Below are 144,179 nucleotides of genomic sequence, written 5' to 3' on the forward strand. Positions count from 1 at the left end.
GTTACTGATCTGGGGGTCCTAATAAGTCAGGATTTAAAGTTTAGCCAACAGTGCAGCATTGCTAGCAACAAAGCCAATAAGATGCTTGGGTTTATCAATAGATCTATTTCAAATAAATCTAAAGAAGTTCTTCTGCCCTTATATAGAAGTTTGGTAAGACCCCATTTGGAATATGCTGTTCAGTTTTGGTCTCCTTATCTTAAGAAAGACATTAATGTATTGGAAAGGGTTCAAAGGCGGGCTACAAGGCTAATAAGTGGACTTTCCCACTTAGATTATGATTCCAGGCTTAGAAGACTAAAAATGTACAGTCTTGAGCAAAGAAGAGACCGAGGGGACATGATTCAGCTGTTTAAATTTATTAAAACGAAAGATGTTACGGGGCTAAAGTTTAGCACTGAAAACAGGACAAGGGGTCATTGTTTTAAGCTATTTAAATCTCAGGCAACCATGGATATTAGGAAAAATTATTATTTTAGCAGGGTAGTGGAACCTTGGAACAGCTTACTGGAAGAGGTGGTAATGAGCAAAGGAGTAGACAGTTTTAAGAGGGCCATTGATCTTCACTGGGGATTGTAAATTGACTAGGACCAGTCTAACTGGGCCCAGAGCCTGTTGCTGGTCGTCACTTTTGTATTTGTATTTGTATAAGTAAGCTATCAAATCTGAAGAATCGAGGAAAGTACGTGCAAGTTCTGATGCTTTCAGAAACAAAAATATGGAAGAAATTACTTTAGCAGATTTTGCAACAGAACACACTGCTGTAATTTCTGAACAATTAGAAATTAATCAATCTTTTCTCAATTTACCACCCGAAGAATGGGATGAAAATGAAGAGTATGTCAAAGGAAAAAAGCTTATAGGTGAGATTAATGCTGTGAGTGATACTGCCGAAAGAGGTGTCAAACTTTTCAAAGATTATAATAAATTCCTTCCTACAGATGAGGAAGAAAAGCAGTTTCTTTTCAAAGTAATAGAGAGAAATAGAAGACATGTTTCATCAACTTCCACCAAAAAGGAACTTTTGAACTCAATTTTGAAATAATTCAAATCATTATATAATAAAAATATATTTTCAAGTGTGCATGTGCCAGATTGTAAATTAATTTTTACTGTTTAATTGATCTAGTGATTAAAAAGTAATAGTAAGAAGAATTTTTTTTTTAATATTGCACTGTCTTGTGAAGCCACAAATTTTGTAGGTTTTTATTTATTAAGCTCCTTTGGGCACCACCTTCTACTTTAAGTACAGTAACAAAACTTCACAGAAAAAGTCTATTGTATAAGTCTAACAAAATTAGGGGGTGCCCCAGTATTTTTATGGCACTTCAATTTTCACCATAGTAACATGGGCCACCCTAGGGGAAGTGGAGGGGGGTAAATTGACTCCCTTCAAGTCACAGGCCTGCATCTAAATCAGCGGTTCCAAACCCATGGGCCGTGCCCCACAAGTGGGCCCCAAACAGCGTTACTGGGCCATGGACACTGGTCGAGAATCTGAACCAAGATAAATCTTGGGGTATAATTACCGTTTTTGCGAAAATTTACTTGTTAGATACACCGTCACAGCTCTCCCTGGCTCATTGCCAATAAGGAACTTTAGGATTAAGATTTTTCATATTTCTTAAGAACTTTAGCTTATAATTGAAAATGAAATCTATTGAATCAGAAACTTCTTTAATGAAAATTCCCACAAACTGCAGGTTAAAAGTGCTTCTCCTTCACTGAACTGGCATGACTAACTATACCAGGGTCGGATTTGGAAGTATGGAGGCCCCGGGGCAACAAAGGAGTGGAGGCCCCTAATCAGGGTCCGAAAGATCATCATATTTTCGAAAATATCCGATATTTTGATATATATCCGAATATTTTTATATATATATGTATATATCCGATATTTTTGACCTGTAAAAGTTAGGATATTTTGTAAAAATTTTAGAGTTGGAGCCACTTTGTTGTGGAGGCCCTGGGTCAGCAGCCACACCTGCCCTCCCCTAAATCTGGACCTGAACTATACTAGTGAATTGAGGCAGTTGAGGGGCTTTTCGGCCTATCTATTTGAATGAGACTTTTCATTGCAGTTTAAAAAAAAAAATATTGAAATGCGTTGAATGTTGCAAATCATTTGAGACTAAAACTATCCAGTTTCAGTTTAGATATCAACTCCCTTGGAGAGGAAAAACAACACCAAAAATCCCATGGAGCTTTAACTTTGATAATTTGTTCTTGAGTTTCCTTACAGCTATGACAGCTAAGTGAATGCAATAAAATTAGTTTCTTCCTTAAAAATTATTTTGAAAATTGTTCTTGTACAGTATATTAAACATCTGTGGTGAAACATAAGGGGAGAAAGAGATTAACATCACCAGAACTCTTGTTTTTAACGCACTTTCAGTCCTAATATGGTACTATTTACACTTAAGACCAGTTACAAACAGGACCCCCCCCCAGTAAATAAATTTTGGCTGTAAAAGTAATGGATTGGTTTTTGCAATCATGTTTTCAACATAACTGGTGGGCCGCACAATCAAAAAGGTTGGTAACTGCTGCTCTAAATGTTTTCTAAACTCACTTTAAGTATATCACACACAATCCAAATATTGCCATATTTTTCTTTATTTTCACAGGGTATTGCGTAAAATATTGGCGGAATTATTTTTGCTGTTTTTATTTTTTACCTTGATGTGATATCTAAAATCCTGTCACAGCAATAGAAAATCACCAATAAAAGGCATGACTAATGTGACCAGACGTTCCGCTTTTTGTCTTACTGTCCCGCTACGGGAATGTCCCGCCAAAGTGTCCTGCTTTGTCAAAAAAGTCCCGCTTTTTTTGTTTAAATTCCGTTACACAAGAAATATAACATACAATCTAGATTTTTAAACGCTTTTTCGATTTTTTGCTGTCAGTAAACTTCAGAACACCATGTAAAATGATATTCTTTAATGTTTAATATGCTGAACTACCTCCACCATGATTTGGATTGAAGAGGAGGAGCTGTTCTTCATTGGTACATTTGAGTTATTTCTTGGCATTTTTTTGTTACGTAAAATATTGAGCCTATAGGAAAAAAACTATTCTAACCCCCCCCCTCCCCCCCGTCATGTGTCCTGACTTTTAGTTTGAAAAATCTGGTCACATTAGGCATGACTTTCCAAGTAACTCAAGATCCCAAGATGGGGGTAGTAAAGTAATGTTTTAAATATTAATAGCAAACACATTGGAAAGAAGAGAAAAATAAATGCAGAAGGTATATTACGGTGGTAAATTCAACGGTAGAAAATTATTTTTTTGTCATCTCAAAAATGACTGAACATAAAAATTAAACATGCAGACTTCTGACAGCATGTTTCATTTTCTTTACACAAATATACATAAAAACAGGAATGGAAAGCTTACCGCCAACAGACTGGATAGTTAAACCTTTGAACAGCAAGTCTTCCACATGGAAACCAAATTCTAAGAATGATTTATGCATCTGAAAAAATTATTTTTATTAGCAAAAACCTACAATTCATTATTAAGACTGGAAAAAATTAGTAAAAAGATTGATTTAAAAAGAAATCAAAGCGTACCGTGTGGAATGAAGTGAAATTTGGGTTGCAGTAAAAGTTTTAAAAAGGACGATGATTCATAGGTTGAAAAGAGCCGCAATTGCAAATTCTTGGTTTTAACTTTAGCCCTACTGAAAGTTCAACATGATTTGGAAAATGTTCAGTTCAGCAGGAGTTTTTTTCATGCTGTTTTCCGATGTGTCCGATCACAATGAAGTACAAAGTGCGTGTGTCACGCTCTGATTCTTAGTCGTGAAGAAACAGATTGTCGATAACTGGTACAACGAACACAGCTGGTCAACCATAAGTGGTTGTTGTCAAACGAATGGCAAAAACAAAACAGAAACTTTATACAGTCACAGTTTGTTTTGGTTTCTAACCTAGTAAAAAAAAACAAAATCATTTCATTTTTTTATTTATCATTTCTCCTTTCTTTTTAAGCACTTGATTGATTCAACTCATTAAAATATTTTGTTTAAATAATTTTTCAAGTGAATATAAACACTGTTATAAAACTCTATAGCACTGAATGCTAGAATAAAGTTTATATCGAATGTTTACTTTTTTTTTACATCAAAGAAAGCTTGAAATTATTGAACATGCGAGATTCATAATGTAAGGAATGCGCTTTAGTTTTGAAAATATTTTATCGTCGTCCTTTTCAAAGGCATTTAATACATGTATTAAATAAACTAAATGTATTTTATGGCAACACTTTCTTAAATACCGGTGTTGATTTCGTTTCTTCGTGCGGGAGTGTTTTGGTGAGAGATTTAAAATTTTTATTATTTTCATTGTATCATTTAATGCAGAAATGATAGTTATATATAGACTCATGCTGATGAAATATTTACGACCTGCTAAATTGATTGTCATGTCATTTACTGAGATCCATGCAAGTGAAACGCAAATGTATGGTGATATTCGAAGTGTGGTTGCTCACTTACCAGTAAATTGTTTTGTGTTAATGATTCAAGAACCTAAAAGGGGCTCCTTTCTTCATACGAATTGTATTTTTTGCTGTGAACTTTAGAAAATCCTTCCTCCAGGTTCAGAATCCGTGGCCTACAGAATAAACAGATTTTTCTTTTGGCAAGATGTAAACTAATATGAAATCTCGTCATGTTAAATGAGCCGGATTGCTTACTATCCGATGTCTCTTCCTCATCAAAAGAGTTTTTCATAATGTTCAGATTAATTGCAGCCCATTTTAAAGAAAACTAAAAAAAAAAAAAAAAAATTACTGGTTCCCCCTTCACATAGACCTGTGTCTGTTCTTACACTTATCAGTTGTTGCATTGGAGTCTGAACTTTATATGCATTGTTTTTCTCTTGACATTTATTCTTTTATTTTTTCATTGCAAACAGCATGCATTTTATTTTTACTTGGTTAGTCCATGAATTTTACATTCGGTCTCCAGCTCAGTTATTCACTATCCCATACTGATGAATCCATAACAAGGACAAAGCTGCAGTCTCTGGATATGATAACCAGGTTGTCGATATCTGACATAGATTCTAGTGTTTTATCAGCATGAGATCAGTAGTTTAATTTCATATGTAGTCACTTTTCCTTCATTTGGTTTCTGACTTTTTGTTTTTTTTTCACCTGCTAGCATTGCTCAGATCATCTAAGATATCCTGTCATGCCTATCTGTAGTTCCAACTATGAATGCAAAGCCCAAATTCTAACAGATGGAGGTGCCAAGTTGTCAAAATATGTATCGAAGAACAGTGGAATGTCCATTTGCATCGCTGAAGCAAACGGACCTCTCGTTGGCGGTTATTTATGCTTCGGTAGTACATTAATGTTTTTTGACTTTTCTTCAGAGAGTTTTTTTATTTCTTTTTTATATTTAGTCAAATGTTCTTTTTACAATTTGAAAAAATGCAGCCGAAACTGAAAAATAAATATTTTGATAATGTATCTTTGTGGTATAAATTACAATTTTCCAATGGTTAATTAAAGGAAAAAGCATGAATGTATGAAAATAACAGGAAACTCCTGATTCTGTGTTCGCCAATTTCTTATTTTCAAAACTCTCTGATTTTATGTATTCTGTTGGACCAGTAATCAAAAAGGTACCAAGCAAGAAAACAAAAAAAATGGAGGCAGGGTTAAAAATCTAAGCATATTGCTTAAGAATCAACACTTATTGAAAGAACTAGTGAAAAAAATAATGTAATCTTTACTTATTTTTTGTTTTTAACAATTGCATTTATAGAACATTCTCTGCACCAATAAATTTTTACAAATGTGCTTCTTAGGTTGTAGATTTGTTTCATCTTGGTTGGCATTTGCGAGTAAAAATTTTTAGCGGTTTTATGCTTTAAATCTCTTGATTAGCTGAATCATTATTTCATTTTTGTCTTTATAATTGACAACAAAAGTGGGTGTTAAATCTGATATTGAAGGAATTCATGTTGCGATAAGACAATAGATGCATCATCGACTGATCGAGATTTTCAAGAAGGGTGTCTGCAGCTTTGGTCCTTAATTTTCATGAAGGAAGATTGAGCAATCAGAAGAAACTACTTTCACAGAGGAGGGACAATAAAACCAGGGCTGCAGAGTCAGAAGAAAAAAATGTCCAACTCTGACTCCAGGATTTTGAAACTTCCGACTCCGGCTTTTTAGTTTTTTTATTAATTGTTTCAGATTACCCTCCCCCTCATGGAAAGGGGGGGGGGATCAACCCCTAAACAGAGATTGAAATATTAATCCCTTTGTATGAAACTGTCGCGTTGTATTTTATTGTAAACTTAAGATGCATACACATTAGAAATTCAATTTGAAAATCAATTTATCCCATAGTTGTGATTTCTAAAAGATCCCATTTAAAAAAAAAAAATGCAAATGATTAATTTGCTCCCTTTTAATGTTTAACAAATAGATGTTGATCAAATCCTGTGATTTCAATTTTTAAAAGAACAGAGAAGAGTGAGAGAAAGAGTTTCAAGAGAAAAAAAACTTTTTTTGCTAAGTCAAAAAACTTTTCTTAAGAACCCCCCCCCCCTGCCCCGGTTACACCCATTTGGTGGGTGACACCTTAACTTAGTTTCAGTGTTTATAAAAATTGGAATACTCAGGGGTCTGGCTAGAGCAAATTTGGGTCCGTTAACGGACCCTTCACAAAAATCTGATCAACCAAAACGGACCTTTCACAAAAATCCGATCAACCAAAACGGACCCTTCACAAAATTCGGGTAAACAAAAACGGATCTTTCACAAATTGTTTATTGAAAGAGCAAATCTCAAATTAAAACAATACAGCATATTTAAAATTAAATTAGAGGAATCGACTTATACGAAATCAGCTAATTTTGCAAAAGAAAAAAAAAATCGGCACTCTTGTGATGCTCCTGCAAGCCATAAATAATTACTACCGCCAAATAAATATAATGCCTGTTGTTGGTTTCTTTGAAAGAAATTAACAGCTGAAAGTCAGTTTGGGTAATAATTCTGCTTGTTTGTTTTATGCAGCGGTGTTGTTGTAAACTTCTTTGGAAAAGCGTCAACATTCTCTGAATAGGCGTAGTGCGCACTTTTCTCCCCACTCATGATTTAATCATCAATAATATACAGCGAAATGAATTTCTAACTGCAAAGGATAGTATGGGTGGGGCGGATGTGATCGCTTCAGATAGGGTTACAAAATTCAAACTTATCGCCACTTAATGTCTGGTGGTGCAATGTTAAACTGTTATTTTGGGAGAAAGTCATATGGGTTTGGTTTTTCAATACTAAAAAGGATAATTAACTTTAAATAAACTTTTATTTACCGTTATTTTTTTCTATAGATGCCTACATTTTGAAAAACGCAATCTTTTTACATCCGATATGAGAATCATATTTTATTCTTTTTTTCAAGCTAACTTCACTTTATTAGGATGCAAATAAATGAAAAGTCTCTTTATTTTTGTAACAAAGGGGGATTCCATTTTCTTTTATGAGTCAATAATTAAAATGCTGAATCGATGGTTTATTTTTTATTCTATTTATTTATTTATTTTTGCTTCAACTGTGTCCAGATATTAATGATATGTTTATCATAGGACTCTAAAATGCAATTCAAAAGTAATTTTATCAAAAATATTTATTTTACAAGCCGTTTTTATACTTTTGATTCCTTCACTTTGAGGATTGCAATCTCTTTGCATCCGCTGTGGAAATCTGATTTTTCGAATTTTCGATGTTTAGTACGCTTAGTTAAGAGGTAAAAAAATAAAATATTTTTTTATCTTTGTGAAAATCACGGAGTTTATAAGGTTTGAACGAAACTCTGTGCTCTTAAACTGTGTCTTGAAAAGTTAAATGCTGAACCCCTGCTTAATTTTTTTTCTTACAGTTATTTTAAATACTATACAAAACACATTTCTAGTATAATTTAACATGATGTAGAATGGTAGATAAATATTGATACTTGAGGTGTGCCCATCTCCCAGTGAGCGATGCCTCCCCCCTCTCCCCAAATACTAGAAAAACACTCAAGAATGATATTCTCAATAGAAAAGAGAGAAAACACTCAACTTTAAGTGTTAATGATGCAGTTTCCACCATCTCAAGAGTCAAAACTTTCGTTTTTACAAGAAAAAAAAATTTTTTAATTTTATTTTTCACAAAAATAATTGATTTTTCACAAAATTATTTTATTTTTCACAAAAAACGGACCCTGTGAAAAATTCTGGACAGACCCCTGATACTTAAATTCTGAAAAATTTCCCCTATAATAAATCTTGAACTTCATTTTTAAAATTTCAACAAAAATACTGCACTATATTGCGGAGAAAGGTAGGGTACATGTACGTCTGGAGCAAATTTTACACAAAATGCAGCGTATACAGTTTTGTACGAATAGCTTTTACTGTACCTGCATTTCTTGACTCAATTTTTAATTTTAATTTTATTGGCAGCTTCAGAATTAACCTTAATATGAAGATTTTAGAATTAACTACAATTATTGAGTGTTGTAACCAAGCAATCATGTACTAATTTCATTTTATACTTTTCAGTGATAAGCAAGCTCTCCTAGATAAAGTCTTTAGATTTAAAAAAAAAACATTTATATTTTATTGGATGTTTTGGATTTGCGCTAGTGGTGCAACATCGATGGCAAAACATCGATGTTGGAAATTAAAACATCGATGGTATTGATACATCGACCAAAAAACATCGATGTTTTAAAACATCGATCTTTTTGTCAATATTTAACATACATTTTTTAATACACTACACTACAAACTTACATAGATGATAATCTCTAACAAATGTTTCTTAATGGATCAGGGGATTCGTTTGGCATTGCGTCTAATTTAAGCAATACAAAAGATTACGAACCCCACGTATATATTGAAACTACTGAACTGCAAATCATGAATACATTTTAATAGGAATAATTTCGCAACATCTTGGTACTATAATAAGACAAAAAATGATAAAAAGACATGCAACAATTAATACAAACTAGTTAAATCTGCGAAAAAATATATCATAGCACTTACAGTCAGTTGTATGATGAGAAAGAGTTGTGCAAATTATATTAAAAGTACAAAATTAGTTCTGACAATTATTATTAAGAGCAAGGAATGTTTTGTACTGTTAGTGCTATGTAATTAAACACAAATTGTGAGTAATTCAGGGATGGCTTGTTGGGGGTAGACGCAGAGGAGGATTCAAGTGAGGGGGTCATAACACCACCCCCCAAACCCGCAACAGTATTTGAATGTTTGCTCAAAAGAATAAAAAACTTGATCAAAACCGTAAGAAGTGTATACAAGGAGGAGGGGGGATCATGGGGGTCATGAACCCCTCCTTCCATCAAAATCTGCGACAATACTTTGTCATCGGTTTCAAGGTTCATTGCATTTGAGTAGTGAAAATGACTGTTTGAAAAGAAAAAAAAAGCCGGACCGATACCATAATAAGAAACAGTAAATAGTTCTCGATTTTTTTGGGGGGAGGGGGATTAACTATCACTTTTCTATTTATAGCATATGTATTTAAAATATGTAGACAGTAAAAATAGCTTTTCTTGAGACAGTTAGACTGCGGCGCTGGGTTCAGGAGCCAGTATAATGAAAAGTAACCAAGAAGTGTCTGATGCCCGTTTGCTTTTTATAAGCAACAAATTTAATCAATGATAGTTTTTGTAAAACTATATCCAAAGCTTCAGGCATCGCTTCAATCGATAAAACATTAGAGTTCGTAAATGTTTTTTTTTTTAAATGTAAAGTCTCTATTAGAATTTCTTTCTGTTGTAAGTTTTAGATAGTTCAGTTTTTAGTCGTGCTGAGTTTATTTTTAAATGTGCTGTAAATAGTTTATTAATTTAAATCGGTGTTTAGGATTGATTATCGTGCAGGAAATGTAAAATTTGTGTACCGTGTTATCGCAAAACCTCAATATACATAGGTTCTCGCAGGGGTGCCCACCTAATCAGTGGCGGATACAAAGGAAGGGCCATACGGGTCATGACGCCCCCTAAAACGTCGAAATTTTTTTCCGTTCGCATTGTATTCAAACACTTTATGGATAAAATGTAAATGATTTCAATTTTTACTTTCTTCTATATCTAATATATAGAAGAAAGTATTGGATTCGTGCAAATTTTCGAATTTCGAATTTTGACGGATTCGAACGTTTTGAGGTGTGCTGAGTTCATTTCGACTATTTTTGGAAAATGTCTGTCTGTCTGTGTGTGTGTATGTATGTATGTGTGTGTGTGTGTGTGTGTGTGTGTATGTATGTGTGTCACGTCTGTGTGTGACCAGTTTTTTGTGGCCGCTCTACAGCAAAAACTACCGCATGAAATCGAACGAAATATGGTACACATATGTGCCCGTATGTGAACTTGTGCCCATTAGTTTTTGGCGCGAATTCCTCCAAGGGGGGTGGAGCAATGGGACGTTTTTTGAGTTACGCGTGCTTGCTATTCCTCAGGAAGTAACTGGCGGAATCAAACAAAATTTGGTCCATATGTTACCATTAACAGGAACAGGTGCTGATTCAATTTTGGTGTCAATAACTCAAACGGGGGTTGAGCTATAGAACGTTTTTTTGTCGTCAATTGTGACTGCTGTATCTCAAGAAATAATGAACGGAATGAAAGAAAAATTTATCGGCAAGTAGCCCTTAGTGGGTATAAGAGCTGATTTTATTTTGGTGTCAACAGCTAAAAAGGGGGTAGCGCAATCGCCCGTTCTTTTTTTCCATCGTGAGTGCCCTATCTCAAGAAGTAATGCTACGTTCTGGTTGAAATTTGGAATATATGTGAATCCATACGTAAACAGGTTTTGGTTCAATTTTGACGCCAATCGCTCCAAGAGGTGTTGATTTTTTTTTTTTTTTTTTTTGCGAATAAAAATAGCTTTATTATTGCAACAATAAGAAAGATAAATCGTAATAGATTGTCGTCTGCGTATTTCTCGTGATTTTAATTGTATGGAAATGATCGGAAATATTATCTCAATGATTTAAAATTTTTAACTGTTGCCATCTTACGTTTGTTAACAAATAAAATATTTGTAATTAATTCAAGCAAGGCTTTTAAAATAACTTTCAATTTTCGCTCTTTGCTTTGCTTTTGCAATAATTCAGACATTGGGATGGTCGTCAAGTTTTTGCATGTGTAATTTTGTTTTTGTTGGGAATATTGCTTCCTCGTCAAGCATGGGGAGGGATCAGAAAAAAAAAAAGAAAAATATAGAAGAAAGTTTCGTGATGGCCACAACATACTAGTTGTTTCAGTTTTGGAATTATTTTTTAAAGTAAATATTTGAAATACTACTGCTTTTAATTGTTTATAAAATGTATTCGTGAGGTTTTTGTCCTATTAGGTGCCATATTTCTGACAGATGTGGTATTTTTTAAACACCTAAGCAGTTTCAGAAATTTTTCATACTAAAAACCATAAGTTTATTCATGGAGGAGGGGGAGGGGCTAACAATTTAGGGGGTTCACTCTTTAGCATGAACCCCCTAAATTGTTAGTCTGTATCCGCCCCTGGGTAGACGGTAAGTAACCCCCAATATTTGGTGATTAAGCGCATTTCTCTTTTCTCTGACCATTCCACCAGGCAGAGAAAAAACTTTTTCCAATGAAACAAAAGTCGCCATCTCTATCAAATACTTCGACACAACTTTTAACAGTTCTGAATTTTTTCAGTTATAATATTCACCGCAGTAATATATAGGATTCTCCTTAAGTTTAAGAATTGGAGCCTTAGAATCGACTGTAGGTTCTGGCAACAGACTACCAGTGTCGAGTTCTTCCAATAGCTTTGACCTCTTCCTCACCCTCCAGTTATCTTTTACCATCTTGTAGTGATATCCTTTCAAAAATCATCCTTTACACAGAAAAATCAATCTTTTTAAATGTGCGCAAATAAATGAAATTTTTGGAGCAATTCCATAAGTAAACTTAATTACCTCGCGAGAAAATTGGAGCAAATTTTACTATAATTTTCAATTATAACACAAAAACATCGAAACCAAAACATCGATATTCCGAAAACATTGAAAGTAAAACATCGATGTTAAAAACATCGATGTTCTAACAAAAACATCGATGTTTCCAAAACATCGACATCGATGTTGCACCCCTAATTTGCGCTTTCGTACCAACACTTATTTGAATTTACCAAGCACCCTCAGAAGTTTCCCAACTTGCTCTAGCGATACATACATTCCTTTCACTATTTCACTATTTGAAAGTGATTAATTAGATAATGTTAGACAACAAAACTGTTTGCCGGTAGTTGCTATCAGTTAAATAAAGTTAGAAAATAAGCAAACTACGAGATGATGTAGGTAACTGTTACATAAAGTTCCATAAACGATCAAGCCAGCTGGTAGCCACAATGACAAGCATTTTCTTAATAGTAGGCCTTTATGCATATAATCAAATTAATTGGTAGTCAATTTTAAAAAAATGCAGGGAGAGTCTGAAAATTAAGGGAAAAAAGAAACTCGGGGTCGGCATATTTTCAAAGACTACGACTCCTTTACCCCAAAATCAGTCCGACTCTGACTCCACAGCCCTGATTAAAACAGAACTGAAAGAATGCCGGAGCATTTTCAAACAGCTAATAAAAGAAATTTATATTGGGGAAGGGAAAAAAAAGACAAATAAATAAAGAAAAAAACTAAATTTATTAGTCCTGTAGATGAAACATCTTGTTTTTTTTACAAAGAAATGCATTAAGCGGAATGTGTGGAAAAGGATAATGTAAAATCTGATATTTTACCATTGATTATCAGTATAGCCATTTAAGAAGCCAGCAGAAAAGAACCTCAGAAGCGGGATATTGTATGAAACAATGTAAAATCAGGGCTCTACTGTAGTTTAATGCTTGGAAATTATAGCTTGTTTAATAAATTGAATGTTAAAAGACTGCAAGAACATGAACTTTTTCTTCATATTGCTTATGCAAATGTTATGTGATGCAGAAGCAAGGTGGAGGAAAAGTTCATTGTGCTCTAACTATGACAAACTGAAGGGGAAATGGTGGAGAGTGGGGAAGTTATTTGGGCTTGACACAAAGATTCTAAATAAGTAGGTTGTAATGGGATATGCATTTTAGTTTTTTTTTTTTTTTTTTTTTTTGCATTGAACTAAACAGTCACCCATAAATGCAATCCATAATTGATTCAATTTGTAAAATTTTAACATCACTGTTTTTCTAATACATCCATTTAATATTACTGCACATGTTAAGATAAAAGGCTTTATCAACATGGTGTAATTAAAACCTTTTATTTTCCTTTGAATAATAGGTTTTAATTATACACACTTATTACTTCATCATTCTTATTCTGCAGACAGTCTTACTTTTTTGACTTTCACTGTTGTTCTCTTTTATTATATCATATCTTGTAGCTTTTATTTTGTTGACCGACACTAATGCCGTAATTCTTGTTTAGGAACTGAAGCCCATGACGATGATGGACTTCCTCATACTCTTGAGCATCTGGTGTTCATGGGGAGTGAGAAATACCCTTACAAGGTGAGCTTTTTGGTTTACTTTGTAGTGTATATAATTACTGGGGTGCATTGAAGACAGCGCTGTTTTCTTGATCCAGACAAGAAGCCAAGCAAGCCCTGGTTCAGCACCCCAGAGGTATTGATTTACTTGGAGGACTTTCTGATCCTGATATTTTTAACTTGCCTCTGTCACCATTAGCAAACACAGAGGATCTTTGATTGGCTGGCATGGAACCAAAACCTCCTTATGAGACAGATGCCTTACCAATCAGGTCACTGCAACCCTTTACAGAGGTGCCAAAAATGTTTCCCAAACATATTATTTTGAACCAAAATTCACACCTAACAATATTTATAGTCTAATAAGATGAGGCCTGATCATCTAGGAATTAACTTCTTCTATAGGAGAATTAAGCTATAAAAGGAAAGATTGTTATACTTTTTCAGAATTGAGTAGTCATCAAATATGCTGTTTACAAGGAAATATTGCATTGCGCATTAATTCTAATTTGAATCTTGTATCTACTTAGAATATTTTGCAAATAATGTACTTGATTCCAAGATGGGTAACCCCAAACTGTAGCTAAAAGATAAGTCACAAAAATAGCAATTCCTCTTTTCATGCATTCTTGGCTATGCATTAACATCAGCCCTAGATAACTGTGGTACATAATTATTTGAACCTTTGGTCATCACTGTTCCAAGATCTAACTATTGCTCGATTTAATTGAATTTTTGTGCTGATAAAAGATTATTAGAAAAAATCAGTGCTTGGAACAGTAAATTATTTCAATAACATGTGGTGATGTGTTTGATATGAAGACCACTTGGATTAAACCCTATTATAGCTCTGGTTGTGCACATTATGTATAAATATATAAAGTTTACTTTTGTGATTAACATATTGTCGCCTCAGAGCCACAGTAAGACATTGAAACCCAGGAATAACGGTATGATATCCTACTGTTGAACTGGGGCAATGATATATCTATATAAATAATACAAAGAATATGTATGTATGTATGTTCCTTATACAAATACACAGTTTGCTTCAGATGCGCACCCGAGAAGGAACGTTGAACCAGAAAATGGCATTAAATGACTTTCTGCCCGAAATAATTATCCGATCAGTTCGATTTTAACGTCATTCGAGATTCCGCAAAAAATATCCATCGAGTTCATTCACTTCCTTCGAATTTCAAATAAAAAAGGCTGTAAAATCACCAGGAAAAAATTAAAAGCATTTTAAAGCCTAATGGAACTCTATTTTCATATCGGAAAACTATGGTTTGCACGATCTCATTTAAAATTAGTATCTCATTTAAAATTAGCGTTCAGAAGGTTGCCCCCTTTTTTTTTATTGGCTGTGTTTAAATTTGGTTTTTGTTTTTTGAGGTAAAAATTTCCCTTTTTGATTATTATTTGTGGATTTATCCTCTTTCTTTTTTTTTTTTTTTTTTTTTTTTTTTTTTTTTTTTTTTTTTTTTTTTTTTGTACTGCCAGCAGGAGAAAATCAAGGAATTTAGTTGTATTTATAGAGGGTTGCGTTTAATTTATTCAGGAAATTTTAATTTGCAGTTTTCTTTCTTTTAGAATGATTATTTTGATGGGAATTTTTTTTCCCTAGTTGAAGCCAGATTGTTGAACATGCGTCACTTGACATAACTTTTACTTTCGAGGTAGACCATGCAAAGCCGGGCAACGAAGCTAGTAAGTTTATAAAAATAGTGTTGCGTAGAGAGAGATTATTAAAAAATTCATTAAAAATAAGTTACCCATGCTATTTTTTTTCTTTTGTATTGAAAATCTGATCTGAAACCTAGACCTGAAGACATTAAACATTGCATACAAACTGAAAGATGATGACGCTAACCAGGAACCCATGCAATGCTGCTGTGGGTTGGTAAAGGGCAGTAACTGCAAATTTTTAATTTTTTAGCATTTTTGTCATCTCTTGTAGATTAACTTTGTTGTACCAACTTTCTTATTTAGTTTCTGCTGAAAAGAATCGTTAAAAAAACGTCTAATTCCAACATTTCCCTATTGTCAGTATTGAATCCAACTCGCATTTCTTCAAATATCTCGAAAAAGGTTTACCTGCCCACAGCAGAATACTTTAATGTAAAAATCAAAATAAGTAGCTGTCAGAAAAGCATATTAAAACATGTTTTTGACACACAAAAAAAATTATTTGTTCTCATCTCCCCAACATCAAAAATATGAGATCTTAAATTTTACTGACATTTTAAGAAAAGTCTCTAAATTTAGCGAGTTTCAATGAGAATTGGAAGATATGTTAGCTGATGGATGTCCAGTTACAGGCAAATGTTAAAGTTGTATGTTACCTTCATCTTTTTGTCAAGTCTTTAAATTTGGCCACTTTTCTTAAAATTTCGGCAGACTTGAGACCTTATATCATCTTTAATATAACATTGTAATTTATTAATGTATAAAAAAAGATGTTTCGCTATGGTCTTTTGAGTATTACCTATTGAATTTTTTCATTATTACATAATTTATGAGATTCTCTGATCAGAGTTAGCTCATGAGAAAAAATTAGTAATGTAATGAATTGTAGTGGTGGTGGATGCAAAAACCTTATTCGAGATTAGTTCTGATTTGACATTTCTTTCAGGGTGTCCTCGATTTGGTTGCCAATCGCTGTCTTGCTCAAGGCACTAATGCATGGACCGACACAGACCACACGTGTTACACAATGTCTACTGCAGGCGACGAAGGATTCTTGAAACTCCTTCCGATCTATTTGGATCACTTGCTGTATCCCACTCTTACGGTAAGTTTTATTTTTATGTTTGGCTGATATTGCCAAACAATATTTCTCTGGTTAAAACATTGTTTTGCCTCAACGAAAGAATAAACAGCTTTTTTGGAATACCTGATTTCAATTTAAAAAGTAAGTGCAAAACTTGACACTGTACAAAGTGTATGTGCGAAATTTTATCCTTAACTTTTTGTGTTATGTGAGATACATGCATACACTCCACACATAGACACAAATCTTCAAAACTTATTCGAGGACTATCAAAAGAGTTTTTGGTTGCCTGCAAGTTTACATACAAGTACATGCAGACATCAAGAAAAAAACTAATCAAAACTCGTTTAAGGCTAGTTAAAACATAAATTTATGTTAATATTTAAGTGATAAATTTTTCAAGGAGACAGTATTTTATTTTCAGAGTGTAAGGAAGTAAACATCGCATGTCCTTATGTAGTCCAAAGAATTTTTCGGATAATCCGAGTTTTCAGTAATTCGAGGTGGCGCGAGCTATTCGGATTTTCAAGACTCTGCTATCGTTGTTTCAAAAGGGGGGGGGGGTGTAGAAAAAAGGAATGTTCCTAATTATGGTGTCTAAGGTGCATGGATCTCCAGTACCGAGTGTTAAAGCGGCCCCAGCTGTAGACTAGCACAGGAAATTCTGAGATTTAAGATTTTCAGACTTTCAAATTTCCAATCATTAGGAACCGGAACTCCAGGGTATTATTGTTACAGAGGGGTTTTACATTTCATCGCTCTTTTTGCCACACAGTTCTCTGCTCAATCTAAATTATATTTTATTCTCAGGACTCGGCATTTGTGACAGAAGTGCACCACATCAATGGCGAGGGCGAAGATGCCGGTGTTGTATACTGTGAGATGCAGGCGAGAGAGAATTCAGGAGAGAGCCGCTGCCACTTGGCTATGCTGCGTTCAATGTATCCAGGAAAATGCGGCTACAAGTCGGAAACTGGGGGACTCATGAAAAACCTACGAGAAAGTACGACCAATGAAAAGGTATTCCCTTGGTTTGTTATACTAACAAGATTTTTTTTTGTTAGTATAACAATTGGTAAATGATCAATGAACATTGACACAGTTGACAAATGTTTAAGGCAGTTGAGAAAAATAAGTGCATAAAATATTGCTGCAATTGATGATTGGAACAAATAATTTGTAGCACAAATGTATTTGCAATTACACTTGAAATTAGATTTTACCTAAAGGCAAATGAATGATCAAAAAAGAGCAATCAATATAAACATGGTGCTCATAAATGCAAGAATGTGCACACACCATCAATTTATTCAAATATCGTTTGGTATTTTTCCACTCTTTTTATTTATTACTTATTTTTTCCTTAGTAGATTGATTTTAGTAATGTCTCAACGAAAATGGAATGCACATTTAAAGTAGTAGTAGATGTCTAATAAGTAAAATTAAAAACTCCTTAATTTAAAACTTTTTACTATTTTCAGCTAACGCCAAAAATTCCAATATTTCATCTCAGGAAATACAGTATTACGAAATGACAAATACGCTCTAAATACCAGCATTTGGTGTACTGGTATTGCAATTACTACTCATATATATACAGTCGACTCCCGCTACAACGCAATTCAACTTACGCAAAATGGCTCTAACACGATTTTTCCCCCAGTAAAGAATTTTTGACCGAACGCGAATTAATCGCCAGCAACACGAAAAATTTGAGAATGGAATCGTGGTGCGTAAGTATCAACTTTGTTATTGGTTAATAAAAATATTTTTTTCGCAAATGAACCTTCATTCCATTAGCATCGCTGACAGCTGAAGTTCCCACAGCGTACTAGTCTGAACATCGTTTGTTAGTGCATACAAATAACTACTCCTCATTTTACATTTATTATTTTCATTCTAAATGCGAAAGTTCTGAAATGTAATGACACCTATAAGATCGCTGGTTTACCTAAAGTAAGGTAACATGACAATTGGGTAGGAGTGACTTTTTCATACGCACAATTAAAAGTCAAGAAAAAGAAATCTGTAAAAGTTCGCCGAGTAGTCAGTAGTGTCTACGCAAAATGCAAAAATGATGAAAATAGAAACTACTCTTGTATTGTGAATTAAAGAAACCTGTGAGAGGGGTGTTGCCATTGATAGAAACGTTATAAAAGAATTAGCAATGCAACTATATTTAAAATATATATTCGAAAAACGGTTTGATCACGCAGCATAAATCATCATCGTCTTCATTTTTTAAGGTACGAATATCATTACTGGATCTACTCTACAGTACAATATAGTGCATTATTTTATTAGTATACTGTACATGCCGTACTAGTTTATTTTATGTCCCTCTTTCCCATTGATCATTGATTTTGCATCGTAACAATATTTTATGTCGAATAAAAGAGCTTTTTCAAAGAAATACAAATAAAAATTCCTTTCTTGATGTAATAAATTCTAATGTATAGTTAAGGGATGGTTTAAAACAGTTTGAGGTGGTGTTGAAAAGTGTGTTAAATAATTGGGTATGTTTGTAAACACATACCTTTTTCCACAACGCAAAATTTTGACTTACGCGAGGGGTCTTGGAACGCATCCCTCGCGTAAGTCAGGACTCGACTGTATTTGTTTTATAATCTATCGTTTTTCATTTTGACACCTTTATCCACTCCATTGTGGCCTTAGATTCAATTCTTATTTTGTAATAGTTTATCCAATGCTCTTGTTCTTTCATCCATAAGCTTGGTTTTGTTTTGCTTGGGAAAAGCTTCCCTGTATTCTCAAATCACAAGCCTTCAAACTTTAGCAATTTTTTGAGCTTTTAATGTTATTTTTATCATTTTTGTACGCTTCCGATATTCTGATTTTCCATTTTGTATTTTTAGTATTTTGTGAACGATTAAGAGGCATATGTTTTAAAAAAGCTTTAGTACATTTTTGACCAGTATTTAAATCTATTTTTAAATGTTCTGCTCAATCCTGATTGTTTGTACGGTTGGAAGGACAGGTTCATTTAACAGCACAGTTGCTTTTATGTTAAGAGAAAATTAAAATTTTTGTGTGCTTGCAAGAAGTACTGAAGTTTTTCATACATATACACATGCTCACATATTTATATACAATCCATCCTTTCAAATCTGTTATTTTCCAAATTATTCATACAAGATTTGAGATGTAATCAATAAGATTTATATTTAAATAATAAGTAGGAATTTAGGATAGAAATAACATTATGATTTATATATTTATTCTCAATTTGGTTTTTATTATAAGATCTAACTTTTGTGCATATAATTTGAATTAAAAGTTCAACATAATTATTTTCATGCTCTGATATGATTTACTATAGCCTAAGACATGTTTTACTACTCTTTTATGTTATTTTTTAGTAAACCTTTCATAAAACTTATATTGTAAGGAGCTGTTGCACTATCTGCACTTTGTGTACAAATACAAAAATGCAGCTAGCAACTGACTCTGCAGTGCATCTATCCCCAATGAAGATCAAGACCCATCTTAAAACTATTCACTCCATTGCAAAAGTAACAATTGCTTCTGGCAAACTGTTCCAAGTACCTACAACCCTGTTGAAGTAGTCATTTTTCCTGATTTCAAGATTAGCTTGGGATTTGACAATGACTCCTGGTTTTGTTGCAAAAATTCGGCCCGTAAATGTCCTCCATTTTAATAAACTTAAATAACAGATATTGAACTAAACTGAATACCTTCATCACATCTCTGTAACTATACAGTTTTATAATGGCTCTAAAAAATTAAAACTTGAGTCATTTAGCAGAAACTTGAAGCAAACAATGAAACAGTTGTGTCATTTGTAAAAAGATTTGAGGATATTTTAGATTTTTTTTTCTTCCCACTATTTGTTAATTTAACAAAAAAGTACTGACTGTTTTGTCTGCTATTATTAACATTGTCGACTACACTATAGCTAAACAAAAATACATTTCTGAGGCTATTTTATTTGTTGAAAAATTATTTTAATTTTCTTTTTCTGCATATAAAATGTGCAATATTTTTGCATCTGTGTTTAGATTAAGCTTTTTTCTCTTTAGATTTAGATTTCAATTATTATTAAGTTTTGTTAAAAGGCTAGTGAATAAAATTTGTTATTTTTTACTAAAACATTAATTTGGAAATGTTCAAGCAAAATTTTGCAATATGTGAAGTGAAATGAAATGCTAACCAAATAAAATTAAATATAAAAAATCACAATTATCTCACAATATTTTCAATGAAAAATCTTATTGTTTTCTTCTCCTGTTTTTTAAAGTAAAATCAACCTTTTATCTTTCAAAAGCAGCAATTTTACAATGTGATACCCTTGACATAAATTTATCAATGCCAGTGTACTGTAATATAGCTTACAAACTTGCAAATTCAGTCACTGCTTCTTATTAATATTGATCACCGCCAAAGGCCACACTTGTAGACACTAATAAGATTTTTTCATCGTTCTATGACTATCTTTTTCTACAAATCTATTACACTCATACGCGCTTAATCTCTTTATAAGGCAGAAGTTTATATCTGATGCAGCTTTTAAATATGCAGCGTTTTCCCCCCTGAAAGGTACTTTTGAAAAAAAAAAAAAAATGTATGGTAAAATCAGTTAAAATTTCTTAGTTTTATATGAATGTTTTTAATGTTTAAACTTGGCTCTGTTTTTGCATGCTGTGAGAAGTTGAATGTTTTTAACTTAGGCACATACATCATCTTTTTAGGTTCATGCTTATCACAAAGAGTTTTATAGACCAGAGAATTTATCTGTCATAATTGTTGGTCATATAGAAGCCGATAAAGTGTTTGAAGCATTGAAACCCGTTGAAGATAGAATTATGCAAGAGGTCTGATCTTTTTCCTTAAAATTATTTTTGTTTAAAATAATTGTTTTCTAAGAATTTTAGAGATCACTATGTTTATAAAAAGGCAAAATTAAGCATGTGCACGAGAGTAAAAATTCCGTAAGAAATTATAATTAGTACAAAAAAAAAAATGATATTTGAATACCAGATATTATGAAATCTTAATTGATACATGAAATTAAAGAATTTATTTTGCTAATGCTTGAAATGCAACTATAAATGAATGCATCCTTTTGACAATCTGCCATTCATTAAAAAAAAGGGGGGGGGGGTGATTTAAAGGTAGTTTTTTTTTTAATTTATTCACAGTCACTTCAGCTAGACAAACATTTAAAAAAAAATGGCAATAATAATTTTAGAGCTTTGGTCTTGAATTTGTTTCATTACCAATTCGTAAGTCTTGTTTGTTATCCTGAAAATTTATAAATTAGTGTTTTCATGTTTTGTAAAGTTTCAAGGACTGAAAAAAGAATCAATTTTGTAATCTAAATAAATAAACTTTCGCATCTGTTTTCAATTTCATGTAGAATTCAAAATCATTTTCAAGATTCTTGACTTTAATTTCCAAAAATATTTGATGCTAAACCCCATGTTTCTGCATCCCTTTAAACCATTTAAAACTTTTCTTTGTTTCTCTTTTACTTATTTATTTGTAGATTGATAGGCCACCATTTGAGCGACCTTGGCAATCTCCTGTTCCTGAATTACCCGAGTCTGTTATTTTGAATATTGATTACCCTTGTGATGATGATGAGTATGGTTTGGTGTTAGCAGGTTGGCGTGGACCAACAGCAAATGTGAGTGTTTTTTGATGTTTAATCAGGACTTTTCGATTTTAACCGGTCCAAAATAGGCCGGCCGACTTTCTTTAGTTTAAACTGTTTAAAAAAAGCAGTCTTTTATTAGGAAAAAAACAACTTTTTTTAAGACAAATAATTTTTTTGGTTATTTTCATTGTAATTTAATCAAAATGAAAATTATCCTTGGTTCCCTAATGCAATTCCTAGTGTGTTAAATCGAATTCCATAAAACAAGAATAAAAATTTGGTAGTTGTTAAATAGTGTTGTTCAATACAAAAAAAAAAAAAAAAAACCTTGCTCTATAAAAAAGAAATTAGTCTACTTCAATAGCATTTAAATGATTATAAATAAATTTTAGTTAAGTTCAAAAGATCACATGACAATGCTGCTGTCATACCAGTCATTTGGTTCAGACTTTAAATAACAATGCACTTATACCTTTTCTTTTAACCACCAAAACTGTTTCTTATTTTCTGAAGAAAAGTGAAAAACATTTTTGGAAAAAATATAGTTTTCTATATAAGAATATATATATATAAAAAAAACCCAACAAGACCATATTGGTGAATGAATGTTGAACGAATTTAAATTCTGCCTGAATGATATAGATCTACAATTGTTAATAGGTATATACCTAGCATAAATAGTTGTCTCTGTGCTAAAAACTGAGCCTACTGATCACTGCAATAAGTCTTTAAAAAAAAAAAAAAAATTACTACGGGCAGTATAGTAGTAGGAGCTGGTAGTTTAATATTTTCTGGGTTTTGGAAGTATTTGTTTATGGAAAGAAGAAAGTACTTGAAAAATGTCTATCTGATTTTAACATGAAGAAAAAAATACTGATTTGTATGGTTTGAACCACTTATTACATTCAGTTTTTGTTTTCACATTAAGATGCTATAAATGCAGAATTTAGTTCTGTTTTACAAATACACATCAAGATTGTTATAAAAGGATAATTAATAAGGCATGAAAAAGGGCAAATTACTGCATACAAATGTTTTAACGTTACAAGTATGCTATTTTCAGTGAGTTATCAGTTTAGATAGAGGATCATCTTACATAAGTGTCAGGGTTTTGTCAGAAATGATTTGCAGTTTTTGGGTATATTTTCCTTTTATCATTTTACTTTCAGCAAATGTATTCTCTTATTACTTAAATTGACATTTATTTAAAATTAGTGGTATCCGCACGGCTTTGCCCGTAATAGAAAAATTAAAACTTCTTTTGGTTTACCTGTATATTTACAAATAATGTATGCTGAATTTTCTCGCCAATTGACTTGTGCCCATGTTACGGTTCCACGTTATGATAATTTCGCAATTTACTCGTCCATCTTACATTTTTGTTCTTAAAATTGGAATAGAAAAAGAACCACTTCGAATTTTTGAAAAATCGTTTCGAGGTGCACACCCCCATGCTACAAACTAACTTTGTGCCAAATTTCATGAAAATCGGCCGAACGGTCTAGGCGCTTTGCGCGTCTTCGGGATCCGGACAGAGAGAGATCCCGACAGAGAGACTTTCTGCTTTATTATTAATTAAGATGTATAGATATCATTATTATGAAGAATATAGTACATGATTAATAAAAGCCAAAAAAAGCCGACTTTTTTCAAAAAAAAAGGCCAAAAATGACCGGCTTTTAAAATGTGCATCTTAGGGATCCGGACAGAGAGAGATCCCGACAGAGAGACTTTCTGCTTTATTATTAATTAAGATGTATAGAGTTCATTATTATGAAGAATATAGTACATGATTAATAAAAGCCAAAAAAGCCGACTTTTTTTCAAAAAAAGGCCAAAAATAACCGGCTTGGAGTTTTTTTTTTTTAGAAAAGGCCGGCTTTTTTTGCAGCCCTGCGTTTAATGGTCGGGTCAAGACTATGGCTATAATATGGCCAAATTTCATTTTTCCTTTTTGCCCCATAATTTTGTTAAAGGTTTTTTTGTGCATAAAAAAATAACTTTCCTGGAAATTATGTGAGCAATTTTTCTATAAAATTTAACATAGTGAAACTGGCAAATGTTTAGTTAAACTTTGGATTTCATTATTAAGCTAATACGATAACACTGGAATTTCTGATAACTTACTTTGGCTTTATTTGGTCAATTTATTTGGAAAAAAAATGTATTTATGTCTCTTAAGAAAATCCTGTTTTGTTTTTTCAATATTTATTTATTTTTTCTTTTTTTTTTTTTTGTTACATTAAAAATCATTTAATCAATAGAAACATTGTTTACATGCAATTCGGAATAATTGTCATATTTTTTCTCCGGTTTAGATGATTTTGTTAAATATAATTTAATTATAAGTTACAATGTTTTCAACAAAAATATAGGATACAATTAATGTACCATCAGCCCTGTTATGACCTTCAGAGACATCTTAATTATGTACTCCTCAGTTTGGAATAAATTAACTCAGCTTTTGAATTCATTTTTCGAGTTGAACCTCACCGTTGTTTTTGGATGCTCGCTAGTTTGAAAAAGTTTATCAATCTGTTTGAAGGTAATCTCATCTTCAATGAGAGGATATCTGCCTCTAGCTTAATTATTGATTATTCCAGATTGAGGAGACTAACAACAAAACTGTAGATTACCAGGTCAACTAATGTCATTACCAGGGTGTTAGTATATTGCTTGTAGTTATGCCTTTGCCCTGGCTTATAGGCGGTTATGCACTTTAAAAAATATACGCTGTCAAAATAAATCCCCCCCCCCTCCCTGCTTCAACTCTTTATGCAGCCATTCTGTTTCAGTCATGAAGCATTAAACATTTTTTAGACTAGGAATGATTTAAGAACATAATTTCATTTCGGCCATTAACTTAAGTTGTTTAATTTTAACCCTTACCTTCCTTTGGGGTTAGAGAAAATCATACATCTAACATATAAAAACATGTAGGATGGTACATGTTTTTACATGTTTACCTTGATATACTTTTCATACACTAATATGCTTTAGATTTGTACTATATTGTATTTGAATTATATGTATTCAAAATGAATTCCCTCAGACTATTTCTAACACAAGGATAGGTCCGGGGGGGGGGGGGGGGAGTTAGAAGGAATTAACAAATAATTATATAACAAAATAAAAATAAGATTAACAAAAAAATTTATGCAACAGTAATACTGCTGTGAAAGTGCAAAAGTCAGATCTGCAGCCAAGTTCAAAATTAGCTGTTGCTTTTTAAAGTTTTAGGCATCCATAATCCACATACTTATTCATATGCCACTTAAAAAAAAATTTAAAAATATATTTCATGTACAAAGGACCATATAACATTGTATGTTGTGAATTATGTTACAAGAAACCACCTCCATATCATAACTCGATATTGATAGCTTTTGTGCTTAGCATGGCAGAATAGACGAAATACAAAAGGGAACAAAGAGTCATGCTTGCCATGTGCTTTGCCACATAAACAGCAAATTCCTTTCTGCAATTTATCTGAACACAGGACGAACTTGTTTGACTTGATGTGCCAAAACCTCACTCTATCAATTGATCCAATCCTCAGCAGCTGCTTTCAAATGACAGTATAACTTCAATTTAACGATACCCGATTTAACAATTTCTGAAATTTAATGATACATTTCTCTGGTTCGAATTTAACTGCATTAAATGTCTATGCTCCTCAATTTAACGATATTCTTGATTAAACGATAACTTTTTCTAGTCCCTTGACAATCGTTAAATCAGGGTTATACTGTACTGTAATGTACTGTTCCATATAAGTGTCTTTCAGTTTCTAAAGCAATAGTTCGGGGGGGGGGCAAATCTGGCCTCTTTTTAGGGTAGCTCCAGACTTCCTACTTTTGTAGCAACTTCACAATGTTATGAGCTGCATGTAACACAACATGACCATATAGAAGGGTGACATCGTCACAGAGCAGATTTGAGGGAACTGATATTTTTTCTTAAAGGTTTTGTATTTATTAATCAGCATGCTCATAAAATATCCTAATTGAATTTTGTCTGATTGTACTGATTTATAAATTATATATTTTCAGGACTATTCTCAATTAATATCAATTCAAGTTTTAATGGATTATTTCACGGACACTTCTGTATCTCCTCTCAATCGAGAGTTTGTGGAAATTGAAGACCATTTATGCAATCAAGTAATGAAGAATTATCAAAATTGTTTCTTTTTTCTGTAAAATACATTTTACTATGCTTTGATGTGAGATTTTGTGAGTGATTTATGTGTTTTGACGTGTTTGCAATCGGTTTCTTATTTGTGCCTTTTTTTCATTGTTACTACTATTATGTTCTAAAAATGGTTTAGTTTTCTTCTTTTTTTTTGGTGCGTGTGTATTTTAAAATTTTCCATTTTTGAAGTACTGCTTATTACTTAAAGTAATGCTGTTATTATTAATTTATAGCGAACTTAATGAGATATTTATTAAATACCTTTTTAAGTGCCTATAAAATTTGAATTTCAAAATATTTCTTTTATCCCGCACAAAACTCTTTATTTTCAGGTAGATTACACAGTAATCGAAAATCAAGTGTCTTGCATTTATCTTCATTTTTCTAATGTTCCTGTGAAAAAACTTCCAGAAGTAAAAGAAAAGTAAATTTCATTATGAAATATTTTCATGTAATAATCTAACTTTTCATTACTAAGCATGAGAGCAAACCAACATTGCGATGCATATATTCACTACAGTTGAGGCAAACCAGCCTGGCAGCATTGTAAAGGCTGTCACCTTCACTGCCACTACACACCACCTTTGCCATGACTACACAGATCTAATCAAAGCATTATGATGCTGCCAGGTTTGGTTTGCCCCAACTATAGTTATTTATCAAAAATTGTTCCCTTTGCGTGATTATTATTCAGAGGAATTACGACATCTGTATTCAGGCCCATAATTTCAAATTTTTTCAGGGAGAGAGGAGCAAAGAGCACATAATCAAGGTAAATTATGTCAAAAAAATAAATAAATGAATAAGTCAAAAAAGATAAAAAAACAAAACAAAAACCATGTCCACTTACATTTTGAAACCTTGGGTGGGGGGGGGGGGCTGTCTGTATCCATTTTTTCATAAAATTATTGAATTACTTACTCACAAATTTAATTATATATTTTTTAATTAAAAAGTGATGGAACACAAGAAATAAAAATAGAGTACTACAAAATAAAGAAAAAAAAAGGGGGGGGGGGAGGGATTCTTATATGTAGAAAATTTGCCATTATAAAAGAGTGTAAGATGGTTGGCAGAAAGAGTTGAAAAGGATTTCCAATAAATACGGGCAGAAATGTCCGATTGCAGCCAAAGCAAAGTTTGAAGGAAATTTGAAGTGTTCTCTAAATTTACTTTCACTTCGCAAATTATGGAATATATGTTTTAGAGCTTCAACCAGGTGTATGATATAAGTAAATAAAAAGTCAGCCAATTCTCATAGCATAGCCAAAGCATAGTTATATCTATTCTATGAAATCATATTTTAATTTTATTTATATCTAACTTATTTATAAATCAATGTTTTTGCTGTGTTCTTATTGTAAGACATAATGTTTACTATTTTAACTGTTATACTATGTAAAAAATCATCCTTGGATGCAGTTGTCTCTCACCACTTTGCGATTTGACTTTTGAGATTTCACTCTATCTCGTTTTTTTCCCCTAAATTGGTTCATGAATCTTTTATAATGGGCTCGACTAAGTCTTTTCTTCAAAAAAGTAACAAAGTGTTGGTTTTAAAGACAGCAATTTGTCCTTAGTAGTTATAGTGGAATCAGTTGTTACAGAAAGGAGGGGGAAAATGCTGAAGAAAGCGTCAAGAACTGCTTTCTGCTTTCAACCATTAAACACTTACCAGAGTGTGTATATCACTATTATTAAAAGAGGATATTTGGATAATTCAAGTGTAATAGTGTCTAAATAATGTCATTTCATGCCTAATTGGTTCTAATTAATTTAAAAAATGAGTTTTAATGATTCTAAGTAATTTTTCAAAACTACAAATAGGAAAACATATACTTTAAATAAGGAAAGTTACTTTGTAAAAACTCTCATATCGCGATATAGTAGCATTAACCACAATAAAAAAGGGTTGACTACTTCTACTGTTGTCCTATTCTTGTATCAAAAAGCTCAGTTTAATAGGTTGACACCATTAAGTTTTGTTCTTGCTGTTCTAATAAATAATTAATAAAAATATGAAATTTAAGTGTTTTTTTTATACAAAATTAATTGACAAAATGTAATTTTATTTTTTGATATTGCTTGATACAGAAAATGACTTTTTATAGCCAACTTGCAGTCTTTCTGAATTTAAATTTATTTATAAACATCCAAATGAGTGCCAACAGGTTCTTTGTTAAACAGCAACTTTTGCTGTTTTCCTACTCCTGTCTAACTTTACTAATAATAAAGCTGAAAGTCTCTCTGTCTGGATGTCTGTGACGCTCATAGCGCCTAAACTGTTCAGCCGATTTTCACGAAATTTGGAACAGAATTAGTTTGTAGCATGGGGGTGTGCACCTCGAAGCGATTTTTCGAAAATTCGTTTTTGTTCTTTTTCTATTCCAGTTTTAAGAACATTTTACCGTGCAAATTATCACAACATGGAAGAGTAAATTACGAAATTATCTCAATGTGAAACCGTAACATTGGCGAGTAAATGAACATAGCAAATTGGCAAGAAATTCATCATCTATTATTTGTAAATATACAGGTGAACCAAATGACTTTTAATTTTCAACCACGGGCAAAGCCATGCGGGTACCACTAGTGGCACCATAGAATGCAGACCAATTCATCTTCATGATTTTGATGCAAGAAAACACAAATGGACATACTGGCAGTTATCAAGTTATTTTTTTTTCCTTAAAGCCACTCCTAAGCTTAGTGCAAATACTGGAAAAATAATAAAAATAAACTGAATTTACAAAGATCCTGAATCTAGCCTGTCTTTTTGTCAATTATTTTAAGTAGCATTGAAATTAAAATGAAACTTCAGTAACTCAACACTCGGACAACTCGACTATCCTTGTAACTCGACATTTATTTTTCTTTTGGTTGGCCCAAAGCTAATTTCAATGGGCAAATTCCTCTTTAACTCAACACACATTTGCAGGAACCCCTATAAAGAGACATCCAAATGCTGTTATAATCCAATTTTTTCTACCAACATTCTTTCATATTAACTTCTTCTGGGAATTTTATGCTGTGGTTTCTTGGTCAGTGAATCCTTTTCTGGAAAGCTCTTTCAGAGAATCCCATCCTTTATCTAGGGAAGTTGGCCACCACGGTATACGCCCAAAATGTCGCGGCCAAAATGTCGCGGGCAAAAATGTCGCGGCCAAAATGTCGCCGTCCCAAAATGTCGGCGGTCCAAAATGTCGCCGTCCCAAAATGTCGCCGGCCCAAAATGTCGCCGACCCAAAATGTCGCCAGTCCAAAATGTCGCCAGTCCAAAATGTCGCCGGTCCAAAATGTCGCCGGCCCAAAATTCGCTAGTTCAATTGGTACGAAAAATTTAAATGTACGTCGATGCTTTTCAGCATAAAAGTTGCGAAAGAATATTAGTTGCCTTTCAAAGTAAGTTCCTTCAAAAATTCCAAAAGTTTTCTCCTGTCTTAATTCGTAAGCATCAGATTAATTCCAAAAAATTAATAGTTTTCAGAAAAACATACGTTTTTCTGTATACTATTAAGAACGTAAACATGCGAAAGGCTGCTGCAACGGATTTCTCTTTCTCGTTTAATCTGATTAATAATAATACTCAAGATGTAAAGCAAAGGATCAAGATGTAACGCAAGGATTCAGACAAAAAATTGGTATGGAAGTAAAACTAAACTGTTCTAAAGGCGAATGAAAGAATAGTGAGGCGCTATGTGAATATGGCAAGAGAATAGTCGGTTTGTATTTTTTGGCGTAATGAAGTAAAAACAAATAACTCCTTCACTCTAGCATATTATTACCTTAGCGACAAGTCAGTAATTTAGGGGATCAGGCGGAATGGCCCCCGACTTTGAATTTTTTTTTATATATACAAGTGGAAGTGCTTTTTATAGCAATCCTATGAAATTTGCATTGGTTATATGCCCGTTATCCTCCCTCTCCCCTTTCACTAGAAAAATTCGAAATCACGGGCCAGGGTGGAAATCAAGTAGAAAGGTATCTTAATGAAATTTAATTTTCTCATAGATTTTTTAACATCACCCTAAGAACTGTAAAAAAAAAAAAAACTGTACGTTTTCAGTGAGATATACGTTGGTTAAAGTAAGATCAAAACTGTTCTGAGACTTTTTCTGGAAATGAAACTGAAGAAGTTTAACAAGACTGCTCGAGACCTTCCTCTGAGAGGACATTTGTATGTCCTTTGCGACCGGGATTTTGGGACAGCAAAACAAATGTTTAACAGAGATGACAGATTATTGCCGTGGAAACTCTGTCTTATGAGTAGAATTCTGAAATTACGTCGAAATCTTCACCGTCAAATCTTTTGAAATCAATGAAACCCGTAATTGCTAAAACAGGTGTCTTTCACTCAGATTTTTGAAAAACGACTCTACGCGATGACAAATATTTTCAATTCTCAACATTAATGAAATTTATATATTCGATAGAACATCAAGGGGGACAATTTCAGAACAGCTATTTTATTAGAGGTTTTCAAGAGGATACTTTCATGCTTGCGAAGTAGCGCTTGTCAGCTGAATCACATTTTCCAATTTTAAATAGAAAAGAAAAAATTTCACAATGTAGGGTGAAATAACTGATATCAATGAGATTATTCAGATCAATTTTGACCTAGACTTATTTTTAAAATGAGTTTCAAAAAGTAATAGTTCTAGCTCAATATAGCTTGGTAATTCAGAAAGAAAAGAATACTGATAATAATAATAATAAACAAATAAGTTTTTCCCTCTCAGAAAAAAAATGCTGTTTTAATTATTGAATTTTTACTACGCAAATTGTATAAGAATGCAAACTCAGTTTTTATTTAACACCCACGCTAGTTAAAGTGCTACAAAAATGAGAGGAATACACGGCTAATTTAGATTTTATTGATATCTTGCTCAACCTCTCATATTTAAATTCATTATATTTTTCATTGTTTATTTAATTACACTGACTCTGTTGGATATAATTTGAGGTTTATGGCCTACAGCTAAGCTGAAAATTAGGCAACTCATTTCCAACTAAAAAATTTGAGGTAGTGGTCTGCCCGGAGAAAATAAAACATGAATCATTCTTTACACTGAAAAACATTTATTTGACACATATTAAAATTGGTTACAACACAATGATTTGTTCCCCGGGAAAAATTAGAAAAAAGGGCTTACAATAGGTCCATGCATGGTTTAAAAGTCCTGTTGGTGTTCCAAGGTGACGTCTCACCGGTCGTTGGACAGCATGGCAATTTCCACGAATTGCAGGCAGGTCGATTCACACCGCGTGAGCCACAGTTCACCACATCAAGGATAGGTATACCAGGGATGGACGCGATCTTCTTCCGCAGAAGAACAAAAGACCCACATCAGGGAGACTTAGAACTCTTTGCTTTTGTAGACATCATCACAATACACGGGTTCCAGACTCAAAACATCACTAGTGCTTTTCCAGGAAAAACCAGACCTCACCAAGAGGCCAATAACAAAATTTTAGGAGGACATCAGACGAACACGTTCACAATACACAACACAAGACGAGGAGACAAGTAAAAAACGAAGCGAAGCCCAAGGTGATCGAGCTCCTGCCGGTCTGCGTATTTATAGCCAGATTCGGCCTTTCCAGAAACAATGTGACGTTACCTAATTTGCATATTGCCAAAACAACACAACCCGAAGAAAACACAGCTTGCAGGTTGCACAATCATTATTTAATTTGGCATTCAGCACTTAACACCTCAACATGATTTCATCACGTCATTGACACGTGCTCTTTCGGAAGTTTACCGACATCTGCCGAATGACAACAACCAATCATAGCATGCCGCATGTTTTCCGAACACTTCCGATTCAAACTCGGACATTTGAGTGTTGGCGGCAGGTGGATGGGATTCTTCGCGCAAAGTTTTCTCTCGGAATGGCAAAAGGTAAGTCACAAAATGATTTTTCTTTTAAACAATATTGGTGAAATCCTTCAAGAACCAAAAATAAAGGCATTTAGCCCAACAGACTCACGTAAACGATTACGAAACTCAACTTAGAACGAAAATAAGGCTTGTTTTCGTTTATTTTCACTTGCATACTACATTTTTGTATGAATCCTCGCATTACTTCTTGAGATATAGCAGTCACATAAAACGATTAAAAATATTCGGTGATCCATCCTTTTGGGATGACTGGAGCCAAAAATAAATGAGCAACTCGCCCTTTAAGATATACCTGTAGACCAAATTTTGTCTTAACCCTTGTACAGTAGACCCTCGTTTTACGCGGGTGTTATGTTCCATGGAAATGCTGCGTAAATCGAAACCGCGTAAATTGAGACCTAATATCAAAAATAGGGAATGGGTTCAAAATAGGGATTAGGTTCCGTAGATAAAAAAATACTTCATTCTAGTGATGACTAATTGTATGAAAAGTTTAATGTGTACTTATATCGATTTTTATGCATAATATGCATAAAGAAAACAAACTAATTTCGTGTTCTGTTTATGAAGAAGAGCTGGCTATGATAGTCTTTTGGTAGTCATTAAGAATTTTTCCTCTAATTCTTTGCTGAGCATTAATGCATCCATGACCACTTGCGTCATTTCCTTGATAAAATCTTCCTTTACTAACAAATCAGAAAAAAGATTATTTCTATTGTCTACGAATGGTTCAAAAATGTGAGCGTCTTTGGTTGTGTGTCACCGGAGTCGGTATCCTCGTTGTTTTTGACCTCATTTGTCACTCCTAAAAGTTCTTCTTCCAGTGAGTTCTGAACTGTGTGAGTTTAATCACTTTACTTCTATAATGGAAAAAGCTCTGGAACCAATCGCATAAAATGTCTCCAAGGACCCAAGTTCGATTATTAGCATGCCAAAATGCAGTTAGTTACGAGTAATCTGCAATCTATAGGAGCTTGGGTTTTGAAAGAGAGGAAAATGTTACCTGTTTGCATTGCCGCATCAGCGTAAAACCGAAACTCATCTGCGTAAATAAAATAAAGGTGTCAGATCTTCAACCGCGTATAATCGAAACCGCGTAAAATAAACCTGCTGAAAACGAGGGTCTACTGTATTACTTTTTGAGATATATCAGTCACAGATAAAAAAAAAGAAAGGAAAAAAAACATTCGATTGCTCCACCCTTTGGTGTTATTGGCCCTAAAATCTGTCCCCCTGCTGCTTCCTAACATTTTATTTGATTCCGTTCATCATTTTTTGAGCAATGACAGTCACGCATATCGATGAAAACGTTCAGTTACTCCACTATCTTGAACGAATTGACGCAAAAAAAAACCACGCAGCCCTAAATCATATATGGGTACTTGCGGGTATCGTTCGAATTCTTACCACAGGTTTTGACGTGGAATGGCCCCAAAAAATCGGTCACATACAAACGCACACTCTTCTTGAAGAAAAGTTTAAAAAAATTTATCGAACGTCAGAACTGAACGCCGTCAGAACGTTTTACAGTTGGTAGATAGTGGGTCACAAGAAATAAGATAACGTAACGCTTGTATTCTATTTGTTTGCTGAAAAACAGCCGAGAGTTGCGAATCAAAACGGAATAATCTTTTTAGAATTCATCAAGAAACTCAGTTAGTTCAATCCCATTTTTAACGAAGACATTCATTAAAGGCAGTAATCATTTATTCTGCAAATTTGGTGTTAAACAGCATTTTTCTACATTTGCATTTTTCTTACCAACTGAATGAGCGAATTTTGGTTCTACGACATTTTGGACAGGCGACATTTTGGCCCGGCGACATTTTGGACAGGCGACATTTTGGCCCGGCGACATTTTGGCCCGGCGACATTTCGGCCCGGCGACATTTTGGATCGGCGACATTTTGGCCCGGCGACATTTTGGCCCGGCGACATTTCGGCCCGCCGACATTTCGGCCCGGCGACATTTCTTCCCGGCGACATTTTGGCCTGGCGACATTTTGGACAAGCGACATTTTGGACCGGCGACATTTTGACCGCGACATTTCGGTGGCGACATTTTGACCCCAAACCGCCACCACACTATGTGCTGTTAATATAATTCTAAAGGGTAGGATAAATGTACACATGAAAGTCCTCCAGAGAAAGAAGGTATAATAACATATTTTGCACATACCTGACTGACAGAAAGCTGTTCCACCTCTTTTCAAAAATTATAAATTTATTCCTCACAAGGTGTTAAATAATATTAGTGATTTTATTATGTACTTTTCAAAAAAAGAAAATTTATTTCCTGTAATTAATTTTCATAATGTTAACATTAGCAAGTAGATGTTACAGAAACTCATTAAGAATTAAAACAATGGAACCTCAGTAAATTGACAACTGCATAAGTCGACATGTTTTCATGTTCCCTTGGGGTGTCGAGTTATCAAGGTTTCACTGTATTTGACATTGAAGTCAAAAATCTATTGTGAAAAAACTTATTTTCAGAATTGGATTAACAATTTATGTTCTTACTTGCTGTATCCTTGTATGTAATTCACAGGTTATTCTCTGTATTTGAAAATGTGGCCAATGGAACAGAAGCATTGGACATGGAGCGTATGAGGACTGTCATTAAGAAGAAGAAATTGTACATACTCAGTCATGTTAGTGTTCTTTTTTAGTTTAATAGGTCTATAAAGTACATTTCAATCTCAATTGACTTTGCAAAATGCTTCTAAGGCTTCTTGGAAGTTTCTTGGGCTTCCATTTCATGTGTGTGTTGTTAGGGGGGGGGGGGGGGGACATTTTTGAACCTTTTTTTGTAATAAAAAATGTTTTAAAATGTTTCGCTCTCTCTCTCTCTCTCTTTTTTTTTTTTTTTTTTTTGAGGGAAAAAAAATTGTGGCTTAGGACATTTATTGATGGAAAAGGGATTGAAAAAGTTGAATGTGTTCTTCACTGATAAAACTTGGTTATATCATTTTGTAGGCAGTGTTAGTAGTTAGAATACAAGAATTTGTTCCGCTAAAAATCCATGCATTAATCACTAAAAATTTTGCATTCAACAGAAATATCAAATGCTCAAAAAAATCCATCGAGTATTGCTAGATAAGGTGGATTAGTACCACCACCAAAAAACGCAAGTGCATGGGTATAGTTATGAAGAAATAGTTTTCCATGTGACTGCATTTTGAACAATAATCACTTAATAAAATGGAAAATCAATGAAATCAATTGCATTGCTTATTCCAACTTTTTACATCTTTTTTAAAAAAAAAAAGCTCAGTTTTTTCTTTACTTTTTTTTTTTTTTGATAACAAGCTAACTTTGCTTTTCTCTGTTGAAATAATTGACATATGTTAATTACATGCTTTAGTTTAAGTAAGAGCTCATTTTTAGCACTTAATGCTTAGTTGTAAAGTAAATGGTATAATGTCAGCTGTTTGTAATGTGCTTCTATAATTCTAAGCAACAAGAAAACTGTTGATGGAAATTCATTGCAGATCAAATGCAATCATTTAGTTTTTGCTATGTAATTTTCCATAACCTTCAGTTCCTGTAAATATATTTCACTTTTTTTAATTTAAACAATTTAAAATTGTTATTTTAATTTTAAACTTGTGTTTAGAGTTGAGCTAAGTCACTTAAAAATATTTCTATTTAATGTTTAATAACGCTTTTTACAGATGGAGAATAATCCTCACGATCAATTGGCTAGCTGTTTGATAGGAGACTTCCTTTATGGTTCAACCTTAGAAGACGTGAGTGTTGTTTTGTTCTCTGCAAAACATAAATTCATAAATAAAATAGTAATAAATAAATATAGAAAGAAAACGTAAATAACTAATCTTTTTACAATAGGCTGTGGGGGAAGCCATCCATATTTTTTGGCTTCAAAAATTGGTTTTTCTTATTCACTTTGATTAATTTTTAAGTACTGTGCTATTTTCTTTCAAATTAAAATGTATCTCATACATTATTAAACTGTTCCAATTTCTTAAAAAATCCTCATGTATTTGGGAATCTAACTCAGTGTGCCAAATATTGCCAAACGAGGAATTTGTTATAAGTTGCCTTTTGTGATTGGGGGGGGGGGGGATGGAACTAAATGAAAAAGAAATCTGGTTTGAGGCTAAATCAAACATTTCACTGACCACTAATTGAACATCGATAATGCTTGCACCATAATCATCAAGCATTTTTTATTTGGTCAATTTTTTAGAATGCTAGTTATTGGGACTAATTATGCTTTCTTTGAACTAATATGGCTGTCCAATGGCTTTGCACTTAAAGACAGGAAGAAGGGAATTGTTAGTGAACAGTAGTGTCATGTAAGGGCAAATTTAAATTACATAAGTCGGTGGTGACCAACCTTTTTTTACCTGAGGGCTGCACCTTATAGTTAGATGAATCACTCGGGCCTGAAAAAATTAAATATATTTATATTTTTCCTGGATAACATAAAAAAAGAATGACAATTACAAACTAAACATAGTTCTAATTACTACTTGGATTCTTACTTTCTTAATGTAAAGTTTGAATTTCTTTTTTCATAATTTCTAAATATTTTGCACCAAATTTGTAACATTGTTACTATTTGCCTGAACCTAAGAAATGAAAACAGATGAAAAAGTAACCGTGGAACAGAAGGTTCTAGAATTCAATTTTCAATTTGTAGCATCCAATGACTAGCCATGCAGGTCAGCTTGGGCTGGAGGGGGGGGGGGCGGCACATTTTGCTCATTAACCGTTGGTTGGGCACCTCTGATCTAAGCCACTTGCTGTCCCTTGTGAATAGAAAGTCATATTTTTCTTTTTAAAATGTATTGCTCATTAGATTTTGTTTTGCCTATTTTAGCTTAAGCATAGGGTTCAAGAAATTCCCACCATTGAAAATTTGTTGAAAGAAGATGCTCAGTTTTGGCTTGACTTACTGCAAAAGTATCTCATCGAAGGGAAACATGTGATAGTAAGTATGGACATTTTTTGTGACAAAATGTTGTAGTGTTTTGAAATTGTACTGTTGAAGTAGCTGGTAACATTTAATGTTGAGTGACAATTTTTGATGATGAACTTATAAATTTTCAGTATATTTATACAACGTTGATATTCATTGTTTAGTGAATTCTTTTATCTTTATGTTAAAGATGATATGCTAAAGGTTTAGATCTACGGTTCTGTTAGACATGTTTGGTACATTAGTTTTAAGGTTTAGCTGCCAAGGCACTCTTATCATTTGAATAAAATATTAGAGTAGCAAGAAAACTGAATCTCTTGACAGCTATGTAAAACATTTGAAAATATGTACTTTTCTTCTATCTTAAAGTTCTGATTATTTACAAGTTTCAAAATATGATTTTTGTTTTCTTTGTTTTCAAACTGTCTCTGCTATGAACCTTTTTACTCCGTCTATAATAGCATTGCCATATGAAGAGACTTCCTAAAATACTTTGCCAAATTTCAGGTTTTAGGGAGCCCTAGTCCAACACTCTCAGATTCCATGGCCAAAACCGAAAAACTAAGAATAGAGGAGCAACAAAAGAAGTTGGGCCCTGCTGGTTTGAAAGAGAAAGCTAAAATACTGAAAAAAGCTATGGAAACTAATGAGGTTAGTTACTTTCAGCAATTTTTATTACAAAAAAAAATTGATTGCTGTGTAATAACAAGCAGTACTCATATGTCCTTAATTGTGGATCTGAATCAAAGACCTTACATTGTTACCATGCTAGTGTTCTTACTGCACACCTAGAATCTGCTTGTAAATGTCATTTTCCCCCTCAGTATTTTTGACCCTTTGTCGTAAACTCATACTTCACAATAACTGTTTACCTCTGTTACATGTCATGCTATATTACATGAACATATTGCCGAACAGTCAATAATCAGTTGCTCAGTCGGCTGCACGGGGGACTTCAAGCACGTAGGAGCCAGGATCTGGTCCTGGCTGTGCCAATCTTGAGTTTGGACTTTTAAACTGATTTTATTTACACTGTGATCAAAATATTCTAGAAGTTTCTTTAACTTTCTAACGAGATGCTCTATGTTCATATAAAAGCGTGAACCTCACAAATTGCTGGCGGTTCTCCAGTTCTACCATGCTGCGAGTTGCGGCGAGCTAATAAAGCATCTAGCTCAGTTAAATGTATTCTGTAATTATTTGATTCATCATGGCAATATATTTGCACTTCAATGCTTTTTGTTAATGATCATATTTCAAACTTTATGTGTTTTGATAACATTTGGGAGTGTAACAATAATTACTGCCTTTTTAACTTCTGCGCATCCTACCTACCGTGTCAACTCTATTAAAATAGAGGTGAAAGAAATAAGGGATGAGTTGGTGTTTAATTTTGGTTGAGAAGTGTTATTTTTTATTTTAATTTTAATTTTTTTTATTCTCTTACAAATTTTGTCAAGCTTCTCATAGTTTCCAAAAACTTTACACTGTCTTCAAGAAATTTTACTTGAGTCCACTATTACCCCTGATTACTGTACATTGCCACACTGTAATACTTTTTAATTAATTATTTTTCAGGAACTAATGAATCTTTTATAGTTACCCTGTTTATGATTGAACAAAAATATTTTTTTTTTAAATTGCTTGAACTTTCACCAGTGTTCTATGTTAAAAATCACTTTTTTTGTTTGTTTAAATAATAGTATTACAGTCAAAACTCTTTAACTGAAACACACTTAAAACAAATTACTGCTAAAACTAACTACTTTTACAACCCCCTTCCTGATGTACGTACACATAATGCTATATATTGTTTTTTTGGATAAAACAATCTATGGTTAAGATAAACTAATAATTTTAAATGACCCTTTGAGATTGTTGTAATGAGGTTAGACTGCATATTATTTTTTATTTATGCAAATAATATCAAGATTTTATATTTTACTGTTGTTCCATGAAATAGAACCAATATACTTTTTTGATTCTTTCTTTATGCTTAGCTGGTTATCAACTCATAATCTGAATAATCTAAAATTACAGGTTTCTCCTCCTAAAGCAGTCATTCAATCTGTTTCTGTGCCATCTGTAAAGTCGATTAAGTTTCATCCCATTAAAAGGTGCTGTAATGTATCAGACAACGAAAGTACTGATGTGGATTTCAAAATCAAGAGTATGCCGTGCAGATTCCAATTAGATGTTATCAACACCAATTTCGTGCGAGTATGTATGCTTATTACAGGGTAGCGACAGATCAGGGAAAAGTCAGGGAACTTTATTAATCAGGGAAAAATCAGGGAAATATCAAGGAATTTTGGAAAAATAACAAAAAATCAGGGAAAATTGATTTTATGGAGAAATTTTTTTTTTTTTACTTTACGAAATTAAGTACTCTAATTCCCTACACATTTTCTGCCAATTATCTGTTCTAAAAAAAAAGTAAAATTAATGAGGTGTGATTTTACACTGCCACATATTTGTGCATCTTTCGCTGTTTATTTTACCTAGCTTGAAATTTCCATTTACGCTTTCAATGCTACGTAAAATAAGCAACCATGCAGGCAAAGAGGAAGCCTTCATTAATGCCTTAGCTCCTTTGCCTTTATTCCATTGTTTCGAAGTAATTAAGTACTGTAATCCCAATTTCAAGAAGAAATCTTTGGTTTTTGAATTAATACTATAAAAGCTTAAAAGTTATTACTTCTTCACGTTTTTAATTTAATTGCTAAAATTGAACTTTCAATAAAAAAACTTTGTTTTTTGCCGTTATACTATTTGTTGTCACCGCAGATTATAAAGGCTTTCCTTTCTTCAGACTTAAGTAATTCTTTAATTTTATAACCAAGTTGTGTTCTTCTTTTATATATTTTGAAATTAACTAATTGCTTTTTTTTTTCTTTTTTTTCCTTGCATTTCAAAGTTTGTTACAAAGGCAATCTAAGTTTTTTTCGTTACATACTGAAATCATTTGAAATAGAGTTAACTTGTGTACTTAAGTAAATATCTTTACTTTTTTATTGTTAAAATGCTGTATTCATTCATTAAAACCTATGTTCCTGATTAGAGAAAAGCTCCCTATGAATGCATGTCAAATGGTTTAATCTGTTTTGCATAAATATGTCAATTAGTTATATAAGAATAACTACATTACTTCTATTCTTTCACTATTACTTGTTATTCTTGCAACAATTATTATACTGTTTGAAAATTTAGTTCATAATAATTTCAATTACTTTTTAATTCTATCATAAATACACGTATGTTTTTAAGAGTAATTTTAATAGTTTCTTAAAATTCTTATGCTAAGTGGTTTCTGGAAGTAAAGTATTTTTTTTTTTTTAAATTTTCTATAATCTGTCCATGTATAAAAATTTAATATACTATTTTGTAGATCCCCCTCCCCACCCCCCCCCCCAAAAAAATTGTCTTGGCTTTTTTTTAAAACCATTTTATTAAAAAAGTAGCATCTTTTTAAAATATACCTTTAGTTCATCAACTTTACACAACTCAAAATGTTTAAAATACTGCATTTTATACAAACATACAATGGATTTCAAGTGGAGCAAAAAAAAAAAAAAAACATTATCATTGGTAACGTAAATCAGGGAAATTTGGTGAACTTAATCAGGGAAAAGTCAGGGAACTTTTTTTCACAGTTCCTGTCGCCACCCTGTATTGACTTATAAAACCTCTTTATTCTTCACATGCTTAATACATTTTTTTAATGTCCTTACTTTTAGCATTGTTTGCTTTACTCTTTATAATGCATTTTATAAAAATGCCATTTTTTAAAATGATTTTTTTTAAATTTTAATGTCAATCAGTTACATGTACTGTGTACTCTTACAACTTAATACTATTCATTATTGTCTCCTAAAAATCAAATTTGAATCCAGAATATATAAGGGGTAAATATTTACATGTCAAGCTGACTATTGACAGGAGTAAAAGACAGGCGGAGAACTGCCTTACTTTCTCTGGAAGCTCTTTTTCCTGTTTTAACATTTCTGAACTTACTTAGTTTATTTTAAAGTATGTTATGATGTTTCAGTGTTATAAAGATACCCCTTTTGAATATGAAAAAGTAGTAGCTTCAGGGGTGCAAGTAACAACTGCAGTGAAGTCACTCTCAGTATCCAATGCTTGCACGCTAAAGTGCATACCATATTACTCCACATTAGTTGGCATGCCGGACAAAAGCAAGGTTGACCAGCATGCCGGAAAATTTGAACTTTTGGGCATGCCGGATAATTTGAGGTTTATTTCGCAACAATGCAAAAGTAAAATTTCCTCATTCAGTTCCAATCAGCGAGCAAAACGCTGCAAGGAAGAAAAAAAACCCCCGAAAGTAACCTTCTTTCAAAAAAAAAAAAAAAAATTGTATTGCATATAATATGTGCCAGTTTATTTATGGTAGGTCATTATTAATATATTTAACTATATGTCAATAAAGTAATCAATTCAGAAGCAATCAATGTTACTGCGATTTGTTCCTAATTTCTTTGAATAAATTCTTTTATTCCTTTTAGAGAGGTAACTTTAATTTTTATTTATTGAATAGCTATGGTAAATTCTTTAGCCTGGTTTAGGGGTGGCAACTTACTGATTTAATGTTTGCTTAATTTCAATTTAATTTTTATAAAATTATTCGTTATTAAACAAAATTTTTCTTGTTAAAATAGCGAATGACATTGTTAATGAACATTTTTACAAAATTTAACTGTTTATTAATACTTATATATATACTGAACTTATTTTCATTTTTAAGCTGAACATATATTTTTTATAGTATTGATTTTTTCCTGACCTCGATTTTTCCGGCATGCCAGAAAGAACCAGACAAGTGTTATTGAAAATCTGGTGAACCCCCAATTTTACAGCATGCTGGTTAATGCGAGGTAGTACAGTAACCTTTTTATGGAGTTTCTCATAACCTCCGAACACATGTATGTTATTTTTCAATTTTGTGCTTTAAGTTGTTCATTTGTCTTCTGTTTCTGCACAATGCTGAACTATTGTTCTGAAAACATGTGTATTATTCTCATTTTTGTTTCTGCATCTGTTATCTCCTTTATGCAAGCTTCCCAACTGTTCAGTGTTAAAAGAACAGCTGACTGTAAGCAGTGACTGCTTATTCTGCTCTCTATTTTAAAAATTCTCTTAGGACCTCAACTGCAGATTTTAATGGGTCTTCAAATGGATATTTGATCAACATTGGCCCTTTGTTGGCACCATTTGGTTAGTTTGTTGAATATAATAAAATATTTTTTTCACTTATGGTAAAAATAGAGATAGTTGAACTAAGCCCTTTTAATTTTCTTCTTATGAGCACAACCACTGATGAACACATATACCTTAAATTTCTAAAGTCAACAAATTCTTGTCTTATTATTCATTCTCTTCATAAGGAAAGGTGACCTAACGAGTAAAAGTCAACCTAAAAAGAAAGTTGCAGTTTTATGGCAAATTGTGAGCAGCAAATACTAAGTATGGATTGTGCTGAAATATTCTGAATGTTAGTCATTTTTTTAAAAGGATCAATACTTTCTATATAATGTTAATGTTTCATCTTGGGTTCTTTTTTGCACTTGATAATCAAGAAATCATTTTTCCATAGTTTTATGTACTGCTTGATACCAGCCAGCTCGCATCAGATTTGCGGATGTATTTACCCCTTTTTGTTGATCTACTTGATGAGTGTGCCATCAAAAGAAATGGAGGTAAAATTTCTTTTAATTTAACAAGGGAAAAAATGTCATAATAGATAAAGGAATTGAGGTACATAGATACTTTATGACTTCTTACTTTCTCCTTGCCTTTAGGAAAGCAGTAAAATATTATTCATGTTTTCCACGATTTTTTCTTGCCATGCTTTAAAATGTTATTTTAATGGAAATTTTAATGTTGAATTGCCTGATATATTCACTTGGCGAATTATTTTATATTTTAATTGGGTAATGTAGTGTTTAAATTAATTGCTTGTTCAATTTAGTTGTCAGACTATTTCACATTGTGATGGAACTTTTGATGTTGTTTAATGACATTTTTTTTATTTATTAGGCTGATTATTTTACATCTTAAACTTTTCCATGTTTATTTTTTAAAAATCAAAATAGATTCAAAAATTGCCTATTTTTTTAATTACATATTTCAAATCTATGGATATTTTAAAGTTAAAAAAATATACAAAAAATTTTTATCCAGATATCTTTGAGCTTTTTTAAGTGCGCGCAAAATACTACAAAAAAACCTTGAATAGTTCACCAAAATTTGAACATTTAATGCCATCTGTTAGCTTTTTCAGACTTAAGTTTGTATTACATGGTGCAATTCCAGTTACTTCTGCAAGGAGAAGTTGCCTTCTGGTTGATGATATTTTCTAGTCAGCAAAAAAAAAAAAAAAAACTGCTTCTCCCAACCTTCTTCCTAACGTTATCCAATGGAAGTTTTCAAGGGCATAGATGTCAGTTATATCATGCTCTTTCCCTCTGCCCTACTTTTTAGCAGTTTTACTAAATAGGCACCCCTATTTTGAGAAATATTGGCAGTCCTAGAATGGTAGATTTTTTTCATGTAAGTACTGTTATGACTAGAGCCAAGTACAGAAAGTTGTTGGGGGGGGGGGGGCACCGGCGGTTAAAAAGGGGAATTTTCTCAAGTTCTCGTGAGGTTGTTTTAAGATTATTTTTGGGATCCCGAAAATTAATCTGCCAATTAATTTACTTAAATGTGCAGAAATATTATGTCTAATATATTTTTAAAGTGAATATTTTTTTTTGTCAAAACCAATTAAATACTAAATGCTATACATAATTTCATATATCTCCCTCTCACCCCCCACTTGTACAAGGTGTTGGATGATTTATACTGTAAAATATTGCATAGCTGTATATACTGTGCACTTTAATATAAATCTACTAACACGAAATTCTTTTAACATGGATTTTTTTTTCGGTCCCTTCAGTTTTGTGTAAAAACATTTTCCATGTACAAGCCACTAATATGTGATTATACACAAATAAATTGAAAAATCATTAAAAAAGGGAGGGGGTAAGTTGGTGGGAGTAATAGCAATTCATAAATTGAATTCTAAGGTGTCGGACATCATTTTTACTGATTTCAAAAGCATAACCCCATTACTCTTTTTCTTTCCTGCAGTAGTCAATGGTGTTATAGTGCTAGAAGTGATTGCATAATCCTTACTAATATTATAAATGAGAAAGTGACTTTGTTACCTTTTCGCACCTTAACTACTCACGATCATCATGAAATTTTGTATTCAAGCTATCACGAGTGCAGGGATGAACATAGGGTGCCTTTTGTTTAGAATAAAAGCATTCTATGATTTTTATTCCAATTTTGAAGGAAACATAAATTTGTGATTATCTCATTGAAAAAATGTCCTTTTTGTTCGGTTTTTGCAGCATGTTAAAACCCTTAAATAGTTGCACAATGTGAACTTAACTGAAAGTTCAAGGGTTATTTAGAACACCCCCAATTTCTTCATTTTAAGATACTTCCATGGTCTAAAACGAGGTATTTTGAAATATCGTCTGTGGTTTTTGGTCACAGAATTGAAATTAAATAAAGTTGAATTTCAGATTCTTAGCAGACTAATTTTCGTGAAGAGAACTAATAAGTTTTGTTTTCATTTTTTTAAAAAATATGTCTTCTGCACTTTCTGCCAGTTTTAATAGCTTTTGTAGAACATAGTAGATAGGCTAGATTATGATAAATTGATGTACATTAGTTTTAGAATTACTTTTAGTCTAAGTTTTGGAATATTTTTAGAATTACTTTTAGTCTAAGTTTTGGAAGATTTTAATAAAACTTTCAGACTTTCTTTCATCAAGTCTTTAATAATGCTACTGGCAACGTGAAAGATTGCCCCTAATGCTGATTGATATGTAAAGATGACTGCAGTTTTGGGATTTTAAAGAAATCCAAAGAGTTCTAAATTTAAATTTTAAGTCATAACATTGTTCTTTTCTAAAAAAAATTCTAAAAAGAATTTTTAGAAAAGCCTGATTGCCTAACATGCGGTACTTGACACCATTTATTTTTGAGGTAGACTGTGCAACTCCGGGCAATGCAGCTAGCGTTTATCTAAATCACTTAAACGTGTTGACAAGACTCTTTTTTAACGAGCAGTTCTTATGTTTCAGAGGTTATTCCTTATCAGGAAGTTGTCAAGCAGTTGGCCGAAGACACAATCTCCATATCAGCTGCTTTAGGTTTGAATTACAATAGGTTCTTTTGTTCAAAGTATGCTCAGTTGGTCATCTTAGAGTTAATGGTAAGAAATGTTCAAACTTTGAATTATGTGCAATTGCTCTCTGGTTTTGGAATCATTCAAATGTAACCTATTTCAATTAAGCTGAAGTAATTCAAAACATTTTATTTCACATTAATAAATTTAGATTATTAATTAAGTTTAGATTTTGTGGAATCACTTTTCAAGTCATCCTCGACAGCAGGGGAGTAGTTTTCATCAATATTGCCAAACTTATGTAATGAGTTTCTAAACACCCACTGTTATGTTGAGAAACTGAGTTTAGCGTTTAAAAAAAAATAAGATGGTTAAAAAAAACTGAAAATGTGAAATATAAATGTACACAGTACACAAAGACAGCAATATGTTAAGTAAAATGAATAAAAGAATCAAACAAACATAATTAAAAAACCAAAATAAAATAAAATGAAAATAAAAAAAGAACCAGTCTTATTAGCATTTGTGTTCTCAAAGAAAAATGAAGGCTGCAATAATACTAATTCCAAAACAACAGGAAACTTTAGAACTGTGCTTTATGGCTGCATCATTAGTAAATGCACCATAGATGACACAAGCAAAGTATGTTTTAATTATTCACAAATAATAAATCAATAAAATAATGGAGTTTTGTCCTTGCCCCTTGTACTAGACAAAACTTCGGCAAACCAAGACCCCTTAAAAGGAGTCTTGGTTTGCCGTCTGTTGGTAAGAGTAAAGTATATATTACAACACTTGCCTTTATGGCAAAAAAATTGTTTTTTTTCTTTGTTTGGCATTTGTTTTTTGAACTCTTTTCTTTTCTCTTTGAAATTACAAAATGTGATAAGTTCAGTCAGTACAAATGTTAAGTGAACCTCTGCCTTGGGGCAAAAGATAGTATGAGAATGTGGTAACTTTATTTTTGAATTCTGGAGTATCTCTTCAGAAATGTCGCCTTCAAAGCAAATAATGGCACCATCCTCTTCTGACAAATAGATTTCAAATAAAATTACTCGTAGCAACAGCTGAAACATTGGCATTTTTCTTGTGAGTAAAAATGCTTTTCAACAACACCAGACCAAAACTAGATACAATTTTTAATGTAAATTCTTGTTCTTCAGGATCAGTTGAAGTACATTCTATTCCACTACAGGCTAAAACAGTTAACACTTTCATGAGAATTTATTCATTTCTCACAATGTTCTGTCTTTTTGAATTTTTTCTTTTTGCGCAAGTTCTGTTTCCTTTTTGATTAGAGATTTATTACTTTCCAATTTTGCCTCATCATCCTGGTTTTCATTTAGTCAGAAATAATTTGTCGTCTGAATTTGAGCTCTTGCCTCAAATATCAGGTTTCATTGATTTTCTTTATGAATTATTAGAATGGAAGCATTTTCTTATCTTTTTCTTTCTCTCTGAGTAATTAATGAGCAACTAAAACAGCATCTATTCTTATGACTCCATTCATGTCATTTGTATAAAAGAAAAATAATAGAAATATTGATATTTGAGTTGTTAACAGGTTGGGAGTTGACTGTAGCTACAAATAATTTACCTAATTTTATAAAATGTAAAATAAATGCAAATTCAATAGAAAACTAAAATTTCACTAATTAAAATAATGACAAAAATGTCATATAAATAAATGTAATAAAAATCGATGCAAAAAAAGTGAGATTTGACAAGTTTAGCATCAATGGTAGCAACCTCTAAACATTATTCAATTTTATTTTTGTTATGTGTGATTTTTTTCCCCATCCAAATAAACAAAATGAGAGGGTGCCTCATGAAAAAATAACACCTTTAAAAATAAGACACCCTAACATACATGTATATAAAAAAAAATTTCCTACAATGATTTGTATGCTTAGTAACAGTGTCAATTTTTTGGTTACAGGTTGAAGAAGAAAAGTATCAGAAATCAATCCAGTGGGTGCGGGAGATATTGTACCAAATTATTTTTGAACCTGCCAGAATCAAGTCCTCTATCAACAAAATGATCTCGGATGTTGCAGGCATAAAACGAAATGGCAGTTGTTTGGTGAAAATCATGATGAAAAATTTGTGCTACTGCTCAGAAAGTAACCATTGGGTTGCCAGTGCTTTGCGACAATGCGCTTTCCTCACTTCTCTGTTGGAGAAATTCGAGTCTGATTCTGACGTGGTATGTATATGTGTATATATATATATATATATATATATATATATATATATGTTATTGTCTGTTTTTACAATTGTTCCCATTTTTTTATGTACTTCTAATATAAATAAATGTTTACTGTAGTTGAGACAAATCTAACCTGACAGCATAGTATTGCTATGATTAGGATCTGCTTAGCCTTCACAAAACTGCCAGGTTAGATTTTCCCCAGCTATCGGGGTGTTTGTGATCCGAAATTTCCAAAAATTTTGGGCTGACAACACATTTTAAAACTAAAAGATTTTTTTTTTCTTTCTTTTTTTCTTTTTTTTAAAGAAAAAACTTTTTAAATGTTTTTCCCCCCAATGATTTGAATCATTTTTGTACTCATATTTGAAGAGTATTTAGGGGGGGGGGGGCAAACTTCCTCATAATTTCTGAAAATTTCACACAGTCTTCAGAAAAGTTTACTTGAGTCCACTTGCACTCCTGAGCAAGATAAAACTCCTTAAATTTAAAACTCATCAAGTTTTAAAATCCATGTAGGTTTTCAGAATAATATTTATTTTATAACTGTAAAACCTTTAAATTTTTCTCTGAACCTCCTTAATTTTTAACAGCTGCAAAGAACCTTTGTAGTGACTTAGAGAGAAAATAAACTTATATCTATTTTGAAACATATATTTTCAGAAGTATGATCTCAATTTCTAAATTTCTTGTCCTTTCTATGCAGACTCAATTTTGTAAAATCCTACATTGTATTTTAAAACTGCTTTTTACACTCAAATTTTTTTGTATTTAAGTTTATTCCTGCAAGTCTCTCCTGAATTTTACTTAAAAGTCTCCCTAATTTTCAGCTTTCAATGGTGGCAGCTTTGGTACATGAACATCATTGTAACATAGAGGGTTGTGCTAGTATTGAAAAGGTATTTTTTTCCCACTGGGGCTGTGTAAGAAGGCATTTCCCGAGTAGCATCAACTCATCGGCCGATGATCGGCCGTTCATCGAAATCCGATCAAACTTTGATCGGTCGATGATCGGCCGATGATCGGATTCCGATGAGTTTTCATCGGAAATTGCTCCAATATGTCTCATCGGCAATAGTAGAATCCGATCATCGGATTCCGATGAATTTTGCTCCCTATACCGATGAGATTTGGAGCAATATACGAGCAGTGCTGTTCCGAGGCGATGAATTTTGGATAAAAATACGATGAGATTTGGAGCAATATACGAGCAGTGCTGTTCCGAGGCGATGAATTTAGGATGAAAATACGATGAGAAGTAGTAACAACTACGATATAGGGACAAGCAAGGAGGGAAAAAAAATAACAGTGTGAAGAGAACTTGCAGGAGGGGTATTTTCGGATGACGTCATTTGGGAATTACGTATTATATATTATTTTTTTAATAACTTGTTTAATTAATTTCTAATTTAACAACTTTTGATGAGCGTGATTCATGAGTTCAATTTTAATCGCTCTAGCCGGGAATCGAACCCTAGTCCTCTGGAATACGAGATTCATACGCTAACCACTAGACAAGTTATGCTCGCTCCATGGCGGAAAATAATGTATTAAATGGAAAATCATTTGTGGCGCCATCTATCGGGTGGTAAGGCCATGACAGATTTCTGAACGGAAAGTGAGAATTTTATTCAGTGAATATACTTATGGCGCCAGTTAGTGAAGAGTCGGAGTCGGTAATTTTGGGAGTCAGGAGTGGAATTGTTTTGGAGATAGAGAGAAATCATTCAAGAGTCGGAGTCTCATTTTGTTCGCAATTCCAGTGAGGTAATCGGCGTTTGAATCGTGGAGTTAAAGTTGAATTGATTTTGCAGCAAACTGAAGTAAACCCTTCCAAAATCCAGGAGTCGGATTCGGAGTCAAAGTCTCAGTCATTTTTAATCCGATTCTCAAACTTGAATGTTGATCCGTATAGCCTTACGTTTGATCAATAGTCGGATATTCAAATAATAAATTTTATCCTATTTTAACAGTTGGGAGATTTCCAAAAAATTTAGATTGGGAAAATTTTTATCGGAAAATTTAAACGACCTACTTTTTTTAAGATGAAATGTAACTCGGCAAATTTTCATCTGAAAATTTGATCGTTACGATCTCTTTTTCCGATGAAATGTAGCTCGGCAAATTTTCATCGGAAAATTTGATCATTAAGATCTCTTTTTCCGATGAAATGTAGCTTAGCAAATTTTCATCGGAAAACTTGATCGTTACGATTTCGTTTTTCGATGAAATTTCGCTCGGAAAATTTTCATCGGAAAATTTGATCGTTACGATCTCTTTTTCCGATGAAATGCAGCTCGGCAAATTTTCATCGGAAAATTTGATCGTTACGATCTCTTTTTCCGATGAAATGCAGCTCGACAAATTTTCATCGGAAAATTTGATCGTTACGATCTCTTTTTCCGATGAAATGTAGCTCGGCAAATTTTCATCGGAAAATTTGATCGTTACGATCTCTTTTTCCGATGAAATGTAGCTCGGCAAATTTTCATCGGAAAATTTGATCGTAACGATATAGTTTTCCGATAAAAAACAGCTCATCGAAAACCGTTCTCGGATTCTGATCGCAACGATATCAGCGTGCATTACGCGATGAGTTTAGGAGGAGTCGATGATCGGCCGAGCAAAATCCGATGAGTTAATGCTACCTGGGTTGACCTTTACCAGACCTAGTGCGCTCCCTGACAAGGCATCAGTCTTTCATGTGACACCATCAAAGTGCTGGTGCAAAACACAAGTAGTTTTTGATGCCCAGTTTCCTCCAGATGGAGGCACCTGAGCTGTCGTGGATGCGAAACTGCACTAGGAATTTAATATTGTAGAGGGAATTCCAAGCCCAACGAATACTCAAGGATTCTTTTACATACCACATAATCATACACAATGGACACTGATTATTTTCTGCACTTGGAAAATCCACCGACTGGCCACCTCAGGCCAGAAAGTATTGCAAAGCTGAGGAAATGAAAACATTGAAGATGTAAGAGAAACATTAAAATTTTCCTAAACTCATTTCTTACTTAGCTTCAATGCATTAAACTTTCTAATAGTGATTTCTTTGTTTTTCTGTGGGAAAAGCAGATTTGAGGCAGTGGGATGTAAGTGCCAAAATTAAAAAAATTTTCAAGATAACCAGTACAAATGGTTGGAGTTCCTCTCCTCTGCACTGGTGCAAAAGATAATACTAGTAGCCCTGGTAGGTTCTGCTGTACATCATGATTGGCCTGATTGGTAGGGCATCTGACTCATAGCAGAGTTCAATGCTAGGGGGTGGATGATCTTCTGTGTTCATTAAAGGTGACTAGGAGGCATTTAATATTGTTTTCAAAGTCCTCCAAGCAAATCAATACTCTGGTGATGCTGAACCAGGGATTTCTCAACCTCTTTTGGATAAAAAAAAAAAAAAAAAAAAGCTGTCTTCAGTGTCCCCATCCACCTTGTCAAACTACAAATAGTGGTTGGTTCAGGGGAACCATGAATGTGACATGATTTAGAAACAGATTCAGTACAAGCCTACCTAGTATCTGAACTTCAAATGCATTTTTCTTGAAGCTTAAAACTCTATTTGCATCCCTTTGTTTTTCCCTGTCACATTTACCATTCATTATTTCTTTTTTCTAATTCATTTCATTATTTCTAATTTTGATGCACATTTTTATAAATTTCAGTGTCATTACCTTTTATTTAAAAAAAAAAAAAAAAAGATTGCTAAACTAGTTCATTCACAACTTTGATTAAAATTAATAAATAATACTTCAATTACAGATTGAATTTTGTTTTTTTAGAGGAATTAGGTAGCTAGATAGAAAGCTAATTTTGAATCACATTTTCAGATTGTATCCAAACTAAATGAGATTCGTGACAAAATTGCCAAGCCGGATAACATGGTAATCCATCTGGCAGCTAATATTGACAACTTGAGGCTAAAGGCAAACCCTGAGGCACCATGGATAGAAGATTTATTTCCTTCTTCACTTACACCTGAAATAATGAAGTAAGTTTACTGCTTGACATTCAGTATTCATTTAGGGATGTATTTTTGTGATGTAATGTAGGTTTATTTTCAGTCACAAATCAATATTTTTATAAAGGTCAATTCAGACACATAGTGGATTGTGTACTCCCTAAAAGTTACTATTTATTAAGTTTTTTATTTGTGTTGTTTTATTGCAGCTATTTTTAATTATTTATTTTGAAGTGAATTTTCGATCCTAGAAAAATCCTCAATACAGTATAACCTCGATTTAAGGATTGTTAAGGGACTGGGAAAAATTATCGTTAATTCAAAGATATTGTTAAATCAAGGAGCACAGACACTTAATACAGTCCAATCAGGACCAGTGAACTGTATTCATAAAATTGAGGAAATTGTTAAATCAAAGTTATACGAATAAATTCATTTAAAACCAGTCATCTCTATCAAAAATAATTTTACAACTAAATTATTCATCTGACATATAGGGCTTTTTTCGCATTTGTATCATAAGATTTCATCACTTGTAAGGGATTATAACACTTCTCGTTTCATGAAAAAAGAAGTAATTACAATTTGGAAATGGCTTGTTTTCGAACAAAAACATTAGAGAAAACTTTTCATTACTTTAACAAGAGAAAACATTGATAATTCTTCATTGAAAACTGGAATTGAAATTTATTATACATGTTTCAAATTAAAACGGATATCAATGTTTCTGCCACTGTGATAGTTTTAACAGTTAATGGGTCTAAGGACCTTTAACCCCTTCAAAATTTACGACTTTCTGGAAAAATATATGTTATGCATAATTTACGTCTGAACAATTTGATACTTTATTTATTACCATATGCAAAAAAACTTTTCAAGTCATCATAAAAATACATAAACTCTCCCCATAGAGATTTGTTAACAGTAGCTGTTTAAGCCTCTTTTTCAAAGGTGCCAGTTTTGCCAGTTTCTCATCTTGCATGCGTGATATCTCAGAAAGTTTCTGATATATTTCCGTAAAACTTTTAATGCATGTTTTTCTGGTTTATTTTTATGATCTGAACCTAAATTTATTTATTTTTTAAAATTATTTATTCATTTTTGAAAATTTTTATAAGTTTATATCCAGTTTTTCCAAAATTTGGGGGCAAAAATATTTTTTATTTTTATTATTTAACTTTCATTTTTAGTTAAAATTTAGGTTCAGATCATAAAAATAAATCAGACAAATATGCATACAGGAATATATAAGAAATTTTCTGAGGTATCATGCACGCAAAGCAAGAAACTTGCACCTGAGAAAAAGAAGCTTAAACAATTGCTGTGAACATAACTCTCTATGCAGAAAGTTTATGCATTTTTACGATAACTTGGAAAGGTTTTTCGCTTATGAAATAAATAAGGTATCAAATTGTTCAGAATCATATTTTTTTCCACCAAGTCGAAAATTTTGAAGGCTAGGTCCTTAGATTACAATTTGTGTGGAGCCACATACAAACTTCTTTTTATAATTCCACCTCAAATCGCCTAAATTAAAAAGTCGGCCTTGCCGTCATGTCTTCGATTTTCTCCATTATTTTTTTATCTATAAGATAAGCTCAAATTATTTTTTTTTTAGATTTTTTGAATAAAAATTACGCTTTTTTTATAGAATTTTTTCAAAAATTCGATTTTTGATAATTTTTCTGAGTCGCCTTTTTGGCATGAATTTAGAAAATCTCTCTAATTTCTTTACTTTTCAAGCAATTAAGCTGAATTTGTTATCAATTTCAAGCAAATACTTTTCTCTTTCAGTGTGAACGGCAAAAAGTATTCTGTGAATAGATAGAGTGGCAAAACCCAACTAAAGTCAGTTTTTATGCTTTTTCAATTGGGAGATTAAATAAGTCATATCTTTGGAGTACCTACTATGATCTGCATCAATTTTTTTTTTTTTTTTGTAGCATATTTAAATCATTTTCTTGCTATGTAGAAAAAAGTAGAAGGGTATTTCTTGCATGAGTATTTTAATTAAGTGGATGATCATTGTCATGTGTTATGTAATACAATCAAGTTTATGCTATGAAAACTTTTCAATAGTAATTATTATTATTGTTATTTTTTTTTCATCTTTTAATGTCAAAAAAAAGTGCAAAATAATGACATTAGAAATATTTTTTACACTATTCTTCAAATTAGTATTCTTAATATTTAGTACCCTTTCAATCAAAAGTGTTATTTATTTATTTATTTTTAATTCTGAAACGGAGGTTTTTGCACAATTCTTTTCCAGAGTGAACAACTTTTTAGCGATTAACTATTGATACAAATCAATTTTAATTCTTTGACAGTCCAGTATTAATTATTCTAAAAAGTTTTATGGCTTTTTTAAGCTTGAAAGGGATTTAAAGCAATAGAAAACTTGTATTTTCTGCAAAATATACTTTATTTTTTTATTTCAAAACAACAAAAAACACCCTTCTCCCTTTTTAGCCTACTTTCCCAGTAAAAGTCAGAAAAAGAAGAAAAAAGCATGAAAGAAGGCTTAATGCATCTTAAAAATATCGTGAAAAACAAAAAAAAGTCAAAAATAAATAAAATAATTAAATAAATATTGAAAAATTAAAAATTGGAAAGTAGGGTATTGAGATGGGGAAAAATGTCTGTCGGTCTGTCTGTCGGTCTGTCCCCCCCTAATAACTTTTGAATGAATAGTCCGATTCGAACAAACTTTTTTTTGTTCGAAAGATCTCGGCGAGGACACCTCATTCCCATATTTCACTTTTTGATTTGAACTATTTTTTGTTCAATTTTGAACAGTTCAAAAAAACTTAACATTAGCGCCTACGGGGAAATTCAAAGCAATTCCGAACTGTGAGGCGAATTTGCTTCAAACAAACTTTGTAGGAAAAAGCTTTTGATAAAAAAACTTGTATATAAGATATCTTTTTGATTTGAACAATTTTCCGTTCAATTTTGAACAGTTCAAATCCCTTAACATTAGCGCCTACGGGGAAACTGAAAGTCAATGTAGATTCCGTACTTGAAAGCGGATTTACTTCAAACAAACTTTGTTGGAAATAGCTCTTGACGACCTACTCCCGACTCCGACTCCGAGAATTTAGGGGGACCTACACTGACTCAGACTCCTGTTCCCGACAATTAATCGGACTCCGACTCCCCGACTTTGACTCTGACTTCGTAGCTTTGGCAAACATTTATACACGGAGGACAAATGACTGACTCCGATTCTTGGATATTCGACTCCGACTCTTTTATCCCAAAATGAGATTGACTCCGACTCCGACTCCGCTGCTGTGGTTTTAACTGTGAAATAATTATTGTTGATATGATTTGTTTTTATTTTCACACTAAAGTTTTAATTTAGGTATTTAGTTTTCGGTGAATAAACTCGAAAAATATGCGCAGACGATTTTTTTTTTTTTTTTTTTGACAATGAAAATTATTTCTTTAAGTTGACATTTTATTGTTTTTTTTTTTATTTTGGTAAGTGCATTAATTCGTTTAAAAAATTATTTTCGGCAACAGGGGAAAAAGAAACGATTTTTTTTTATATGATGTATTTATTTTAATGAACTTATTATTATTTTTTCGTTTTGAAAGCTGTTAAAAAATTTTTTTAATGGAAAGAAGTGTATTAGCTGCTTTGTTTAAAAGGTGCTGCTATTTTATTTGTTCGTTTTTTTGAAGAAAAGTAAGGAATATTTTATTCCTAGAAATCAGCTTAAAATATTAAAAAAAATATGTTTGAAAAAATTTGCGATTTTAGCTATTTTTGAGAATATTGATCAGGTACTAGAAAGTAGTATGGGTATACGGGAAAGTAGGCTCGTCTAGTTCTAGACGGAACTTCTTGTTTCTACATAGCAAGAGAATGAGTTTAATATGCTACAAAAAAAAAAAAAAAAAAATGATGAAGATTATAGTAGTGGGTACTCCGGAGATATGAATTATTTAATTTAACAATTGAAGAGCATAAAAACTGACTTTAGATAGAGTGGCAACACCCAACTATTCACAGAATACTTTCTGTTGTTTACACTGAAAGAGAAAAGTATTTGCTTGAAATTTATACCAAATTCAGCTTAATTGGTTGAAAAATAAAGAAATTAGAGAGATTTTCTAAATTCATGCCAAAATGGCGACTCCAAAAAATGATCAAAAATCAGATTAAAAAAAAAAAATTCCGTGTAATTTTCAATAAAAAAATATTTAAAAAATAACTTGAGCTCATCTCATAAATATCTATTTGTAAAAAAATAATGGGCAAAATGGGAGATATTACGGCACGGCATTAAGCAATTTGACGTGAAATGACCCCTTTGTAGAAAGCCAAAAAAAAAAAAATGATTTATTTTAGCATTTTCTTAATTTCCATAACTTTCTTGTGGTTTATGGTAATTTTTCCAGAATATGCTTTCTTCCCTGGTCATGAATAATTTTTAAATGTTTTTTGCCAATGGAAACATTAATTGGTTTAAACTACCAATGAATTAAAAACCTTCAGCTTCACCAATTTTCAAATATTTATACACTCCAGCCATCAGTTTTGTAACCAGGAATCATATTTGTTGTTACCCCTTTTACAGTGAATCTCTGTGATGTATTTGACGATTCTATCAATGTGGTATTTTGTTGAGGAGTTTGTGTGGCATGGGGTCCATGTTTAGTTAGAAAGCAAGTCATTTCCAGGGATATGGCATATTTTCAAACTAAATAGAGGGTTCAATGTTTAATATTTTGCATAATTAGTTGGAAGAGATGTCTTATTTTCAGGTTTAAAGGTGTGTCCTCATCAGTTGAACTAGTAAAGGAAAATAATCTTAATTTGGTAAAAAAAAAGAAAAGAAAAATGGAAATGACTGTGATGTTTTTTTATTTAATTTATTTGGAAACTTATTTTAGGTTCTTACAACAAGTGTATATTTTTTAAAATGTTTTGTTTCTTGAATCACACTTAATCATTGGCATTTTTTTTTTTTTGGAAAACGGTTTTTGATCTTTTCAAGGTTTTTTTTTTTTTAAATTTTTAACTGAAAAGTTTTTATATCCTTAAAATCACCGGACCTCCGACCTGGAAATATAAAAAAAAGAAAAAAATTTGTCTTATGTCCTTACAAATATCCCCATATGCATAATATGCCTGCGGCCCAGTCCACACACAATGATATCCACACTGCAGTTTTGTCCTTGTCATGGACACATCAGTCGGGCACAGTCCGTAACCAAGTTGGAGGCAGATGTTCCCTTATTGAAGCTGTGATACCCAGTAAACTGGTAGACTCCATTCCTTAAAATTTTGTTTCTGCCCGTCTTTAAAACACTTGAATTTTTTGAAGAAAATTTCAAATTCTTAAACATTTTAGTAAAAATCCTGTTAAAATTTATGTGAGAAAGGTTTCAATCGCCTGACTTGCTCTGTTTCTTTTGCTCAGATCCCAAATGAAGAAATGTTGTGAACTCATACGTTCGGACAGTGGAGATGATCAAAAAGGAGTGATCTGTTCTGTTGGGTCAGTGGAATCCTGCTACCTCATGCAGACTGCTCCCTGTGTCCGGTCATACAAAGATCCTGATTATGCTCCTTTGTTGGTGCTTACACAGTACCTGAATCAGTTGGAAGTAGGTGTTGAGTGGTTACTCTTTAGTTTTACCAACGTCTCCTTGGTATTAAATGCTTATTGCATTCGTGTCAAAAAGTGAACTGCCTATATTTGGTAATAATACATAAAACAGAGCCATTCATCGATGGTGTTGTTATGGCGATCGACCCAAGCAATTAAATTTAAATTGTTAATTGGTTAATTTCTAAATTTAAATTTAGAAATTAACCAATTGTTAATATTCTGCTGTTAATTTTTAGAAACTTCGATTAGTGGAAGTAGATATGCAAAATTTTGAAGCGGTGTTGAAAACAAGCATTTTACACTAGTAAAAAAAATAGAACAAGAAAAAATATTTCTCTTGTACAACATATTACTAAAAAAATTTTGAAGGGAAAATTGATAAATTAAAAGAGGGGAGGGGGTTGAAATGAGGGGGGTACCGTATGACGTAGAACTTAATTGCAAAGATTGCAAAATTTTTACTTGTCATTAATAACAGTTAAGAATATTCATCTCTAAAATCTATTTTCCTTATTTTTAAGATCTCCATATCAATTTGTGAAATTTCCATAGCCCCCCCCCCCCCCCATGAATTAACTTCCTGGCTATGCCACTGATTGGACTCCTCCGAAATGAAGTCCTGGCTACGCCACTGATAGTACACTATAACACTATGATATGTAGTTACATTTTTGAACAAAATTTAACTCTCTTTGTTTACTGAACAGAGAGGAAAAATGGAAAATATTTATAGTACTCCATGTACTCTGTGAAGAACTATTAAAAAGTAGTTTAATAAAAAATTGAATGAACTTCTGGAGCATACAGTGATTTCACCCAAAGAAACTTGAATTAATTTCTGCCAGGTAAAACTGACTCAGTTAAAAAAAATCACTTATTTTTTACTGATAGAGCTTTAAAATGTGTTTTTGGATTTTTGACATTCTACTGTATACATAAGTGTCTTATTTACATGTACCACCTGTATCAGTCTTTATGCTTGCATGTGATAACCATTTTTCACTCACTTCCAGCATTAAAATATGCTTTGAATTTTTTGTTGAAAAGTACATTTCTTATTTCTAGGGCCCTATGTGGAGACAAATTCGAGGCCTTGGACTGGCTTACACTTATAATTTGTTCACTGATCCCGATTCCGGATTGATATATTTTGTCTTGTTCAAGTCAACTCATTTATTGAAAGCATACAAGGAGTCAATAAACATTATTGTAAGTTTGCATTTCAGAGCAGAAATGTTATTTTCTCCCATGTAATTAAGGAGGGCTCTTCGTCCTACTCTCTTTTTTGCACTTTTCAATGTGCTGTCCCTGCTCCTTAAAAGTTGAAATAAGTTGCCACCAAAAGAAAATCTGTTTTCCCAAAAAGTAAAAATTCATGTAAGTCTGGCATTGAAATATTACTTCCTTATTTTACTCATGTTAACTAGAATGACATGGGGGTAAGAATATTAATTAATAAATAAATATATAAATAGAATAAAATTGAATTGAAAAAACTGAATTCAAGATTCGAAAATTTGTATTTGCTCTATATCCCTCATGAAAAATTAAAATTTTGTTGTTGCAAATTATTTGTTTTTCCAATTGATGAATTTGATTTGAATAAAATAAATAATAATAAATTAATAAAAGCATCTTTTTTATTACAAAACTCTTTATCCTTTTATCAAGAAGTATTATGCCCCAGTTTTGATCAACTAGCATTGGCAAAAAATAAATAAATAAATAAATAAAAGATTGTTGAATTATTTTAATCTTTTAAACTCAGGCTAGAACAAGATTTGTTCAAGAAACAATTTGTCCTAAAAATTCTTTTCAACTTCTCTACTCCTGCTAATTGTTAGCCTACAGAACTATCTAGTTCTGTGAATTTTTACCTTAAATATTCTAAAACGTTCTATATATTGCTCAATTCATTTGCCTAGATGTGACATTTTTGCATATATATTTGTATCTTATTTTCAGAACTTTAAATTTTGGTTTTTAAGTTTGATATATTTAGCTGGGGTAAGGAACCATTATGGTATTATAATAAAAGTTATCAGCTTTCTAAAAAAATGTTTTGTTCTAAATAAATAACTACTTGTACCTGTTGGTGACTGTGCAGTCATACCTGCAAAATGTGCAAGTCATTGTTTATTAAATACAAAGACAAAATGTGTCTTTATTCTTAGGATAAATGTGTCTGTTACAAATGCAGACACCACAGACACAATATTTTGGTTTAGTTTAAGCTTTTTCCAGGGTTCTTACGGGTCATGGAAATCCTGGAAAGTCATGGAAAAAAAATAAGCAAATTTCAGACCTGGAAAAGTCATGGAAAATTGAATTTTTCATTCAAAGTCATGGAGATTTATTTCAAGTCATGGAAAAATGTCCTGGACAAAGAGAAAGTAACAGTAACTAAAAGACCGTTAGAAATCTTAAGTGATTTAATAGTATAGCACATAAAAGTTATTAAAAGTCGAAAATTGAACGATCCAAAAATCAAATCTGAATTTTGAAATCTCATTGCATCCACTTCTATCGCAACCACTCGCCGTTTTTAGTGATGTGATTTTACTGCTTGTGCATCACTATCTTTGAATTAACTATTATTTTCAACACTTCTTATGTTTTATATTCTGTAGTAGCAAACTTGCAAGTTCTTGGTTTGGCCACGCCCACTTTAAAAACGCTATTCAATTGCATCCGAGTTGGTTTCCATCACTCGTAATAACTTTATTATAAAATTTATCAGAGTTTATCATAATTTGTTGAAAGTTTTAGAAAATAAAGATTTTTAGTCAGGTGATAAAATACAGAAAAAGGGGAATTCTAAAACTCTAAAGCAGTAGTGCCCAACATACGGCATGCAAAACTAATCCATGCAGCCTACTGCTACGTTCAATGTCGGGAATCACACATTACATGTTGAAATTTCTGATCTTGTTAATTTATATGTACTTGAAAATGTGCAAATAAACAAAACAAGTACTTCTGAATCAGAAGATTTATTCACTACTGAATGGTTTTTTTATATAATTACCTGGATTAGAAACATAAAAAAATAAACTATGTGGCTTTACTTTAAAGAACTAAAATACTGTCAAGTTATGTCTATGATTAAATGCATTGTTGACACTAAAAAGCAACTTTTGAAGCAAATTTATTGAAACTAAGTGATGACTCATTTACCTTTTTCCCATTGGTTATCATTCTGCTTGTTTATAAAAAAAAGTATTCGACATTTAAGCATCATTATATTCCATTTACTGTGATTTTACTTTACTTGACTTTTATGATAAAGATAAAAAAGAATAGTTTAGTTTTTTAAGTGTACACTGCTATTTTTTCCCATTATGAGTAAGCGCTTCAATGAAGTAGTGGCATTCATGTAGAAGTTTTTGCTTATACCCATTTCTAAAGAATGGCGAGTTAGATACTAAATAGTGCTATTCCTGTTAGATATTAAATAATGCTGTAACAAGGTCATGAAAATTTTTATTGAAGTCATGAAAAAGTCTTGGAAAAGTCATGGAATTTTTTCATCCAAATAGAGTATGAACCCTGTTTTTCAAATGTAATAATTGAAAAGTGTCCATAAAATGGGCCCATCATATTTCTGTTTTTCTTATAGGAATCCCACCTGGATGGTTCATGCAAGTGGGAAACTGAGCTCTTAGAATCTGGAACCAGCAGTTTGATTTTTGAAGTCATTGAGAAAATCAAGACAGTAGCTGATGTTGCCGAAGAATCGCTGAAAGCGTATTATTGTGATATAGATATGAATTATACTCAAGAACTGTTAGAAAAGATATCCCAAGTGACTACATCCGACATGGAGCGAGTGGGGAGTAAATATTTGAAACCACTCTTTGATCCGAAAGTCTCTAGGTGTGCGGTGTGCTGCCATCCTAACAAACAAAATGAAATAGTGGAAGGTTTTCAAAAGTGAGTATGATTTTCCAAACTTTAGTTTCATGGATAACTTTTCAATTTTTTGGGAAGTTAGCCTTCAAGTGAGTAAAATAATGAGAGAAATATTAGTTTCAGTTTTTGCAGTTATCTCTACCACTTAAATTTTCGAAGTTAGGTCATCCCTTTAAAAAGATTTAAGCAATTAAAAAAATTCAACACAATGCATTTAGGCTGGTGAAAGAAAAAGGAAAGTAATTTTTAAAATCTTTAAAAAAAAAAAAAAATAAATAAAAAAAAACATGATTATTGTGTGTGTGCATATAATCTCCTGTAGTTGCAATGGATGAACTTTTGTGTTCTGTTTGCTAAAAAGGTATTTTTGCAGTTGTGTCTGAAAAGAAGTTCCCACACCTTCTTATTCCAAGTTTAGTGTACTAAATTTATAGTACTATATCCTGTAGCTACTAAGAAGTAGAATTTGAAAAATAATAGTGTTTGTCATTATAAAATGGATAATAAAATAAAATGTACTAGTTTTAGAAAAACATTATTTAAAATTATATGTGAATTAGCAAAAAGAAAAAGGAAAGTAATTTTTAAAATCTTTAAAAAAAATAAATTCTGCAGTTTCTGGACTGCACTGCAGATAAAAGAAGACCAGTTAGAGATGCAAAAAACCCAAATTTTGAGCAATAGAAAAAATACTGGAACTTTGAGGATGATTGGGAATTTTGAGATTCTGCAAACTAGCTCTTTATACATTTTGATATTGTTCCTACAAGATGATTATTTAAAGTTTTATGTCATTTCGAAAATCTCTTGTATACTCTTAGTAAAAATCTGTTGCTTTGGTAAAATAGAACAAAAGCTAAATAAAAACTTTTTTTTGGCTTTTGAGGCTTTTTTTTTTTTTTTGGCATTAAAACATAATTAGAGTTTGCTGTTTTATGAGCAAAAAAAAGTACTTAGACAATGCGATTGTTCATGTATTGTTATGAATGTTAAGAGAAATATTGGTGACAGGATTTTGTATTTCTGTCCCAGTTATGTTCAACATTCTATTTCCTTTAAAAAATTGATGCGGAATAATTTATTTTTTCATTCACAAAGGATAGAAAATATGTTTAGAACTAACACTTGCGAAAAGAGTTCTTGCAGATTAAGGGACGTGCTGTGCATGCTAATGTTTATAAGTTTCTTAGCAATTGTTGTTTTAGGACTTGTTCGCCACAAAGTTCAAGTATTTTTGACATCATTCCCTTATTTTGCTCCTCGAATATCTGGTGTATCAAATTTTATTTTACAGGATAAAGTTATGGGAAAGCTGATTTTTTTAAACTTAGTCATTGTCATTGATTTACTACTGTTTGCTAACTCATTCATGTCTGTGCACTATATCTCTATCATTGCTGTCACTGCTACTGTGCTGTGGGGCATTAGTTACTTTTACTTGCAGTGATTGATTTTATTAATACAGTTTAATTTAGGCTCTTGAATTGACTGATTTTTTTTCCATTTCAGGCTAAACAGAGAGCTGACTGTGGTGCCTTCTTTGGATGACAGCTTTATGTCTAAATATTAAATTGTATTTTGTCACATTTTATAATTTTGTTAATAAAATATTATTTTAAGCTTGCTTGGATAATATTAAATTACTAAACAAAAATATACTAGATACAGACCCACCAATCCTTCTGCATTTTGCAGAAGCTTTCTGCATTTTAACCCAATTTTCTGCCGTTCTGCAAAGAAATTCCAAAGTATTATGCATACAACAATGAGGATTATGTGAAAAAATCAGCTTCATCAAGGTTTGAAATTATGTTACCCAGGTCAGGGTTGTTACCAGACATTTTTATTCAGGGAATGTTATACCAAACGCATTCCTTGTGAAATCTACATGATTAATAAAATTTGATTTCATTGGTATATTCTATTGATTTTTGTTACAATTAGTTTATTTAAATGAGGGGATGCTGTTTTAGAGGTATTAGCATAAGCAAATGTAAAAGATGGCGCAACTATTAAATGAAAAAAAAAAAAATCTGATGGTGCATTATCCTTGTTAAATATTCCAAATGCCTTTTTAATAACTCAAAAGATGTGTGTGCTCTTGTATGCTCTTTCTAATATTGTTTTTAGCACTTTCAAATTCAAATAACTAGTATGTTTTTGTTAACTTCTGATATTCAAAATCTGAAGGAAAACGCTGTATTGTTGTGTGAGAAATGATGTTTTGCAACAACTACAATAAAAATAAATGCTGCAAATTGTTTATTTCTTCCATAATACTCTTTCAAAATGAAATTGAGTAAAAAGAATCGTGAAAAATAATATAATAATAAAGTAATTAATTTTTTCTCCCAAAAAGTACAATAAAAAGCATTTTTTGGAACACTATTGAAAAATTTTGGAGGGTATTTGAAACCTAAAAATTCGCCTATTAAATATGGCCGTGAACCAGTTAATAATACAAGATGAGTATTTTTTAAATGGCGACAAAACACGAGGAAAGTTTTTTTTCTTTGTGGGTGTGTATGATACATCCTGAGGGGTAGCATCGTCCTGGTCTGTAATCAATGCTTCTAGTAGTGAGGGTATATAAAGAAGTTCATTATTGTGCTCCCAAAATCCCAAACAGTGAATATCATGCATATTATTGTTGACTAATTCCCCCTGTCTAGCCATAGGCTAGACCAGGTCCAAGAACCCTCGAGAAAGCATACCAGGAGAGGACTAGAATAGATGTCCTCTCTATCAAGTCCTGAACAGTATAAAAGATGATCGGGAATCGCCTGCATTAGTTTTCATTTTGTACAAGTCTCAAATTTTCATGCATATTGTATACATACAAAAAACTGCTTTTCTTGTTATGTCACCATTTTAAAAATACTTAACTCGTATAACCACCTGGTTAACACAATTGAAAAACCTTGTATTTTGAGTTTGTGGTTACTGTCGACCCTGCCTGATGAAATGTCGTCGATTCTAAGAAATATTATTCGATTTAGCGGGGTATTTCTTGATTAAGCAGGGAAATTGTATTTACCTTTTTAAATTGACAGCATTTGTCTTAAAACGTAATATTAATAAAGCAATCCCTATATAAATTAAATAATTAATGTTATTGCGAAAAAGTTTTTGAAGCTAAATAAACAACAAAATAGTTCAATAATTAGTATATACTATATTAAGTACGTATGAAAATTATAAAAAGTAACTTACAACTTGATATTAAATCTTTGTTTTGGTACCTTTTTTCAGTACAAATTTTTTTTAAAATATTCTACTATAGAGAATTGTTTGCTGAAGTTCTTTTGGGAACACTTTTCTGACGCCCTTTTCCCCCCTTGCTATTGTATCATACATTTAATATTTTTCAATTTAACATCGTCTAAAATGTTTGTATTCAATTGAGTTATTTTATGTAATTATGGACTGTAGTATTTTTTTTAATGACTAACACAAAAGAAATTCAATAGAATAGAGGAAACGTTTTGATGAACATAAATGTTGTTTTTCTCATAGGTCATCGGCTATAAATATTACTTTTAGGGATTGCAATACCGGACCAAAAATTCAATAGTACCAGTATTCGGTATTTTTAAAACGTAATACCGGAATGCCAGTATTTGAAAATTCTCAAAAATTGCTTGAAAATTTATTGCTTCTTTGCCACATTTCATAATTTCGTACAAACATTTTATTATTATGAAAACGTATTGTGAACAAATATAAAATGAAGGAGCAAATGTCATAATAGGAAATCAATACAGTGAAACCTGTGTAAGTTGACCACTTGCGGTGCACTACTTTAGTGGTCAACTTAAACAGGTGGATACAGAGGTTGATATATACGATAAAGGCTTAATTCCGTGCCTAAAAAAAGCGATCAACTTACAAGGGTGGTCAACTTCACAGGTTTTACTGTACTAGTAAAAAACATAATGCATCTATTAAATTATCTCTAAGCCTGGAACTCATTTTAGTGCTCAACTTTCCTCCAGTTGAAACTACTCTTTCTGAATTCAAGCAGATCGGTGGTACTGTTAATGAAACATGATACGCCTCCTCTAATTCAATTGCATAAAAGTATTTTATCTTCAAAAAAATTCGGTCTGTTGCATGTTATTTTTGGATAAACCCTTTTGTGTGTGTGTGTGTGTGTGTGTGTTTCTTTTGTATTGTGTGTATTTCTATTATTTTTTAAATTTAAAGCGAGTTGAAATTTCTTTCCTGAGAGACGATACTTTTCCAATATGAACATCATTTTCTCTTGAACAGGAGGGGTTTGTGTTTACTTTTTATTAGCCCTTTGGTTTAAAATTTACGATAAACTTGACTAAATTTGATCTTCTTAGTTTCTCTTATTAGTTTTCTGTTCAAAATTCTTTGCAATTATAATTATGTAAATATCTGAAAATATCTTTGAATTCATGGAACATAGTTATGCTTTTACTCTATGCAAATTTTCAAGGCAATATGTAATCTAAAAATAGCGAAACGACACAACAAAAAAATACTGGTGCCGACAAATTGCCATTTGTAATGCTAACAGAAACAGTTTTTGTCAAAATTTTGCAATTAATTGTTTGAATAAATTGTTCATTGGACAAGGGGGAGGGGGGCATTCAAAATTACACTCGAAATTAACTTTTCCAAAAGGAAAAATGAGCGATCAGAGAAATGGAAAAAATAAATATATGGTGCACAAAATTCTTTTGTTTAATGATATTCTATTAGTTCATGCTTTTGAAGCTAAATTTTTACATCAATAGATAGATTTCGGTTCTGTGTATCATGGGGAAAAAATTACATTCAAAATATAAGTAGATAGTTAATAAGTTAAATTGAAAACTCTTGAATGAAAACTATTTATTATTTTCAGCTAATTACGAAATTGCAAAATTGTTCGAAATACCGGTATTTGGTATACCGGTATTGCAATCCCTATAACTTATCATTAAAGTAATATTAGCTTTGCTGTCACAGTGGAGTTCTAACATTAATCTCTCTTAATTCAAGTACGGAGTCATTTCTAGTTATTCTTTTAGTTCAAACGTGTGTTAAAAATAGTATATACTATTTTTTGGAAACATATTAATATTGAAAATTTTCTGGTGGATGGCTTCGGAATCTATCTCGACTTAAAATCACCAAAGATCTTCTTAAACGGCGTTTTCAGAGCTAATTTATTTTTTTTTTTTAATTTCAGAGGAGAGCCCCCGGAACCGCTCTTCATACCATATATACTCAAAGATAAGTTAAAATTCTGTTTTTGGATTTCCACTTCCGAAAAACTGCAACCGGAGAAACCATGAATCTACGTTCCCCTAACATCAAATATTGTCTAAAATTGAGTTTTTAAGACTATAATTTCGACAATTTTCCGGGAGGAGACCCCCCCCCCCCCGGACCCCTCTATTTCAGATTCAATGTTAATCTTGCCATTAAATTTATATTGCTAATACTTTAATGACTCTCAGAAGCCAGAAAGCTAAGTCCTCTCTCTCTCTCTTTGCGTTGATACATGCGTTCGAAAAAATATTAAGGGGCTGCCAAACTCGTACCCGACCCTTCCCATCAGGTTTTTGACCTCGCATCGAGTCTGTGGGCCGTCAGGATATGTCAGTATAAAAAAGAGAATGTTTATGACAGGGCCCAGTAATGTATGTTTGTGTCAGGGACCCATCACGTTCTAAGACGGCCCTAGTCTTTCGCCCATGAACATCGCTAGATCAGTTTCATATAGCGGGGCAATTAAGTTACTTGTTATGACTGCAGAAAAGGACATACTAGCCAAGCAGTGTTATCATTAAGGAAATATTCAATCAAATTCCGGACAATATAAAAATACTTAAATGGGCAATTACAATCACAGTTTTCCCCCAAAATAAGGTTTAGCTAATACTGTATCAATTTGTTCTCCATTAAAGCGCAGAAGGTTTCATATCTGTTAAATTTTGTTTAAATAAAACAAATTTAGTTATTAAGAATAATTTCCTCATATTTAAGTGATAATCGTTAGGTAAAATTTAATATCTAAGAGCTATGGGGCCGCTACATCTCTTAATGCCAGGGCCGATTTTTTCAACCAATCCGCCACTGATTCTAACATTAATCTCTCTTAATTCAAGTACGGAGTCATTTCTAGTTATTCTTTTAGTTCAAACGTGTGTTAAAAATAGTATATAGAGTCATTCCATTTCAAATCAGGCAGGCAGGTATGAAAAGTGTCATATGACCATCACCGATTTTTTTGAAAAAAATACAGTAGTTACAACTAAGGGAGATATGAAATATCCCAAAAGGATTTTGCAAGAAAAAATTTTTTTCTTCAGTTACAGCCTATTAAAATTCTGCACAAAATCCGCCATTTTGGAAAAAACCGGCAAAACACTCCAATTCAAATGGACATTATTTCAAAAGTATTTAACCTATTTAAATAATTCTTTTTTCTAAAAATAAATAAGGACCCATATATCCTCTAGACATCGTTTTTGAAAGTTTAGTTAGGTTTTTTGATAAAGAAAAAAAATCATTTTTGTCGCGAAAAAACTGCATTTTTACCGATTTTATGATTTTTTTTCTCCATGAAAAAAAAGTTTTTTTTACTAAACGGAGATGGCAGTCTAAAGCCCTTATATGATAGTTTCATAACATATTTTATTATAATCCTTAGATGCATACAGCCTCGGAAATAAAATTTGAAATTTTGAAAATTTTCAAAAATTAGCCATTTTTGAAGTGATTTTACTCAAAAAACCCATTTTTAAAAAATCTAAAAATTGGCTCATTTGAACCCCATATAATGCTTAACAAGTGGGTAGACACCGCATCCCGTATTTTTTCCCATAAAATGTTTTATGATTTTTTGAAAGTGACCTTATCGCCCATGGCATGCATGTAAAATAAAAATTTCTAATAATTTCAGTAACTGAAATTCTGGTTATATTAATGCCTAATAACTACAATAAAGGTGCCCTTTATCAGGAACAACTAAAATCTTACTAACTTTTAATAATGTAGCAGTATCAAACCGCTTCTGATGACTCAGTCAATTCGTCTTTTTGTACTTCGTTAAATGAATATATTTTTCTGCTGATCAGCGCCTAATTGTTATGGGAGCTGAGATCCCATACTTCCTTATTTGTTTCACTCAAATTTTTGTATTTTTGACCGAATTCAGGCCACTTAAGCATTAAAATAAGTTCTGAAGACTATAGGGATCCTGACCTTCTTTTGTTAGAAATTGGATCCCTGGCTATAATAGCTACCTTTGGTGAGATCTGTTTGGTTACCTCAACTTACAACCATGTTCAATTAATTATTTCTCTCATAAAACAGTGGGCTTTTTAAATTCTTAAACTACAAGTGAGTTTTGCGGTATGAATGTAGTATACATATTCTTACGTATAAAAGTAATCATACTAGGTAGGATCCAAAGATTATGTGACAACATTCGCCAATGTCAACCAAAGCACGAAACTAAAATTAATCGTTTTAAATGCATTGCATTGTTCTTCCCTTTGATGGTTTCCCCTGTCGCGTAATTGAGTTGAAGTGAAAGAGAAAAAAATATGATTCGTTGCTGCATATGAAAGTAACGGTGAATGCATAGCTTTGGAGACAAAATAAACTAATATTTATAAAAAAAATATAGGTTTTTACTGTTTCTGATAAAGTACATCATTATCGTAGCTATTAGTCATTAATATAATCACCAAAGGCTCTTCTATCTAAAGGCTACACACAGAGTCTTACAAAAAGACGAATTGACTAGGTCATCAACAGCGGTTTGTTACTGATATATTATTAAACGTTAGTAAGATTTTAGTTGTTCCCGATAAAGGGCACCTTTATTGTAGTTATTAGGCATTAATATAACCAGAATTTCAGTTACTAAAATTATTAGAAATTTTTATTTTACATGCATGCCATGGGCGATAAGGTCACTTTCAAAAAATCATAAAACATTTTATGGGAAAAAATACGGGATGCGGTGTCTACCCACTTGTTAAGCATTATATTGGGTTCAAATGAGCCAATTTTTAGATTTTTTAAAAATGGGTTTTTTGAGTAAAATCACTTCAAAAATCGCTAATTTTTGAAAATTTTCAAAATTTCAAATTTTATTTCCGAGGCTGTATGCATCCAAGGATTATAATAAAATATGTTATGAAACTATCATATAAGGGCTTTAGACTGCCATCTCCGTTTAGTAAAAAAAACTTTTTTTTCATGGAGGAAAAAAATCATAAAATCGGTAAAAATGCAGTTTTTTCGCGACAAAAATGATTTTTTTTCTTTATCAAAAAACCTAACTAAACTTTCAAAAACGATGTCTAGAGGATATATGGGTCCTTATTTATTTTTAGAAAAAAGAATTATTCAAATAGGTTAAATACTTTTGAAATAATGTCCATTTGAATTGGAGTGTTTTGCCGGTTTTTTCCAAAATGGCGGATTTTGTGCAGAATTTTAATAGGCTGTAACGGTAAAAAAAATTTTTTTCTTGCAAAATCCTTTTGGGATATTTCATATGTCCCTTAGTTGTAACTACTGTATTTTTTTCAAAAAAATCGGTGATGGTCATGTGACAGACCCTGCCTGATCTGAAATGGAATGGCTCTATACTATTTTTTTGGAAATATATTAATATTATATAATATATATTAAAAAACATTCCAAATTAGTGCATTTGGGAATATACTGTCAATTTATAATTTTTGTAGAATGCCCAAAATTGATGTATTTCCCCTTCATCATTTATTTTCACCTCAAAAATAATGACATTGATAAGGTCTGTCACGGAGGTGAGGAATTTTCCATTAATATAGGCCTGATGGATACATTTTTCAGGGAAATATTTTTTTTCTTCGTTGCTACAATCTGCACATGTTAAGCATATGAAAACATGTTCACTTATTTTTTTACATTAATTTACATCCCGGAAATTCAAGTTCACGGAGGTGAGAAGTCACAATAACCACACTCAGTTTTTAAAACAAAATCTATCTTCTTGTTTTTCGACAAAAATCTCACAACTTCTTTATGGCTGAAAATAAACAACGGGGCTCCCTTATATCATGGAAAATAAAATTTGATGTCATTACTGCCACGTGTTAATGAGAAATTGCATTCTGTGTTTAGGTAACGGAGGGGAGAATTTATTGTGTGACATGATTCCTTATCCTACTAAAACGAACTAAAACACAATATTAAAAAATTAAATATACTTAAACAAATAGTATATGAGACACTTGTAAAAGGAATAATAAATAAGTATATACTTTCAATTAAACAAGTTCTTAATCAACATAAACAGTTACACAAGGTGTGTGACATGCCACGGAGGTGAGAATTCACATGTTGTGAACCAAAAATATACTAATACAAAAATTATTGTTAAAAAATTTTTGGCAGGTTTAAATAGATACATAATTTTGATGAAATTAAAAAGCATTGTTAAATGAATTGTTCTTTAAAGTTTTTACTGTAAAAGGCGCGTGACAGAAAAGTTACACTTTTTGAAGAATGATCCTTACATCAATTCTCGAGTACTATATTATGCAGGTCATAAGAACAATACATTCTACTTAATAGGTAAAACCCAAGATTACAGATATTATTTCAAACTGCGGGCTTTGAAATGTTACTAAACAAATAGCTAGTGTACTAATATTATTTAAACACTTTGTAAAATTTAGTTTTTGTCAACCAAAACCAAAAGATCGCTATAAACTTGCAGCTCTTTAACTTTGAAAATTTCTCAGTCCCAAAGTTACCCGTGAAAACATGAAAATTTATAAGTTAGAGGTTATAAAACATAAAAGTTACAACAACATACTTACTTCTATATTAATCACTTGAAGATGAGGTATTTATCAATGTGTATACAGACCTGGTAATTTGGTGTGTGCATTTCTTGAGGCAAAAGCGAAAGTTTCACCAAAAGAAGAAGTTTGAAAAACAATTGGTGAGAATAACTTTGCTGTCACAACAGGTGCAGTGGACTAGGGTTCTGTCAACTGCTGTCAGGTAGCAGGTCTATTCAACAGACGTGATTGCAGAGTGAACTAAAGCAGCATGTACCACAGAGAACCCCGCAAACTTAAAGTTACCCACTGTACCACAGTTAGCCACCCAGTCCCAAAGTTACCCCGTTTTGCGGTAGTAAAAAGTTGCATGTAGGTAGCCTATGGCAACCCTGATTAACGTGTGAATATGTATATATGTTATAGAATATAGGATTCTTGCATTTTTTTATATAGAAATTAAGCCCTGAATATGAGGGACTTTCTGCAATAGGATATTATAGTGACTGAATGATACTGTTAAAAAATAAGGTAAACTGAACCCTTTAATAAGTGGGGAGAAAACTGCAGTGACTATGTATGACATTATGTTTCTCTCCAGGGTTCCCCTTTCCACTGCACGTGACATAGCCAGCTCCCAGCTGGATGGGACTCTAAATACAACTCTGTTTTTTGAACTAGGCCAGTAGCCAAGTAACCTCTGATCCAGCATATACAGAATATTCATTTAGAATGGGAACTTGAAGGACTTAGTGACCACGACAAATGCAACGTGCATCAATCACCATTAGCGTGAACGGAAGATTTTCGAGTGTCGGGAGGCGCTCTAGTTGTAAGTTCAACGTATCAAGCCAACTCAGCCAGGAGTATGTTCATACTATATAACAAAAAACAATAATGACAAAAGCAAATTTTAATTCAACCGATCATGTAGAAAAAGCTCTTTTTGACAAAATTTTAAACTTTTTTTATAGATTTAATAATATCATTATCTTAGTTTTACAAAACTTCTCAATAACTTTTTGCTTCTGCGTTAATCAGAAGCAGAAATATTGGCCTGTGTATGTGCATAACCTACGGCAAAAAGTTGAAAATTTGAATTTAGAATGAATTTTTTTCGAGATAAATTTTTACGTTTAATTAACTTACTTAAAAATGATAACTAAAAATACAAAAATCCTATTGTTATGATACTTTAATGGCTTTATCTTAATTCTGTGAGCTAGGGAGTATACCAAAATGTTAATCATAACGACAGTATTTTACTAGTTATGGTCTTTTCAAGATATGCACTTAATAAATTTGCTGGAAAACTTACAAAAAAAAAAAAAAAAAGTTTTAGTAAGCTCTGAAAAGTTCCCAACATATCATCAAAGATTTTGGTATATGTCCTAGGTGGAAGTCAATAACATAAGTATATTTGGCGGTTACTTTTATTTTAATAAGTAAAATAATTTAGTTTATAGCATTTTCGGAATTTTAAAAGTTTTCAACACGTTACAAATATTATTTTAAATTATGGAAGAATTTTTAAAATTGATAGTTAAATGTTAATTTTGACTAGTTTATACAACGTTTTAATGTATTCCACTCACTTTTGTTGTAATATTTATTAATTTAGAAGTGAAATATTAACTAGAGATGTTATGTACAAAAACAATGCAAAATCATCAAAACAAAAATAAAACTCAGGCAGTGATTCAGCATTAAACTTTTTTAAATTTGACACTCTTTAAGAGCACTGAACTTCGTTTACAAGTTCAATTTTATGATTTTAATAAAAATAAATTTTATTTGCTTGCTTCTTAGCAAAGTTTAGTAAATATCAAAAATGAAAATATAGATAGTTAGGGATGTCCAGCCAATCCACCCCAAGAGCACTGGAGAACCCCCTCAAATGTCTCGAAACCTGTAGAGCGTGAACCTCCCTCCCAAAAAAGTTATAGAGATAGGAAAAGATACCCATAAAAACACCTGCTAAAAGTCACTATTATTCTGTTACTATAATCTGCCATACATATTCACTGCAGTACTTTGTTGCTATAAACTGTCATACACAGTCAGTTTTTCTGTTACCTGTCATACACTGTCCTTATTTTTCTGTTACTATGACCTGTCTTACATAGTCCCAATTTTTCTGTTACTATGACCTATCATATATAGTCACTATTATCCTCAGAGCCTGATTACCGCAGGGGCATGCGGGGCACAGGCACCTCCTCTTAGATTCAGGGGGGGGGGCAAAACCCCCTCAGTTTATCATGCTAATTAAAAATAAATAATAATTTCACTCAAAATTTAGAGTATAATAATATCATTGATAGTTTTGTCAATGCCAAGACAAGGAAAAAAAATCCTAAAAAATAAAAATTCCTTTTCAAAATTTGATCTCTTTACTTATCTCAAAATCACTCCAAGTTTAGTCTGTATTTACTATTAAAAGTTATATCATAGATAACTTTGATATTTACCGAATTGGAATGGGCAAAGTTTAACCCATTTTATAGAATTATCGTATACTATTTCTCTTCTACTTTTTAAATGTTGTGATGTGAGGTACCACCAAATTTAGCATGCTTGTGTCAATACGCAAGTATCGAAATATTTTATAGCTTCAGAATAAGCGGGAATAGGGGGAGGGGGGCACAAAATGAATTTCATGCCCAGTGTCTTCAAAAATCTTAGTCGGGCTCTAGGAAGGCCCCTGAAATAGAAACGTGCCCCATGTCCAATATCAGAATGATCGGGCTCTGATTATCCTGTTACTCTGCCGTGGGAAGGTAAAGCGCAGTATCTGCAAATATTTCTTTCTTTTTTTTTTTGCACTTTTTTTATCTATTGTACTTTAGCTTTGTTGTACAATCTTGTTTATTTGGTTTCCGCTGAAAATAAAGCATGAAAAAAACGTCGAGACCCAACAAAATTTTCTATTGTTTATGAAATCCAAATCGCATTTCTTCAAATATCGCAAAACCTCATTTCTGCAGATAATGCGCTTTACCTTTCTACGGCAGTATAACTATGCCACTATTTTTCTGCCACTAAAACTTCTGTCACGCATAGTCTCAGTACAAACTAATTTTCCCGAAGCTTCGAGTTTACTTTTAACCCTTTTATCCACCCTAGTCCCCGACTCCCTCGAGCAGGCAGCTCCACAAATCAGGCTGCCCCCGTCCGGCAGCGATAAAAATCCGTCAGGGGTCCGGTCCGAAGTCCGGCCGTCCGCCATTTGTCCGCATAATCAGTGCCTAATGCGAGCGGCGGGACTCCTAATTGGGAGCAGCAGCGAGACAGATTGTGGTCGCATCTGCCCTCATTAGGGCGCTAATTGACGGCTGTTCCGCTATTTGTGGGCTCGTAAACTCCGGACTCGGGGAGAAAAACTTATTTACTTTTGCCAACAAGACGGAAGATTCGCCTTTTAGCGTTTTTAAAACAGTTTCTTCGCCGTTTATGCGAGACTTTTTTTTTTTATTCTCCTTTGCTCGGCTGGAATAGATCGGGAATTAAAAAAGGAGTTATTCTTATCCGTGCTGCGGAATCGAAGGGAAAATGACCGACTCCAATTCCTGGTATTTTAGAGTATTCGACTCCGACTCCGACTTTTCTTCCAAAAATCAGCCCGACTCCGACTCTGACTCCGTAGCAATGGCAGAATCACGGACTATGAGGGAAACAACTGACTCCACTTTCTGGCATTTTAGTCTTCGATCCCGACTCTTCTTTCTCAAAATCAGTTCGTCTCCGACACTAACTCCGTAGCACTGACAGAGTTGCGAACTCTGAGGGAAAATGACCGACTCCGACTTCTTTTCTCCAAACTCAGTCCGACTCTGACGCACTGGCACAATCACGGACTCAGAGGGGGAGAAACAGACTCCCACTCTTTTTCTCAAAAATCAGTCCGACTCCAACTCTTGACTCCGTGGCACTGGCTGAGTCGCGCACTGTGAGGGAAAATGACTGACTTTGATTCTTGGAATTTTAAATCTTCATTTCCAATTCCAAACTCAGACTCCTTCACTTCATCTTTTGTTCGACTTCAACTCTGAGTCCGCTGCCCTAATTCTCACGAATAGATTAGATTTAATTTCATTGACGTATTTGTCGTCATAATTTTCGATCTTCTTCAAGTTTTTGAGAAGCTTTGGAATTAGTTAACAGCCAATAACACTTATCCTCCTTGAACCGAAAGGCTGTATATTAGAAACCAGAAGTGAATAGATTTTCCTGAAAAATGGGACGGGCGCATTCACTCGGTGGCCGTTAAGAAGGGTTGGGTGACCGTTGCTAGGGGTGTTTTTAACATTAAGTCTATAGGCCAAAAAATCTGTGCCGCAAAAAATTGGCACTTAAGAGGGGTGGCCGCTTAAGACAGGTGGCCGATCGAAGAGGTTTCACTGTATAGATATTTGGTGGTTTAGTGTGATGATTCTTCGTGATTGCCCAAACATCAGACATCGATTCTACTATAATTAAAACTGTAAGGAAGAGGTTTGGAAACAGCTGTATATTATCATTTGCTACCTCCAGATAGTTTTATTTTGAAACTTGGAGCCGTGTGTATAAACTCTGGTTTATTTAGAGTTTGAGTACTTCTTGTCTATTGTACATATTGTAGTGGTCCTGAGGACAAAGTCTAGATAACCTTTCTTACCTAAATTGTCAATTTCAAGATGTCTTTCAATGTCTTTTCAATCAGAGGTATTGTCTAGTGTTGTATTTGTTGACTTAGAAATATTTGAACAAAATTGTCATATTGAACATATAAACGGGACCTCAACTTCCAAACAATATTTAAAATATTCTTTCAAAATAATAGACATCTAAAAAAATATTTAAAAATCAAACAAGAATAAAGATTTAAAAAAAAAAAAAAACGAAATGCCAAGACAACACAGAGAAACACTTAATTGAAGACGTATGTCCGAACAATTTAAGGTGTGGATGAAAGTGGGTCATCCCTAAAAGTTTTTTTTAATTATTTTTTTATATAAAGATGACTAAATTTAATTGCACTACTTTAAACGAGACGGATATGATTCAAAACTATGCAATGAAAAAAATAAACTGCATTGTCCGTATCACATGACTCTCCAGACTACCTTTGTACGCACCACATAGTGGTTAGGTGGGCTCCTAAAGACGAGCTTCTTTTAGAACAGGTACCGAATAACCAGTGATCCAGCAGCTCCAGAAGCATTGTTTTTTAATTATAACACGGGAGACTTTGCGACCTCGACTTCTTTTCAAGTGCATTTGTAACCGTTAGCGTACACAGAGAGTGGCCGGTACCAAAACCGAGACCCTTCAACCATCAGCCTGTTACACGTATAGGTGCAGAATTGAGACAAGAGCGATTCTCATAAGGACTAAATCAATCGTACTCTCCTATATATAATAGTCAATTCACTGATCAAGTAACCCTGAGGTCACCAACAATGAAAATCGCGCCACTGCATGTATAATTTGACATTTTTTTTCGTAATGTTTGACATGCCGGGCAATGTTTTATTCTGACGAGGCTGAACTGGATCCGGTAACTTAACTGATTTACTGGCAAGATGGCATTTTAGGAGAATGAAGAAGCGAAAAAGTGGTCAACAATGAACGCCATCCACTGGGGTTTAGGGTTATTAGGGTTAATCCACTGGTGTTAGGGTTAAAATTTCAACTACCAAAACATCATCCAACAGGAAAATGCTTCATTCAAAAGTAAAGCAATTTTCAACCGTCATACCTCGACGGGCGATTTTCTAATGAACTATAATAATAAGAATAAAAAATTCAGTTCATTTGAGGCCAGGTTATATTCGTAGGCGACCTGTCAGAAGCTACAACGCAGGGCTGAGGAATCGGAGGGAAAATGGCCGACCCCGACTCCTGGATTTTGAAACGTCCGACTCCTGTATTTTTTTTTTTTTTTTTTCAATTTTTCCCTTTCACGAGAACGGGGAAAAACCTCTAAACAGTGATTGAAATATTAGTTCCTATTTATGAAATTTTCGTGCCGCATTTTATTGTAAACCTAAGATGTATTAATTCAAGTTGAAAATTCAATTTCAAAATCAAATTTTCCAATAGTTGCGATTTTTAAAGTGAGATTACTCAAAAACTCCGTTTTTTTGAAAAAAATAGAAGAGTTAATTTGCTATCCTTTTAATGTTTAACAAATTATTGTTGATCAAATCGTGTGAAGTCAATTTTCGAAAGTTGAAGCTGTTTTGCGAAGTCCCCGGGGGTCACCTCTCGGGAGGGGAGAACATCCCAAGATAATTTAAGAATTTATAAAAATTAAATACTTTAATTCTGAAGCTTTCCTCCAATGAATCTTAAATTACATTTCTTCTGCAAAATTTCAATGAAAATAGGGAACTATGTCGCTGGGACAAGATGGGTACATATGCGTCAGAAGTAAATTATATAGAAAATGTAGCTTTGTACGAATAGCTTTGAAACGTTTCCAATATTTCTTCCTCTCTCAATTTTGAATTCAAATTTCATTGGTTGCTTTAGAATTAACTTTAATATAAAGAATTTTAAGATTTACTTTTATTGAGTGTTGTAATCATATACGGATTTCATTTCACACTTTTTAATGAGGACCAAGTTTCTAGCATAGTCTTTGGATTTGAAAAACATTTGTTAAATATTTTATTGGATCTTCTGGATTGGTGCTTTAGCGCCAAAACTTATTTGAATTTGCGGTTCCCTCAGAAGTTTCCACCCAGGCTGCGGGCTTCGACTTCCTCCATGGATGTATTTCTTTTACTATTTTATTACTGAGATTAAAGTAAAAAAAATAAATAAATAATGTTATTACTTCCGATTCAAAAACTGCTTCTTCTTACAAAATATTAGGGAACAAAACTTTTACTGATTGTTGCTATTAGTTAAAGAAAATTATAAAAACAAGCAAACTAACGGGTCGACGGAGGTAGCTATTACAGAAAGGGAAAGTTCGATAAAGAGGTCAGCTAGTTGCCAATGGCAGTTATTTTCTAATTAGTAGGTCTTCATACAAAAATGGAACCAATTCATAATCAGTTTTTTTTTTTTTTTCGAGAAATGAAGGACAGTCAGTGAAAATTACAGAAAAAAAGAAGCCCGGAGTCGGAGTTGGCATGTTCACCAACGGCTCCGACTCTAACTGCTTTACCTCAAAATCAGTCTAACTCCGACTCCAAAACTCTGCTAATTCGTATTCGAGTGTTGAAAACAAGGAAAGTAGAAAATTCTTCATAACTTCCACAACACAACTGTACAACTGTGTCAAAACAACAACTTGATGCACTGGGTTTTAGTGTTTCGAAGCAATATTTCCAACGCAGGAATTTGAACACGAAATTGTTTTATCTTCGTCGTTGCTAGATCTGTAGTTTGAGGCAAACCTAACTTGGCAGCATTCGGAAAGCTAAGCATATCCTTATCGCAGCATTACGACGCTGCCAGGTTAGGTTTGCTGCAACTATAGGGGACAGCAAGCTAAGGCCCTTGTTCCGGACGGCAGCTTTTGAAGGAGACTGGGGGGGGGTGTCATTTGGGCTATCAGGGGGGTCAATTGGCCCCCTTTATTTTAGAAACAAAATGTAATCATGCATTTTTGTCTGTATTTTGTTGTTTTTTTCCTTAGTAAAAAGTATTGAATGCCCCCCCCCCCCAAGAAATTTAGGAAAGGAAAGGCCTGGGAGGGTAGGACGGCAAATTCATCCTATTTCTGTGGAGTTTTTTTTTTTTTTTTTTTTTGAACCTAGGTATAGAAGCTTTTGGAAGATACGTAAGGGCAGCAGTTTAAAGCTTTCCTCCGGTTCGTAACAAACGTAAATGCATCATGATGAAATCGAAACACTTCTTTTCAAAATCCGAACTAAAACCTATCCGAGTGCAGTTCGGCAGCGTCCCCTTGCGGCTTTCAAGTCCAAAAAGCACCGCCGATGAAAAATGTGTTTCTCGGAGGCGCTCATTATGCAAAGAAAATAATCCGACGTGTTGTGGAAAAGCGTTTTTCGCCGAACAACTCACGGCCGGGGTTTTTATTTCGTCTCCCGCACATCGGTTCGCTCACATTTTTCACATTATTTACAACTGCCGGGTGGCAACCGCCAGATTGCAGCTCCCAACTATTTGCAACTTCAGCAGACGACTTTTTCAGGCTCGCTTTACGGCAAGAGAAATCGACACTTGGCTCGGAACTGCAGCGGAGTTCTTTTTTCACAAAGGGGTGGAGAAAGGGAATGGGACATTTAAACGCCGCGACCGAAAAAGAAGGAACATGAGGTAGCTCTTAAAAGTGTCGCGAGAGATTGCGAGTGCTCAAATTTACCGCTCTTTAGTGGGGATGGACTGATTTTAATTCTTTTTTCAGAAGGGAAGAATGCCTTTGACGCTTTTGTTCAATTATCTGATGGAATAAATACTTTATTACCTAATATTTACCGTCTGAAAAACAAGTGAATAAACAAATAAATAAAGCAAAAAAAAAAAAAAAAAAAATCAGTGAGATGTAAAAATATTTATCATCTACAAAAAATTAAACTGAAATTAAAATAAAAAACAATTTGCAGTTCTAGAGCTTGAGTCCGTCTCCTTACGGCGATTAAAGAAATTATACAACGACTTACATTTTTATTTTGCACGGGCAATGCAGATGTCCCATTGGACAGGTATCTTCTTCAGCAGTCAATGGGGAGGGACTTCAGCGCTTTTCAAAGTTTAATTGAGTTGCGAATAGATCACACAAAAGACTACTATACAATCTAAGAAATGCATTATAAGACGTCTTTGTCTCCATTTAGTTCAAAGATGACGCCCACAATGACGCTGATTTATTAATTGTTTCTTTAGAAGTTGGGGAATGTGGGGTAAAGTGAAAAAGTAAGTTATTTTACTCAGTTTGTGCGCCATCTATCTGAAAATGTTTTAACTACGTTATTGAAGATGTTGATTCCAGTCAAAAAAAGATACCCCTCAAGATTAATGTATTACATGATACAACAAGCCATTTTTAAAATTTGATACTGATATCGTAATGGTTTATCATTTTGTGTGTGTGTGTTCACAAAATGAGAAAGTTCTCGTTATTTTGTTTCAAATATTAATCGAGACAAACTGATTTTGAGCGCAGTATTTATTTATTTTTTATTAGATATCTTTTGATTTTGATTTCGTGGTACAATGTGTCTAGGGCATACGGGACAAAGGGAATAGAGCAAAGAGGATTTATTTATTTATTTATTTATTCACTCATTCATTTATTATTCCATTTAAACGTTCATTGGTTTATTCATATATTAATAAGTTCCTAACCATTCATTTATTTATTCATTCACTTTTTTGCGCATTACTCACTAATTTATTCACACATTTATTTACTCATTTATTCATTTGTTCTTTATTCATTCGTTAATTGCTTCATTTGCAGATTTATATTGTCGTGTTTTCATTCGCTTCATTATTATTATTATTTAAAAAAAATATTTTTAAGAAACAAATAGAAATTTTTTTTTTAGAAAAACTATTCTAATTTCGCTTTTGAAAGTTTAAATTTACAGTTAAGCTCTAAAATACAGGTTATCTTTAAAATACATTACTCCTCTTTGTGAACTAAAATTTTCAAATTGAATTTCAAACTTTTTATTTTGGAAAAAATGTAATTTTTTTAATTATTTCACTTAGCAATAGTGCTTATGGAAACTAACATTTTTTCAGTATTTGTGCATGTACGTTTTTTTAGTTTTGTATAAGTTAAGAATGTCTTGTTAATTGAATGACGAATAAAATTTTTTGTTTGATTTTCAATGTTTATCAATATTCTAGAACATCTGCAACTTTGTGCAGTTATACGTAGTAAATTCTTATTTTACGTTCTAGCACAAAGGTATTATTCAACGTTAATCTAGAAAATTTCATTTTAAAGTAATTGCTGTTTTTTCGCTTAAAGCTATAAACCGAGCCTCAATTAAACTATGATTTTTAAATCGTTTTCCCCATGATATACATGCAAGAAATAAAAATCAACAAACAGAATGAGAAGGATTACAAAAAGAAAAAAAAAGTATTTAAGATTTAGGTAAACGTGCAAGATATTACGTTGCACACATCCTCATTTATAATAATCTCCGTTTCTTCAAATAAATTAGTTTATTAGTTTTAGCTATTAGTTTTAAATCTGAAACGCAGCGCAGAGAGAGAACCATGGTAAGAGATAATAACACCAATATCACCTTATTTGCACAAGATTTCACATCAATTTTTGGCGCTAAATCTGGTGGCCACTTATCCACTTACCACCACCTGTAACGAGTACAGGTTGTTTTCCCTGTATCAATGTTACGTTAGCAGGGAAACTACTTCTACGTTTTTTTTTCTATTTTTGGGGAGAACAGTTCGTTCAGTCCTTTCAAAAATGTTACACCTCAAAAATTAGTGATTTTGTGTTATGCCTCTTTTGCACTGCGATGACTGAGTAGCATATTTCTGCAACGCCTGCATCTCTGCACCTTAATATTTCGCCGTTAGAGAGCAAAATTGTCGCATTTACATTTTCAAGCATTTTCGGAATGTTCATTTCAAGAATGTCATGTCTTGGGTAGTGATTGATCCATTAGGCAAGAAACATCTGTGTTGTTAAGTGAAAGAGGGGTTATTTCTTTCGAAAACAGTATTGCACACAAAAGAAAGGAACTTTTCCCATCCTCATCTTTTTTTTTTTTTTTTAATCAAAAGCGCACTCTTGGCAATTATGTCGGTATTGCAAGGAGAACAATGGAGTCGTTTCCAAGAATTTTAAAGTAGTATTTTTTTCTGAAAGAGCATGCTTAAAAACATAGGATCTGACCATTTTTTTTAAATAATTTGTTTACGTTTAGTATTTTTAAAAAATAACTTAAATCGGAGCGCTTTCATGGTTTGCGACTTCTGCCGATGACATCACAAATGATGAAATGCCATTCAGTGTTGATATTCACAGTGCAAAATATTTAATTCGCATCGTTACTCACGTGTATTGGCAACGATATGGTTGATAGCAAGCGTAGAACGCAATAATTGTTTCGCTGCTTGATTATCATAACGTGGAAACGTAGTAGAAAGATGCGGCAAAGTGCATCATTTATGACGTCATCAAGACCACGCCTTTTTTTAAAAATCGGACATTTAAAAAATTTAATTAAAAAAAAAAACTGTTTGGAAAATGAAAGTATTTTCTGGGTCCATGTTTTTTTTTTTTTTTTTTTTGCTCATTCTATCCATTTCAATGACTAAAAGTAGTACTTTTGACTGAAGGAAACTATCCCATTAGTAACAATAATGACTTTTTTTGAGATAATTAAAATGGTATCTTTGAAATTTAGTGCAAGAACGTCATAAATCAAATGTAACTTTTTGAAACTTAAAACTTTTGCACTTCTTCGTGAAACAGAGAAGAAACATCAGATTTTCTTGAAAAAGATCTTTTATGTTAGAAAAAGTTCAATCAGTGGCTTGAAATACAGTTTTCCTACGCGATATCTTACTTTTAATTCTTAAAAGCGCTCTCCTGAAAAATACGTTTTATTAGATGTGACGTTGTTGAAAGGAGTGAGCGACTTATACAATAAGAGAAATTGAGATACAAGTTTTATAAAGGTTTAAAATACTCGTTACATTATAAACAACAATAATATTAGAAAAAAAATCGATAAAAAATTACGAACATACTTCGATAAAAAATTACGAACATACTTCGATAAAACATTACGAACATACTTCGACAACTTGCCAGACTTACGTCGATAGTCACCTAAATCTGTAACTAGTAGGGATTGCAATACCGGTATATCGAATACCGGTATTTCGCGCTATCTTGCAATTTCGTAATACCGGTATTTGCTGAGGTAAAATACCGGTGTTTTCGGTATTAGTTGAAAATAAAAAATTGTTTTTGATAAAAGAGTGTTTAGTTTATTTATTAAATATCTACTGTTGACTTAAATGTGCAATTCTTTTCTGACCAGAAATTTCTTGTTAGTACCTTTTTTGTCAGTCCTAAACTCAATCTATTGATGTAAAAATTAGGCTTCAAAAGCACGAATTCATCGACTATCTGAACAAAAGTAGTGGAAAGAATACAAAATGATATGATATTTTCTTCAATAGATGGTGTGGTGAATCGCATTTTTGTGCGTTTATGCGCACCATATTTTTATTTTTTCCACTACCTCGATCATTCACTCGTCCTTTATCTAAAACATAATTTCAAGTTTAACTAAAAATGTATTTGTGCTGTAAATAATTTATTTGAACTGATAACAAATTGCAGCAATACTTTACGGTTCATTTTTTAAATATTTGTCTCAACTGTACTGAATTTCGAGAAAAACGTTTTCTTGTAAGTAAAAAAAACCGAGCTGATGTGTGCATCACATGACTTCCTTTTACTCCAATTGAATGTCATTTCCCTATTATTGGTAATTTTAATGTGGTTCAATTGTTTACTCTATCTATAACACCATCAGTGGCCAAATTGAAACCAAATTTGAAATAAAAAAAAACATATAAAAAAAAATCACCAAATTTGTCGTCAAGTTGGCGACCAAAAGACTGGCGATATATCGCCAAGTGCCCGACAAATTATACCACCACTTGAGTTTACATCGAAATTAACACTGATTTCCCCCCAAAAAGGGGCAAAAGACCCCCTTAGGAACATCCGAATGCAACCAAAAGGGAAGGTGCACAACTAGGCCTCACTATGAGTCTACGTACCAAATTTCAACTTTCTAGGATATATTTTTTTGAGTTATGCGAGATACATATACACATGCGCACATACGTACGTACATACGGACGTCACGTGAAAATTCGTTGTAATTAACTCGGGGGTTGTCAAAATGGATATTTCGGGTGTCTGTAGGTTTCTAGGCATATATCCCCGTGTGGTCGGGTCAAAAAAAAAAAAAAAAAAAAAAAAACTCAACATTCATTCGGGGATGAGAAAAATGAAAATTAAGGCCGATTTTTGAGTGAAATTTTTTTTGCAAATACAATACTTCCTTTTTTGTAAAAGGAAGTAAAAAGGGTGATTTTCTATTCCCGGTGTTGGCGTGCTGCAGTGTCGCGCTATTTAGCTGTATAAAAACTTGTCGGGTTGATATTAAGCAATTATAAAATGCTTTCGAGATTCGCATAGAGTAATGGCATAGTGAACTGGAAAATATTTTCACAAATTTACATATTTACAAAGAAATTTGAAAAGAAAACAAAAGCGAATGAAAGAAACTTACAAAAGAATCAAATTTAGTTAAATTCATTGCAAATTTCCTACTAAAAGGGTAATATAAATCTATCGAAATTAAGGGGAACTTGTTGAAGATAACGTTAATATTTGAACAGAAACGTCTCTCCAAGAGAAATTACAACTAGATATAAATTTAAAAAAAAAAAAAAAGAAAAGAAAATAATGCTACACACAGTACAAAGGAAAAAAAATTATGTGTCCAAACACAGCATGAAAGGGAAAATTTTTTTTTTGAAAATGAAGAACTTCGAGTTAATAAATGGAGGTGTATCGCACATTATAAACAGTACCACCGACAAGCTTGAATTCAGAAAAAGTTTTCCAACTGAAGGAAATGTGCACATTAAGTGAGCTTCAGGCTTAGTAACAATTCAAAAGATGCATTGTTCCTTACTAATACTGAGTTTTGATTATAATAGTTGTTTCTGAATTTTATAATTGTTTGTTAACAATAAGTTTTCGTAATTAATACACTATTTACACAAATTATGAAAGTTAGCAACGAAACTATGTTTTGATTATTTTTTGAGCAATTTCCAATACCGATATTATTACCGGTATTCCGGTATCACGTTTTGGAAATACCGGATACAGGTATTGCATTTATGGTCGGTATTGCATTCCTTAGTAACTAGTCATTTTAGTGGGCAATACGTGTTCCTCCGATAACCGCCACACAGGAAACCCCAGTGATATAATGCCTAATAAAGTTTGTCATGTAATTAGAAAGCGGCTGATGGGGTTTCCATCAGTCAAAAGTAATACTTTTTGTCACTGAAATTGATAGAGTGAAAAAAAAAAAAAAAAAAAAAAAAACATGGAGCGAGGAAAATCTTTTATTTTCAAAACGTTAAATTTTTAATTTATATTTTAAAATGTCCGATTTTTTAAAATAGGCGTGGCCTTTATGGCGTCGCAAGTGATGTACTTTGGCGCGAACTCCACAGGCGCAATGAATGGGGACGCTTGCTGTCTACCGCTTTTCCAGCTTATGATAATGGGGTTGTTTCCGAAATTTTAAAGGAATTCTTTACCGAAAGAGCATGCTTAAAAATATAGGATTTAACCATTTTTTAAATAATTTGACAAAGTTTAATATTTTTCAATAAATATTTTAATAGGTGCGCGCAGATTGAAATTCATTTTTTACGCTTCTGCACATGACATCACAAATGATAAAATGCCATTCACTGATGCAATTAGCGCACAGAGCAAATTATCATAACCTGGTAACGCGGTTGACAGCAGAGCGTAAATATTTAGAGCGGCAATGGAGTAGTGGAGTAGCGCTCCAAAGTACAGTGATCTCTCGCTTATACGCGACCTCTGTTATACGTGTTTTTCACTTATACGCGTTTTTCTCACGGGCCCGGCCAGCGATATAGGAAAATAATGTTAACTCTTGTTCATTCATACGCGAAACCTAAAATGCACCTTTCACTTATGCGCGATAAAATTTTTCCAAGTTTTAGTTAAATCGCCTATTTACGCTTTGCTTATGGGAAAATTTGTACCCTTCTTGATGTCTCTTGTCACACACCTTTATTCCAATGCTCAAAATGTTTCCAACAACGCGTTTTTTTCGTGCAAGTGTGCGATTGGGGATGCAGTCGTTAGTATTGTGATTGACATCGAGAGGGGAGAAGGGGTTACATGCGAAAAGGTTGACCTTCCTAAAAGTCGTGGTGAAGCGGAAAGCATTGACATAGCCTATCGAGGATCTTTTGTATTTTCACAGACTATGACTCTGATCACGCGACAGTTTTTAGGTTTCGTGGAATTCGCTTACATACTGTACAGTGTATAAAAAATGACAAAACGTGCAACTTCAAATTTTACATTTTTATTAAATTACAATGCATAAATGGAAATTATGTGCGTATTTATTCATTAGTATCAGTAGTGTACTATTAGTATTACTATAACTGTTGATAACTTACTGTATTTAAGCTTATTTTTGGGGGTTTTCACTTATGCGCGAATCTCACTTGTGTGCGAAAATTTCGTTGTCCCCTTTGGTCGCGTATAAGTGAGAGGTCACTGTACATCACTTGTGACGTCATAAAGACCAGGCCTTATTTCAAAAATCGAACATTTTAAAAAATTAAATAAAAAATAACTGTTGGGAAAATAAAAGTTTTTCCGTCTCCATGTTATATTTTTTTGCTTATTCTATCAATTTCAGTAACTAAAAGTCGTATTTAGGACTGAAGGAAACAACTCTATTCAGAAGCGAATTAAATATTGCACTCTACGCTTACTGTCAAATATATTGTTACTAGTACATGTGAGTAAAAAAGCGAATTAAATATTGCTCTACTGGCATCAGTGAATGGCATTTCATCACTTGTGATGTCATGTGCAGAGGTGTAAAAAATAAAATTGAATCTACGCACCAATTCAAATAATTTTTAAAAAAATATTAAACTTTGTCAAATTATTTAAAAAATGGTCAAATCCTATGTTTTGAAGCATGCTCTTTCCGAAAAAAAAAATTTTTTCAAAATTTCGGAAACGACCCCAATAAGATGATTCTATCTGAATGAGGGTGCAATGGAAAACTTTGATGGACTTGTTTCGTTCATTTCAACGTAGACTCTACTTATTTCAGAGGCTAGCACACATCTGTAACGACAAACTGGTATCCATGCAAGCGAATAGAAACGTCGGTGTCTCCCCAGTTACGCCGACATTTCATCCCGCCCCCTGGTTTTCAGTTTTAATCTTACGTTTTGATACATTAAAGGGGGGCTGGAAATTTGCGATGTTGGCGTAGCTGGGGGTAAACCGAAATGTCCTCTCTCTCTTGAAAGCCGAGTGTTCTCATATCCATATCATTGGTGGTGAAGTAGTAATCTTTCAATTGATGCTAGTCTAGTTAGCTTAATAACTCAGGTCCAGTCAGCAAATTTTTAGCACGAGTTTTCGTAGCTGCAATTCGTTTCAACACATAATCAAAAACATATTATTTCTCCCGATTTGCATAATTTGTTGGTAATCATCATTCAAATTTGAATATTAGTTATTTGGTACTTTATTTTTCGGTGCCGAACTTTTTCTCGATCTCCACAAACGCCTTCCAATATTATTAGTTTTTCTGGTTTATGTAGTTCGTTTACAAGCTCATTTGTCGTTTGGATCATTCTCTTACAATTTCTCACTTTTTTGAAACAAAGTATTTAGGTAAAAGCAATGCACAGCACACAATGGGGGTTGTTTTCTTCAGTAAAAAGCATTACCTTTAGTTTCTGAAATTGATAGAATGAGCAAAAAAAAAAAAAAAAAAAAAAGAGCCAGAAAAACTTTTATTTTCCCGACAGTTATTTTTAAATTATTTCTTTTAAATGTCGATTTTTCAAACAAGGTGCGGTCTTTATGACGTTACTAGCTGCGTACCCGGCGTTGCACGGGCTACCTAAAAAATGTAAGAGCAGTCCAGTTGATGCTTTTGTAGTACACTGACACTAGTTTCTAGACAAATGTGTCAGGGCTGTAATAAATGCACTGAGAATCCTACTGGTCAGAAAACAAATTGCAGTAAAAATATAAGCTTGTCATTATTTTCCGTTAAAACACAAAATATGATGTCTTAATTGAATATTTATGACTTGAATTTCTCAATGAGATTGTTTCCTTTAGTCAAAAGTAATTAATTTGCAGATTACGGCAAAATAATCGAAAAGTAAACAACTTAAACACCCTGATTACAGGAAAAGCCTTAAAACAAAAGCCTAATTTTATTTCTTTATATTCGAGAAAAAGAAATGGCAACAGATCTTTCATCTCAATGATTTTCTTCACGCTGTAAATTTTAATAAAAGCGTTCATCCGGAAAGTTGAGTTGGAAGCACTGAATAATAATTTGAATGGAGGAAAGCCTTCGAAAAATAGTGATTTGATTTTGAGATCTAAGAGTCATAATTAAAAGTTTTTAATTGATATCTCCGCTAATTTTTATCGGAGAATTATGTTAAATAGCCAAACATGAAGACGGGAGGATTACGAATCCATCGATACCTGGTTCGATGGTCAGTTCACTGTCGTTCGGGAGAAGAAGCTTGGACATAGATAGATAGATAGATAGATACTCAGATTTTATATGTATAAGATGAGTGATGTAGTTAGGCGCACACTCCACTGGCGCGCTGAATGTTTACGTTTGCTATCTACCGCGTTCCAAGTTGTGGTAAACCAGAAGAGAATTAAATATAGCGCTCTACGCTTGCTATCAACCATATCGTTGCCACTACATATGAGTAAAGAAGCGTACTATATATTGCACTCTGTGCTAATGGCATCACTGAGTGATATTTCATCACTTGTGATGTCATGTAAAGAAGCGTAAAAAATGCAATTGAATCTGCGCACCGATTAAAATAATTGTTAAAAAATACTAAACTTTGTCAAATTATTTAAAATGTGGTCACATCCTATGTTTTTAAGCATGCTCTTTCAGAAAAAATACTTTTAAAATTTCGGAAACGACCCCATTTTGGTATTCTTTCAAAAGACAAAATATCTAAATTTGGTTACGTTTATGACTAACATTCCGTTTTCATTGAACTTCAGTGCGATTAAAATTTAATAATTTTTGGTTATAAATCCTTAAAATAAAGACAATGCCATTGACGAAAAGAAAAGTGTTACGATTGTTTCATTAATTTCAGATTTCATTTTAGAGTAAAAATACTTATTCAAGTTATTTAAATGAATTCTGTTGATTATAAAATTAACTTATTAGTTGACCAATAAGCGGTAGATAAAAATAAAATTGTGAAATTTAATTAAAATCCAATGCTCAAAGTTTTGAGGAGTTTTCCCGTTCCCTCACTGATTATTAAATAACTCAATTTTTCCAATCATAAGAATTTTTAGCGATCACTGCTTACTTTTAATTTTGAGAAGTGATTGGCGGTAAATAAGAATTTAATAATATCTGAAAAAGAAATGAATTCAGAGAACGGAAATCATCATTAAAACTCTCAGATACTTTCCCAAATTTTGTTCATATTTTCCAAGAAAAACAAACAAAAATCTCGCCATTTGTTCTTTGGAAATCCGTGAACTCTTTCCGATGACTTTTCTCGCCGATGTTGCCACCTCAAAATTTAAAAAAGGGAAGTGAGCTTTAACTCTTAAAAGCTATTAGCAGAGCCACAGAGTTCTTAGTCTTTTATGACAGATTAATAGGAAAGAGGGACAGCTGAAAAGCGACAGAAAGAGCGGCTATTACCCTAATTGGATGGGCCCCAGAATTCCCACGAGTATTGGCGCGAACCCGAACGGGAAGTTGCTAAAATCAAAAGCTGAAAAATACCAATGGAATGGAAATGAATGAGTAAAGTTGAGATTAAAAAAAGAAGGAACGGGGCTGAAAAATCGAATGGCAATATCAATTGATTAAATGGTGTTTGAGATATTTATATTCTAACGACGGGCGCGGAAAATTGTCGCTCTATTTAGAATTTGAAAATGGTTCTTTTATAGGACAATTTAATTTACTTTTAACTTTTTTTGAGACATATATAAAATCAAAATGATTTTGAAACTTTATTTTTGCATTTATAATAAATTATTCTTACAGTGAGAATCTTTTGTTATATTATTCCACACTTGGAATGAAAGGAAAAATTAAGTATTTGAAGTCCTTTTAGTGAGAAATGCAATAGCAAATATTCTCATTATTTTTTAATTTCTTTCGTTAAGAGCCAAAACGAAACATTCCCAAAGTAGTCCACATGAACCACCAGTAGGGTGGTGCAAAATTTCAAAGGTGACATTTTTTAGAGTCTTACCCTCACATTTGGTTCCAATACATTAAAAAAATAAGGAGGGCAAAATTTTATAACATTTGAATAATATTTAGAGGTAACTCAAGGCAAATGAAGTTTGCATCACTGCTGAATATAAGTGTATTGACAAAGGACCAAATTAATCACAAATATAATCGCTATTTCCATTAACAGAAATTAATTACATAGTAAAATTACTATTTTATGTACTCTGTTTCAAAATTAGCAATGAAAAATATTCTATAAATTTACAAATGCTTTTTATAAGATGTTTCATTTAGTGCAATTCTTCCCAACTCTTTGTATGTTGACAAAAATTTGCGTTTTGACCGCAGAAGCATCAAAAGCAATAGCACCTGTTTTACTCGTACAAAAAAATTAAGAAATAATTAGTTCTGGAATGTCAACACCACATTATGGAATCGATTATAGTTGCCATTTTTAATAAATGCATAATGTTCTCTTCTGCACCAAAAGTACTTCTCTGTAACAGATTCTAGGTCTACTTGGAGTTCAATGATAAGAATAAATTCATTACAAGACTCAAGAAGGAAAAGTGACTGATGTAAAGGACTATAGAATACATTCTGTTGAAAAATTGCTGTCTGTGTTCTGCTCAATAGATAATTATCGAGAATATTTTGAACTGATTGCAATAGTTCAGCATAAAACTCCTTCTCCTGAAATTAGATTTATTGTACCTAGAGCTATGCACCATACTCAGTATCTTGTACTGTTTTAAAGTATAAATGGTTAACCACTGGTTCACCATCCGCTAGTTCAGTAAAAGATATTGGATTGCAAAAGATATATTTGCGAACCGTGTTTATTTAAAACCTTGAACTTCTGTACGAATGTACTATGCAATGATTTCAATTCAATGAAATCGAAATTTCATAATTGCAATATAAAAATATTGATGAAGAAGTAAGTAAAATTGCATGGCTCTTTTTGACAATCAAGTGACACATTTGAATAGATGACAACTGGTTTGAGAAGTGAATGAAAAAATAATGCTGCAAGGTACCTGAGACTATGCCCAAAAATATCATGAAATTTGAGGACTGGCTATCTTATGATCAGCTTTATCAGCTGAAAAAATTAACTTTTCTGATACTTTTTATCATGCAAAAGTTGGGAGATCAAACTAATCTGCCAGTTTGGGAGAATTATCACAAAGAACTAAAGGAAGCCAGTTATTAATAATCTTGCTGAAAGGAATTGACATATATTATAAAAGAGTTTAATGGAAAAATAATAATCTTTGAATATCAATTTCAATTCTTGTTGTAGGTTATCGAAAAACGTTGCCACGTTTAGACCGATAGCAAAAAATAGTTTGGTAGGTACTAGCACCATCACATCAATAGTGATTTAAATAAAATTGTGTTACTATGCTTTTCAACTTAGAAAATGCTAAAGATTTAAGGGTCATTCTTCAAAAAGGGTAACTTTTCTGTCACACGCCTCTTTTACAGAAAAACGTTTAAAGAACAATTCATTTAACAATGCTCTGCCAACATTTTTTTAATATTAATTTTTATTTTAGTGTATTTTTGGTTCATAATATGTGAATTCTCACCTCCGTGGCATGCCACACACCTTGTGTGACTGTTTATGTTGCTTAATAACTTGTTTCATTAAAAGTATATATATATATATATACGTATATATTTATTATTCTTTTCACAAGCCTCTCAAATACTAGTTGTTTAAGTATACTTATTTTTTTTTAATATTGTGTTTTAGTTCGTTTTTTTTAGGATAAGTAGTCATGTCACACGAAAAATTCTCACCTCCGTTACCTAAACACAAAATGCCATTCCTCATTAACACGTGGCAGCAATGACATCAAATTTTATTTTCCAAAATACAAGGGAGCCCCCTTGTTTGTTTTCATCCATAAAGAAGTTCTGAGATTTTTGTCGAAAAACAGGATAGATTTTTAAAAAAAAACTAAGTGTGGTTACTGTGACTTCTCACCTCCGTGAACTTGAATTTCAGGGATGTAAATTAATGTAAAAAAAGAAGTGAACATGTTTTCATATGCTTAACATGTGCAGATCGTAGCAACGAAGAAAAAAACATATTACCCTGAAAAATGTATCCATTAGGACTATATTGATGGAAAACTCCTCCCCTCCAGGACAGACTATATCAATGTCATTATTTGTGAGGTGAAAATAAATGATGGAGGGGAAATACATCAATCTTAGGCATTCTACCACAATTATAAATTGCCAGTATATTCCCGAATTTATTAAATACTATTTTTAACACACATTTGAACTAAAACGATAACTACGAATTAAGCCGTACTTTAATTAAGATAGCTTAATATTAAATTTTAACTAATCATTAAAATAGGTCATTGTTTGCACAATTAACAAAATTACTATTTTGATATTGAATTGGCCTCTTTTAAATTATTATCCTTTTTCTTTTTTTTTTATTTCCGTGAACAAGTCATTTTTTAATTTTTTTTTATTTATGAGTAAAATAATTGGAACTTAGCTGGGCCATTGTTTATGGTTGCTTCTAGCAGGTAAAACTTTCATGTAAGAATAAAAAAAAAAAGAAAACAAAAGGTTTCGAAACAGAAAAACATTTGCGTTCAAAAGTTAAATTTTCTGGAGAACGACCTTAAATGAAACAAAGCTGTAACGCTTTCTTAGCCTATTTCTTTTCTTTTGCATTTATTGCATTAAATCAATAATTATCGAATTTTGAGGATGTTGAACTCTAAAAGTTAAAATTATAAGCTCAAACTTCACAATCATTATTTTTTACATAAATGAAACCAAATAGGAGGTTAAGAAAAGTAAAAATCAGAAATGTTTAAAAAAAAAGGGTCTTTTTTGCACTACCCTAACCCTCAGGTGCTCAGTTCAGTCTACTAAGGGACGATGGCAACGATAGGAAAAAATATCAGATCGGAGTTTTATTCGTTCGTACGTCTTCTTTCTACTATATACGGGTGATTCTCCAAATTCCTAACAATATTATGTCCCAGTAGCCTAACACAAAAAGTGTTTAACTCAGAAAGTGTTTTCATTTTTTAATAGTTAACTTATCTGATGTTATAATACTCTTGTTAAAACAATAACTCATTTAATTTTTTCTACAAAAATTTTTAAATAAGCAGAAAGTCACACTTTTGGAGTGTCCCCATTTGTTTTTCAAATTGACTATTATTTAAAAATTTTGTATCAACATTCCAAAAATTCCTCCGGTTTTCAATTCATTCTCCTGTCCTAGGAATGAATTCAATTATTATAGATAAAAAAAAAAGAATATTTAATCTGCTGTACTATGAAACTGTTTATTACCACCATTTTGTTAGATTCCTTGAGTATTTTGTTAATATAATTTGCCTGCTGTTCTCATTAACATTTTGAAGTTCAAGAATAGGGTATGTAACATTTTCGCTGTTATTCTCCTGGACAATATTTTAGGGCTCGACCGATGGCATTTTTTGGCCGATGGGCCAATGCCGATTGTTCAAAGATGGCCGATGGCCGATGGCCGATTGTTTTCCTCCAAATGGCCGATTGCCGATGGCCGATGCTGTTGGCCGATGGCAAAAAAAAAAAAAAAAAAAAAAAAAACAGAAATAAATTGATAAAATTGTCAGGGATTTAAAGGATCATCGATTCATTTCACTTTACTTCCTTTTTACGGATAAAGAATTGTAATACCCCCCCCCCCCCAAAAAAAAAATCAGATTTCGACCTAATTTTTATTTTACGATCATCCAATTTAAACTTCACAAGTTTTTTCTGCGCATATGTACATGCATATGTACCTAAGAACATATAGATGACCGAAATATCCATTTTGAAAGCCTCCTTAGTTAAAATTATCGCAAATTCTCTTGTATTGTTTTCATGCGCGTAAACTTACGTCACTCAAAAACGATATGAAATACTAAGTTGAAAACTCATACGTAGGTAGTATAATCTAAAAGTTCGAGGACAAGTTGTATAAAAATTTACCGTGAATCTATCTACAAAATAGTCACCTTGAACGACTATGCAATTCTGCCACCGTTCGTATAGCTTTTAGAAGGACTCCTGGAAGACATTTATCGCAACCTCCTGTAAGGGCTCTTTCGCTGCTGCTTTGACTTCATCGTGGGGAAGAAGGCGACTTTCATGTTGAGGATGCACGGTTCGATTGGTCAATACTCTGATATGACAAACCAATAACATCACGTTTCGTCGGACTTAGCTCCGTGTGACTTTTACCTGTTTTCAGAAAAAAAACATTTGCATGGACGCCGCTTTCTTCCGTCAGGAGAAGATAAAGCTGCATCACAGAAGGTAGTGAAAAATGGCTTCCAGGAGTTTTTCCTAAAGTTATATGAACACTGGTAGAAGTACATAGTCCCTCAAGATGACCTTTTGTAGGTGGATGTGCTTCGGTAATGTGCACTATTCTGGGTAAGGTTTTATACAGCTTATCCCTCGAACTTTTGGATCGTACTACGTACAATCTGTATAGGGTGTAGTTATGCTTCTCCTTTTTTGACTGCTGTATGATGGAAGACGAAGAACAACAGCCAAAAAAAAAAAAAAAAAAAAAAAAAAATGGAGGAAAAACAAAGAGACTGTTTAATAATTAATTGATTTTTTTTTTAATTGAACATATAACTAAGATTTCAGTAATATTTTAATAATGTTTGGATTTAGGTAAACTAAACATAGTTAAAAAGCATTAAATTATGTTGTTTAATCATTCAAAAAAAAAAAAAAAAAACAAACTATGAAACCGTCAACAAATTACGCTATTAAAGTGGAAAGATTGCACGTAGACATTTTTTAGTCATCAAGTTAAACAAAAAAGGTAACAGATAAATTACAATATTAAATCATAATAGGAATACTTTTATACTTATTTAAAATTTATGAATAGAAAAGTTGGCATTTTTCATAAAATGTATAACAGTGGCGTAAATTTTGCGGAAAAAAGAAATAGCCACGAAATGAGTGAGATTCTTAAAACGGAGCTACAATAAACAAACTCAATATTTACCCCAAGTTAATAACTGAATACATATACATACTACTTGATTTGATGCTTGCACACGTAATATTGAACAATTTGATTGATTAATCTTTTATGGAGCACTACTAGTGATGTGGATCGGGTAAATACCCAGTGGGTAGGTAAATATTTTTTGGGTATTTACCCGGGTATTTACCCAAGGCCTGGGTAAATACCCAAAAACTGGGTATTTAATAAAAAATGCAAAAAAGCGAATGAGAATTTTTTTTTAAAATCTAAATATGAAATAATTGGTAATACTGATATATACATATGTATTACACAGTTTATAATATTTTTTATTGGAAGACTTGATGAAATCATGAAAGAAACATATCGTGAACCAAAGAACCTTTCTTTTCAATGTCATAATTGGAGAAGTATAAGCAATTCATTATGAACTTCAGGATTTCAAAATCGCAATCTGGGTTAGTCATATCCAAAATGAAAAAAAAGGAAGCATGAGGGATGTTTGGAAGAATAAACTGAGAAGTTATTAAGAAACTATGGTGTTATTTATTTTATTGATATTTAAGTGATAGCATGGAAAATATAGAAACAGTTTTCACATTAATAAACAAAAAAAAAAAAAAAAAAAAAGCAAAATTTTCTTTTCTGTTGCCTTGCTGATTTGCATTTGCTCCCCTGTAGGGTGGGAAGGTAAATATTTTTTTGGGTATTTATCCAAAGGCAGGGTAAATCCCCTAGTAATTGCGCATTTTGCAAAAAATTTTTAGGTAGTATTAAAAGGTGACTATTATCTTTTTTAAACATAAACCCTAAAATAAAAGATTAAAAATTTTAAATGAATTTTAAATGTTTATGTATATTATGTGTGTGTGTGTGTATATATATATGTGTGTGTGATACAGAATACACCTGAACAATTGAACTAAGTTTGGAGGTAATTTCTGCATAAGATATAGGTTAATAAATTGAGCGACATTTCGTTACATTTTGATGTCATGCAGGGACATATTACTGGGTTATAAAAGACTAGGACCTTAAAAAATTGATGTTTGCTTTTTTTTGTAACTAGTTAAGCTTTTTTCTTTTTGTAGAATGGCTTTTTATATCTGAAATTTGGCTATCAACATTGATTAGGCATATCCAACACATTTAATGTGAATATCATATTAGATTGCTAAGCTGTTTCACACAATAATTCTTTAAATATGTGATCAAAATACAATTTTTGGGCAAAAATTTATTGTTTTGTATATGGTTGGTTGTATATATACATAATGGAATACATATAGAAAAGTATTTTAGATGAATATAAATTTTTGAAATAAATACCCGGGTATTTACCCATTTTGGGTATTTACCCGGGTATATACCTTGGGTATTTACCCCTAAAAATAAATACCCGGGTATTTTACATCACTAAGCACTACAAACACGTTCAAATTAAATTTTTCAATTTAACAATAATTTTCTGAAATTTAAAAAATTGCATAGTAGAAAATCCTTGAAACTTTTCTATAACATATTATTAAACATATGATGAAAACGAAAATAACTTATTCATTGATTTTATATAAATACATAAAAATAGTTACAACAGAAAAAAAAATCGATCGCTATTAATGATGCAAAAAAGGTGACGCATTACAAAATATAGGTGAAACAAGTATAAAAAATACGCAAAATGACATTTCTTGACCAAAATAAATAATCGCTAAATATTTAAGAAATGCTTGAAACGACGAGGGCGGATTAGGGGGTGACCCTCTAATTTTGGAGTAACTCACAATGTTAAACTTCGGCCCCAACTTCGGCTTAATTTTTTTAGTACAGAAGCGCTATCTCCAATGCCTCGGAAGAGTTTCTGAATCTACTTCAGCACTTCCGAAGCAAAATTCAAAATCTCTTTGTTTTCCGAATTATGTCACAATTCAAAACGTCTTTAATAAATTTCTAATTAATGCTCTAAACTTTTCCTAAACAATAGATAAAAATTGAAAAAAAAAAAAAAAAAAAAAAAAAAACTATAATTTTATGAATGGTGTTAGTTTTAAACAACTCAGAAGTACAACTTTAGTTTAATTTCAGAAATTGAGGGAGTGGGAGGAGGAGCACGCAAGTGTTCTCGGAAATACAAAAAATAGTCGCAAAAAATAGAGTTCAAAATAATAATAAACATTGAGCAGAAAAACCCTTTTAAAACTTGCACCCGAGTTTGTTTTGAAGGTTGCAGTGGCGGATTTAAAATGTAGCAAATGTTGCAATTGCGCGAGGGCCCCATAACCATAGGGGCACCGCAGGAGTTACAACAATGCTTTTGATAAATATTTTACAACTTCTGTGATAGAGAAATACGGCCCCAAAATATATTTCGACGGGCCCCAATCTTGTAGCTCCGCCCGCCGAAGCGATACAGAAAAGACTGCATTACTGTGATTCATATTACAAACATCGAAAAATTAAAAATTACCGTCGGTTCAACGGGAATCGATCAAAATGAAACAAAACCGGTTTCGCCATCTCAAATTTGTTTACACGGTCTCCAATTCGGTAATACAGGGTGTACCAAAAAGAATCATCCGGAAAAAGAATCCCCAACTGGAGACAGATTCGAATGATTACATTTACCAACAGGATGGGGCACCGCCACACTGGCATCTGGCAGTCCGCGAATTTTTAAATGAAACGATTCGTGATCGGTGGATCGGCCGCACTGGACAAAATAACAAATCCTTACATTTCTGGCCTCCAAGAGGTCACCGGACCTTACTGTATGTGATTTTTTCTTGTGGGGATTTATCAAGGACTCTGTATATGTGCCTCCTCTACCAACAACAATGGATGATCTAAGGAAGCGCATCACAACAGCAGTGGAATCCGTAACTCAGGACATGCTCGCTGAAGTGTGGGACGAGTTTCAATACCTTTAGACATATGCCGTATATCTAAAGGTGGACATATGGAACACCTTTGAAAATGGAAGGACATATGGAAACTTTTTCAGTTTCCCTTTCATCCAAAAAAATTTGTAATTGCATATGTTTATTGCTGTTCGAAATATAGACATGCCAAATCAGATGATTCTTTTTGATACACCCTGTATATCACCAAATGATCGTCAGTCTCAGACGCTATATTAGTTTTGCATTGAAATAAGTAATTAATAGCCACAAAAAATCAGTTAATAAGCTTTTTAGAACATCCGATCGAAAACAAAAAGGGAAGGTCACAACTGGAACGTGCGCACTTCCCACAGACGAAAATTTAGCCTTCTACAGCTTACCATTTTTTAGTTATGACTTATGAGAGATACGTGCATCCAGCCGCAAGAAACAACGCAATAATTAACGTGTTTGGTACCTGAATGCAGTATTAAAAACTCTTTCAGAGGTGACTAAAATATAAATTCATACTGAAATTTAAGTAAACAATTTTGTTTGAAAACAACAACTCCCTTTACTTTGTATTAAAAAGTAAAACAAAGGTCTTTTTTTTTTCAAAAACATCGGCCAATTCCATCGGCTTTTCGATGTTTTTAAGGCCGATGGGCCGATGTTTCCTGCAAGTTAGCATCGGCCGCCGATGCCGATGCCGATGGCTAAATTGTTGAACCATCGGCGCCGATGCATCGGCCAGGCCGATGCATCGGTCGAGTCCTACAATATTTCTGTTTTAAATAAACCAAAAATTTTAACTCTATTCATAGTGCGTGGATAAATTAAGAAGTTAGAATAGAAAAATAAACATTATTTACCTTAAGTATAATAATGGGCCTACGTAACAGGCAAATTGTATCGAAAATGTCATACTCCTGTCCTAAAAAAAAAAATCTCTCCTAGCATTATTTCTCAAGCACTGGTAATGCATCCCGTAGAATAGAAGGATTTATTTCCAATACATTAGTTGGAAAATAAGATTGATTCGCAACTCCAATAAAATATAGGAGACGCTACAGCCACTGTCTAATGGCGGATGAAAAAGGTAAAACAAACAAATGTCGTAACTTATAACTTGCTATGACGCTTAGTGAATGACAGTAATTTTTCATTGTGTTTGTGGGAAGCTTTCTTTTCTATTCCTCTGAAATTACATTACACCACAAACTGTCTGAAGCCTGTAAGTTACCCCAAAGAAAACACGTGGAATGGAATGTTTTACCTTTTTCTTTAGTATTATTAATCACCGCAAGATAGCGTATTCGAGCTTTGGAGTTGCGAATTGAAAAAAAAAAAAAGTTAAATTTGGGGCAAACGATAAATAAAAAATGTATATCAGTGGAATAATTCTATTCATTTAATATTTTTTTGTTGTTGTTCAGACAGATCATTGCAAGAGATACTTATTGGTTAGACATTTGTTTATCTAAATGTTGCTTGAATAGGTTAGTGAAGTTGCTATGAATTTTGTAGTTGCTTTAAATTAAAAGTAAAATATATGTTACTAATATTGTTGATTCCCTTTTTGTTTTATGTTTGTATTTCCTGAACCGTAAAACAATTCGCAGGTAATGAGAAGGTAACTTTTCTTTTTGTAAATTTTATCAAACGGTGTATGGTGTATGTAAACTTTTAATGTAGCAATCGATTTTTTTTTCGTTGAAATGAATGTCCGTTATTCGGAATGTAGACTATTCAGAGTGAATAATATGGAAAACTCTATGTGGGAATTGTACTCGAAGAAATTGGGGTTATCCGTTTAGGGAAGTTTTACAAAAAATTGTATTTCGTCATTTAATAACCATACTTTTTGATTTAGACTTCAGTTATTTCTTTATTACTATAGTTACATTTTAAATGACCCATGAAGAAATTCATTTTGTAACTCTCCTGGTGCTGCTTGTCAGTGTCTTGCTGTATGAAAATTTGCCCCCTCTTTTGAGGAAGCAGCATAGTTCAAGTAAGTTTCCTCTATTTTTCTTTTAATAAGTTCCAACAAAGAGTAAGTATTTTTTTTTTCAGCATTTTTATTTTAAAAAAAGATGTGATTGGAAAATGTAAGGTTTTTGGAGAATCACCCATAAGCAGGGCCGCGCCAAGCCTGATCGGCGCCGTCGTACAAATGACTTTTGAGCGCCTTTATGCTCTGGCGTTCGGGAAAATATAGTTAACACCTGGTCTGCTAATTCTATGTTAGCTACCAGTTTGTTTCGCACTCTTGGCTTCCTTAAGAGGTTTTCCATCTCCAGCTCAGTCACTTTCCTATGCCGGGCTGATGAGTGCTAATAAGCACGAAACTGCAGTCCTCGCCTGCAAATGGCTGAGCTGGCGGTGTATTTCACGTACCTGGAAAGAGTTTTTGTAAAGAAACACAGTGGCTCCCAAAAGAGTGTTCGTACACCTACGAGTTTCAATGAAATAGGATCCTATCCATTGGTTATAATTTATATTTCGGAATAGGTATTTAATTATAAGAGCTATGATTAATTTTCAACAAAACTACATGATTTTTTTTTAAACATTAAAACTTAATTTTTTAAAAATAAAAAAAAAAAATAAAAAGTGCGGGAAATTTTATCTCACAAAAGTCTTTGTACACTTTAAAAAATGTCTACATATTTTTGAATGATCTAACTTTTTATTAAGTTATTATTTAGTAGAACATCATGCATTATCAACACCTTTTAAATGTCTCAGAATTGATTTCATTCTTTTTTCTTTCTTTCTTTTTTTTTTTTTTGCGTAATTTTTGAGTAAGTGTTCAACCACCCTTCGAATCTTACTGTTTCTAGCCCTATTTTCGTTTCAAAGCCGTATTTTCATAATCTAGCCTCCAGATACCTCTTAATATGTTACATTAAGCTCAAATCTGGAGATTGAAGGGGTATTTTCTAAAATTTAGTACAGTTTTTGAGGCACTAGACACAAACGTTGAAAACCGTGTGCTTCCTATCGTTATCTTGATAAAAAACAAAGTTGTTTCCAATAACCAAATTTTTGGCTAAGAGTTCAAAATTGTTTTTTTTAAATATTTAACGGAACAGCATGATTCATTATTTCATCAAAATATTACAAACTACCAAGTCCTGATGCTGATATGCACCCTCACGCTAAAACACCTAGACCGTTCTGATTAACTGATCTAAGTTCTTAAGATTAAGTTCCTAATTTTTTTCTTCTACTTACAGTTATACAACAATTTAACCCAAAATGTTGAGTTAATTTTTATCTGTAAGTAAGATGTGATTCCAAAACGTTTTTAGCTTATTTATCATTGATTTTGCGAAGAAAAGCGTAAGCTTTCTGTTTTTCGCACTACCAAGAAAATTTCTGCGGGAAGAGGTCCCATTTAATCCAGCTAATCAGAGAAATTGGCGAACAATATTAGGTGAAAATTAAATGTAAAATGTTTCATTTAACTCTGCAGAAACTTTTACAGTACTCAAAAGTGTATTTTTCATAATTTTTTTAACTTTAAATCTAAGATCACGGTTTGTCAACTTTGCCGGTTGACCTTTTCTTACCTTGTTTTTGGTACAAATCCTTTCTTTAAAGCATTTTATCAAGCACTTTACTATACAAACAAATAAATTAACTAATTTAGAGACATTTCAAACCAATTTACCACTACTGTGGGAAAAAAATTCAAATTTTGAATGGTGTTTGCGGTTTTTACGAATACCAGCCATTTTACAGTAATAAGCACAATATTAAAGAATAAATAAACAAAAAATAAAGCCAAGTGACTTATAAGGGTCAAAACAATACAAAAATATTAATAAAACGGCATATGATAATTTTAATCACAAATTTATTCGAAAATATTTGAGTGTACGATGACTTTTGTGGCGTGTTATTTCTCTGTTTCTTCGTTTTTTGACCAATTTCAAAAAGAAGACCCGTCAATATTTTAAAAAAAGCAATGGGTTGTATTTAGAGTGACATAGGAATGATGTGAAAAAATATTGGACTTTTTATTCGAATTCAGTTTTGAGTTATTTTGGTTTTACTAAAAAATTTCAAAGTGTACGAACACTTTTGGAAGCCACTGTATATCACGATATATATCCGATATTTATTTTGAAAATATCATGATATTTTGATATTTTCGATATTTATTTTTTCACAATTACGGCATTTTTAATCAAAAAAAATATATTAATCATAATAATATTGTTCTATTATTATTAAAAATAATCAAAAAGGAATGTACTATATTTTTATGATGCATTAATACAGCATTAAAACAAGAAAGTAATATACTATTCCTTTTTTATTTTATACTAGCTGCGTTACCAGGCTTTGCACGGTTCACCTCGAAAATAAAAGTTAGGTGATGCGTGTTGAACAATCAGGTTACAATTAGAGGGGAAAAAAAAACTGCAAAATTTTCCGTCAAAATAATCATTACTAAAGAAAGAATACGACAAATCAAAAATTCCCGAATAAATCAAACGCAATCCTCCATAAATACAACTAAAATCCTTAAAAAAAAAGAAAGACGATAAATCACCAAATAATAATCGAATGGAGAAATTTTTACCTCAAAACAAAAACAAAATTTTATTTAGTCACAGCTGGGGAAAAAAATGTGGCAACCTTCTGAACACTAATTTAAAATGAGATCACGCAAAAAATTTCCGATATGAAAATAGAGTTCCATTAGGCTAAAAAGTGCTTTTTAATTTTTTTCCGGTGATTTTGCAGCATTTTGTTTTTGAAATTCGAAGGAAGTGAGGGAACTCTTTGGGTATTTTTCCGATAATCAAATTTTTTGTTAAGTGTTTGTGAGTGCTGAGTTTAAATTGGTTTTTAAAATATTTAAATGAGCAGTATGATTCATTATTTCAACAAAAATTTCCAAACTACCAAGTTATGATGCTGATATGCACCCTCACACAAAAACACTTTTACCGTCCTGATTAACTGGTTCAACAAAGTTCTTAAGATTAAGTTCCTCAGCTTTCTTCTATTTACAATTATACAACAATTTAACCCAAAATGTTGAATTCATTTTTATCTGTAAGTGAGACGCAATTCCAAAAAGTTTTGAGCTTATTTATCATTGATTTTGCAACGAAAAGCGTAAGCTTTCTGTTTTTCGCACGGCGAAGAAAATTTCTATGGGAATTGGTCCCATTTAATCCAGCTAATCAGAGAACTTGGCGAACAATTTTAGTTGAAAATTTAAGGTAAATATTTTCATTCAACTCTGCAGAATCTTTTACAACACTCAAATTTGTATTTTTCATAAATTTTTTAGCTGTAAATCTAAGATCACGCTTTGTCAACTTTGCCGGTTGACCTTTTCTTGCCTTGTTTTCGATTCGATTCTCTCTTTAAGGCATTTTATCAAGCACTTTACCATAGCATGGAATAAATTAACTAATTTAGAGACATTTCAAACCAATTTACCGCTACTGTGAGGAAAAAAATTCAAATTTCTAATGGTGTTTGTGTTTTTTTACGAATACTTGCTATTTTAAAGAAATAAGCACAATATTAAGGAATAAATAAACAGAAAATTAAAGCCAAATGACTTTTAAAGGTCAACACAGTGCAAAAAATAAAAAAAAAAGACATATGATAATTTTAATCATGAATTTAATTGAAAATATTTGAGTGTACGATGACTTTTGTGGCGTATTATTTCTCTGTCTCATCGTTTTTTGACCCATTTCAAAAAGAAGATCCGCCAATATTTTGAAAAAAAAAAAAAAAAAAAAACTAGAGTAATTCCGGCAATCTTGTCCCGAATGATGAATTGCTCCAGTAACTGTATTTCACGATTGTAACAGCACAGTGCGCCTGTGTCAACTTTTTCAAGGGGATTTGTGTATAAAGAAGCTACACACATATACTAAAGCCATTTTCAGCGATTTTTCAAAGGTCATTACAGTTTCAGAGCAAAGTGAAAGGTGAGAATGACATTTTTTAACACTTGATCTGAGATTTTACTTTTAAGAACTTTTGTTTAATTAACTAGCGTTCAAATATTATGTTCAACTATTGGTTTATACAGTAAAAGAGTATCATAAAGAAGGCTGTTACTATTAATTGCAGCCATATTGGCTTGCTGTTTGAACAAGAGGTGGTGAGGCAATTAACCGTGCCAGAAAGGTAATATGCCCCACCTGAATGAAGACCTGAATGACGTCGACTGTAGATTGGATAAAATGTATAGACTGCTTAGGATGGTTGCATGAAACGTGCACAATGTATAATCAGAGATGTAATGACTATGGCAAGATTGAAAAGCAAAAGTTATTAAAAACCACAAGTATGCTTATTATGTAAAATATTTTAACCTATATTTGCAGTTTAGAATTAAATAGATTTTGATTTTTCATTTAGTTGCCCACATTATAATTTGTATTTATTTCAACTAATTTAGTCGATTAATACACTTTCTTACTAATATGCAATGCTGGTATAATTTGCAATGCTAGTCAAATGGGGCATTTTACCTGGTGTAGTGGAGCGAATTGTCTGACTGTCAAGGTAATATGCCCCAAAGCTGCAGTTTTGTTTTTTTGCAATAAAAAGTTTTATTCGTTGTTTTTTAGCCACGATAAATTTTACACAGTATCTGGACCTACATTAAGAGAGGCGGGAGGTATTATCTTTTAATTTTCGTTAACATATTTTTTTTAAAAAAGTTTCTGCTTAGGTGGGGCAAGATCGCCGGACTTACTCTACAGGGTTTTATTTTGAATGACACACGAATGATGTGAAAAAATATTGGACTACATATTCGAATTCAGTTTCGCGTTATTTTAGTTTTACTAAAAAATTTCAAAGTGTACGAACATTTTTGGGAGCCACTGTACGTAAGTAAAAGTTTGAACACCGGGGAAAATTAGTTTTTTTTTCGTGAATTAGACTTGCAACCAGGCTTGGAGTAATCGCCGATTACGTAATCGTAATCTGAGTAATCGATTACATTTCTGTGTAATTATAATCATAATCGTAATCTGTCGATGGGATACTCCCGTAATTGTAATCGAAATCATAATCAGGATTTTCATGCATAATCGTAACTGTCATCTAAGTAAAATAATCCGTAATTTCCCCTTGTAATCGTGTAATCTTTACTTTCTAAAAGTGAAAAAATTTAAGCCGCCCTTTTACTAATGTATGAAAGGATAACATAGTTCAATACTAACATAGAAAACGACTTTCTTTATTAAATGACTATTCAGTGATTGTCCCCACTCGTCCCTGTTTGCAAACGAGAATCATAAATCGAGCCCTATCTTAGGTGTTTAGTACAATTAGTACCCTGTGGGCTTGACAGGAACCTTCCAGGGCTTCTTGGGAACGTCTTCCCAAATCCTTAGAATTGGTCATTCATCAGTTTCCCTTTCAACTGTCAATGTTAGGCAATCAAGCGAAGCACATTGCCGCCTCAAAATCGTATTTTAGGAGAAAATTTACAATGATATCAAAAGTACAACTGAATTTCGCGCAACAAAAAGCTTTTGGTTTTTTTTTATATTTTCATGAGTGAATGACTGAAAAAAAGATTTTGTCAAAAGAAAACCGAATTCGCATTCGTGTTTCAGTGATTCTTTTAACACTCTTCCTCTAATTAATTATATTGCATTATTTTTTGCTACATGACATTTGAACTAAACCCTGGTGAATAAGTGTTTTTTTTTTGTATGTTTTCAAAATAATTTTTCGCGTAGTTTCATCTTAAATGTATGTTTATACGTTTACAACTGATATTATCTCTAATTAATAAGTATGTATGAAAGTAAAAAATTTGCATTGATAGATTTTATAAAATTTGTTTACGTTTTATTGTATCAAGGAATTAACAGAAATTTTGAAACGTAATTATCTTTTTATGCCACATTTTCAAAGTGAGAAAAATTGCACTTCACTGTTGCATTAAAACTGTGATGTATAAAATCATTTATGCAAAAAAAAAAAAAAAAAAAAAAAGAAAAAAAAAAGTAAAATCTGTGACCTACTTCCTCCAATTAATTCTAATTTGAATTCTGAAACTTTGAATTCAAATTATGTTTTTCGCAATCACGAGTTGTGACAAGACCCTACTGATTAGAGTTATTGTTTCTAGAAACGGTTCCCCCCCCCCAAGCATGTCCCTCCTCTTGGGTGGTTACGTGTATATAGTTGTGTGTGTAGGCTTACGTGTGTGCACGTAGGCGTGTGTATGTGTGTAAAGGCGTGCGCACGTAGGGGAGTGTATATGACCATGCGTGTGTAGGACATGGACGCCACCGCCCAGCAAAAAAAGGATTCCGGTGGACAGTGCTCAGGACCAGCCGCGCCGCCGCCGGTGGACGGTGGTGCTGTAGCCCTGGTACAAGCTGAAAAAGAAACCGTAACGTCAAGGACAGTCAAATGAAAGCAATAAGCAATCGTGATTGCTCAAAAAAAAAAAAAAAAAAAAAAGCTGTATAACTAAAAAGTGTGGAGATCATAGCAAAACATGTTATGCCCAATCTTATTTTTTGTGAGTGTTAAGTTGAAACCTTTTAGCACTTGTAAAAGTTCAATTTCTTTAATAAGTGATTGATTCAAGAATGAAATCAAAGCATATGCAAATAGCTTATCAAATGACCATAAAATTGATCCTGTATAGAGTTGTAGGGGTCTAACACTCATATGTATCCTTTTGCTAAAAATAATACTACCCAAGTATTTTTTTTAATTTCTGCGTCATCTGCTTCAGTTCAAAGCTTGTTTAGCTTGCAGGAAATTTTTTCACTTCTCAAAGAATGACACAAAAACCAGACATCTCTGAAGTATTAATTACACTTAAATGCATTTAATTCCTTTTTTAAAAATTTTCAATTGTTTAGTTCCGTATCTTTTATTTACACTTTCTGCGTATTTTATTACGTTGCAGTTTTTCTGCATAAAAAAACCATACAAGTTTTTTTTTTTTTTTTAAACTGTGTATTAAATTAACTGATAATATACTAAATAATTGAGAATACAATGCTGAAATATACCACACAATTTTCAGAAACTATAAGCTCTAAAATGTTGAGCAGTTTAAGAGTAAGTTATTTCCCTTAAGCCAGAGCTAAGACAGAACTACTGCAATGGCAAAATAATAATGAACAGCTGAGTCGAAAACAATATGCACTGTGTATACATTTGAATAAGAGTGTGCCTATACCTGTACAATCATTGTAACATTGTGTAATGTACGCAATTTGAATTTCCTAGATGTTTTTTTTATCTTTAATATATTGCTCTTTTCCTGCAACAGCGCAATAATACAAAATAAATAATCTTTAAGGTTATACTACATGGTGGTTGCAATTATCTCTTTAATATTAAATCAAAAATCATAATTTTCAACAATCACGTTGTTGATGCAAATGAGTGATATATATATACATCATAATAAAAAGCACTAAGTCTGTAATCATAATCAAAATCATAATCGGCATATTATAATCGTAATTGATTACATTTTCTACATAATCGGATAGTTGCTATAATCGTAATTACGTTTTGCCTAAGGACTATAATCGTAATCGTAATTGTAATCCCCTTTTTTTGGGCCCATAATCATAATCGTAATCGATTACATTCCCTCGTTTTTGACTCCAAGCCTGCTTGCAACATCATAGTTCGACAACAATTCAATTTTAAAAAACCCTTAGCCATGCCGATGACTAGTCATTTACCCTATTCTTACTTGATTTAATTCAACTTACTAAAAGATTTTATGTTCATTAATGTTGGATGTAAGTTCAAAAAAAAAAAAAAAAAGTAACATCATTTCATTCAATGTCTATCAGCACTGCACTGATAGTAGAATTTAGGGGACATTGCAAAACGTGACCCCTAAATTCACTCGACGTTAAATCCCGGTTATCACAAATTTGCCATTTCAACTGCGCTTGCGCGCGGACTTTGCTGATTTCGAAACTCTTGCTCAAACTAATGAAAAACATTTAAATTTGTTAATATGAGAAAATAACAGATAAAAATTAGAAATTACAAAGCTGTCTTTGATTTAGTTTTTACGCCTCGGTAAAGATTGAGTTTTGCGTCTAAATTATTAATGGATTCGGAGCCTGAATTTTCTATCAAACAAAGGCCCTTTTCAGGGCCAAATTTTTAACCTCAGAAGAGCGTACTCGATCTGCAGCATCACTTCCAATACAAAGCGGAACCCTCAACCTAAATGCAAATGTATAATACTAAGCTGTTTACGCCTAACGTAAAATATCGCAAAAGACGGATATTTGTAATATTCCGATCATTTTTGAAGTACATAACGTGTTTTACGTTTACGTTAAATAAATATTTCCAAACCAATAAATATTGAAGTGTAATTTTTCTCTTTTCTTTATAAAGATTATCAGTTATTCATATCCGTAGTTTCATATAATGTATCCCGAAATCGCTGTGAAAATACTCTAATCGCATTCATTAATTTGTTGGGACTCTAGCACAAACTAAATATAAACTAGCAACACGAAATCTTAAAACAGAAAGCCCAAAAAGCAAAGTCCGTGCGCAAGCGCTGTTGAAATGGCAAATTTGTGATAACCGGGATTTAACGTCGAGTCCTAAATTCTGCTATCGAAAGACATTCCCAAAACGCAAGAGCTTTACATTTTTTCCCCTTCAAAAGTTATTTCTATTAAAAAAATAAAAGAGAAACTTTGAAAAGCTGACCAAAAAATAATTCTAAACATGAATGCGCAAGAAAAAGAAAATCCTTCAAAATATTCTTGTCAGCTCCTGAGAAATCGTTTGGATGAAAATAAAATATTTCATAAGATTTGACACAAACAAATAACCACTGCTGGAAACAACCTTTCTTTGAAATTCCATAAATGAATCTCAAGCGATGCCAATTCAGTTATCGAAATAATCCCAACCATAATTCGCAGAAATCTCACTGGCGGTGGCGTCCTCATCGTTATTCAGCTCGTGTTGCCATTCCTAACCAGATGAATAAAATCTGGTTAATATCTCAGTTAGCACAAATCCTCCATAGACAAGTCCAATCTTATTATCCGCTAGCGGTCCAAAACTTTAAATGAGTCGGAATTTTAAAACAGAGGAAAAGTTTTCCTATTGGTTGGTACGTGTTCCAACTGACAATGGGATCCACTAGGGACTTTGCATTCGATTGAGGACTATCCACTGGGCATTGGCCAGCGGGTCTCTGGCGGGAAAAGAGATTAATAACAGAGTCTCATTCCAAATAATGCTGCCTTTGGAAATTTTTGACACCAAAATACTTTAATGGTATTTGGAAAGGGCATGTGTATATATTTCATTTGGAGAAAATAGGTATGCTGCCGTGCTAAGCACAAAAGTCGTATCAGCACTTTTTAACAAAGCTGAGTTAATGCAAGGTCGTCGTTATTGTCACCAGCTCGTTCTCTGTAACGTATTTTACGCAAATACAATGTTTTATGGTCATTTAAAAATGGGAAATATTTAAAAAAAAACTTGTGGAAAAAAATGGCATCTGGATCAAATGTATGGAGGTGCAGAACTTTAAAAAGCAATTTCTCAGTTTGAGCTCAACTACAGGTACCACTTTTGTGCTTAGCACGGCAGTTATTAGGGGAATATGGGGCAAAGCGAAATGGTGAAACACTTACTCTGCTTTTAGCACCACCTGTGTAGTAATGTTTTAACTATGTAGTAGTTTATTCCAGTCAAGGAAAAATTACCTTTGAAAATCAAAGAATATGATAATAGAAGCAATTTTCAAAAGTTGAAACTCATATTATAATATTTTGGTGCAGGTCAAAAATTCTTTTTGTTATTATAAAATTATAAAGTTCTTGTTATTAGAATTTTAAATATTATTTAAGACCTTCTAGTATTCGATGAAGTATTTTTTTTTTTTTTGGTTAATATTAAGCTTAATTGTATTTTAAATATTTTGTGCAATTAGTCAAGTACATGCGGGGTCAGTGAAGTGTATGGGGCAAAGCGAAATAATTGATTTCGTTTAGTCACTCAATCATTTACAAAATCACTTACGTATTCAGTTATTAAATGATAAAAAAAATAATCCACTTTTTTTTTTTTTGAAAGTGCAAATTTATTGCCAAAAAAATAAAAATTACTATTTCAATGCAACTTTTACCATAAAATACAATATTCTTTCCTTATGTGCAGTAATTTTCAAAACAAATTTCCAATTTGTTTATTTTGAAAGAGCTCATTTATCTTAACTATTTCACTTTGCCCCGCATTCTCCTGCTTTAAGTTAAGTGCACTACTAAAGAAAGAGGGGGGGGGGGGATTAGGCTACTTGATGGGAAAATATTCGTGGTAATAGGGAGAATCACTCTGAAAAAGGAAAAAATATCCGTGATCAAGCAAGAAATCCTAAGGAAAAATACTAATACAAAAGTGTAATAACAATAACTAAAGAAAATGTTCAAATCATCGATTGAAAAAAACCAGAGAACTGAAGTATTCATTCCGTTGATTGAGGAAAAATTCCTAAAGATCAAAGAAAAAATATATACTGACTGAAGGGGAAGAAGGGGTTGGTCGGCTCAGACATTTTGAAGAACTAAGAAATAACTGTTTTAATAGCAAAAGGATCACAATGGCCAAGGAAAGAAAGTCTTATAACTGAAGGAGAAGTTGTCAAGAGTGAAATGTTATGATGACTAAGAAATTAACTAAGAACTGAAGAAGTAGTTACAGAGTAGTAGTTCGGCACTCTAATGAGTAAAGGAGAAGAGATAATGGTATCTGCTGCGGAAAAATACTAATGATTAATAAAAAAATCTAAAGACTGAAGAAAAGCCACAAAGATAGTGTAGAAAATCTTAGTAGCTAACTCAGAGAAGGTGTTCAATATGTATATATATTAGGGTGGTTCTTATTTTTGAAGTTCTAGATATTTTACGCGACGCCCCCTCAATTTGTTCCATTATTCAAATAAATGATCCTCGCAAGATTTGAAGTCAATGCATGAATATTAACCCGTGCCCATAAGGGGCCCCTCTTTTGAGTTTCGAAGAAAACATTGCGGATTTTTTTTATTTTTATGTGTGTATATATATATATATATATATATATATATATATATATATATATATATATATATATATATATATATTTGAAGGGCTTGGGATAAGTCACGCGATGTGAAGTTTCAGTTTGTCAATTTCCAACTTATATAAATTATTTCTAGAATTTTTCAAAGGCATTCTACATTCTATATTCTGCAACACTACAACCAGATATATTTTTCTCCATATGACATAATCCATTGTCATCTTTATTTCAATTTTAGATATGAGAAACAAAAATTTTGGTTGAAAAGTCACTCCTTGTGGCTTATCATATTTCTGTCACGAGCCCTTCATTTTCAGTATAAAGGATTTCTAATTTTCTTTTGAACTGTTAACTGCTATTACATCCGACGTTTGGACAAACTAATGTGAAAAAGATTAGTCAATATTTAGAAATTTAATTTAGAATTGAAGAATTTAGCTGTTTAGCCACCCTTTAAGTTTAGAAACGTGTTGATTTACTATTTAATAGAATGGTACTTATCTGTACACTGCTGTATCAAATTTAATATCATTCAAAGCATTAAACTGAACAAGAAATTTTTTTTTTTTGACGTTTTAGATCAATCATTTTTTTATAAAAAGAATATTGATTATCCAGTAGAAACAATTTTGCTTTTGATTTTAATTTTATTTTTTTCTTTCATCCATTTTTATAGTTTTATTAATGTAGTAGCTAAGTTGCACGACTTTGCACGGTCTACATCGAAAATAAAAGTTATGCCAAGTGACGCATGTTCAACAATCAGGCTTCAATTAGAGAAAAGAAAAATACTGCAAAATTTCCCGTCAAAATAATCATTCTTAAAGAAATAAAACGGCAAATCGAAAATTCCCGAATAAATTGAACGCAACCTTTTTGATTATTTCTGCTAGCAGTACAAAAAAAAAAAAAAAAAGGAAGAAGATAAATCGCCAAATAATAATCACAAAAGGGGATATTTTTACGTCAAAACAAAAGCAAAATTTTATTTAGTCACAGTGAAGGAAAAAAAATGGCAACCTTCTGAAAGGTTGTTATTTACGCTAATTTAAAATGAGATCGTGCAAACGATAATTTTTTTTTTAAATGTTTGGATAATTATTTCGAGTAGAAAGAGCCATATAATAACTTTTCGGGTCTTAAAATTAATATTCGAGCCGTTTGGTTCTTTTGTGGCGTTCGAAAACCCCTCTACGCTCCTTCTCGGGTGCCCGAGTACCAAGCTGCCAAATTTGGTCGAGATCCGGCGTAAACTGTGGATTTGTATAAGGAACATATACACATATAAATAAACATATACAGTGGCTCCCAAAAGTGATCGTTCACCTACGACTTTCAACGAAATAGGACCCTATCCATTGGTTAGAATTAATATTTCAGAATAGGTATTTAACTATATGATATATGATCATTTTTCAACAGAACTACATGAAAAGTTTTTTAAAAATATTAAAACTTAATTTTTTTAAAAATCAAAAACCAAAAAGTGTCGGAAATTTTATTTCACAAAAGTCTTCGTACACTTTAAAAAATGTCTATATATTATTGAATAATTTAACTTTTTATTCAGTTATTATTTAGTAGAATATCATGCAGTATCAACAACTCCTTTCAAACGTCTGGGAATATATTTCATTCTTTTTTCTTTCTTTTTTTTCTTTTTGCGTAATTTTTTTTGCATTTAACCACCTTTCGAGTCTTACTGTTTCTAGCTCTATTTTAGTTTCAAAGCCGTATTTTCGTAATCTAACCCCCAGATATATCTAAATATGTTACATTAAGTTCAAATCTGGAGATTGAAGGGGTATTTCCTAAACTTTAGGATAATTTTTGAGACACTAGACGCAAACGTTGAAAATCGTATGCTTCTTATCGTCATCTTGATAAAAAAACAAAGCTTTTTTCAGTAACCAAATTTTTGGCTGAGAGTTTAAAATTGGTTTTTAAAACATTTAAATGAACAGCATGATGTTGATATGCACCCTCACACAAGAACACCTTCACCGTCCTGATTGACTGGTCCAACTAAGTTCTTAAGATTGGGTTCCTAATTTTTTATCTATTTACAATTATACAATAATTTAACCAAAAATGTTGAATTCATTTGTATCTGTAAGTAAAACGTAATGCCAAAACGTTTTGAGCTTATTGATCATTGCTTTTGCGACGAAAAACGTAAGCTTTCTGTTTTTCGCACGGCCAAGAAAATTTCTGCGGGAAGAAGTCCCATTTAATTCAGTTAATCAGAGAACTTGGCGAACAATTTTAGGTAGAAATTTAAGGTAAACATTTTCATTCAACTCTGCAGAATCTTTTACAACACTCAAATATGTATTTTCTTACCTTGGTTTCGGTCCGATTCTTTTCTTTAAAATATTTTATCAAGCATCTTATTATAGAATGGAATAGTTTAATTTAGATACATTTCAAACCAATTTACCGCTACTGTGAGGAAAAAACTCAAATTTCGAATTGCGTTTGTGCTTTTTACGAATACCAGCCATTTTAAAGTAATACGCACATTAAATTAAGGAATAAATAAATAAAAAATTAAAGCCAAATGACTTTAAGGGTCAACACAATGCTAAAATAATTAAAAAACGACATATGATAAATTTTAATCATGAATTTATTCGAAAATATTTGGGTGTACGAAGACTTTTGTGACGTATTATTTCTCTGTCTCTTAGTTTTTTGACCCATTTCAAAAAGAAGAGCCGTTAATATTTTGAAAAAACTACAGGGTTTTATTAAGAATGACATAGGAATGATGTGAGAAAAATATTGGACTTCATATTCGAATTCAGTTTCGCGTTATTTTGGTTTTATTAACAATTTTTAAAGTGTTCGAACCATAGACATGGGAACCGGTTCCCATGTCTCTGGTTCGAACATTTTTGAGAGTCACTGTATACATCTATTTTCTCTGTTTCATTTATCTAGTTTTTTTTTTATTGAAAAGTTATGGTGATCATCGCAAAGTGATACATTTACTAAACATGCCACAAAATTTTTTTTCTTTAAAAGCGATAAACTCCGAAAAATAATTTGTCGTGTGTGGTGATCCTAAAAATCGTGTGTCCTAAAAATCCTTCCTGGCTGCTCAAATTTTTCAGTTTTTGTCAAACTCTATTCACAATTGTAATTCACGGAGTAATAAAGTGAAGTTACGGCACAAAATATCTTCCGATTTATGTAAACTTGTTTAGAAAATACTGCTAGACCGAATTAACATAAAAGTAAATTATTTTGTCCTTCATATTCTTCACTATACTGGTGAACATTAGGGCTCGACCGATGGCATTTTTTGGCCGATGGGCCGATGCCGATTGTTGGCCGATTGTTCAAAGATGGCCGATGGCCGATTGTTTTCCTCCAAATGGCCGATTGCCGATGGCCGATGGCCGATGCTGTTGGCCGATGGCAAAAAAAAAAAAAAATCTAACAGAAATAAATTGATAAAATTGTCAGGGATTTAAAGGATCATTGATTCATTTCACTTTACTTCCTTTTTACGGATAAAGAATTGTAATACACCCCCCCCCCCCAAAAAAAAAAATCAGATTTCGACCTAATTTTTATTTTACGATCATCCAATTTAAACTTCACAAGTTTTTTCTGCGCATATGTACATGCATATGTACCTAAGAACATATAGATGACCGAAATATCCATTTTGAAAGCCTCCTTAGTTAAAATTATCGCAAATTCTCTTGTATTGTTTTCATGCGCGTAAACTTACGTCACTCAAAAACATTATGAAATACTAAGTTGAAAACTCATACGTAGGTAGTATAATCTAAAAGTTCGAGGACAAGTTGTATAAAAATTTACCGTGAATCTATCTACAAAATAGTCACCTTGAACGACTATGCAATTCTGCCACCGTTCGTATAGCTTTTAGAAGGACTCCTGGAAGACATTTATCGCAACCTCCTGTAAGGGCTCTTTCGCTGCTGCTTTGACTTCATCGTGGGGAAGAAGGCGACTTTCATGTTGAGGATGCACGGTTCGATTGGTCAATACTCTGATATGACAAACCAATAACATCACGTTTCGTCGGACTTAGCTCCGTGTGACTTTTACCTGTTTTCAGCAAAAAAAAAAAAAAACATTTGCATGGACGCCGCTTTCTTCCGTCAGGAGAAGATAAAGCTGCATCACAGAAGGTAGTGAAAAATGGCTTCCAGGAGTTTTTCCTAAAGTTATATGAACACTGGCAGAAGTACATAGTCCCTCAAGATGACCTTTTGTAGGTGGATGTGCTTCGGTAATGTGCACTATTCTGGGTAAGGTTTTATACAGCTTATCCCTCGAACTTTTGGATCGTACTACGTACAATCTGTATAGGGTGTAGTTATGCTTCTCCTTTTTTGACTGCTGTATGATGGAAGACGAAGAACAACAGCCAAAAAAAAAAAAAAAAAAAAAAAAAAAAAAAAAAAAAAAAAAAAAGGAGGAAAAACAAAGAGACTGTTTAATAATTAATTGATTTTTTTTAAATTGAACATATAACTAAGATTTCAGTAATATTTTAATAATGTTTGGATTTAGGTAAACTAAACATAGTTAAAAAGCATTAAATTATGTTGTTTAATCATTCAAAAAAAAAACTATGAAACCGTCAACAAATTACACTATTAAAGTGGAAAGATTGCACGTAGACATTTTTTAGTCATCAAGTTAAACAAAAAAGGTAACAGATAAATTACAATATTAAATCATAATAGGAATACTTTTTTAAAATTTATGAATAGAAAAGTTGGCATTTTTCATAAAATGTATAACAGTGGCGTAAATTTTGCGGAAAAAAGAAATAGCCACGAAATGAGTGAGATTCTTAAAACGCAGCTACAATAAACAAACTCAATATTTACCCCAAGTTAATAACTGAATACATATACATACTACTTGATTTGATGTTTGCACACGTAATATTGAACAATTTGATTGATTAATCTTTTATGGAGCACTACAAACACGTTCAAATTAAATTTTTCAATTTAACAATAATTTTCTGAAATTTAAAAAATTGCATAGTAGAAAATCCTTGAAACTTTTCTATAACATATTATTAAACATATGATGGAAACGAAAATAACTTATTCATTGATTTTATATAAATACATAAAAATAGTTACAACAGAAAAAAAAATCGATCGCTATTAATGATGCAAAAAAGGTGACGTATTACAAAATATAGGTGAAACAAGTATAAAAAATACGCAAAATGACATTTCTTGACCAAAATAAATAATCGCTAAATATTTAAGAAATGCTTGAAACGACGAGGGCGGATTAGGGGGTGACCCTCTAATTTTGGAGTAACTCACAATGTTAAACTTCGGCCCCAACTTCGGCTTAATTTTTTTAGTACAGAAGCGCTATCTCCAATGCCTCGGAAGAGTTTCTGAATCTACTTCAGCACTTCCGAAGCAAAATTCAAAATCTCTTTGTTTTCCGAATTATGTCACAATTCAAAACGTCTTTAATAAATTTCTAATTAATGCTCTAAACTCTTCCTAAACAATAGATAAAAATTAAAAAAAAAAAAAAACTATAATTTTATGAATGGTGTTAGTTTTAAACAACTCAGAAGTACAACTTTAGTTTAATTTCAGAAATTGAGGAAGTGGAAGGAGGAGCACGCAAGTGTTCTCGGAAATACAAAAAAACGTCGCAAAAAATAGAGTTCAAAATAATAATAAACATTGAGCAGAAAAACCCTTTTAAAACTTGCACCCGAGTTTGTTTTGAAGGTTGCAGTGGCGGATTTAAAATGTAGCAAATGTTGCAATTGCGCGAGGGCCCCATAACCATAGGGGCACCGCAGGAGTTACAACAATGCTTTTGATAAATGTTTTACAACTTCTGTGATAGAGAAATACGGCCCCAAAATATATTTCGACGGGCCCCAATCTTGTAGCTCCGCCGAAGCGATACAGAAAAGACTGCATTACTGTGATTCATATTACAAACATCGAAAAATTAAAAATTACCGTCGGTTCAACGGGAATCGATCAAAATGAAACAAAACCGGTTTCGCCATCTCAAATTTGTTTACACGGTCTCCAATTCGGTAATACAGGGTGTACCAAAAAGAATCATCCGGAAAAAGAATCCCCAACTGGAGACAGATTCGAATGATTACATTTACCAACAGGATGGGGCACCGCCACACTGGCATCTGGCAGTCCGCGAATTTTTAAATGAAACGATTCGTGATCGGTGGATCGGCCGCACTGGACAAAATAACAAATCCTTACATTTCTGGCCTCCAAGAGGTCACCGGACCTTACTGTATGTGATTTTTCTTGTGGGGATTTATCAAGGACTCTGTATATGTGCCTCCTCTACCAACAACAATGGATGATCTAAGGAAGCGCATCACAACAGCAGTGGAATCCGTAACTCAGGACATGCTCGCTGAAGTGTGGGACGAGTTTCAATACCTTTAGACATATGCCGTATATCTAAAGGTGGACATATGGAACACCTTTGAAAATGGAAGGACATATGGAAACTTTTTCAGTTTCCCTTTCATCCAAAAAAATTTGTAATTGCATATCTTTATTACTGTTCGAAATATAGACATGCCAAATCAGATGATTCTTTTTGATACACCCTGTATATCACCAAATGATCGTCAGTCTCAGACGCTATATTAGTTTTGCATTGAAATAAGTAATTAATAGCCACAAAAAATCAGTTAATAAGCTTTTTAGAACATCCGATCGAAAACAAAAAGGGAAGGTCACAACTGGAACGTGCGCACTTCCCACAGACGAAAATTTAGCCTTCTACAGCTTACCATTTTTTAGTTATGACTTATGAGAGATACGTGCATCCAGCCGCAAGAAACAACGCAATAATTAACGTGTTTGGTACCTGAATGCAGTATTAAAAACTCTTTCAGAGGTGACTAAAATATAAATTCATACTGAAATTTAAGTAAACAATTTTGTTTGAAAACAACAACTCCCTTTACTTTGTATTAAAAAGTAAAACAAAGGTCTTTTTTTTTTCAAAAACATCGGCCAATTCCATCGGCTTTTCGATGTTTTTAAGGCCGATGGGCCGATGTTTCCTGCAAGTTAGCATCGGCCGCCGATGCCGATGCCGATGGCTAAATTGTTGAACCATCGGCGCCGATGCATCGGCCAGGCCGATGCATCGGTCGAGTCCTAGTGAACATGTAATTGTTCAGCAGTTCAGTGTACAAATTATAACATCTGAAACATACTGGTTTCAAGGTTTGCTGCTTTACTGTTACAAAAAGGAAATTACTCAATATTTGTAGCAGCAATCAATAGCTTTTTGCAGAATAACGAATTAAACATGATAGATTTTTATATGGAATAACAATATGCGTTTTGTTTCGTGCGGTGTAAACCTAATGCTTTAAGCAAAACGGTAGAAGTTGGAGGTTATACCTAAAAAATGTCACTTTGAAACTAAAAAGTGGCATTAAAACCAAATAATAATGAGCAAAACTGGCAAAAGTCAAAGTGTAAACACTTAGTTTTTATTTAAAGTCAGAACCAGGATATCGTTAAAACTGAGAATTTTGTTTTGAACTTGATGGGATCGTTTCCGAAATTTTAAAAGTATTTCTTTTTTCTGAAAGAGCATGCTTAAAAACATAGGATTTGGCAATTACAAAAATAATTTGACAAAGATTAATATTTTTCAACAATTATTTTAATCGGTGCGCATATTCAATTTCCTTTTTGACGCTTCTTCACGTGACATCACAAGTGCTGAAATGTCATTCACTATTGCCAATAGCGCAGAGCGCAATATTTAATTCGCTTATTTATTTATATGTACTGGCAACGATATGGTTGATAGCAAGCGTAGAACGCAATATTTAATTCGTTTCTTAGTTATAATAATCTGGAAACGCGGTAGACAGCAAGCGTAAGCATTCAGCGCACCAGTGGATAAGCGCCATAGTTCATCACTCGTGACGTCATAAAGATCACACCTTGTTTGAAATATTGAACATTTAAATCATTATTGTAAGTTTTTTTATCGCTCCATGTAATTTTTTCTTTCTTCTTATTCTATAACTTCACTGACTAAAAGTAGTACTTCTGACTGATGGAAACAATCTCATTCTAAGTAATTATTTTCTTATCAAGTCGCACGATCAATAATTAATCAAAGTAAATTAAATTTCTAGATAGGCAAATTTGCCACAGGGATTGAGACGAACGAGAGCTCGTGCGGATGGACACGTGACATTTCGTCAAGGTTCTGAAGAGTTAAACCCAGTAAGGGCATATGTTAAAGGGAGCGGTAAACATATGTATAATAAAAATAAATCAATGAAAATCATCGATAAATAGTGATATATAAATGGAAAAATTTACGATGATTTGAATATTTAGGTATACACTGGCGTATTTGATGAATAGATGCTGACACGCTTTAAATAATTAGTGCTTGCTTAACTTTAATTCACAACTTTTGTTTTTAACTTAAACTATCGCTATTAAATTACTTATTTGGTAACGATAGAGTCGTAAAATATTGTCACTTTTAACTATTTGTTAAAAATCTAATTTCCAGAATATACTTGATGTCGGTCCAGACGGAAAATATTGTTATTTCTAACTATTAGTATATTTTTCTGTTAAATATTTGGCTTTTTTTGAAAATTTATTCGATGCTGAGATGACAGAGAGGTAAAACATTGTTATTTTTAATTTAAGTTTATCTTAAAATCTGCTGTTTCGATATTTAAAAAAAAAAAAAAAAAAAAAAAAAAAAACAACTTGGTGTCGACAAAGACGTAAATATTGTAATATTGTTCACTTCAAATAATTTTTTTTAATTGATTGTTTAGCTCTACTTAAAAGTATATTCAATGTCGACAGGGCCCTATTAATATTATTCTTCTTAACTTTAGTTTCTGTTAAAATTTTTGCTTCACTAAAAAATGCAATCAGTGCCTGTTGAGTAGTAAAATATTCTCTTTAATTTTAATTTGTGTTAAAATTTACTTTATCGGAAAATGTATTTGCTGTCGGCATATACTTTATTTTTAGCATTTCTGCTAAAAATTTGTTTGATGTCGGCATTGACTTTAAGTACTGTTCTTCTAACCTTTAGTTTCTCTTAACAGTCCCACTATAATATTTGTACCCAATAGAGACACAAGATATTGTCTCTAGCAAATGTAGTTTATATTGAAGTTGTTAGTAGTTTATATTGAAAATTTATCGATTTAAAAAAAAGTATTTGATGTCACTCAAAGCATAAAATACTGTTTTTGGGTTTGTTCTACTTTTATTCTGAACTCTGATTTTAATTTGATTAAGAGGCAGGGTCGCTCAAATGAGATATCATGGAAGTTTGCTTTGATCATTCAAAAAATTTACTTATTCGATAATTTTTGTCTGACGTCAGATTTGGAGGCATTATTGCAGTTTTGTCTTCTTTTTTGATTCCGAATGTCTCTTCTCATTGGATGTAGGTACGTGTGTATGCTCATATTCTATCGTTCGGCAAAAGTCGGAGTTTCATTCGATTTATTTAGGAATTCCCCCTTCCCAAAATTTAAGTTAAGTGCTCCCCTGCCAAGAGGTATGAACTATTGCTATCTCTTATATTGTTTCAGTTAAAATTTAACTTTGCGATCACTATCTTAATTATAACTTTTATTTATTACAAAACTAAACTTTTAATTTTGCTTTCTTTAACTTTATTTCTACTCTAACTTAGCTCTACTTTCGTATCAATTCGGATTTTTTGCTTCGCAAGCTAACATTTAACACCTTCGAGTTTGTAAGCATTTATACGTTCCCCCATTTCTCGCGAAATCCTCATCGCTCTATTAGCCCCAAACTGGTAGCTCTCCTGGTCCCTATCACAACAATCCGTCACGCACGGAAATGATGAATAGTTGCTTTTTTTTCTGCAGCGACACGGAGTTACTCCCTGTTGCTCTCCGCAGCCCACCCCCATGTGGCTTTGTTTTGCCGAATATTCCCACGTTGGGGAGTGGAACTCGCATACTCCCCTTCCTCTATATTGCTCCTGGAAGTTTTTGCTGTCAAATTCTTGATGAGTTCTTTGACTGCGGAGGATCAAGCTCATAGTAAAAGTTCAGAAAGATATTGAAAAATGATTTATGACTTTTGATGATTGATTCAGATCATTAGAGCTTGATGCATACAATGATTGACTTTTGATTGTATGTGATGATTTGAATTTGATTCAATATGTTGACTGAAGTTTGATTTAATGTGATTAAAGTTTGGCTTAGTATGACACTTAATGTTCAATTGAATATGTTGATTAAAGTTTGATTAAATATGATTAAAGTTTGGCATAACATATGAGACTTGATGTTTCATTGAATATGTTGATTGAAGTTTGATTTAATATCATGATTTAAGTTTGATTTAGTATCATGATTAACGTTCGATTTAATATGACGGTTGATGTTTGATTGAATATGTTGACGAAAGTTTGATGTAATATGATGATTAAAATCTGATTTAATATGTTTAAAGTTTGGTTTAATATGAGACTTGATGCTTGATTGAATATGATTAAAGTTTGGCTTAATATGACACATGATTTTTGTTGATGACGGTTGAAACTAAGCATTTTGAATATATAAGCATTATAGCAGTAGAACCATCCATTAAATCCAAGTCCCCACACCTTGAACCATACAACTTATATATATTTTGTTCAGGGTGCAAAGATTTATGTACTTTAAGTATATTATCATTTTTCTTACGTTCAGTTTGTTTTGAAATAAGTTTCAAGTGTGCGATTTTGTTTTTAAGTAGCATTTTACATACTCTTATTGCATTTTTTGGGTAAAATACAAGATTTCAGAAACCTTACAGCTAATTTTAAACCCTGATGTCCATTTTTTAAATTCCTCTTTGTCATGTTTTACACTTGTAAATAAAATACAAAATTTAAAACACTGGCATTTAGTTTTGACCAAGTATTTATTAATTTTAAGCGGGGTACACAAATTATTATTAAATATTATAAGGTCTAAGAAAGCTTATTTAAAAAAAACATTTTGTGTATAATTTTTGTATTCTGTGAATAAAATATTTATATTTTAAATTTTATCAATTAGTTTTTATTACACGGTATTTTTTCCAATGCTGGGTATGAAGAAGCATTTTTAGGTCTGGGACATCTGGCTTTAAACTTGAATTTTCTATACTATTTGAAAAAAAAAAAAAAAAGACTTTCGTGGAACTATGCTTTTACAAAGAGATGAATAACTTAAGCTTATAATGTTAAAGGCATATTGAAACAACAAATCGAACTAAGTAACAGTTAATGCAGTTAAATTTATCAAAATTATTTACTATATCTTACATAATCATACATACAACATACCTAAACAAAAGAAAAATATATTATAAAAAACAAACTATATTGATATGAATAACTATAAATGAATATGGAAGAGATTTTTAAAAAGGTTAAGTCTAAATTCAGTCATCCCCGGATCGGGTAAGTCCTATCGAGTTGAAACTTATTTTATCCGATTAAGTGCTATAAAAATACATAAAATGTGTATAAAATAATAAATTTGGAAATTCGCTCGACTAAAATGGAAAACTTTTTTATGCTTTTTTTTTTTTTTTTTTTCAGTTCTTTCCGGTCACCACAACGTTTTATAAGAAGTCATAGTTTCAATATTTCACAACAAAATATGATGAAATGAAAAAAAAGACCCTTTTTTTAAATATAAATTATTGCAAGCATACGTTTTACACATTTCGGATCTACGCAACCAAAAACCACTTTTCGCCTCATAAAAGCTGGTTTTATTGGATTTCAAATTTAATTGCATCGCATCCGTCCAAAGCCTCAATCCGCACTTACTACTTCCACCCCTGAAAATCAGATTCGGAAAATCTCTTCGACCTGGGAGCTGGCTTCTTGTCTCCCAAGGGCTCGAAAGGGCCTCACCGCTTAATGATAATTCATGCAAATAGCCATTTCCAGTATTATTTCCCGATATCACATTAGCCTAATGAATCAGAGTGTAACCCAGCATTAAAAGAACCCACATTATGACGTCACTCTCGGATCATGACGTCTCTAATGACATGCAGCGACCAAAGAAATAATGCTAAAGATATATGTCCGCCATGTTTGCCCACAGAATTCTTTTTAGCGTCAAATTAAATATTTAGGGTCCCTAGGGATTGATTAAAAAGAGGAATTAAGAACTTTTTATGTCTCTCATGAGGACAGTTATAGCTTCTGACCGAAAAATAATTAATAAGGGCTGCAATGTTAATAAAAGAATTGCAGAATAAGCTGTGGAATTTCAGTTGCTGTTTGTTATAAAGGTCGTGAAACAAAACGTAAAAATTTCTTTTACTTAAGAATGAAAACCTGCTGATCCATTTCAAACAAATTTACAGTGAAAATGCTTTGTGCGGACACTCTAAAATTGGCTTAATCCAGTGACATTTAGAGATCAATAGAGTGATACAAACGTTTCTCATCCGCGGAGTCTTTCACAAGAAGATCTTTGAGGTAACGAAAAGGAAAAAATGCGTTTCCTTGTAATAGGAAAAAAACTGACACCCAAGTTCTTGTATGATCAAATAGTCCTCACCAGATCCTAACATCTATGTCTTTAGATTGGAGATACATGGATGTAGTGACGTTTTTTAATGCATGTGGTGGCGTCTCTGGCTGCATTCTGTAAATTTGTCATGCAATGCTATCTTCATACCCGTTCAGCTTTTTCTTTATACACTATTCAGTCTGTAATAAATTTGCTTTATTTTAATGATGGTAAGTTATTATGTTCACAAAACTAACAAAACCACGTTAGATGTCAAAATAAATATGCATAAACGTGCCCCGTGTCCTGGGCAAGTTTACGCAACCGACTTGGACTCACAAAAAATTTTTTTAACAGTTTAAAATACAAACTGAGCATTAACTGAATATACCAATTTTGACTGCATTAATTGCTTCATAAAATCGCAATGTCTAAAGTTTCCTAAGTTAAAACATAAAATTCAGAAATTTCATTGAAAAAAAAAAAAAAAAAAAAAAAAAAACGCGCAAACGTGCCCCGGTCTACCCTACAGACTAACCTTTAAACACATTTTTTTTTTCTGTTTCTTTCTTTTCTTTTTTGTTTTTTCCCCGATGTAAAAAAAAAAAAAAATCGTGAGCATGTGAAGTATTATGTCACAAACCACATAGTCATACGGCAATTTGTTGCTTTTCCATGAATTTTTAAATGTGTCAAGGACAGGGTTCGCCGATATATATCAGTCGATATACAGGTTGAATTCGATCGAATCTGCCATACTAAAGGGAGTGATAGAAGAGCCCAAGCGGAGCATAGAACCACTCATTATCGTGTCCAATCCTTAACAGTAACCGAGTTACGGTAAATATGAGGAAAATGAGTAAAAAAAAAAATTCTGAAAAAACGACCGATTTTTGAAATTCCTGTAGAATCTACATACAAAACAAGTACATATTTGAAAGAGCAGATTAAATCCCACAAAATTACACTTTTCCCATCAATATAGTCGCATCTTACAGCAAGCTACAAGCTTTGAAACAGTGGACACAATCAGAACTGAAATGGTGCCAAAGTTTTCAATCGAAGTTTTCAAAAACAACCGTATAAGCTACAATCGGGCTAATCTACTAAAAACTGACCCATTCCACTAGCTTTCACATGATACAACAACAAATCATATTAGGCTTCAAGTTCAGCAGAAATTCAGGCTTTTGTTTGAAACAGCGTAAAACTCTGCTTTCGTTGAAAAAGCAAAACCAGCGAAGAGACACATTTTTCAGTTTTAAATTTTTCTGTTTCACGTAAGCATATTACTTTCTTTGTTTAAAATAATGATATTTTTTTTATCAAAATAATAGTTTTAACACTTTATTAAGTGAAAAAACATAAGAGATAACAATAAGTAGAAGTAAAAGGAGCATTACTTTCCCGCACTTTTCACAAACGAAAAATCAATAACAAGAAAGTTACACTAACATCAATGAGTACATTTAATAAATCTTCGAAATTTGCAATAGATGCTGAAATTGGTCGCCACCACACCTGATACATGTCCTTGCCTTTTCACGAACGGAAACAACCGCTGCTCTAAGTGAAATTTCATTCCTTAGTTTCACTACTGTTCCATCAAGCCGGTTGCTCAATCCCTGAAAACCGACTACTTCTGCTTTGTAAACTTCTTGTTTCAAAAATCCCCAAACAAAGAAATCCACTGGAGTCAGGTCTGGTGGTCTAGGGGGCCAAGAAATGAGGACCGTACAACCAACCCAGTCAGAAAATCCCGAACGGCATTTAAAGAAATTGTAGGGGGCTCCATCGTGTTGGAAAATGGTCCAGCAGATAATCCTCAACATCGGCAGAAGCATTCATTGATCATGGCATGGTTCAAGGAGAGCAGAAATCATTTTTCATGACGATGGTAACCCTGCTCATTTAAAAATACCGTTCGGAATTTTCTGACTAAATAGTATCCCCAATGGATTGGTCTTATGGGTCCCATTCCTTAGCCACTTAGATCGCCAGACCTGACGCCAGTGGACTTCATTGGGAACTCTTAAAACAAGGAATTTACAAAAAAGATGTAGGCAGTTTGCAAAAATTGAGTAGCCAACTTGGTGGAACAGTAGTGAAACTACGAAATGAAATTTCACTCATACACTGTCAAAAATGAAACGCTCAATTTTGACGATCCGGCAATCCTCGAGCACTATTTCGTTATTTTCGACGATCCTTTCGTCACCGAATCACGTGATATTTGACGAAACCAGAAATCTCAAATTTTTCACGAAATTATTTCGTCCCGATTTCGTCACATTGCAGTGCATTCTGGGAGTTTTCGTTTCAATCTTGTACTTGCTCGTTAAATTATCTTACCTCAATTTAGTCTAAAGGATTCATAAAAAAAGGTTAGTATTTATTGAAATTTGTATGTGCAATGTGCCTTCTTTTGTGTATTGTTACATTTTTGTTTAGTTTTGTGTTTATAGTTGTATTTAAAACACATTAAAATTGAAAACGAACGGTTCGATTAGGTTTAGAATTCTGCGTGTGTTAACTTTGAGTCACCTCCACGTTAGGCTTAGCTAGCGTTGTTTTTTTTATTTGAAAATGTTGGTTTGTTGACATTTGTTTCCAAAAGCGTACTTCCTTTATTTCGTTACAAAAAATTACAAACATGACTAAAGAGTTTGTACGAATTTAAACTTACAAAAAAAAAAAACCCCTCCACCGTAGCTTAACTAACACAGATGATAAATACAGCGCTTTTATAAAAGGCATAGAACTTTGAAGCTTTTAATTTCAACATGGAATATATTACATGGTTATGTGTTTTCATTCTCCTCAATGAATTTTAAAAAAATAATTCTGTTAAACGAAGTGTATTTTTTAGTTTAATAATTCAAATTTGTTTCATTCTGCATTTTTATTTTCTTAAACACATACTATATACCAATCCCCCAATATGCTTACCAGCTTACCCCACGTTGTTTATATAATCTCTTTCCCTGCGGCAGATGTTTCTAGCAATAGGTGCTTATGTTCATTATTTGTGCAGCCTTTTTTTTTACTTGCATAAAACATGAAGTAAAGTAAATATCAATTTGATGAAATCATTTTAAGATAGAGAAAATATTAATTTCCATAAAGAACTCTATCTTTGTGCTTGATATTTCAGCAGAATATTTTCAATATTTTTTCAATTTTTCCGCAAATTAAAATACATTATTGAAGTGAAGTTTTAATGTTTAACCTCGATTTATAAAAAGAAAAAAAGAAAAGATCCTATAGCATGTTTGAAAATTGTAATAATAATAAGCATTTTTTGTTGTTTATTTTCCCACTTCATGCACTAAATTTATAAGTTTTTCTATGTCAATTTGTGTTACATGATTTGTCATAATTATGAATTTTTCCATTATACAGTGACTCCCAAAAGTCTTCGTACACCTACGACTTTCAACGAAATAGGCCCTAATCCATTGGTTAGAGTTAATATTTCGGAATAAGTATTTAATTATAAGATCTATGATCAATTTTTAACAAAACTGCATGAAAATTTTTTAAAAAATATTAAAACTTAATTTTTTAAAAATCAAAAACCGAAAAGTGCCGGAAATTTTATCTCACAAAAGTCTTCGTACACTTTATGAAATGTCTATATATTATTGAATAATCTAACTTTTGATTAAGTTATTAATTAGTAGAATATCATACAGTATTCATAACACCTTTTAAACGTCTGGGAATAGATTTCATTCTTTTTCTTTCTATTTTTAGCGTAATTTCTGAGTAAGTGTTCTACTACACTTCGAGTCTTACTGTTTCTAGCTCTGTTTTCGTTTTAAAGCCCTATTTTCGTACTCTAGCCTCCAGATAACTCTAAATACATTACATTAAGTTAAAATCTGAAGATTGAGGGGGTATTTTCTGAACTTTAGGACAATTTTCGAGGCACTAGACGCAAATGTTGAAAACCGTGTGCTTCTTATCGTTATCTTGATAAAAAACCAAGTTGTTTCCAATAACCAATTTTTTGGCTAAGAGTTCAAAATTGGTTTTTAAAATATTTAAAGGAACAGCATGATTCATTATTTCATCAAAAAATTACAAACTACCAAGTCCTGATGCTGATATGCACCCTCACACTAAAACACCTCCACCGTCCTGATTAACTGATCCAACTAAGTTCTTAACATTAAGTTCCTAATTTTTTCTTCTACTTACAGTTATACAACAATTTAACCAAAAATGTTGAATCAATTTTTATCTGTAAGTAAGACGTGATTCTAAAACGTTTTTAGCTTATTTATCATTGATTTTGTGACGAAAAGCGTAAGCTTTCTGTTTTTCGCACGATCAAGAAAATTTCTGCATGAAGAGGTCCCATTTAATCCAGCTAATCAGAGAACTTGGCGAACAATTTTAGGTAAAAATTAAATGTAAAACGTTTCATTTAACTCTGCAGAAACTTTTACAGTACTCAAATGTGTATTTTACATAATTGTTTTAACTTTAAATCTACGATCATGTTTTGTCAACTTTGCCGGTTGACCTTTTCTTACCTTGTTTTCGGTCCGATTCCTTTCTTTAAAGCATTTTATCAAGCAAGTTACTATTCAAACAAATAAATTAACTAATTTAGAGACATTTCAAACCAATTTACCACTACTGTGGGGAAAAAATTCAAATTTTGAATGGTTTTTGCGGTTTTTACGAATACCAGCCATTTTACAGAAATAAGCACAATATTAAGGAATAAATAAACAAAAAATTAAAGCCAAATGACTTATAAGGGTCAACACAATGCAAAAATTTAATGAAACGGCATATGATAATTTTAATCATGAATTTATTCGAAAATATTTGAGTGTACGATGACTTTTGTGGCGTGTTATTTCTCTGTCTCTTCGTTTTCTGACCCATTTCAAAAAGAAGATCCGTGAATATTTTGAAAAAAACCAACGGGTTGTATTTAGAATGACATAGGAAAGATGAGAAAAAATATTGGACTTTGTATTCGAATTCAGTTTTAATTTATTTTGGTTTTACTAAAAAATTTCAAAGTGTACGAACACTTTTGGGAGCCACTGTACATAGTTTCTACAGCTAAAATAAATGCAGCATTAATTTTATTGCCATATTTGCCGCCTCAAGATATTGTCAAAAAAAGTGAGAAATGCTGGTCTACATTAAATCAGACTAAGAAGCATTTTATAGATGAACTTCCAATAAATCCAAATCTTTTAGTTGGAGTTGTGATTTTGCTGGATATAAAGTAAAATGTCTGAAAATTTAACCGAACTTCAATTGAAAAATTGAAAGGATAATGAAAATATATGAAAAATTAAAAAGATAATTAAAATATATGATAAGCTTTATATATGTAACAAACTTAACTCACCACATTAGTCCCTCTTTTCATTATATACCTTTGAAAAAAAATCCATTGATATCAGTCAATTAGTTCTCAAGACACAAACAAACAAGAAAGTGCTCTTTGTTATTGGGTTTCCCCTATCTTTGGCAGCTCTTCTTCCTTGGCGTTTTTTTATTTACTGCGTGAAAATTGCATATTTTAAAAATCAAATATGCTTAGTTAAAAAGTGATACTCCCTTCGTCTCCGTCCCAAACTAGTGTGTAGAGCTACGTTTGAATATTTTTGTACTAGTGATTGATTCTGATGATTTTATGATTTTGTTTCAATATTTTTTAAAGATTTCAAGGTACCATACTATCAATTAACAACTTTACTTGGCAAGCATTCCCTCTTAAAATCATTACCAGCTGAGTTTAAAAAATCCGAAGTACACACGCCCTTAAGCTACGCCTCATTTTTTAAGTACTCTATCCCCAGTATAGCAGAAAAATCAGTTTTTTTTTTCTACTAAACCCCTATCCATCAGCTAGAAGGTAGCTTTATGTAATTACTAGTTATCTTATGAAATGGAGCGTGGCTTCGAGTGTTGGAGCCCTGGGTTTTTGACTCTAATTTGATAGTGGTTTAAGAAGGTAAAGCTCGGTAAGTAAATGTTGTTTATTGATAACATAGCACAATACAATCTCTGAAAAATGTGCAAATAAAATCATAATCACCAGTTTCAGTACTACTTAATTCATAAGTACTTTATTGGAACTAATTTAGGTAGGGGGGGGGGAGAGTACTTCAGAAAACATTCGTGAAGAAAACGGAACACGAGAATCGGAAAAAAACGGTGTATTTTGGCTATCGGTTAAAATAAAAAATAAATTTAAAAAAAATCACAGATCAACAATTTTCGCACTTTTGATTTTTTTTATAACTCAAAAAAAATGAAAATTCACGACTTGATGTGCAAAAGAATTAACTCGTTTAATGGCTAAATGATGATGATTCTCGATAAATTGAAGAAACTCTAATTCTAGAATATTATTCAGAAATTAATTTCAGAAACTAATTGAGAGTCTAGCTGCCTAAATAAAAATTTTGTTCATCCGCTGTAAAAATAACTCATTCTTGCAATCTGCTTGAAAAAAAGCTGTCAGCATTGAAATAATCATATATTTTGAAAAATATGAAAATTAAATCAGATGCTTTTCAAAGTCACAAGCGAATCGTAGCATTTTAACTTAAGAAAAAATAAACTCAGATTTTGAAAGAAATCGTGAAAACATGTTTTATTTCAGAAATAAACTGCTGAATTTAATCGTAAAACTTTCCTCGAAATAGAAAAAAGATTCATGTGCATGAGGGCATACACCCATCGACTTAAACCTTTACTTATTATGTATATATTCTTTTTTTAAAACTTTTTTAGGATGGATCCAACATCACTGAGATAATCGGAACAAGGACAGACGAAGACTTTTTCATAATTATAACAATATTCTAAGTGTTCGTATATTATACATTGATTTCATGTTACACATGTTTGGAAATAAAAATAAAAACTTAGGGGTAAAAAGCAAAGATATATTTTTATAATTATTTAACAAACATTACACTAAATTAATTTTACCAAAAGATTTATTTCACATCTGCATTTTTTTAAGATTTATATTTTCAAATACCTTTTGCAATTTTGGCAGAGAATTGCTTTCAAAGTATGAAGTATGAAATGCATGCAATAATAAAGTTCCTGTATTAAACATAAATTTGGCCAAATAAACATTCTACATACAAGCAAAATTAATAAAACAAATAATTAATTGGAAAAAGAAAAAGGTAAGCTTTTTCTTAAGATTATCTAATTTTATTTTCTGTATCTAATTTTAGAACAAATATGTACTAACTTAAAGGTGTCCATTTTGTTGTACTTTTTCTTTGAAATTTGTGGAATAAGTTGGATAAAAATCTCTTTTTTTTTTTCTGGAATTTTTTAATGCGATTCAATGAAGAAGAAACTTCTCAGCAATTTTCTTTCGAGCATGTATCGATCTAACTGTGCATAAAAGTAGCACATGATTTATTTTTCCAGAACCCAATATCTGCTGAGGAAGTAGCACTTTTATATTCCCAGTAGGGGCAGGGCGATGTAGGAATTTCTACATCGTGATGCATCGCCATCCTTGCATCGCGGTGTAGCGATGTAGTTCAAACAGTTTGAAATATTCTTTCCCCTTTAGGGGCACACCCCTCCCCAATTAGGGAAGTTTTTCCTTACAAAAATCCAGGCTTTTGTCAGATCTTTTTCTAATTTGGCACATAGGTTCTTTAATCACATGGGGTAGTACCCCATATGAATACTACCCCATGGGAAACTATCCTATGTGGATTTCCAGCATCAAAGGATATCTGGGCCGAATCTGGAAAAGAGCCGACGAAAACTGGATTTTTATAAGGAAAACTCCTATGGGGTTTGCCACACATAGCGGGATGAAAACTACACTTGAGAATTCTGAAACATTAAAAGACAAATGTACGAAATTTGGAACAGATCAGACCCCCCCCCCCACACACACACACATATACACACACGTGGTTTCCCACTCCATAGCGGGACGAAAACGGGAATTCTCGAGCGTCAAAGGATATCTGTGACAATTTTGGAAAAGACATGATAAAACTGGTTTTTTGTAAGAAAACCCCTCATTTGGTGGTTGTCCCCCGTAGCGGGGCGAAAACTACCCTATGAGAATTCCTGAACATCAATGAACGAACCTCTATGCCAAATTTTGGAAAGATTCGACAAAAAACTGATTTTTTTTCAAGGAAAACCCCCATCAGGGTTGCCCCCCCCCCCACTCATACATTGACGAAAGCTAACCTCCGTGAATTCCTGAGCATCAAAGAACCTCTATGGCAAATTAAGAAGAGATCGGACAAAAACTTTTTTTATATAAGGAGAACCCCCAATGCGGGGTTGCGGTTGCTCCCCCCTCCCCATCATGGAGGGTTGAAAACTACCATGTGTGAATTCCCGAGCATCAGAGGACCTCTGTTCCAAATTTGGAAATGATATGATAAAAACTGTTTTTTTATAAGAACCCCTCCCGTATGGGGGTTGCCCCCCATTGCGGAAAGAAAACCACCCTATGAGAATTCCTGAGCATCAAATAACGAAACTCAGCCAAATTCGGAAAGATCCAACAAAAACTGAATTTTTTGTAGGAAAACTACTATAGAGGTTGCCCCCCCCCCCCATAGAAGGCCGAAAATCACCCTGCGTGAATCCACGAGCATCAAAGAGCCTATGTGTCAAATTTTGGAAAGATCCGACAAAAATTGGATTTTTTCAAGGACCCCCCCCTCCTTCCCCTCCCCTTATAAAGTGATGAAAACTACCCTGCGTGATTCTTGAGCATCTAAGAACCTCTGTGGCAAATTTAAAAAAGATCGGACAAAAACTTTTTTTAATACGGAGAACCTCCAATGCGGGGTCGTCTGTCCCCCCCCCCACCCCCACATAGAGGGACATACACGACCTTGTGTGAATTCCCGAGCCTCAAATAACGAACCTCTGTGCCAAATTTGGAAAATATCCGACAAAAGATTTTTTGAAGGAAAACCCCATTATGGGGGGGGGGGGAGGTTAATTAGATACCATGGGGAGTTCAATCTGCAATGATTTGTTTTACCTTTTTTAAGAAGTTGTTTGTTTGCATTTTTACATAAATAAAAATTTGCTTGACATATTTTATGTGCCTCTTTTTTTAACAATTACTTGTCTTTTTTTATGGGGGGGGGGCTGCAGGCCCGTTGTTTCAATTTTTTCCCAAATATGACAAAGAGTCTGTACTCAATAAAAATTTTACAGAAAACGAACTAAAACAACGGCCAATCATGTGTAAAAACATGAATGTTCAAAAATCAAGACGGGAGGGGGGGAGGGGGTCAATTGACCCCCTGACCCCGTAAATGACGGGCCTGTGAAAGTGACTATACGCAATAAAGTGGGAAACTACGGTGGTAAGATTCTGAAGTTAGGATTTGATCACACGCACACAAATCTTATAAAATACAGTCGAACCTCGTTATAACGAACTTAAAGGGACCATTAAAATCCATTATTATAAAACGTGGTTCGCTTTATCCAAAAAACAATAAACAATAAGACAAGGATTGCAAAAACGTTCATTTCAGCAGTTATTTGTTTTAAGCGTGTTCGAATTAACGAGGTTCGACTGTATTCTCAAAAAAAAAAAAAAAAACTAATGTGCTCAAAGAAAAAGAAAAAAAAAAGAAATAAATTTTCTTAAAAATTTACGAAATTAACGTCCTCATATACGACGAAATTAATTTGACGAAACTAATGCTCTCAAAACTACGAAAATAATTGTTAATTTGATGAAACTAGAATGAAGAAATATTTCGTTACATTTGACGAAATTCGCATCCTCAAACCACTAACAAAAGCAGTTTCTTCAATTTGACGAAATGTTCGCTCGGAGCATATCCCTGGAAATGGTTTCGTCAAAAAAGAAGAAAATTTCGTCAAATTTGAAAGTCCATTTCTGACAGTGTAGAGCAACGGTTGTTTCCGTTCGCAAAAGGGCAAGAGCGTGTATCAGGTATGGTAACGACCAATTTCAGTAGCAATTGTAAATTTTGAAGATTAATTAAATGTACGTATTGATGTTAGTGTAACTTTTTATTGTTGATTTTTCCTTTGTGAAAAGCACGGGAAAGTAACGCTTCTTTTATTCCTACTAATTGTTATCTCTTGTGTTTTTTCACTTAATAAAATGTTAAAACTATTATTTTGATATAAAAATATCATTTTCTTAAACAAAAAAGCAACATGCTTATGTAAAAGAAACTTTAAAACAGAAAAATGCGTCTCTTCGCCGGTTTTCCATTTTCAACGAATGCAACTTTTCACACTGTTTCAAACACAAGCCTGAATTTTTGCTGAACATGAAGCCCAATATGATGTGTTGTTGTATCATCTGAAAGCCATTGAAATGGGCCAGGTTTTAGTAGATTTGTTTGATTGTAGCTCATACGGTTGTTTGTTGAAAATGTTGGTTGAAAACTTTGGCACCATTTCAATTCTGAGTGTGTCCAATGTTTCAAAGCTTGTAGCTTGCTGTAAAACGCGATTATCTTGATGGGAAAGGTGTCATTTTGTGGGATGTAATATGTTCTTTCCAAATAAGTATTTATTTTGTGTGTAGATCCTACAATAATCTCAGAAATCCGTCGTTTTCTCAGAATTTTATTTTTTTACTCATTTTTGTTATATCAACCGTAACTCAGTTACGGTTAAGGATTGAATAGGATAATGGGTGGTTCGATGCTTCGCTTGGGCTCTTCTATCACCCCTTTCGTATGGCAGATTCGATCAAACTCACCCTGTATATCATCATATATATCACGATATATATCCGATATTTATTTTGGAAATATCATGATATTTTCGATATTTCCGATAATTATTTTTTCAATTACGGTATTTTCAATAAAAAATTACATTAATCATAATAATATCGTTCTATTATTATTAAAAAAACCAAAAAGGAATGTATTATATTTTTATGATGTATTAAAACATCATTAATACAAAGAAGTAATGCAATATTCCTTTTTATTTTATACTAGCTGCATTACCCGGCTTTGCACGGTCCACCTCGAAAATAAAAGTTAGGTCAAATGATGCGTGTTTAACAATCAGGCTACAGTTAGAGAAAAAAATTGCAAAATTTCCTGTCAAAATAATCATTATTAAAGAAAGAAAACGATAAATCAAAAATTCCCGAATGAATCAAACGCAAGCCTCCGTAAATTCAACTAAAATCCTTAAAAAAAAAAAAGAAAGAAGATAAATCGCCAAATAAGAATCGAAAGGAGAAATTTTTACCTCAAAACAAAAACAAAATTTTATTTAGTCACAGTTGGGGGAAAAAAATTGGCAACTTTCTGAACGCTAATTTAAAATGAGATCGCGCAATAGATTTCCGATATGAAAGTAGAGTTCCATTAGGCTAAAAAGTGCTTTTTAATTTTTTACCCAGTGATTTTACAGTCTTTTGTTTTTAAAATTCGAAGGAAATGAGGGAACTCTTCGGGTATTTTTCTCGGACTTTCGAATGGCGCCCAAATCGAACTGGTCGGATAATTATTTCGGGTAGAAAGAGCCGTTTAATGCCATTTTCGGGCTTTGAAATTAAAATTGAAACAGTTTGGTTCTTTTTTGGCATTCGCCCCCCCCCCCCCCTACGTTCCTTCTCGGGTGCCCAAGTACTGCCAAATTTGATCCAGATACGACGTAAACTGTGGATTTGTACAGGGAACATACACACACACACACATATATATTCTCTGTTTTATTTATATAGATGCATAAAATTATTAGTAATGTAACAGTTTAATCTTATATAATTAAAAACTGAGCGTATGTACCTATGTATGCAATTATGTATGCATGTACAAGTTACTTCTCCCGAACGCCAATGACCATCGAACCAGGTATCGATAAATTCGCAATTTTCCCGTCTTTATGTTTGGCTATTTAATATAATCCTCCGATAATAATTAGCGGAGATATCAATTAAAAACCGAATCTATAATCAGACGGATAATAACTAATTAATTAAAACAATTAGAATTTCGACATAAAATCCTTATTTATCAAAGGCTTTCCTCCATTCAAATTATTATTTAGTGCTTCGTCTCAACTTTCCGTATCAATGCGTTTATTACAATTTGTAGCGTGAAGAAAATCATTAAGAAGAAAGAGCTGTTGCCATTGTTTTTTCTGTAATGCGAATAAATAAAACTCTCGCTTTTGTTTTGAGGCTTTTCCTGCATTCGGGGGATTTAAAATGTTTCCTTTTTGGATATTTTTCTTTATTACGTCGCAAAATTTTACTCATTTTTTTTCGTTCAAGCTTGATTGTTGAATCCAAGTCATTTGACATAACCTTTATTTTCGAAGTTGACCGTGCAAAGCCGGGCGACGCAGCTAGTTGATATTAAAAGTGCATAATTAACTAATAAATGTTGGTCAGAAAAATAACATGTCTTATGACTGTGCACCGACTAATGCATATTATTTATTTCTGAATCATATAACTGTGTAAAAGTAGCTAACAGAAGAAAAATGAATAAAACAGCTAATGCTAATTTAACTCCATTAAATTTGAAAATTGATAGAAATTTAAAATGAAATATTGGATATAAATAATGAAAGAAACATTAGTTTTGTCATCTACCATATTGTATTAATAATTTTTTAAATAAAAAGTGATTTGAGGATGCATAATTACTATTTTGAAGACTTTAGTTTGTGCTGATTGAAAATTTCGGATATATATTAAAATGTCCGATATACATAAAAATATCGCATATTTTCGAAAATATCATAATATTTTCGAACCCTGGTCAAGGACTTCTCGGACACTCCGTATAGCGAATCTTCCTAGAATCTGCAAGTTATACCTTTTTATCTATCCTTAGGAATCATTATATTCCGGATTCTGGAGGTATCTTGATGAGTTGCGGATCTAAAAAGGTATTGCAGGGATAATAGGGAAGTTGCAGTTTTGGTTATTGGATATTGTTAATTGACCCTCAAAACTAAAAAATTCACCATCGCCGAATTTTAAAACACCGTGGTTGATTTTTTTAAGAATTTCTAAAAATCCACGCACAAAAGTGCGCTCTTCTGAAACGTCACGAGCCTACGTCACAGGGCGCGAATGGGCAGCCTTCCACCGAAGATCCCTTGTTTTCGCTAGGGACATTTTGAGCGCGCTGATATTAATATTTTTCAGAAATTCAATAATCCTTTTTAACACACTATGGAGACCGGATTCGTTAAAGCACAATCTAAATAATCTTCCTCATGTAACATCAATGATGATGTTCGAATACTTCCGAGAGGATGAGAGGTTTAATGTTCCAGAAACGCGAGGAGTTAAGCCTTTTACGTTTCGTCTTCGAAGTCGAATGCGTGACCTTCGGCTTCTCCCCTATCGGAAGAGCGCATGACGTCACTTCCTATGCCATTTGACGTCACAAGCGCTTGAACTTTAAAAATTAATTAAAAAAAAAAAAAAAAAAACTACTTATCGTATCGCAAAATTTTTTTTCACCTATGATGTTCATACATGTTACTCTATCATATAAAAATAAAATTGAAAAATCGAAAACTTCCCTATTCCAGACGCATTTTAATCTAATCAATGTCCAAAGATGGCCGAGCTCAGACACTCGTGCATTCCATTTTGACTCTCATTTGGTTCATCGCAGGGGAGATACTGTCCACAAGATTTATCATATCTGGCCATGGAAAGATTTTTTTCCCTCATTTCCTAGATTTTTAAAGTGGACAGGCGGCGTTAATGGCAGACGGGTCATTACGAGTTCGTGTGTGTATCGCTAATTCCAGCTTCCACGTCTTTGCAGATTTGATAAAACTGTCACTGGCCGGTGAAAACGGCCGGAACAGGATTCCCTGGGGGGCCCGAGAGAGGGGCATTATGGGAATGGAATGGATATATAGCGGAAATTTCATTATCTCCCGTGGTCTCCACCTTCAATTAGTCACAGGTAAAAGTGAGTGGGTTGGGGAGAGGAAAAAAAGCAGAGGAATGGTAAGAAATTGGCAGGGTTTTTTTTTTTTTTTGTGCCAGTGTTAATATTGATAGATTTTTATCTCATAAAATGATTTTTTTTTTTCATTAATGAATGCTAATAGTGCATCGACAGCTTTGAGTAGTATTAGGTGGACTTAATATGGCTGTCATCGATGGAAAATAAATGATACCAGAGGGTTTTTTTTTGTATATTTACTTTTTCGCAAAAGTAGACATTAAAGTAAAAAATAAAAAAGAAATAAAAACGGATGAAACCTTGAAAGTGAGTATGATTTTTCTAAAAAATAAAATAACAAAATTTATATGAAAATAATTAATTAAAATGAAACTGAAGACGTTTTAAAGTAGACTTTTGAGCAGGGCTTACACGGCTCATTTTACAATCCAATCATTATGAAGTTACTTTCTGGAAACTACTTCCGACTACTATAAACTTTGAGGTTGTTGAAATCTGCCGTCTGATATTGTAAATATTGTAACCTGCAATATCATAAATTACAGAAATCTTGTGATGCTGTAAAAGAAAGTTTTTAGTAAAAGAAATAGTTAAAACTTTTGTTTTTCTGATTCAAGGCTGCAGTTCTTATTAAAATAATTTTTTCTGAATCCCCTTTATCGCATGGTTCAAATGGAAAGTTATCCAGATCTTCCTTAATAATATCCCTATTTAATCTAGAAACATGCCTGACTTTTATTTTGAATATTTCTGAACTTTTCAAGATGATTCCAGAAAAGGTACAGGCTAATAGCAGGAAACTTTTCTGTTTTTTATATTTTTTATTTTTTATTTTAGGTATGTTACCGGTAGAAATTAGGCACATTAGCTATCGATTATTTTCCAGAAACGTTTCTGATTTTTTTCCCCTTACAATGAATGATTATGAATGATTCCTCTTCACTTTAAGTCCTCTTTTGTTTATAATTTACTGTCTTTTCGTCCCATTGCGAGCAAACTTTCTACTTTATGCTCCACACAGCTCACTAAAATATTCCATCAAAACATAACCGTTCTCCCACCCCGGCAGCTTAATATATCTATTCCGAAAAACAGGAACTAGCCCCATAAAAACAGCTAATGAAACCCTTTTGCATTCTATCGAATTCCAAGAATGAGGAGAAGATTCGAAAATAAAAAAGAAAGGAGAGAGAAAAAAAAAAGAAAGGTTGGAGGATAAAGATGAGCCTCGGCCCACCGGCGTTTTCAACTTGAATTACGCTCCCCATAAGTCACTCGACTTTTCCCTCTTTGCCGCGTAGAAATGAGGAACTATTTGTTTACATACGTGGGATTGGGTGTTTTTTTTTTCCCGTTAGAGGGCAGCTTTGAAGTGAGCGACAGGTGAGGAAGTGAAGATTTAACGTTGTCGCAAAATGGTTGTAAAACTTTCTAATGAGGAAACGGTTTCGTCGAATTGAATTCATTCAAGTGACGGTGTTCGGCTATTCATAACTAATTGCCGCCGGGATGTATAAATGCGCCGATTTAAACCGAATGCCGTGTGACGATAAAGGGGATTTAGCGTAAATGCAATCTTGTATAACGGTAACTATTTTGTTGGAAAATTTGCTTTTAGTTATCATTTCACTAGATACAGTTTAATGGTTCCAGTTTAACGCCAGTTTAGTTTTTTTAAATGAAGCGGCAGCACCCCCCCCCTTAAAGTAGGTGTAAATTAGATACGCAATAAGGGAGAAAGGATAAAAAATCGCCCCACCTTGAAAAATTTCTGCATCTGTCCTTGCCTTGAAATGAGCGTAGTTCTCGACTTTATGATTTCCACAGAAGTCTTTCACCACTTTAGCTGATCCACGCCTCATCATCGTTCTATGGAACTTGAGAAAAGTATGACTTTCGATAACTTTCTAGATCAATGAAAACGCCAGCTTTAACTTTTGCTTCGGAAATACATTTTGTACCTAATGTGCTCAGCAAAACTATATACTAAAATTCAAGAAGAAGTTCTTGATTTAGCTCTGTACAAAGATAAAATAATATGAGCAGTAAAAATTTTATTTCAGACTAGATTGTATCGTTTTCCACTCATAAATTGCCACAAATTTCACTTCTAGGACTCTAAAATTGTTACCAAAATACAAATAGAATTGGTGCAATGATTGAAGAAAAAAAATAACGGAAATAAAACACAAATCATCAAGAAAATACAGTACAGTAAAATTCCTTTACAACGAGCTTGAAGGGGCCACAAATTTTGTTCGTTGTAATGGAATCCAAGAAATATAACAGCAGTTAGATTGTGACTAAAAAATCAAATCGTTTAACGGAAATTTCTTTGTATTGGTATTCGTTGTAACGAGATTTCACTGTATATTGCTATTTCAAGGCTACAATAGAGCTCCTTCATCAGTGCAAAAAGTTCAACACACAACTACAGTTGGGGCAAGTCTAACCTGGCAGCACTGTGAAGGCTATGCAGATCATTATCAACCAGTATAACAGCGCTATCAGGTTAGGTTTGCCCTAACTATACAAAGTCATGAGAGAACAGCCTTTTTGTGCTTTAAACTTTTTGTGCTGATGAAGAGGCTTCACTGTTGCCATGATATAGGGGCTTGTGGTCCAAAGTGGGTAGGTTTTTGAATAAAATTCTCGAAAATTGTAGTTTTTGGATTTTTATCGCAACAATTTCGGTTTTATTTCCTAGCAGGGTTCTTGAACTTCAAAATAAAAAGTGATTTTTGTATAATACAAACCTAATATTTATTTTTTTAAATCAAACATTACAAACACTTGAGAAACCCGCTTTGCCCTACTAGGGGGCCCAAAGCGGGTAAGCTTAACTAACTGTGATTTGGTACATTTGCCAACTAAATATGAAGTTATAAATGATTAACATAGTTATATAAAAAATATCTATGAAAAAGTTATACTTATCCAATTTAAAGTCTATACATTTGTTTATAAAACATAAAGAAATAATTGATTAAATTAACAGACTAATTAAATGCCATCATAAAAAATAACTTTTTAAAGTTATACTTATCCTATTAAATAGAAAATTTTAAGTCAGCACATGTGTCAAGAAATTATAAATAAATACATGATTAAATCCTATACGCGCTTTGCCCCGAAAGCACGTTTTTTATTTCAATGATTATTTACATAAATAAATAATTAGAAAGAAACGGAATGACCATCCTAGTTTTTAGGTGGATGGTGTCGGAATAACGTAATATTATTGATAATCAAAAATATAAGCTGGTCTTCGACGAATCACAAGTTATAAAACTTCATTAAAAAAAAAAAAAAAAGAAATGCATCATTTTTTAAATTTTAAGCCTGGTTGAGCGATGCCGCTTCACTGCTGCTTCACTGGGACTGATTAAATTCGGGTGCGTTCGAATAAACACGACATACGTATGCATCGCCGCTTACACACCATGCGGGGGCATACGAAGGCCTGCCCGCTTTGGGCCACCCTCTCCTAGCTATTTGCTGCATTTGCTTGATAATTTGTGCTTCATTTACGTTGGTTTTCCCTCAATCATATTTTAGCACAAAGCTTATTTGATCGGTTTTCACCTAGCAATTGATGTGTTAACTCACTTAAGTGTGCAATAAAATTTAGAACTTAATGCAGTGTTTGTAAATAAATTGGGGGGGGGGGGGGGTGACCATTGGTGCACAGGTCTTCCCGCCTCCTTCATGCAATATATCGCATTTTAATATTCTGTTTTCTCACGGTGAACTTAGTGCTTGTATATGTCAATATCATTATTCATAGTGTGCTTTATGCCCCTGCTATACTACAGACAGACAAAGCATTTGCATTCAAGAAAGCCTTTTAGATATTTATAATCTGCTAGGAAAAAAATATTAAGAAAAGTAATAACAAAAGAATAATTGTAAACGTTGAATTTGGCAGCTCGGTAAATACCACTGTAAGTAACAAGAAAACAAAAGGTAGAATATTACTTTTCAATTTTACAGGTTCATTTAAATGGAAACTAATACTGTTTAACAAAAAACATAATCTAAAAAAAATGTTACGTAGTGTAAACCGAAAAAATGAAAAGAAATGTTAAAACATTTAAATAACAGTTGGGCCAACCAAGCCCCAACCATGTTTTAGGGCTATATAGAGCCTCTTTTTAAAAAATCAAAGAAAAAGAGCATATGAATCAAGAGATTAATAGCAAAAAAAATAAATAAATAAATAAATTATATTTGTATTATTAATGCTTTTCTTTTCTCTTCAGGTTAAAAAAAAATCACTTCATATGAAACTTTAATAGTTAGCACAGCACAGTCAGTTCTGCTTTAACGCTATGTTTCTTGTTCCCAATCTAAACAGCAACAACTTCAGAAAATTACGGACACATTGAAATTATTATCACCGTTGCCAACAGCAGCAGGAAGAATTCCCTCACAGAAGTGACTCGCTGCAAATCAAGAGGGCGTTGATCACGCGACATTAATGAAACATAAAAACGTTCTTTCCAGTGGGGAAAAAAGGAAATGTCATTCCCCAGTGTAGACGAGGTTTTAAAAAATACCAGGAAGATGTAAGCGCTCGAAACAGTAAAAAGCAGCGATCAAAAAAAGCAAAAAGCGCGGGAGGTTATGAAGAAGAGAGCAAGGCGGTTTCATTAAGCGAACAGCGTCGAAAATGTCATCAAGGGAAATTTTGCAAGTTGATGCGGGATAATGAAAGTGCGAAAGACAAAACAGCCTCCCAGCGTTCTAATTAATGCTTCTATGCAAATGGAATCGTCTGCCATTTGCCACCCCTGCCATAATCTGCGAACAGACACAACGAAATCAAAGAGTTCCATATTTCCCGGGGGAGTTTCGCGTGCCATCCTTCTTTGAGGGTTGCCAGCGGAAAAGCTTTTCGCGCAGATGATTTTTCGCCATTGACACGTATTCAGTGCAACGAATAGACTACATGTGATACTACATAGCTACGATATTTCTACACAGATAGGTGGCGCTAAAAGCGGAGTCAATATTTCACCATTTCACTTTTCCCCCGCTATTTCACTTTGCCCCCCCCCCCCCCATTCTCCCACTATTATAAACATTTTCTTTTTTTTTAAATTCTTGTTAGTTCTTCCGTTTTGTCATTAATTGTGCGGATTTGAGAGATTGCATTTCTTTTACCGTTCTTCTAAAGTTATCAGCTATCTTTACGGATAGTGTATTTTCAGTCGCCTCAGCATCTTCTAGCTATTTTTCAGGTGATTTTCATTCCGTAAGTCTTCTCAAGACCGCCTTCCTTTGACTTGTTCTCATTTTGATTTGTCATAAAAAGTGGTAAATGTTTCCTTAAGATGTTGAATTAAATGTTCTGTTGTAAAATAAAAGTCTTGATTTCACACTATCAATGCATATTTCACCGCAGAAAACCGTTACATTACTTTTTCTATAATGGCAGTGCTGTCTGTAGGAGAAAGGGGGAACAGATGTATTTTTTTTCTTTATTTGAACAATTTTTTTCTTCATTTCTTACTTTTTTTTCAAAACAATTATTAAAAAAAAAAGGAAAGAAATAGCGCGTATATTGTTTTGCTCGAAAAAACGCCTCAAGCTTAAAATTTCAAAAAAAAAAAAAAAAAAAAAAAAAAAAAGAACCGCTAGATATGTATGAATAAATGTATTTAAAATATTAGCAAGTATTTTCGTAGACACATTTATTTTTGCCATAAGTGTTAGGATAGGTATTGAATTGGGAACAAATATAAGGTAATGTTTAAATAATTAATTAAATAATTTTTAAGAAAATAATAATTAGTAGTAATAGTAATTAATAAAATGTTAGTAGTATTAATTAAAGAGTAGTTTATTATCTTTTATTTAGTTACAATATTAAAAAAAAAATTAATGATCAAAATATTTTAGTCTAACAAAAATATTGTAAATCGGCTATTTATATAACATCAAAATGTTTATTACACAGTCAACTAATTCCTCAGCTTAAGTTATTAATAAATTTAATCTTTGAAAATTAGTAAATTAATATTATTTTAATCTTAATTACATTTAAATCTGAATCAATTTATTGCTTGAGCAATTTACTGTACTTTAATTTACTAAGTAATTAATTTTCTGCTGAATGATATATTTCAAATACTAACTAGTCAATAATAGTGTTTAATCTGTTCTCGAAAGTCATAAAAAAGTAGCACAAAGGAAAAATATACAACTTTCTACCCTGTTGGTGAAGTTTTAGGGTGGCTAAGTTATGGACATGCAAAGTTATGGATTTGCGAAGTTTCGGCAACTAAGTTTCGTCTGGCAAAGATTTCCCACAAAAATATCCTTTGAATATTGTTTTAAATTTGCAAATTCACTAAAAAATTTAATTTCATACAAATTTAACATTAACTTAAACATGAAGGGCACGAGGTTTCTTCCGCAAAAATTGAGAAATTGTTGTTTTATTTCGTAATTTCGTTACTTTGCTTTAGCTGTTCAAGTGTATGTAAAGTGACTTCTTTTACAACTGGTTCATTGCTGAGGCAAAGTTATTTTTACAGAACCAGACTTGAAGCGATGTTATAGGAAAAAATAATTCTCTTTGGACTGCAATTTAAAATAAAATAAATAAGTTGTAAAATTGCTTTCAAATTCAGTTAATACTAATCTGCCTGTATTTAAAATATAGGTTTTTAAAACGATTTCTATTTTTGACTTAAAATGAAGAAGAATGACTTTAAAATTTATTAAATGTGGTAAAACTTAAAAAAAAAAAAACATTACATTTTTTGGCAATAACGGTGTTAAACTATAAATATGAATTTATCGATTGTTTTGTTTTCGAGTGTCAAACTATCGATAATCATCTATATGATCTTTTGCGCAGTCATGTTTGAAAATA

At 32.6% G+C, this 144,179-nt stretch overlaps 1 protein-coding gene across 1 annotated transcript; it reads left to right on the forward strand.

The window, feature by feature from the left end:
• Nucleotides 1–4,204: 4,204 nt before the first annotated feature.
• LOC129230628 (uncharacterized protein C05D11.1-like) lies at nucleotides 4,205–62,536 on the forward strand. The gene is made up of 22 exons (XM_054865044.1): nucleotides 4,205–4,318; nucleotides 5,171–5,351; nucleotides 13,476–13,558; nucleotides 16,172–16,330; nucleotides 17,120–17,329; nucleotides 21,040–21,162; nucleotides 21,837–21,977; nucleotides 26,000–26,110; nucleotides 26,474–26,565; nucleotides 34,598–34,700; nucleotides 35,724–35,798; nucleotides 36,896–37,006; nucleotides 37,502–37,645; nucleotides 39,035–39,214; nucleotides 42,609–42,711; nucleotides 45,157–45,287; nucleotides 47,140–47,406; nucleotides 51,243–51,403; nucleotides 56,809–56,995; nucleotides 58,066–58,209; nucleotides 60,620–60,933; nucleotides 62,422–62,536. The coding sequence occupies exons 2-22, from the start codon at nucleotides 5,201–5,203 to the stop codon at nucleotides 62,480–62,482; spliced, it is 3,051 nt and encodes a 1,016-aa protein (XP_054721019.1). The 5' UTR covers nucleotides 4,205–4,318; nucleotides 5,171–5,200; the 3' UTR covers nucleotides 62,483–62,536.
• The last annotated feature ends 81,643 nt before the right edge of the window (nucleotides 62,537–144,179 follow it).

This window comes from Uloborus diversus, chromosome 9, assembly GCF_026930045.1.
Source record: "Uloborus diversus isolate 005 chromosome 9, Udiv.v.3.1, whole genome shotgun sequence".
NCBI lineage: Eukaryota > Metazoa > Arthropoda > Arachnida > Araneae > Uloboridae > Uloborus > Uloborus diversus.

Coding starts and splice junctions, on each gene's coding strand:
- LOC129230628 (XM_054865044.1), top strand. CDS start 5,201: ATGCCTATCTGTAGTTCCAACTATGAATGCAAAGCCCAAATTCTAACA. Junction 17,330..21,039: donor AAAGTACGACCAATGAAAAG/GTATTCCCTTGG, acceptor TCATCTTTTTAG/GTTCATGCTTATCACAAAGA. Junction 56,996..58,065: donor AGTACCTGAATCAGTTGGAA/GTAGGTGTTGAG, acceptor TCTTATTTCTAG/GGCCCTATGTGGAGACAAAT.